The sequence below is a fragment of the Manis javanica genome, chromosome 1, assembly GCF_040802235.1.
Source record: "Manis javanica isolate MJ-LG chromosome 1, MJ_LKY, whole genome shotgun sequence".
Classification (NCBI taxonomy): Eukaryota; Metazoa; Chordata; class Mammalia; order Pholidota; family Manidae; genus Manis; species Manis javanica.
This window is the reverse complement of record NC_133156.1, coordinates 69,822,826-69,967,004: the sequence shown is the minus strand read 5'-3', so window position 1 is coordinate 69,967,004 and position 144,179 is coordinate 69,822,826. Positions and strand designations below refer to the sequence as shown.

Genomic DNA, 144,179 nt, shown 5'->3' with positions numbered 1-144,179 from the left:
CTCCCATAGTCACTACTCCAGTGTGATTTCTCCATGCATCATACTAAGATACATTTTTCATGTTTTCATTACCTATAATTAGATCAGTAGTGCTTCATCTGAGGTTTTCCCAGGCAAAAATGGAAAAACACAGTTATTTAGAGTATTTCAGAAAAACTAATCTGTGGATATCATACTTCCTCAATTCAAACCATATTACAAAGCCATAGTAATCAAAACAGACACATATACCAATGAAACAGAATCAAGAATCCAAAAATAAACACAGGCATATAAGGCCAACTAACATTTGACAGGGGAGTCAAGAATATGCACTGAAGATATTCTCTTCAATAAATGGTTCTAACTAGTCATGTACAAAAGAATGAAACTGAACCCCTATCTTACACAACTCACAAAAATTAATTTGAAATTGATTAAAGACTTAAACATAAAACCTGAAACAAGAAAACTCCTAGGGAAAAAGCTTTTTGACATTGGGCTTGGCAATAATTGTATGGATATGACACCAAAAGCACAAGCAACAAAAGCAAAAATAAGTAAGTGTGACTACACTGAACTAAAAAACTTCTGCACAAAAGAAGCAATCAGCAAAATAAAAAGGCAACCTACAAAATGGAAGACAATATTTGCAAACTGTAGTTTTGATAAGAGGTTAATATACAAAATATATAAGCACCTCATGCAACTCATAGCAAAAATTCAATCAATGTGATTTTAAAATGGGCCAGGACCTGAGTAAACATATTTCCAAAGAAGATTTTCAAATGGCCAACAGGTACATGAAAAGGTTCTCAACATTACTAATCATCAGAGAAATGCAAAAAAAAGAACACAGTGAAATATCACCTCAAACCTTTAGAATGGCTATTTTCAGAAAAAAGGTAAATGCTGGCACAGATGTGGAGTAAAGGTAACCTTTGTACACTGGTGGTGGGAAAGTAAATTGGTGCTGCTACTATGGGAATATTATGGAGAGTCCTCAAAAAAAGTATAAATAAAATTACCATACAATACAGCAATTCCACTTCAGGGTATATATCTGAAGGAAATGAAACCACTACTGATCTCCCTCAACTTACAATGGTTTTACATGTCAATCAACCCATAATAAATTGAAAATATCCTAACTTAAAAATAGACTTAATACACCTGAAATCCTGCATATTATAGCTTCACCTAGCCTACTTTAAACATGCTCAGAACACTTACATTAGCCTACAGTTGGGAAAGATCATTTAACACAAAGCCTACTTTATAATAAAATGTTGAATATCTCATGTAGTTTATCAAATGCTGTACTGAAAGTGATAAACAGAATGGTTGTACGGGTATAGAGTGGTTATTTTGTACGGGTATAACAGTGGTTATTAACCATGTGAAGTGTATTTTTTGTTTACCCTCGTGATCGTGTGGCCGACCGGGAGCTGCGGCTCACTGCTGCTCAGCACAGGAGAAGAGTATTATACTGCACAGCACTGGCCCAGGAAGTGAACACAATTCAAAATCTGAAGTACAGTTTCTACTGAATATTGGTTTCACACCACCGTAAAGTTGAAAAAGCATAAGTTGAACCATTGTAAGTCAGGGACCATCTGTATCTCCATAAGTTACCTGCATTCCCATGTTCATTACATCATTATTTATAATAGCCAAACACAGAAACAAACTAAGTGTTCATCAAGGCATGAATATAACATAGAAAATGTAATATAGAAGATGTAATATGTTATCATGTATGTAATTTTATTTCATATATTTAGATTTCTATGTACATATATTTTTATATGTATTAATTTTTACATATAATGGAATATTACTCAGCCACAAAAAATGAAATCCTGTTTTTGTGATGATATGAATGAAGCTTGAGAGGAGTATGCTAAGTGAAAAAAGTCAAAGAAATGTAAATACTGTATGATCTCTTATGTGTGGAACCTAAAATAATCAAACACATAAAAGCAGAGAGTAGAATGGTGGTAGCCAGGGGACAGAGGTACAGAGGTAGGGACATAGGTGCAGGTAATTATGGGGCACACTCTTCGAGATATAAGATGAGTAAATTCAAGAGATGTCATTTACAACATGGTGACTATAATTAACAATACTGTATATTTGAAAATTGCTAAGACAGTACATATTAAAAATTCTCCACACACATACACACACACACACAACTGTAACTATGTGAGGTGATGGATGTGTTAACAACTGAGATTGTAGCAAACATTTTGCAATATAAGCATGTATCAAATCATTATGTTGTACACGTTAAACTAACACAGTGTAATATGTGAATTATAGCTCAATAAAGATGGACAAAAAAGACTAAAAGCCCAGCGTACTTACCCCAAAAACAATGTAAGATTTTCTTTAATAAATGCAGTCTCTTCATTGGACAAAATTCTTTCAAAATAACAGACCAAAGCAGGAGGAAGAGAAAAATTAAAAACAGCCTTGCTGGTGAAATGGTTTAGAAATATCATCCTAGGTTAGTTAGTACTTGAATGTTCTAGAAAGGGAACTGCTGAAAGCCCTACTAATATAAGCACAGTGTCTCTTATCAAATATACTGCTAGTCTATAACCACCTTGAAAGATTATTTTAGGATATGTTTTCATTACAACGAGGGAAAATTTATGTATTTTTTCCAAGGGGGAGAATCTTTTTTAAATTCCAAAAGGTTATTTCCTAAGCATACACATTTTTAATTTATATCTTATTAATTTCAAATGTTTCTTAGTACACATAGAGTTACATCAATATGTTAAAAAGAAATAAAGTTACCAAACAACCATACCCAATAATCAAATGAAAAAATATTCTATATCCAGGGCTAAAGAATGCTGTTGTCAGATGCACATCTGCAAGCAAAGAACAAGGATATAGGCACATTAATAGAAGATAAAGCAGTCCTATTCACTGTCTTTCCTGAGGGCACACGAACAACCGTGTAGATTTAAAGGCATACCCCTTGTCTTTTCTCTTCTGGCTCACCACTTCCCAATAAACAATATTACCTGTGGTTTCTCAGAGGAGGAATGTCTGGGCCAGAAGTGACTCACACAGCCCGCACAAGAAATTAACCACTGGCGTTTATGCCTCACTCACTTTATTTCGCCCCTTCTCCCTGAGCCAAGGTAAACAAAGAGTTATTTTTCTCAAATAATACTGGCAATCCTTGGGTCTAGACTTGCCTACACAAAGCAGAATTACATATTAAAAATAGTATATGACAATAACCCCTTTAGATAATTCATTACCATATAATAAATCTCAGGGAAAAAATGGGAGAAATTAACTTGCTGCAATATTTTGTAGTGAAGGAAAAACAGAAACCCTATTTGGAAATAGGATCTTTGAAGATGGAATCAAATTAAGGTGAGGTGGAACTGGATGAGGGTGGGCCCTAATCCAGTAACTGCATCCTTACAAGAGGGAATATTGGACTCATAACACACAGGGAGAGCACCATGTGAGGAGTAAGGCAGAGACTGCAGCGAAGCTCTATAAACCAAGGAACATAAGGGCTGTACTAGGGAAGAGGAAAGGGAGAGTTCATCTTTAGAGGCTTCAGAGGATGGAAGGCCCTGCTGAGACCTGAATTTTGGACTTCCAGCCTCCAGAACCATGAGAGAATAGATTTATGTTGTTTTAAGCCATTCAGTTTGGGGTACTTTGTTATGCAACCCCTAGGAAACTAATACTATATATATATGAAGTCATTTATTACAGGTGGTAGGAGTTAAGATTTGAATATTTGGAGGGGAGTGGAGGACACAATTCAACCTACAATTGAGCAAACAAATGAGGGAGGCTGGAGCAAGCTGGGAAGTGGTTTTGAAAAGAAGTCCTTATGCTCTTAATTGTGAATTCTCTAAGCCCCACAGAAGATGTGGATTCAGTGAGTAAATTCTGAGTAAATTCTATCATCTAAAATTATCTATAAAAAACAGATTTTGGTGCCAGGCATTGAAGATAAAGTCAGTAGCCATTCATTCATTCAACTAATAACTAATAGTTTTTGAACATTTATTACTTTAGTAAGTGGGAACAGAGTGGCGAACAACACAATACTTCCTTTCAGAGGTGCATGATGCAGAAGAGCCGGGCAGGTAAACAATCACAGCTCACTGTGTAACGTGGTCAGACTGGCACTTCAAAAAGATTCCTTTCACAGCAGAGAGGACAGTGGGCTGGAAGAAGAAAAGGCCAAGAGACCAGTTTGAAAGGTATGCTGATTACGTAGAAGAACATACGCTCACGAAGATTAGGTCATGAGGAAATGACTGTAAGGACAAAGGGAAGAGACACATTCAGATCTTGTGGCTTGGTGAATTCTCTTAAGCCACCAAACCTACAAAATTAGAGTTGTAGCCATCCTTCCCTTCATACCCTCCATTGCAAAGGGATAGATCCCTTCTACTACGGTTCATCTTTTTCCTGTGCTTTAGAGTCCATCCTATCCCCTTCTGATTGATAATCTAGCTCTACTTAGTATATTCTTACTCTTAGACCACAATTGCTTCCCACTTGCTCCTTGTCACCAGCCTTTGAGAATGCTCATGCTCCCCATACAACACTAAGAGCAGCAACCACCGCATCTCCCACCCTCCATAAACCTCAGTACTCCAGCCAGCTATGCGCTTGTATCTTCTGTTCACAGCAATGCTTACAGAAGACATTGTTTACATGTAATGTGACCAGTTGCTCATCCCCAACACATTCCTTAATCTACTGACATTTGGCTTTTGCTCCTGCAATTCCTCTGAAATTTCTCTTATTATATCATTTGCCAACAACTTTGTTGCTAAATTCAGTAGACAGTTTCATTGCCTACTTCCTTTGACCTCTCAGCAGCATGTGACAATGTTTACTCCCAGCATCTTCATATATTCCCCTACCTTGCCTTGTATTGTACTGGTTTCAGCCTTGGTATTCTTTCTTCTCCTTAGTCTCTCCCTCTAGGCATTTCTTATATGTTGCATTCCTCAAAATTCCTTAGTTTGTAATAGGCTCTTTGCATTGGCAAATACACCTTTTTCCACAGATCAAATAATCATTTTTATGCTGATGATCCCCAATTTTGACTTCAATTAAGATCTCTCTCCTCAGCTTCATATCTGTATTTTCAACTGCCAAATGGCACTTGGCTACCTCATTGGTTATGTCCAAAATTGAACTCATCTCCTCTTTTAAACCATTTTTTCCTCCTGTGTTCCACATATTAACAAATGGTAACACTCTACATCAAAACATATAAGCCAGCTACAAGGGTACCAAACTTAATTTCTTCTCATTCTCTCTCTCTCATCACCTCTCTCCCCATCGTTTTCCTCCCTCATCCCTCGCCTGTCACATTCCCCTCTTAATCCCACTGTTACTACTTTAGTCATGATCACTGTAAGTGTTAAATTTCTTCTTCCTAAAATAATTCCATTCTGTTTATATACCTCTCCCAAACTGTTCATGAGACTCAGGGAAGCTGATCCCATCTTCAGCTCCAGAACTAGGATCTGATTAAACCATCCAATAATAGCAATTATATTTCCATTGACAATGATTAATTTTGGAGCTCAAATTAAGTCAATCTGGTTATTATTACCTTGGCAACTGTTATTGTTCCAGGGGTGGGTATGTCACCAAAATTTGTCCAACCAAACTGAAGCAACATAGTGTTGTTTTTTTTTTCAAATTTGGTGGGGGGTAGTTTATTTATCCCTCAATGGATGTAAACAATGCAGCATGTTAGCTTTGCTGCAACAACTGAGTTTTATCATTCCCTTAAACTTCCTTATAGCTTTAATTTAAACATATCATTACAGATGTTTATACCCATAGATAATATGGTATTATATTGCATGTTATAAACATTTATATAACTATAACCTGCAATTTGGCATTTAAAAAATTTTTATTTGTGAGATTTATTCACTTTGAAAGTAACACCTTAATTTTATTCATTTTCATAATATGGTTTCCAGCAAAAAACTATATTACAATGTGTTTATGCATTACCTTATTAATATTTCTATTGTATCTGTTATTTCCAAATACAAACCAATGCATCTAAAAACATTTTTTACCATATCTCTTCTTGAATATATGTAAGATTTTTCTAAGATATAACTTGCCAAAAATGGAATTTCTAGGTCTCAAGGTATACAATTTTCAATTGGAAGATAAAACTAAATAACTATACACAATGTGTGTACCACCTGTAGTCATAGCTCCTATTCAGCCAAAACCTCAAAAACAGATTTTGACATGCTTTTTAATTTTTTGCAATTCTAATGAGTATGAAATGGCATTTTTATGTCTTTCAGTTTGTGTTCTCAGGATTATTAATCAGGTTAGACATCTTTTTGTATGATTATTGGGCAGTTGTGTTTCCTCCTCTATGAAATACCCTTTTTTGTTATTAGGGGTTTGACTTTTGCTTATTAATTTTGAGAAGTTTTAATATTTATGTGTATTAATATATTCTGTGTTGCCAAGACTAGGCAAGAAGTGCTCTTGTCTTGGGTTCTGTGCTTTATGAGGCACTACCCCCTTCCCTAAATCCATCAGCTGGAGTCACGCATCATTGGTATACATACTCTTAGGCCCAACGAGTGGCCAAGGGGCAACTGTTTGCAGGAAGGTGAGGGCTGTAGGGCTTTGGGCATGAGGTATGATGTACCCATACACTACACACACTGCTGGTAAACCTAAGCAAACATTTTACTTTAAAGTAAAAAAACAATAAAAAATTCAAAACTAAAATTCAAAAGGTAGTAGAAATTATTTTAAAATATCAATAATTATGTTAGCATAATTAGCATATATGGCTTAAATTTATTATTAATAATACATATATTATTACATTGGGTGGAAAAAGTGCAGTTAAAACACAGACAGGAAAGGTTGAAATTAAAATACAGGAAAAGTTATACCAGGCAAATTTACAAAACTAGTAAAGCTAGATTAGTATAAGGCATAAGACAAAAGAGAATTTAAACTAGATAATATGGTGTGATAGAGAAAGGTATATTGGCACTTTTATTAATATTAGTTATTTATAATTAGTATTATTATTACTACTATGACTACTACTGTCATCAGCCAAGTTTACTGAGATTTAGCCAAGTTTTCCTTCATTTACAATTCCTTCTTACCTCTTACATTGTCCTTCTAGAATCAGTTTATATTTGGAGAAGTTAGAGAACATTTGGTTCTGTACTACTTTTCTACTGTAACAATACTGTAATACTTTGATACATGCAATGTAAAACACCTGGGGTCTGTAAACACAGGATTCCTATCTTCTAACATCCTCACTGCATGTGCAGGCAGGCTGAGGAGCAAAGCGCAAGTCACTGCTCTGCTGTAGGAAACATACTACAGTGAAAAAGATTCAAAAGATTTAAAAATAGAACAGACATAAATATACAAGAAAATGCAACTAAAAAGAAAGAATGGACACAATCTTATTATTTGACATGGTAAAATTTAGAATAAACAGCTAAAAGAAGGACTATAGAGTCATTAACATTAATACATCCCAAAACATAGTAATTGCTTCCATAAAGTAGAAATTACAGAAGGTTGAAGAAGAAATATAAAAAACTAAAATACAAGACTTTATCATATTTCTCTGAGCTTGCATGCCCCAGAAGCACTACGACAAGGATTTCAGTGCAAGTGGTTTATTTGGGAAGCGATGATCACTAGGGTACCAAAGGAAGGACGAAAAATGAGGAATAATGCAAAGCCAACAGACGTTGTACTAATGCACAGATTGTTATTGAAGGTGTGTGGGGCCCAGTCCTCCCAGGGACCTCTAGGGGATCATGTAGCACATGCTTTGGGGTGTCTCTCCTAAGGAGCAAGGAATATTCTATGTTTATTCTCCAGCAACTCCTGGAAGCACTCATTCTGTGAAACTTCTGGTCTTCCCTTACTCATGGGCTAAAAGAAACCTCTAAGCTGCGGAGTGACAGGAGCCTGTGGTAAGATGCTGTCGGCATGTACTACAGAGCAGACACTGAGAGGACATGAGCAACACAGACATATGATAAAGGTCACCCTGTGCAGAGCTCAGCCCTTATTCTCTGTTACATTCAATTAAGTTCCATCATTGTTTTTATCACCTGGCCTCCACATAGGGGTGGACAAGCAGTTAGGGGCTCTGATACCAAGGAAGTAGGGATTGTGTAAATGGCTACTGAATAAGCAATCAACTGTCCCCCACTGACTCAATCACTCAGCATCACTCACAAACTACTTCCTGCATATACACCTTAAAAATGCCAAAACTACATTAAGAAAAAATTCATGTCTTCTCCATATAAAGATAATTCCAAAGTCTCATCAAAGTATTCCACCCAACCCCAAGTCCAGAACTTCTGTGATATGTTTTGTCATTAGATTAGGTCTATATGGAGCTTGTTGTGTTGGCATATTAGAAAGACTACAAATAATCCCTATAGATATAGTCAAGGAAATGTTTATAAAATTCAATTTTAAAGAAACATGGAATCGATTTTAAAATATAGATACAAATATATGGGCTACAAGTACGGAATAGAATTCCATATTCTCCTTTTCCTCCAAACACCAAAGCTCTCCCCAACCAAGGTGGGGTGGACTAGAGAAATTGAAAATCTAAAACAAAAAGATGGTGGTGACATAGGAGGCTCCTGAACTCATATCTTCTTATTTCCACAGCAAATGTACAACTACAGATGGAGCAATTCTCTCTGAAAGAAATCAAAAGACAAGCCGAGAAATTCCTATACACTGGGAGAACAAGACAATACATAAAAATAGATTTTGGCACATCCTCAACTACTAGAAGCCACTAAGAAAGAAAAACACAGGTTGGACAATCACAAAAGGTCGAGAGACAACCAAGAGCTCATGCCAGACTGAATAAAAAGGTACATTACCTATATGAGAACATTTTGTCAAATATGGAGGGTGGCTGACTCTCCCTACTTATATTTAACATCGTTCTGGAGGTCCTAGCCATGGCAATCAGACAACACGAAGAAATAAAAGGCATCCAGATAGGCAAGAAAGAAGTCAAACTGTCCCTGTTTGCAGATGACATGATATTGTACATAAAAAACCCTAAAGAATCCATTCCAAAACTACTAGATCTAATATATGAATTCAGCAAAGTTGTGGGATACAAAATTAATACACAAAAATCTATTGCATTCCTATACACTAATGATGAACAAGCAGGAGAAATCAGGAAAACAATTCCATTCACAATTGCATCAAAAAGAATAAAATACTTAGGAATAAACATAACCAAAGAAGTCAAAGGCCTATACCCTGAAAACTACTAGACACTCTTAAGAGAAATTAAAGAGGACACTAATAAGTGGAAATTCATCCCATGCTCTTGGGTATGAATAATTAATATTGTCAAAATGGCCATCCTGCCTAAAGCAATCTACAGGTTCAATGCAATGCCTATCAAAATACCAACAGCGTTCTTCAATGAACTAGACCAGATAGTTCTAAAATTCATATGGAATGACAAAAGACCCCGAATAGCCAAAGCAATCCTGAGAAGGAAGAAAAAAGCAGGCAGAATTATGCTCCCTGACTTCAAGCTCTACTACAAAGCCAATCAAGACAATTTGGTACTGGCACAAGAACAGACCCATAGACCAGTGGAACAGAATAGAGAGTCCAGGTATAAACTCCAGCATATATGGTCAATTAATATATGATAAAGGAGCCATGGATATACAATGGGGAAATGACAGTCTCTTCAACAGCTGGTGTTGGCAAAACTGGACAGCTACATGTAAGAGAATGAAACTGGATTACTGTCTACCCCATACACAAAAGTAAACTCAAAATGGATCAAAGACCTGAATTTTGCATTGTTAATTTATTGTTATTTGTATCCGTATATTGCTTTATCTCTTTTTTTATTTGATCATTAATCCATTGGTTTTTTAGGAGCACGTTGTTAAGCCCTATGTGTTTGTAGGCTTTTTCTTTTTCTTTGCGTGAATTACTTCTAGTTTTATACTCTTGTGATCTGAGAAGCTGGTTGGTACAATCTCAGTCTTTTTTAATTTACTGAGGCTCTTTTTGTGGCCTAGTATGTGGTCTATTATTGAAAATGTTCCATGTGCACTTGAGACGAATGTGTATCCTAATGCTTCTGGGTGTGGAGTTCTGTAGATGTCTGTTAGGTTCATCTGTTCTAATGTGTTGTTCAGTGCCTCTGCCTCCTTACTTATTTTCTGCCTGGTTGATCTGTCCTTTGGAGTGAGTGGAGTGTTCAAGTCTCCTAGAATGAATGCATTGCATTCTCTTTCCCCTTTTAATTGTTAGTATTTGTCTCACATATGTAGGTGCCCCTGTATTGGGTGCATAGATATTTATAATGGTTATATCCTCTTGTTTAATCCCTTTACCATTATGTAATGTCCTTCTTTGTGTCTTGTGACTTTTTTGTTTTGAAGTCTATTTTGTCTGATAGAAGTATGCAACATCTGCTTTTTTCTCCCTATATATGAAATATCTTTTTCCATCCCTTCTCTTTTAGTCTGTGTATGTCATTGGGTTGGAAATGTGTGTCTTGTAGGCAGCATATAGTTGGGTCTTGTATTTTTATCCATTCAGTGACTCTATGTCTTTTGAGTGGTTCATTTAGAACATTTACATTTAGGGTGATTATCGATAGGTATGTACTTATTGCCATTGCAGGCTTTAGATTCATGGTTACCAAAGGTTCAAGGGTAACTTCCTTATTATAAGAGTCTAATTTAACTTACTTAGTATGCTATTACAAACACAACCTAAAGGTTCTTTTCATAATCTCTCCTTTTTTGTCTACTCCATTCTTTATATATTAGGTATCATAGTCTGTACTCTTTGTCTATTCCTTTTTACTACCTCTGGTGTCAGCTATTTAACCTTAGGAACACTTCCATCTATAGCAGTCCCTCCATAATACACTATAAAGATGGTTTTGGGGAGCTAAATTCTCTTAGCTTTTGCTTATCTGGAAATTATTTAATCCCTCCTTCAAATTTAAATGATAATCTTGCTGGATAAAGTATTCTTGGTTCTAGGCCCTTCTGCTTCATTGCATTAAATATATCATGCCACTCCCTTCTGGCCTGTAAGGTTTCTGCTGAGAAGTCTGATGTTAGCCTGATGGGTTTTCCTTTGTATGTGATCTTATTTCTCTCTCTGGCTGCTTTTAGTAGTCTGTCCTTATCCTTGATCTTTGCCATTTAAATTATTATATGTCTTGGTATTGTCCTCCTTGTCTCCCTTGTCTTGGGAGATCTGTGCAACTCCACGGCCTGAGAGACTATCTCCTTCCCCAGATTAGGGAAGTTTTCAGTAATTGCTTCCTCAAGGACACTTTCTATCCCTTTTTCTCTCTTCTTCTGCTTGTACCCCTATAATATGAATATTTTTCCATTTGAATTGGTTACACAGTTCTCTCAGTATTCTTTCATTCCTAGAGATCCTTTTTTTCTCTCTGTGCCTCAGCTTCTTTGTATACCTCTTTCCTAGTTTCTATTTCATTTATTTTCTCCTCCACCATATCTAATCTGCTTTTAATACCCTCCACTGTGCTATTCAATGATGAGATCTCCATTCTAAATTCGTTCCTGAGTTCTTGAATGTTTTTCTGTACCTCCATGAGCATGTTTATGATTTTTATTTTGAAATCTCTTTCAGGAAGATTTATTAATTCAGTCTCACTCAGTCCTTTCTCTGGTGTTGAGATTTTTGCTTTGAACTGGGTTCTTTTGACATTTCATATTTGTATGTGGTGCCCTCTAATGCCCAGAAGCTCTACTCTCTGGAGCTGCTCAGCCCCTGGAGCGATGTCAGGGGTCGCAGGGGAGTGGTGCTGGTACCTGGGTGGAGGAAAGAGCTGTTTCCTGTTTCCCAGCTGTTATGCCTGTCTCCACTGCAAGAAGCAGTGGGCTGAACACATAGGTGTAAACTTTTATGCTTTGTGTTTGTAGCTGCCATAGGCAGGGCTTCCCTCTGGCTAGCCTGATGCCAGGGCAGGGGTTGCCCATTTGTGAGTCAGGTGCAGGCTAGCCAGGAGGAAGATACAGCACTGTGGGGGCCTTTGGAGTTGCCTAGCCAGCCAAGGGGATGGAATGCCTGAAGATCATTTAAGTTCCAACGTGCTGGGCAGAGTGCACCCAGACAATTTTGTCTACCTGTCATTTCTCCTGAGCAGTAAGCTCTGTGGAATCCTTGCCCCTTTCTCAGCCCTCTCTCTGCTAGGAAGTCTCTCAGACTTGCTGCCCAGCCTAGCTGGATATGAATTGCTGTTTTCCACAAGCTGCTGGAATCTCCATCTCTCCAGGTAGTCTACCTGTCTTAGCTTTCCAACCTCACTAATCACCAGTGCACCATGCAATGTAGTTTCATGCTCCCAGAGCAGATATCCAGGGCTAGGTGTTCAGCAGTCCCAGGCCTCCACTTTCTCCCCACTCTGTCTTCCTTCTGCCAGTGAGCCGGGGTGGGGGAAGGGCTTGGGTCCCTCTGGGTCACAGCTTTGGTACATAACACTGTTCTGTGAAATCTTCTGTTTCCTCTAGGTGTATGCAGTCTAGTGCAGCCTTCTTTCCTGCTGCTCTTTCAGGATTAGTTGTATTAATTATATTTTCATATTATATGTGGTTTTAGGAGGAGGTCTCTGTCCCAACTCTCACACCACCATCTTAAATCAAATCCCAACAATTGTGAATTTAGACTATTCATTTGGGATTGTCATTCCTTCTTTAAATAGGCCTAGGTTGCTATATACTTTCCTCTTATAACTGCCTTCACTGCGTCCCACAGAACTTGGGGCATTGTGCTGTTGTTTTCATTTGTCTCCATATATTGCTTGATCTCTGTTTTAATTTGCTCACTGATCCATTGATTATTTAGGAGCATATTGTTAAGCCTCCGTGTATTTGCAAGCCTTTTTGTTTTTGTTTCACAATTTATTTCTAGTTTCATACCTTTGTGATATGAGAAGTTGGTTGGTACAATTTCAATCTTCTTGAATTTACTGAGGCTCTTTTTGTAGCCTAGTATGTAGTCTATTCTGAAAACTGTTCCATGTGCACTTGAGAAGAATGTGTATCCTGCTGCTTCTGGGTGGTGTGTTCTATAGATGTCTGTTACGTCCTCCTGTTCTAATGTGTTGTTTAGTGCCTCTGTTACTTATTTTCTGTCTGGTTGTTCTGTCCTTTGGAGTGAGTGGTGTGTTGAAGTCTCCTAAAAGTAATGCATTGCATTCTATTTCCTCCTTTAATTCTGTATTTGTTTCACATATGTAGGTGACCCTGTGTTGGGTACATAGATATTTATAATGGTTATATCCTCTTGTTTAATTGATCCCTTAATCGTTATGTAATGCCCTTCTTTGTCTCTTGTGACTTTCTTTGTTTTGAAGTCTTTTTTGTCTGATACAAGTACTGCAACTCCTGCTTTTTTTTTCCCTATTGTTTGCATGAAATACCTTTTTCCAAGCCTTCACTTTCATTCTGTTTGGCTTGGAAGTGAGTGTCTTTAAGGCATCATATAGATGTGTGTTGATTTTTATCCATTCTGTAACTCTATGTCTTTTGATTAATTCATTCAGTCCATTTACATTTAGGGTGATTATCAACAGATTTATATTTATTTGTCATTGCAGCCTTTGGATTTATGTTTACCAAAGCTTCAAGGGCAGTTTCTTAACTGTCTAACATTCTCATTTGACTCAATATTATAAACACAATCTGGAGAATCTTTTTTTCCCCTTCTTTTTCTTCCTTTTCCACTCTTTATGTGTTAGGTGTCATATTCTGTACTCTTTGTGTACTCCTTGATAGACTTTGTGGGTAGATGATTTAATTTTGTGTTTGGTTAGTAATTAGTTGGTCTACTTCATTTTTACTGTGGTTTTATTTTCTCTGGGGACAGGTAGTTAGCCTTAGGAGCACTTTCATCTAGAGCAGCCCCTTTAAAATACACGGTAGAGATTATTTGTAGGAGGTAAATTCCCTCAACATTTGCTTATCTGGAAATTGTTTAATCCATCCTTCAAATTTAAATGATAATCTTTCTGGGTAGAGTATTATTGGTTCGAGGCCCTTCTGTTTCATTGCATTGAATATATCATTCCACTCCCTTCTGGCCTGTAAAATTTCTGCTGAGAAGTCTGATGATAGCCTGATGTGTTTTCCTTTGTTGGTGATCTTTTTTCTCTCTCTGGCTGCTTTTAGTTATTTATCCTTGTCTTTGATCTTTGCCATTTTAATTATTACATGTCTTGGTGTTGTCTTCCTTGGGTCCCTTGTGTTGGGAGATCTGTGGACTTCTGTGGCCTGAGAGACTATTATTTCCTTCCCCAGATTGGGGAAGTTTTCAGCAATTATTACTTCAAAGTAACTTTCTATCCCTTTTTCTCTCTTCTTCTTCTTCTGGTACCCCTATAATGCAAATATTGTTTCATTTCGATTGGTTACACAGTTCTTTTAATGTTGTTTCATTCCTAGAAATCCCTTTTCCTCTCTCTGCCTCAGCTTCTCTGTATTCCTGTTCTCTGATTTCTATTCCATTAACTCTCCTCCACTTCATCTAATCTGCTTTTAAATCCCTCTATTGTTTGTTTCATTTATCTCCCTCCTGAATTCACCCTTAGCTCTTGAATATTTTTCTGTAGCTCCATCAGCATACTTATGACTTATTTTGAATTCTTTTTCAGGAAGATTGGTAATTTCAGTCTCACCAAGGCCTCTTTCTGGTGTTTGAAGGATTCTGGATTGAACAAGGTTCTTGGGCCTTTTCATAGTCCCGGAGTGATGGGAGTAGTGCCGACGAGTGGTGTGCATGTCTGCCACAAGGAGAAAGCCCTTTCATTCATCCTGGTTGCCATGCCTGTCTCCGCTGTCTGTGCCAGTTAACCACATGCATGGAGTGGCCTCTGGGTTAATCCCCTAAACTGCTGTAGGCAAGGTTGCCCTCAGGATGGCCCAGGGTGCTGGCAGGGTTTGCAAGTGAGCGGTGCAGGTTCTTCCAAGAGAACAAAGCCCTTTTGTGCCTCTGGGACTCAGCACCTGTCTTTGCTGTCTGTGCTGGTCAACTGTGTGCAGGAGAGGCCTCTACATTTATCCCCCAAGCTGCCATGGGGTGGGTGGCCTTTGGAATGGCCCAGGGTGCTGGCAGGTGTTGCATGCAAGCAATGTGGTTTCTGCCATGAGAACAAAGCCCTTTCATGCCTCCGAGTCTCAGCACCTGTCTCCACTGTCTGTGCCTGTCTACTGAGAGCAGCACCAGCCTCTGGGTCTGGAACTTGCAACAGGTACAAGGATTCTCCCTAGCCATGCACAGGGAGAAGCCTCTACAGTAAGCTGTATAGTTGCTGAGGGCGGGGCTGCCATCTGGCTTGTCTGCAGCAATGGCGGGGACAGCCAGTTTGCTTGCAGGTGCTGGTGGGGAGGAAGGAACAGCAGGCTGCTTATCATGGTGAAGTGCCTCGGGGCTGCTTTGCCAACCAGGGAGATAGGGTGTCCGAAGCTCCTGAAATTTTCCAGCCTGCTAGGCTGACTGTTCCAGGATGATTTTGCTCACCTGTTCCTTCCCCTAAACCCTTGTCCCTTTAACACTTCTAAAGCACCTGCTTTTTCTTTTGTCCCAGGGCAGCTGGTTGTGGGAACCTGTTTGCAGTCTTTGTCTCAGACTTTGTTTTTCAGCCCCTCCAATCTCCAGAGCACCTTGCAGTGTGAGTCTGTGCTCCCTGAGTAGTAGATTTCCATGGCTGGGTATTTAGCACTCCCTCCATGCTCTGATTCTTTTCCTCCCACCAGTAAGCTGGGTAGTGGGAGTCCTTGGATCCCACCGGGTCACAGCTTTTTACATTACCCTTTTCCATTAGATGTTGACTTTTCCCAGATGTAACTGGCTGGTGTACTGTTCCTTCTGGTCACTCTTTTAGGAATAGTTGTATTTGCTGTATTTTCAAAATATATGTGGTTTTGGGAGGATATTTTCACCACACTACTCATGATGCTATCTTTTTCCCTCCCAGAATTAATATTGATAAAATTCCCATACTACTCAAAGCCATCTATGGATTCAATGCAATCCCTATTGAGATTTCTATGGCATTTTTTTAAGAAGTAGATAAAGTAATCCTAAAATTTTTTTAGAACTGCAAAAAGCCCCAAATAGCCAAAGCAATCCTGAGCAAGAAGACCAAAGCAGAAGGCATCATACTTCCTGATTTCAGGCAATATTACTGGTTTGATATTCATCAAAACCAGTGTGGTGCTGGCATAAAAACAGATACATAGGCTAATGGAACAGAATCAAGAGCCCAGAAATAAGCCCATGAGTATATGGTCAACTATATTTAACCAAAAAGCCAAGAATAATTAGTGGAGAGAAGATAGTCTCTATAATAAATTGTATCGGGAAAATTGGATATTCACATGTAAAAAAATGAAATTAGACCCCTATCTTATGTCATTCACAGAAATTAACTCAAAATGGATTAAAAACTTAAAGGTAAGACCAGAAACCATAAAGCTTATAGAAGAAAACAGGTTTTTTTCAATGACATCTACAGCCCAAGCAACAAGATCAAAAACAAGCAGGACTACCTCAAATGAAAAAGCTTCTGCATGGCAAAAGAAATGACCAGCAAAATGAAAAGACAACCAATGGAATAGGAAAAATCACATAATTCAATAAGGGGTTTGAGATATAATGAGTTCTAAGAAATACATATTTTTGTCATTCAGATGACCAAATGTATAGTTCTCAGGTATATTTGGTCTTCATCCACAATTCCTGGAAACTGCAGAGATTTAAAAGTAAAATGGGTGTCTTGTTTCAGTGAGAGATTTTGGACCCCACATTAATCAGCCAATGGCTAATGATTTAGTCAATTATGACTATGCAATGAAGCCCTCACAAAAAAACAGAAGAGCATATTGCTCTTTTGGATCCTGCTTCTCTGTCAGAGAGCTTCCTTGCTTGGAGAGCCAGAAAGCCTCCATGTACCACCAAGCCAGACTCCAAGCTACCTGAGGCTAGAAGCTCCCTTTATTTGGGACCTTGCCTTATGTCTCTCTCCATCTGGCTGTAAATCTGTATCCTTAAACCGGTAAACCTGAGTATTTTCCTGAGTTCTGTGAGCTGCTCTAATAAATTAACTGAACCTAAGGGGGAGGCCATTGGAACCTCCGATCTGTACCGTTGCTCAGAAGAACAGATAACTCCCTGGGACTTGCAACTGGCATCTGGAGTGAGGGGTAGAGGGCAGTCTCGCAGCACAGGGAAATTGGGTGCTGTTTCCAAGCAGATAGCATCAGAATTGAGTTGAGTTCATGGACACCCTGCTGGCATTCAAGAATTGCTTGGTATTGTGCAAGGGAAGACCTCCTCCCACCCACACACACATAGGAATCAGGTCTGGAAACCTGAAAGGAGTTGTACTGCTGTGTACAAAAACCACATTTGGTGTCAGAGTAGTGGGATGGCCTTCTGCTGGGATGGCCTTGCTAGGATGGTCCAGGCTTATGGAAATGTGTGGCTTTTGAAGAGAAAGAATAAAAGGGCAGATGATGAGGAACTTTTGATGCCCAGATGGCTACCCAGTCACCCATGGTATGAAACAGTAGCTGTGCTGAAAACACTTAGTAAAGGTAAAAGTTATCAGTGGAATTTAGAAATGGCAGTGGATCCAACTCCTAAGGAGTTGCCTCATTAGATATGTACAGAAATGCAAACTAGTAAGAAGTGGCTAACTATTCCATTTCCTGGTTACTGCTATCATAACAGCCAAAATAAGAAGAAAAGAAAGTGCTGGGTCAGGGGCTGATGTTGAACAAAGCTGAGATTTGGGTCAATCTGAGCTTTGGGAACTAAAAGCCCCTAAAAAATGCAGAAATTGTATCAGATCAGCACAAGTATGACTAAGACCTCTGGCCACCAAGATAATATAGGGGGAGGCAAAAAGCAGGAAGTGACTGAAACTGTGGGATATAGCGTAAAGGAACTGGCTCATTTTGTGGATTTTATCACCAGCTTCCTAAAGACCCTTTACTAAAGTGGATTGTGAGAGTAACCAGTCTAGGGGCTGTCTCTGGTTTTGAATGCTTCAGAGTGGAAGGGCATATTTAGGCTGATGCAGGACCCACAGCTCACCACTGAACAATCACAGATGGCTGTAGTGACCCAGACACATGGGAGTTATTACAGAGGAACAGTCAGCCTGGTGGACTGGATAAAAGCCACTGTGAGGTCTGTTTATCCTGAGAAGGGACATTGTCCAATTTCCTGTATAAGTGTCAAATGGAAGATTATAGATGAAGCAGCTCATGTGGGACAGCTTTATGATGACCAAGATACTCACCCACTGAATATTCCCATTACATGGGTTATGGTCAATGCTGTGATTAAGGGGGCCCTGTTATGTGGGCACCCTATGTAGCTTTACTGCTACAAAATCAAACAACTTGAGAAGCCTTATCAGATTCGTTATTTCAGCTTCTTTGTGCACAACTTACTGATACCAAGAACATAAAGGAATTCAGGAAATAGGGAGGGACAAAGGGGAGAGCCAAAGACTTGACACAACAGAGTGGGAATCTTCAGCTGATTAGTGAAAAATGGGATGAATAAAGCAGACATGGATGGGGTTGAAACAAAGGAGTTAATGCAGCACTACCAGAGATTGGATGGACCAATGGAACCCCCTGTGGTTTCCCCAACATTACAGAGACCCAAACAAGTCCACTCTACTCACCCCAGATGGGAAGAATTTTAAAAACCTGAAGGCCAAGATTACAAAGAGAAGCCTGACCAGGAACCCCCTGGGGCGGTTGTCCAGCAAGTTAATGAAGTTAAAAACTGACAGAAGGGCCTGGGTCTTCTGGCCACACCCCCATCTGGGGACCTGAGGCCATTTGCATGCATATGGGTAAAAGAGTGAGGGGGAGGAGGAGAAACTTTCCTGGGACCCTGAACCCTCAGGCCAGTTTTAACTGGACATGCTAAATGGGAACTGTTAGAACTGCCTGAGCCCATACAGGTGGTTAACTTGAAGCAATGCAGAATACTTGGTGGACAAAAGGAGATCACCACTTTAATTAGTGACATGCTAGGAGCTGGAGTGCTGGCGCCCATTAATTCACTGTACAACAGTCCCGTGTGGCCTGTGAGAAAGGCAGATGGCTCATGGAGACTAACAGACTATTGAGGCTTAAATAAAGTTGTAGTGTCCATAGCCTCAGCAGTTCCAGCCATGGTCTCCACCACACAGAAAGTGCAGCAGGCTGCAGGAGGCTGGCACTCAGTGATGGACTTTGGAAATGCCTTCTTCTCCATCTCCATCTCTGAAAAGTGCCAACCCCAGTTTGCCTTCACATGGGGAGGACCCCAGTTTACATTTACTATGCTGCCACAGGGTTATCTGAACTCACCAGCTATTGTCACAACTTGGTCAGGAGGGATTTGTACCTGATGCAAATCTCGAGTATACTAATACACTATATTGATGACATGACAGTATCAGTGATACACCTGACCAACCATGCTGGTTAATATATTCAGCAAAGGTCCAAGAACATGCTCAAACTGTCAAATTCTTAAGAATAGTATGGGCAGGAGCCACCCAGAATATTCCACAAGTGACTAAAAATAAACTCACTACCTGTCCCTAGAACCAAACAAGCCCAACGTTTCATTGGTTTACTTTGATTCTGGAGGACACATTTTCCACACCTGCGAATAGTGCTAGCTCCCATCTATAGGACTACATGAAAGAAAGCTGTATTTGAGTGGAGACCTGAACAAAAGCAAGCCATGTCTGAATTACAAAAGGCAGTCATGCTCTTGATGCCTTTGGGCTCTTATGACCCCCACTCAGATGATTTTGGCCACTCATACCCATGCAGACTGGAGCTAGTGGCAAAAGCCCATGAATGCCTTCTCCCAGCAGAGACCGTTGGGATTTTGGACTAGAAAATTCCCAGATGCTGCTGCCTGGTACACACCATTTTGAGAGACAACTAGTAGCATGCTACTGGGCATTAACTGAGACTGCCTCAATGACTAAAGGACATAAAATAATCTTGAAAGCTGAGATAACCATAATGTCATGGGTGATATCAGAGAAACACTCTTAATAAGGAAGAGTGTGCCCAGAAGAGTTCCATAATGAAATGCAAATTGTTCGTACAGGAGCAGGCTGCTGGGGGAATACAAGGAGGCCCACCTGTATCCACGAGCAGGTTAGCCTCTTTTCCTCCAGGACCAAGGCTGTAGTCCCCCGATGAGCCTTGAGAAGCCACTGCATACATGGGCTGTGCCCGAGGAACACGTCTCGGCTGAGCAGCAAGGAGCTGCTTGGTTCACAGATGGCAGTTCCAAGATGAATGGACAATGTCCTGTTTACAAACCTGCTGCTGCATTAAGACCAGCAGATGGCAAGACTCTGGTGAAGGAAGGTAAGAACAAATCAGTTCAGTAGGCTGAACTCCATGCTGTTTTACTGGCAATGATAGAAGAATGAACAATGATAAAAGCCCCTGTTTGGATTTTTACTGACTCCTGGGCTATAGCCAATGGCCTGGCTGTATGGTCAGGTAGTTTTCTATGGAAAACTGGACCATTAAAGGGGTGCCCATGTGGGGCACAGCCCTACTGAAGTCGCTCTGGGAATTTAAGGGGTGCATTAAAGTAGGACATGTCAATGCCCATCACAAGAACCCTCTTTCAGGATTGGAGCGTGACTGGAACCACCAAGTGGGCCAGTTGGTGTGTTCCTGAGGTGGCCGCCTGGGTCCATGAAATTAGTAGACATGGAGGAGCTGCAGCGGTGCAGAGATGGGCTGAGTCTAGATTCTTCTGGCCCCTGTGAAGCACAGAATGCCGACAAGAGCTGTTCCATCTGTCAGCAAGAGAGACAAAGGCCGCAGGTGGCTATGGGAAAAATTCCCAGGGGGAAGGCCCCACACATAGCTGGCAAGTGGATTACATTGGACCAAGGCCAGTAGCCCCTGGGGGCTATAAATGGGTCCTAACTGGAATAGACACTATGGATTGGGGTTTGCCTATGTGGTGGTAGATGCAAGTGCCCCAAATACTATTCAAGGATCATAACAGAAGATACTATACCATTTTGACACGAAGTTACATATCTTCAGACCAAGGGACACACTTTTCAGCCCACAGTGTCCAACAGTGGGCCAAGAGACATCACAGCAGTGGACACATCACTGTCAGAGCAATGGTTTAATAGAAAATTGAAATGGGCAGTTGAAATATTTGCTGTCTGAAATGGGGGAAGATAAAGGCATGAAGGGTTGGCCTACATGTCTTCAAGAGTGTGTGCTCACACTCAACATGAGGGGGGCTAAGGGAGGGTCCCCAATGGGTAGGTTCCTCCACTTTCCTGGGGAATCTGGGAAAGAGGGGTGGGGGGGGGATGCTAGTGCAACTATACTTAGTTTTATAGGTAGTTTCCCCCACATCTCCACTCTATTTTTTCTTACCTGATCTAGTGATTCCAGGACCAGGGCTGCATCTGCGGGTGCTAGAAGCAGGGAAGATTACTCAGCAAGAAACTCTAACCTTACCCTTAAATCCTCATGTCAGAAATCCTAAGGGCCTCATGGGGTGGATCATGCCTTCACCCATCTGGCCAAGTCTGGGATGACAGCGCTGTGCTGCCTATTGATCAGGACAACCTGTTAGTCCTGCACCTGGGGTGTGACCCCACCTTACATGTGTGGGAATAGACGGAAGGGAAGGCCCTTGCTAGACTGGTACTACTGCTAACAATCTGGACCAGCACAGTAGCCAAACCTAATGCCCCTTCCACAGGGGGAGAAGTTTGGGTAAAGATAAATGACCAATGGAGAGAAGGAGAAATTATAGCTGAGGTTAAAGGGATGAATAAGTGTGTTATGCAACGAGGGAAATCCAACATTTTATTAATACCTTGAGAGAGCTCCCAGCAGGAGAATAATACTGTCTCTTAGCAAAAGCATACCAGACGCATCCCTTTAAAATGTCCCTTAAGGCAAAATCAAGCACTAGAAATAACTAGGCTTATGGAGAAAACAGTGCAGAGGCAAACCACTCACCCATCACCAAAGTTAATCAGTCCTTTGTAGATTTAAATGTGGGGATCACCTCCCTTCAATGAGGTGTGGCTCCTGGAAGGCATGAATTCTCAATAGATATTTGTTTCATCAAAAATTTAAAATCTTATGCTTAGAAATACCATTGCAGCTTCCTCATCTGAACTTGCAGCTTCACTAGATATATTACCATTGTTGAAAACCTAATGATTCTTGATAGTGATATTGAAAACTGATTCCAAAGAAGGGCTCTTCTACAGGATTTTAAACTATTTTTTTCTTAAGAGTTAATGTATTGCTAACATCTTTTCTTTAACAGTGAGAAAGCTTCCCCTAACTGTTTAAAAAGCTGCTAAATTGCTGCTAACCAATGTAACTGAGGCTGGTTATACTTATTTCATGTCTCCATTTACCAATCCTCTGTCAACTAGTTTGTGACACAGAAACACACTTGTTTCCATTTTAGCAGAAAGTTATTCAAATTTCAAGTCTTACTCCCTAAATTAATAAAAATTTTATTATACCTTTGCTGGGTTTTTTTCTGCAAAAACAAATACATATATACATAATATGTATTTAAAGTATGCACACACATTATAAGCACTTTGAAATTTATCTGAATGTTACTGTTTTACTTATTTCCTGGTTATATAAATTTCCAAATAATATTTTTAAACAGTAAAATAATAAGAAAGGACATAAGTAACCTAAAATTATTAAACTTCAATTCTACTAGAAAAACTTACTGTACACTGTTTAAAAATCCTATATACATTAAAAACATGAGAAATGTCTCACAAGAAGGTACTTTATTATGAAAATGCAGACCACCATACATACATTTCTACTACTTAGTTAAACATCACATGTGATTTTCCTTTTCTGAATGTAGGGCACAGCAACAGATACAGTAGAATCTTTAAAGTTGAAATTCCTATTTCATACTCTGGTCCTCAGATGTTCTGCAATCCTGCTGGTTCAAACAGAGAAGAGCCAAGCAGTCAGAGTTTCACATAAAGATTAGTTTATAGATTTTCATAAGTGCAGGTTGAAGTTGAGGAAGAGAAATATATACTGACAAGAGAATACTCTCTGCTTCACCTTTCTGCCAGCCATGCCCATGCACAGGTTAATGGTCACATACGGGGTCACTGACTAATGTTAATGACAAATGAGAAATGTTGGCAGTTGTCCTTCTTCCAAGAACAAAAGAAACATTGTAGAGAAGGTTTTGTTTTATAATAATCTGATTTTGATTCCAATATTTGGAAAATTGCTATATAATTTGGATGGGTGTTCAATGAAGTATTACATAATTATAACAAAAATTTTCTATAGAAACACAATTAAACTGAAGAAAATTCCCCGAATGGTTGACATGTTTTCTACATTCAAATTTCAACATTTCTTCACATGAAATAATTGTTGTTAGTCATAAAATAAAACATAAAAGCACAAAAATGGTTATCAATTCAAGTTTCAGTACATTTTTATCAATAAAATTCAAGGTAAGGTAAAAACAGAGAAACATATGATTATAATGAATTTTATACCTACTAAAATTAAAGAAGCATGAAAATATATTTGCAAATGGGCCAACTGACCAGAGATAGTTTCTGAGGAAATCTCTCCATATCAAGTAAAAGTAAGTAAAATTTTAATATTTAAGGGGTTTTAAATTGTCTTTTGAGGAATAAATATGACCTTAGTTTAAATTTTTGACAGATATGATTTTATTTTTTTTAATTATTGAGAAATAAACATCGATAGCCCAAATGAAAGTAATGAGAATAAACTATATGAAACCTAAACAATCCTACATAATCAAAAGCCAACAATTAATATATAAGGTATTGCAGTCAGAAGTAATTTATGTGTACTTTCCTACTTCTACTTCATCCTTTACTTTCAAAGTATTATGTTTCTATTGAAAGTATTAAATGTGTATCTTTTGAAACTTCAAAACAGAAACACTGTATTATTAATCTTATAATCAAATATAATACAACCTATAGGGTTAAATGAATCACATTTGCTTATTAAAAATGTAACCATATTACAATTACTTGAAATTTTGTTAACATAATATTCGACTAATAGATTGACACTAGGAATTCTTACACCGTGATGATCCAGTTGTCCTTTAGCTCTTTCCTTTTTTTTCACTTTTAGATTCTTCACTGGTATAGGTGGGATGTCACTGTTTTCCTTTAATAAGAATTTGTATATTCCAAATGCAATAGCAGTGAAAAACACAGTGAATATTTTGCAAGAAAAACCTGAATTAAAGAAAAATACAACAATCAGATGTGTCAATTTTTGTTAGTGAAGTATCATTGATATCAATCTTATATTGGTTTCAAGTATGAACACAGTGGTTTAGCAGTTACCCATATTATTAAATCCTTACCCTGACTAGTGTGGTTACTACCTGTCAACATAGGAAGATGTTACAGCATCACTGGCTATATTCTCCATGCTGTACTACTATCGCTGTGACCAACTTATATTATGATTGAGAATTTTTGTGCCCCTTCATCCCCCTCACCCTTCCCACCCACTCAAACCCTCCCTGATGGATACCACTAGTCACTTCTTAGTGTCTGTGAGTCTACTGCTGTTTTGTTCATGCTGTTTTTCTTTGTTTTTATATTCCAATTTATTTAGAGCAAAAATGTTTGTGGAAAGAATGCCATTTACCAAAGAAAAAGTAAGTATATTTTATCTCTAAAGGTATCAGTTTCCCAATTGTAGAATGCATTTAACATCATAAACATATCAAGTTACTTAAGTTTTTAAATGTTTATAAAAACTCTTAGATTTCTTAAACATAAAGCACAAGAACAATATAAGGTGTGTTATTTTACTTATGTACATTAACAGGATAATTGACAAACTGTAATATATTCACAAAATGAAACAGTACTCTGAAATTTTTAAAAAGCACACAAACTACTGCTATAGAATAACATGGATGAATCTCCCCAGACCATAACATTAAGCAAAACACAGCACACAAAAAACAATACAACAAAACAAACAATGAAGAAAAACCCCAGTATGTACTGTATTCTATTTGGATAAACTTCTAGAACAGGAAAAACCAACATATTGTAATATAAATCTGAAAGTGATTTATCTATGTAGAAGGGAAATTAACTGAAAAGAGTCATAGAGAAAATTTCTATAGTTTATTTTGGGTGCTGTTTCCACAGTTGCACTCAATTATCAAAAGCCATCACACTAAACATCTAAGAACTGTATCAATTACATCTCAATTTTTTTAAAAAGTACTGCTTGGCACATTTTCACAAACTAAACACATGTGGCCAGCATCTGAATCAGGAACAAAAAAAATCAACACCCCAGAAGTCCTCATGTTTCCTCAGTTATTCATACTTCATGTAATTGTGCACCTTTCATTTTCACTGTTGTGTAGTATTTCACAGTTGATTTGATCAACTTATCCATTCCATTGTTTATTGGCTATTTGATTATTCACCTTTGTGAAAAGTTCTTTCAAGTCTTTTGTCCACTTTTCTACTGTTATCTATCCTTTGTTTATCGTTGATTTGTGGAAATTCTTTATATCTTTTGGGCATTAGTTCCTCCTCACCCTTTTACCTTTTTCATGTCTTCTACACTATGGCTATCTTTTATATCAGTTATTTATTTTGATCACCAGAATTCATTAACTTTCATATAGTTTAGTTTTTCTTTTCTAGTTAGTGTGTTTTATGTCCTACTTATTCAATCTCTTCCTACTCCAAGGTCATGAAACTGAGATAGTCTCCTGTTTTCCTCAAAAGGCTTTATTGCTTTATCTTTCACATTTATCTTCAATGCACCTAGAGTTGATGTGAGGTAAAGATCAAGATACTTTTTCTAGATATGCATATATAAAATGACCCATTGCCCCTTATTTAAAAGATCATCTTTTTTAGCATTGCAGTTTCTCTTTCCTTGCTGTAAATCAGTTGAGTGTGCACATGTATTCTCTATTCTGTTCCATTGGTCATTGCGACAATGCTTTCACAACACCCTACTGTATTTTTTTTTATAGCTTGATAATCGGTTTTGATAGCGGGTAGCATGTATTCCTCAATTTTGTTTCTTCTTCAAGATTCTCTTAATAAGTCTTGGCCTTTTGGCTTTCCATATGAATTTTAATTCCCTTTACAATTAAAAAAAAATACCCCCTGGGATTTAGTTTGTGATTACATTGATGTTATAGATTAATTTAGAAGAAGTGGCATTTAAAAATCTTCCTACCTCTAAACATGGTACATTTTTTTCATTTATTTAGGTTTTGATTTCTCTCAAATTTGCAGTTGTTCTGTACAACTTTCAATAGATTAAACTTGGTACTTGACTTTTTTGTTATTGTAATTATATTATTTTTGTGTGGTTGTGCCTGATATATAGAAACACAATTGATTTTTGTATATTGATTATATATTAAGCAACCTTACTAAATTCACTTATTGAATCTAATATATTGATATGGATGCTAATTACAGGTGTGTTCACTTTATAAAAATGTGTTGATTTTATAAAACTGTGTTTATAATATGTGCCCTTTACTGAATATTTCTATACTAAATATATATTACCTATGTTATATGCTAAATATATATATATATACACATAATATTTCAATAAAAATTCTACCCCCCAAAAATCCAAACTGGATTAAGTGGTAAACATGGCAAATTAAAATAGGAAATGTTTGAAAAGGGCTTATAAGTTATCTCTTTATTGAAAATAAACTAGATCTAATAGTATCCTTCATTTGAGGTAAAGGGCACTTCATTAGTCATCCCAATGAAAACTTAAGATTTGAGAAAGAAACATCAAAAGAATTTCCTTGCTTCCAAAGGGAACTGATGGATTGATAATAAATCATTTTTTACTAACTTTTTCGAGTGATAAAACTTTTAGAAATCTGATGAATACTGCAGCCCTCCTCCACATAGGAAAAAAATTGGTCATACAAATGTACAATCAGAATTTTAGGATTTCAAAGATATTTCTTTGTGGGTTCCTAGGGTTCATGGTTCCCTGTTGAGTGTAAGCCTTGCTGTAGAGTAGTGATGTATATAGAACTTCCTGTGAGAATGGCAGGGTTCTACACATGTATTGTCCAATTGTCATACATGACAATTGTGAAATTTTGCTGTCATTACTAAGTGAATTTTTAATTGCATTTAATTTAAATTTAAATAGGTAATGCCAACCATATTGGACAATACAGCTCTCTTATACCTGTCTTCAAAGTTTACTGTGGTTAAAATCATCTGGGATGCTTTATTAAAAATACATATACTCATCACTAATCCCTGGTATTCTAATTTAGAGTCTCAGAACTTATATTTTTAGCAAGGATTCCAAGTGATTCTGATTCAAATGACTCATGGAATAAACTTTAAAAAGTACTAGTCTACACAACATTGCCACAAATGCATACTCCTATTGCAGTTTGCTGTGTTTGCCCTTCCTAACTGTAATTCCCTCTGTTCTTTATTATTATCTCCTTTAGTAGCTCCCTAGCAGGATCTCTAGTCAGTCACCAACTCTATCAATTCCGTGCTGTGTCTGAAAACAGTTAAGCATGTTACACTTATAGTTAAGATACAAATTAAAAGGCTTGGCTGTATTCAAAGAGGATTCCCTTAAGAACAGTGCTAAGTTTTGTTGAATTATTTCTGAGAAATTAATTTTTACTTCTTAAATGTCATTTTTCAATTTTTAATTAAAAGTTTTTTAAAATTTACTCAGTATCTGATGTTGACTAAGCTTGCTGGATGACTGACTTTTGAATTATTTTTCTCATTAAAAAAATCATTTCTCTTGTCATTTTATGGTTAAAGAAAACACACATGGCATGACTATAAAGAAATGAGACAAATTTTCGTGTGTGGCTTCTATTACCAGAGTCTCATCATTATGTAGTCACATCTGTCTCAGGTTTGGAAGGAAAATATGCCTTGGTTATATGATTATCAATTTTGTTACTTAAAATTTATTGAGTGCCAACTAGTTTAGCCCTGTCCAGCATTCCTGCCCATGAGACCTCTGATCCACAGACACATGGCTTCTCAGAGGAACTTAAGCCCCAGCCCAGCATGAAGAAGGCGCAGAAGATCCAGGTTCCAGAGTAGCAGAAGGATGGGAAGTATTGCAGTGGGCAGTAAAGAATAACAAGGCAGTCAAGGGTCCCAGGATGCCTGGAGGCTCAAGGAGAACCAGACATCATCTTGGGTGGCCTTCCTGGAGGAGAACGCCCGCTACTGCAGGCAGTGGTGGCCATGCACCAGGAGCCATCCCTCTACCAGGCGCGGCACCCCACTGACGGGGCACTCCTCTGCAGTGCTCACACTTGCACCCTGACGCCCTCTTCCCTCCCTGCCCTGTGGCCCATGGGCAGGCCAGCTGGGTGCCCCAGGGATGTGATGGCACAGATAAATACATTTGTATTTTTAAGAAAAAGCAAGCCTCCCCCCTCCTTTGAGGGGGTGAGGGGAAGGTGGGGCAGGGAGGTTCCTGTTTGTGTGCCCCCAGCAGGTAGTAGTCCCCGTCTTCCCACTGCTTCCAGTAACATGATCCTAAATAAATCTAAACAGGTATTTGTCCCTGTTAAATATTAGAGTCTATTATTATGTGGTTCTTTGAATTAATGAACCCACTCAGTAAAAATCACTAAACATATAAACACTTTAAAATATTTATCACACTAATAAGATCTATACAGTAAAAAATCACTGAATGTTAACAATAAATTGATATCTGGGGAGAGTTGGTGAATTTTCAAAGAAATACAAGCATATCTAGACTTTCCCAACACTTTGACCTACCCCTACAACCGCAGCATCCCGATTCCCTATCCCTCCCATGCGCCAAGCAGTTAGAGCGCTGAGCAAGAGACAATGTGAGATTTACATTGAAGTGGGGTAAGAGTCGCCTGATGCCTGTTCGTAAAAGATTTATTTTCATGGAGATAGAAAGGGTCACAAAATAAGCAACTTGGTTGTATATGTATATGGGCAAAATTCGTCCCAAATTGAAATTCTGCTAATTATCACCCTTTATTCAGGAACAACATAAAACATTTATATGTTTAGATCAGTGCTTCAAATATTCATATTAATTTTATAGTACTAAGCTCCTAAAATATCTTCTACATAAATATATAAGGCTTCTTTAATTACCAATATATCCATTTGTTCATAGTTTATTATTACTATACCTTACTGGAAACAACCATCAGTTTTTAAAACAACTTTACTTCTCTACATTTCTTCGATAGATGCCACTTACATAATCCTATCAAAAGGCGGGCCATTTTTGTCTTGTTATAGAACCAACAACTTCCTTTCTTCCCACAGCGCTCAATATCCCGAAAAGTACAAGAACTTTCTCCGATCATTTTAAAGATTACTGGTCCAGGAATAGTCCCTATGAAAAATGCAATGAGTATGAAGTCTCCATGAAAACACTGTAAGTGGGATCAGAATGATTTTTATCCTAAAATTAAACATATATGTGGTCATCATCACTGTAAATATACCATTTAAAATTATCTAAGAATTTACCTATAAATAGGATTATTAAAATCGGAAACAATGAGTGTATGTCCAAAAAATCCTTAACCCTATTGGCATTAAAAAATAGATTTGCATCTTTTTAGAATGCCATGCATGTTGTTACTTTAGAAGTATTTAAAACTAAACATTGTTTTTGTGAACTCAGTGTACCTCCAAAGATTTCAAACTGAAATTTTCAAAGACTGAGGAATTAGTTTCTCAACTCAGTGTTTATCTGTTATTGACTGAGATATTGAGATAAATCATTGAAAATGTAAAGTCATTGAAAATCATTAGTTTGCCTGCAGCAGCCTTAGCTTCAGATGACCTTGTATTCAGAGGAACGGTTGTGTGCTGCCTGAGGGAAATCTCTGTATACTCTGAGAGACACCTCCTCAGAAAGATCACTTCCAGCTAAAAGTGAATGAACAATCATTAAAATAAAAATTTAACAAGCCACACCAGAGACATTAGAACAGGTTCTCAGAACTAGCATGTCTAATGATTATCCATCTTTGCTAAGAAATTACAAGGCCCTATGCCTTATGACTCTTGATTTCTGCCAAAGACCACTATCTGTCACCAGATCTCCCAAACTCAGCGAATGCTGGCACTCTGTAATTGCTCAAAGTGAAAAGCCTAGGCCTATTTACTCATTTTTTCTATTTCCCACCATATTTTTCCAATCCATGATAAACCTTTGTAACATTAACTCTACACATTTCTTGGATATGTTGATTTCTCTTTGTCTCCACTACAACCCCTAGAATCCAATTTTATATAACTCTGAGTTAGACTTCAGCAAAAGCCTCCCTTTTCTTTCCTCCACATTTATCTTCTGTATTTCTCCCTCCAGCAGCAGTTTTCTTTTAAATATAAATCAGATAATATCTATCTTCTGCTTAAAATTCTCTGAAATTCTTTGACAGCAAAATCCAGCAAGATCTAGGGACAGTCCATATCTAAAATATCATCTGATTCCACCCTCTCCCATTCAAAAAGAGTATCAGTCTTACTGGCTTCCTTTCTGATGCAGAAACTGTTTGTGCACTTGCTGTTTCTTTAGCTCCCTCTTCCATTATGAATCTGTCCTTATCTAGGGGTTCACTGTCCACCATAAAAACATGTTTTAATTTTTCCCAATTTAAAAAGCTAGTGGTTTTGGTTTTTTCTTTACAAATTGAAACGGGGATCAACTTTGGAACCTAACTACCTGCAATAAGGCATGTAAGCCTCTGAAATTAAGATTCCCGGAAATTTGCTTTACATAATAGGACAATCTCTAAATGTGTGAGCAAACTGTGCCCTGTGGCTCATATAAATATCCAGGGTGACCACTGTATAGTTGTGGTTAAAAGCTAACTTTAACCCTGTATATTGATCTAGTTATAGAATGATTTCTCTGATTCCCCATTAGAGCTACACTTAAAGTGTCTACTTTATTGACTCAGTTTATCATATGTCTTTCAATCTTCAATCCAATCAAATCTTGTTTCCTTACCCCAATAATACTTTTAATCAACCTCTTGTATAAGGGGTCCTACCAGAGTCATATTGTGAATATGAAAGCTAGTTTTTACTATTTTAAGGAAGCCTGAAGTACAGAATGCATTACCCTCAGCAAAATCAATTTTTTCTTTAGATATATAAATCTTTAAAAACATCAGAATCATTGTATTTGGTAATGAAATGATTAAAAGGACTAGTCTAGGTTAGTGAATTCCCAAACGTGCACGTAATGTAAAATAAAGTAGCTGTGCTGATATAAATGTTTTGTTTCAGCCTACCAACCACTTGCATGAGCTTGATGAATATACTACTGATCAAATAAAATACCTCTTCTAATCAGATATAATCCTGAGGCATACTTCATATAACAGTTAGGTTGGACTTTACATTAGTCTTTTTACATTGTCTTGTCTCCTAAATTGTGCAAAGCAGAGCCACCATTAATTTACTTTGTGTCACTTTACAATTATTTATTTGATATTCTAAATACATATGTAGACACATACACATATCAGAAAAGGAACAGTTCAATGTAATAAAAGATTGCTTAAAGTCCATACCAAATATTCTCAAAATCACATAGGTCACACCCAAGGCCAGAACACGTTGTTTGTCAGATACAATCCTGCAAGCAAATAGCAATGGTATCAAAACAGCATTATTATTAGCTATAGAGAATGTTGCCTATATTCAAAGTTAATTTTTTGCTCTGTGCATCTTTAGCCAGTTGACAGAGTTCAATGTGGTTGAATAAAAGAACTAGAAGTCCATATCCTCCCCCTTGCCACCACTTCCAAAGCTTCTTGCTCTTCACAGGGAGGAAGCATTTATGGCCCAAACCCTCTGCCCCAGCCTCCCTTTTCTTTGCTGAAAAAGACAGCACTAACGTTCAAAATTCTCTTTCTTCATTCTGTGGTACAAAGCCATTGTTTCAGGTTTTTTTCTTTTTGCCCCTATGAAATCAACTATCTACATTTCTCTACCTTGCTTTCTGCCCTGGGAGGCTGACCTAAACAGATTACATCAATAGGCTCTCTTTTCCTCTGTCTTCTGATTGGTTTCTAGTATGACCAAAATTTTCATCCAAAATGACTCAATTTATTCAAATGTGGCACATGTACAACATTTTGTGACTATTCTACAAAAAGTGAGATAATTCCACCCATGTCAAACTGGTAAAAATATATACTTTTCCTCAAATATTTGCTACTAAGAAAATAAAATAAATGAACCAATTCTCAAATGATAATGATATTTTTAAATAAACAATTTACACTTTTATTATGAGCAGATTCATCAAAGAGAGGTAAAAGAAATAGTGTCACATTTTAGAACCAAACTTAAGTATAAGTTTCAGGAATAAAATGGAAATGTTGGTCAAATGCCTAACTATAATTGAGTATACTGTTTCATTTAGCGTAAGTAGCTTTCTTTTATGTAATAATGATACTGTTGCTCTCTGAAACATATATAGAGCAGACTATAATTCAACAATATAATCATTAAGAAGTGTTGTATATCTTCGGTTTGATTACAACCCTCTTTGTAAGTGATACACAAAACAAAATGAAAAGGTTATTGATTCCTATAATTTTCTGAAATCAAATGAACAGCACAAAAATAAATATTAGAAATCTACAAGATCTCCCAAATTCGTAATGAAAAGCTACTATGCTTTAACAACAAAGTGAATTTTTTTGTATTTTGCATAACGAGTAAGGCTATGCTAGGATGATGTAAGAATTTTATGGAGTCAACTATTTGTTAGCACTCTTCCAAAATATCAAAGGCAACTTCTGCTCTATCTTATGACTTCTAAATGTATATTTCCAGTCCATGGCTTTCTTAAAAGACTTTAGTTCTATTTTTGAGTCTCTATCTACACAAAGGTTGCTCTCCATTAATGGTCCTTATCACAAGAAGTGGAACCATCATCTATGCAGCTTTCAAGCCCAAAACCTGGAAAGAGGCATCCTTGACACCATCTTTTTCCTCATTTTCCACAATTAATAATCAAATACTGTGATTTTTAAAAATAATTTTTATCTTATCTTTTTCTCTGATTTTCTTCATCTCCAAGTCCACTGGCTTACTCCAAGCCTCTATCTTTGGCTTGAAAAAAATGAAACAACTTCCTAACTCATCTCTCAACAACCATCCTTATTCTTTCACTCTCCATTTTCAAGCCAAACTGACCTGTGTGAAGGTGAAATTCTGATTATTTCACTCAGCATCTAGCCCTCATTGAAAATTGGCAAGAACCCTAGGGACAACTTTAAAGCATCAAGTCACCTCTAAAAACTTCTGCTCTCTCTGGAATTTTAATCCCTTTGGTCCTCTGCCACATTCTGCCCTTAAATATATGATTTTTATCATTAAATCCAGCTTTTCTAGTTTCCTTCTACAGGCACACCAGCCTATGGCAAACTACTACTCCATTTACTCTACCTCCATGACTTTAATTATCACTTACTTGATAGTGACATCACAATTTTTGTATTTGGTTTTACCTTTTATTGTAGTTAGTTTTAATTAACCCTGATTTGTTGAATTTGTAGTATAATTACAAAATTCAGTGTTTTTTTGTGCAAATACAAATAACTTTAAATTCATATGTCTGTATATTCCCTTCTTTCTTCACAGGAAGTAGCATACTATATTCACTGTTCTGTACCTCATTTTCCTCATGAAAAAACATGATTTTTTTCATGTTACAGTACATTTGTAAGATCCTTTCCTATATGAACACAGAGTGTCTCCCTTTCATTTTTTTCAATTGCATTACATTGCATTGTGCAGAATTGCAATCCTTTATTCAACCAGCTTGTTGCTCCTTCCAACTTAGCTTTTTCCCACTATTACACATGTAGTTCATATATAATTTATGTGTATGTATATAGTGTAGATTATAAATATATCTGTTCACACGATTTCTGCAAAAAGGATTTCAAGAAGCTTAAGTACTGGCATAATGGGTAAACACACTTGGAATTTCTTTAGGTTTTAAAGATAACTTTTCATAGGAGTTGTACCATTTTTTGCTTTTTCAAGCAATATATATGAAAGTACTTGTTTCTACATAGCCACATAAACAGATTCTGTTATCAAAATTTTATTCCTGTCAACTAGAAACATAAGAAATATTATCACATTAAATGTTTAATTTCTACATCCCTTATTATAGGTGTGGTTGAACATCCTTTCATATTTCTATTTGTATCTTGTTTTCCTTGATGCTTTTTCATTTTTTATTGTGTTAACTTAGAGGAGCTTTACTAATTGGAAGGACTGATCTTTTTATAGGGTATGAGTTGCATGTATTCAATATTGCTTGATTTTTTACTTTGCTTCTTATTTTTAATTTTATGGAATAAAATTTATTAGTCTTTCCCATGTAACTTCTAGATTTTTAGTCATAAATACTTTCCCCTTTTTAAGATAATTATGAAATAAGACAATGCTTTTTCTAACATTTGTATTATATAATTTTTTTACATTTAAATCTGTTCCACTTGAGTTCTCCTGGGATGTCATATGGGCTCCAGGTGTACATTTTCCTCAAAGTCTATCTTGTTATATCCAAACCACTTTCTCAAAAGTTCATTTTTGATGCACTTCTTTAAGATTCCACTTTCATTATATATTAAATTCCCCTATGAGTTGAGATATATTTCTAGACTTATTGTCAGTCTATGCAGAAATCAATACTATATTGCTTAAATTATTGAGACTTTCTGGTACATTTTAGTTTATAAGGCTAAACGTCCATTGTTGTGCCTCTTCGTTACAGATTCCCAAGCTACTCTTGCTTGCTATTTTTCCATAAGAACTTTAGAATCAGGTTTTATAGTTTAAGAGTTCTATTGGTATTTTCATTATCACATTAAAATTATCAATTACCTTAAGGAGAACTGATATATTGGTGTTATCAGGCCTATCATCCAATAATAAGGGATATATTTTTCCAAGTTGTGCAAGTCAGTCTGCTTTTGTGACATTTGGGTGTGTGTGTGTTTCATTTTGTTTTTAATTTTCTTTATTGAAGTATAATTAATATACGCTCTTATATTAGTTTCAAGTGTGCAATACATTGGTTCAACAGTTACCCATATTATTAAATCCTCCCCCTTCCCCAACTAGTACAGCTGCTATCTCAACATAGGAAGATGTTACAGAATCACTGACTATACTCTCCATGCTTTATTACTAGCCCCATGACCAACCTACATGATGATTGAGAATTTTTGTGCCCCTTTATCCCCTCAACTTTTCCACCCACCCATCCCAAGTTTTTAACTTTCTATTCTGAAATTATTATCTATTTTGAAACTTACAGGTAGTAGTAAAAATAGTATAAAATGTGTATACCTTCATCCAGCATCCCCCAATGATGAAATCTTATAACTGTAGTATACTATTAAAACCAGGAAAATGACATTGGTTCATTACTATTAACTAGACTAGAGACCTTAATCTGTTTTCATTTATCACTTAATGTAGGTTAAAATTTTTTTAACTTACTTTATTTTGTGGGTATGTGTTTGTGTGTGTTGTTTTTTATTCTTGTCTAAATGAATTGGCTGTTATTTTCAATATGAAGTAAAAAGAATGGTTAATATTGCTTTTGCAAGTTTCATTGTAACTGGAAAGACAAATATTAGAGTTCAAATATCATCAAGAATGAAGGACTGTATGTTTAACATACCTTTCTTTCAGTCTGTACATCTTGAAAAACTATACCCTAGGATAAAGGGAAATCTGAAAATTGATGTCTTTTAAAGACTTAAACCTGTCCTCAAACCAACTAAATTTCTGTTTCAATTATAGAGAACTCTCCCTATTCTAGCTGTCTGAACAAAGCTATTATAAAAAATTTTGGAGTTATTAATGTCCAGGACCTCAATTATTTTTGGTATACAAAATCCCACATATGATTAAAAATAATTACAGGAATTATAAAAGGCAGGACCAAGAGAAAAAAACACAATATAAGTAGTTCTATAGAATATTCAGATGCTAGATATTAGAGAAAGTTTAAATTTGGGCAATTAATATGTCCAAGAGAACAGATGACAAGATAGGGAATATTATCAGACAATTAGAATCTATTCAAAAGAAATTAAATCCTATAACTGAAAAATATACTATTTTAAGAATCCAGTAGGTGAGTTTAATAGCTAAACAGACAAAGATAAAGATAGAATTAGTAAACTAGAATATAGGTAACTGGAAAAGCAGGTAAAGATAAGATTAATCAAGTAGAATATTGGTAAATGGAAAAAAACTTTAGTCTGAAACAAAAAACATGAAAACAAATGAAAAGAAAGTAAAAGAACATCGGAGACACATGGAAGGTTTACCATATGTGTAACTAATATTCCAAAGATGAGTAAGGAATGGAGCAGAAGTAACATTTGAAGAAAGAATAATTAAGAATTTTCTAAAACCAATGAAAATTATAGTAATCACCCAAGACAGCTATTATCGATTCCTTTTTTTTCCTACACATGCATGTTGCTTCTGACATCAAAAGGTGGGTTCTAATTTTCCTCATCTTGAAACAATGATTCTTTTGACAAATAGAATGCAGAAAAGTAACATTCCTGGACTTCCAACCTAGGTCAGACAGAGCCATACAGGTTATGCCTTGTAGCTTATGCGTGGGTCTCTTGGAACACTAATACTTGAAATGCTCTTTTCAAACTCTGTACCTTGATAGCAGAAGTATAAGTCACATAAAGAGCCCGATTATGACCAATCAGCCCCAGAAAATTTTAGGTTCCCATAAAAATTTAGACTAAATTGTCAGCCACCATGGAAATCCAGCCCAGTCATACTGATCAGATGATTCGAATGTCACGTACCACCTGAACACAAGATTATGAGAAACCCCAAGAAAGAACTACCCCATTGAACTCAGTCAACTCACAGAACCAAGAAAGATAAGGCTAAATTGTTGTCATTAAATGATTAACTATGGGACGGTTGGTTACTGCTGTGGGCTGAATTGTGTCCTTTCCAAAATATATATATATATATGCTGAAATCCTAACCCCAAGTACCTCAGAATGCCACCGTACTGGAGACAGGGTTTTACAGAGGCAATTAAGATAAATGAGGTCAGTTAGATGACCCCTAGTCCAATATGACTGGCGTCATTATAAGATAAGGAAATATAAACACAGACATATATAGAGCAAAGATGACGAGAAGCTTCAGGGAAAGACTGCCATCTATAAGCCAAGAAGATTGGGAGCAAATCCTTCACTCACAGCCCTCAAAAGGAATCAATCCTGCCAAAACCTTGATGCTGAATTTTGAGAATCCAGAACTGTAAGAAAATTAATTTCTGTTGTTTAAGCCATTCAACCCTTGGTACCACTTTATGGGAGCCTAGCAAACTACCAATTTACCATCATAACAGATAACAAGAAAAGAAAACAAGTCTGTTTTTTAAAGACATAAGACATTTTTAAAACCCCATGCAGCATAAATGCAAACAAAATCATATTAAGGAATATCATAGTAAAATTTCTCAGATCCCAAGACAAGGAGAAAAAGGTTAAAAGCATCTAGAGAAAAAGGTTCATTACATTCAAAGGAACAGTATTAAAATACTATCATGGAAGTAAGGGAGAGAGTTAAAGTATTTCTTCAAAGTGCTAGCCAAATTATGATTTTATAATAAAAGTGGACTAAGGACCTTCTTAAACTAAAATAATAATAATAAAACCAATAAATTCATTTCCAACAGAACCAGAGTAAAAGAAATTTTACTAGAAGAAAGAAATGATCTTTGAAGAAAGCACAGAAATGAAAGAAAAAAAGAGATTCTGATAGTATAATAAATATATAATACATAAACTTACATCCTTTAGGACTTAAAAATTAAGTAAAATCAAAACACATTGCAAAAATTTCAAAAGTTGGAAAGAGTTTATAGAGTTAAAGTATTTATATATGTCTTCATTATCCAAGAATTGGCAAAGTACTAATTTACATTAGACTTTAAAGTAAATATATATTCTTGTAATTTTCTTAAGTGACTACTACAAGAAAATAAAACATATTTAGCAAAATAAAAGAGGTAAAATAACACTAGAAATGATCAATTCAAAAAAGTAAAGAAAGGAAGTAAAAAAACAGTAGAAAAAAATGTTTAAACAACACTAAAATGATAAAAACTCAAACATATTAACAATTACTTTTAATTGAACAGTCTATATAATCCAATTAAAAAACTGAATTATTATATTGCCATGGTATGCCCTGTACAGAGTGTCCAAGAAATCCCCTAGCCTGAACCCACTTCAATTCCAGCCACCCTGCCAGGGCATCCCCTGTGCAGAGGGCCCCAACAGCTACCCAACCCATGCCTGCTTCAGCTCCAGCGGCACCATGACTGCAGCCCCACTGTGGCCCTCATCCACAACAGCTCCAGCCAAAGCTGCCAGGCACATGGACTCTGCACAGGCCACTTTTTCAAATCTAAGAGACATAGCTGTTCTGCCTAATTCATAGAAACAAACACAGAAATTCAAACAAAATGAGAAGACAGAAGAACATGCTCCAGATGAAAGAAAAAGACAAAACTTCAGAGGAAGAACTATACAAAACAGAGTTAAGCAATCTACCTGATAAAAAGTTCAAAGTAACAGTTATAAAGATGCCCACTGAACTTGGGAGGAGAATGGATGAACTCACTATGAACTTCAATAAAGAGATGGGAAATATTAAAAAAAAAAACCCAATAAGAGATGAAGAATACAGCAAATGAAATGAAAAATACACTTAGAGAGAATCAACCGCAGATTAGAGGAAACAGGGGAATGAATTTAGTATCTGATAGCTTAATGGAAAACACTCAAGCTGAACAGGAAAAAGAAAAAGGAATTTTTTAAAATGAAAATAGGTTGAGACCTTGAAGACAACATCAAACATAGTAACATTCATGTTATAGGGGGCCCAGAAAGAAAAGAAAGAGATAGAAAGGGGCAGCAAACATACTTGATGAAATAATAGCTGAAAACTCTAACCTGGAGAAGAAAACATACATCTAGTCCAGGAATCAAAGAGAGTACAAAACAAGATGAATGCAAGGCAGTCCACACCAAAACATGTAATAATTAAGATGTCAAAGATTAAAGAGAGAGAGAGAATCCTAAAAGCAGCAAGAGAAAAGCAACTAGTTACATAAAACGGAAACCCCATAAGGTCATTATATGACTTTTCAGCAGAACTTATGCAGGTCAGAAGGAAGTGACATAATATATTCAAGTGCTGAAAGGATAAAACAACCAAGGAGGCTCTAGCCAGAGAATGTGTCATTCAGAACCAAAGATGAGATGAAGAGTTTTTCATAAAGACAAGTTAAAATTCATCTCCACTTACAAGAAATGTTAAAAGGACTTCTTTAAGCAAAATGAAGAGGGAATAAATAGAAGAAAATTATGGAAGGAAAAATTTCACTGGTAAAATCAAACATAAGGTAAAGATAGTAAATCACTTAAAAGCTAGTATATAGGTTAAAAGACAAAAGTAGTAAAATCAGTTATATATATTATATACATAATATATGTGTATGTATTGTGATAAGTTAAGTAAGTCAGAGGAAGACAAATATCATATAATTTCATACATATGTGGACTCTAAAAAGCAAAACAAACAAAACAGAAATAAACTCATAAACACAGATAATGGACTCTTGGTTACCAGAGGGGAAGGGAAATGGGAGGATGTGTGAAATAACTGAAGGGGATGAAGAGGTACAAATGTCAAATTATAAAATGTATTAGTCACAGGGATGGATGTTTAGCATAGGGACCATAGCCAAAAACATCATAATGTCATGGCATGATCATAGACAGTAACTACACTTACCATGGTATGTATTTAGCAATGTATATAGTTGTCAAATCACTCAGTTGTTCATCTGAAACCAATATAATATTGTATATCAACTATATTTCAATTAAAAATTTTTAATCAATTACATATAAAAATTAGTGAAAGAAATCACAAAGATGTAAAACATGACATCATATACTTAAAACATGTAGAAGAGGGAGTAACTTTGTAGTGCTTTTAAAATATATTTAAACTTAAGAGACTATCAATTTATTGCAGACTATTATATATTTAGGATGTTGTATATGAACCTCATGGTAACCTCAAAGCTAAAACCTGTAACAGATACACAAAAATTAAGAGAAAGGAATCCAAGTATAACACTAAAGAAAGTCATCAATCACAAGGGAAGAAAGCAAGAGGAGAAAGGAACAGAGAAGAACTACAAAAACAACCAGAAAACAGTTAACAAAAGGGCAATAAGCACATACATATCAATAGTTACTCTAAATGCAAATGGTCTAAATGCTCCAATCAAAAGACATAGGGTGACTGAATGTATAAAAAAACAAGATCCATCTACATGCTACCTATAAGAGACTCACTTCAGACCTAAAGACACAAGGTGAAGGGAAGGAAAAGAGACATTCCATGCAAATGGAAGTGGGAAAAAAAAGCTGGGGGAGCAAAACTTTTATCTGACCAAATAGACTTCAAAACAAAGAATGTAACAGGAGACAAAAGAGGGCATTATGTAGTGATAAAGGGAACAATCAGGCAAGAGGATATAACAATTGTAAATATCTATGCACTCAATAGAGGAGAACCTAAATATATAAAACAAATATTAGCAGATGTGAAGGGAGAAACTGACAACAATACAGTAATATTCGGGGACTTGAACACCCTACTTACATCATCCAGCAAAAAATCAGTAAGGAAACAGTCGCTTTGAAAGACATTAGACCAGATGGATTTAACTTCCACCCACAACAGCAAAATACACATTCTTTTCACGTGCACATGGAACATTCTCTAGGACAGATCATGTTAGGCCAAAAACAAGTTTCAATAAAACTAAGATTAAAATCATATCAAGCATCTTTTCCAACCACAGTGGTATGAAACAAGAAATCGATTACAAGAAAAAAACTGGAATAAAAACACAAATATGTGAAGACTAAACAACCTGCTACTAAACAATCAATGAATTAATAAAAAATCAAAGAGGAAATAAAAAAAATACACAGAGACAAATGAAAACAAACACAATGCTTCATCTTACTATGCTGATGGACAGTGACTGTAATGGGGTATGTGGTGGGGACTTGATAATGGGGGGAGTCTAGTAGCCATAATGTTGCTCATGTTATTGTACATTAATGATACCAAAATTTAAAAAAAAAAAAGAAACACAATGCTTCAAAATCCTTGGGACATAGCAAAAGCAGTTCTAAGGAATATTTGTAGTGACACGGGCCTACCTCAAGAAACAAGAAAATTTTCAAATAAACAATCTAAGCTTACACCTAAAGGAACAAGAAAACAGAACAAAGCCCAAAGTTAGCAGAAAGAAGGTAATAATAAAGATCATAGCAGAAATAAATGAAATAGAGACTTAAAAAGAACAAGAAACCCACAGTAGAAAGGATAAATGACAGATATTTATCCAGGCTCATCAAGAAAAAAAGAGGATTCAAAGAAATAACATCAGAAATGAAAAACAAGTTTTAACTGACACAAAAGGATTATGAGAGACTACAATGAAAAATTATATGCCAACAAATTGGACAACCTAGGAGAAATAGATAAATTTCTAGAAACATACAGTCTTTCAAGACTGACCCAGGAAGAAATAGAAAATCTGAACAAACCAATTACTAGTCATGAAATTGAATTGGTAATCAAAAAACTCCCAAGAAACAAAAGTCCAGGACCTCATGGCTTCACAGGTGCATTCTGCCAAATATTTACAGAAGAGCTAAGACCTATCCACAAACATTCTAAAAATAGAAGAGAAAGGAATCCTTCCAAATTTATTCCACAAGGCCAGTATTCCCCTGATACCAAAGATAGAAAGATATCACAAGAAAAGAGAATTAAAGACCAATATCCCTGATGAACACAGATATAAAAATCCTGAACACATATAAATCAAGTATAAAAATCAAATGAATATTCATATTTGACCTGATTGTTTATTTTATAGTTCATAATGCATGATCAAAACCGAAAGTTTCTGTGATGAATGCCCTTGCACTGTTCACCATGTAAGAATTTATTCACTATGTAAGAACTTGTTCACCATGTAAGAACTTGTTCGTTATGCTTCAGAAAATTGGAGATTGTTGAGAACTAGGCTTGGGGTTGATTAATGATTGTGCATTGAGTCCCCTATACAGAATTTTATTGTTGTTAACAACCATTTGATCAATAAATATGAGAGATGCGCTCTCAAAAAAAAAAATCCTCAACAAAATATTGGCAAAGAAAATTCAAAAATACATTAAAAGGATCACTCACCACGACCAAGTAGAATTTATTCCAGAGATGCAAAAGATGGTTGAATATTCATAAATAAATCAATGTGATATGCCCATTAACAGAAGGAAAGATGAAAACCATATATATGATATTCTCAATAGATGCAGAAAAAGCATTTGATAAAATTTAACCTCAATTCATGATAAAAACCTTCAACAAAGTGGGTACAGAGGGAACATACCTTGGTATAATCAAGGTTAGGTATGACAAACCCACAGTTAGCATCATACTCAACCATGAAAAGCTTTCAGCTATTCTAAAATCAGGAACAACACAAGGATGTCTGCTCTCACCGCTTTTTTCAACTTTCATCTATCAACAGACACAGGTTGCTTCATATGTTGGCTATTGTAAATAAAACTGCAATAAACATAGGGGTGTATATATATATATATATATATTTATATATATATACCATTTTGAATTAACATTTTTGTTTTCTTTGAGTAAATACCCAGAAGTGGGATTGCTGGGTCATATGGTATTTCTATTTTTAATTTTAGGGGAACCTCCATTTTGTTTTCCATAGTGGCTGTACCAGATTACATTCCCAATAACAGTGCATGAGGGCTCCCTTTTCCTCCCTTTTTCCCTCACCAAAATTTGTTATTTTACTCATAAGATGCCATTATCAGAGTGAAAAAGCAAGCAGTAGAGTTGAAAAAAGTTGTCATGAATATATATGGGAAATGACCTGCCCCTTGAAGCATATAAAGAACTGCAAATCAGTAATAAGCAGGACAACCCAATGTAAAAACAGATAAAAGAACTGAGCAGACATTTGACAAATTGCATATCATGTGGAAATAGCTAATAAAGGAAAATATGTTCAATAACATGTCTTCTGAATGTAGCAATTGAAATCACAATGAAATTAAACATATATGCACCCATCAAAATTGCTTGAGTTTAAAAACAACAGATTCTAGAAGCATGAATTTCTACAAATACTTTTTAAATTTATTTTAAAACTTAACATATATATATATACCCTATGACTCAGCAATTCCATTTATATATGTACTCAATAGAAATGTATTCACACATTTCCCAAAAGAATGAGAATTCCCGAAAGTATCAGAATGTTCATCGAAAGAGTAGACATAATAGCCCTAAATTGGAAACTACATTAACTGTAGAAGGAATAAACAAATTTAAGTATATTCCTACTATGGACTACTGTAAAACTATGTTGTGCAATATTGTGACCATTAGCCGTATGTGCCTACTTAAATTTATGTCAATTAAAACTAAATAAAATTAAATGTTTAGTACCTCCTTCACATTAATTGCATTTCAAATGCTCAATAGGCACATGTGGCTTGAGGCTTCTAAATTGGACAGCAAAGATAAAGAACATTTCCATTATTTTAGAAAATCTGATTGGATGACACTGCTATAGAGCATTGAAAATGAATTTCTTTCATATGCAACAATATGAATTATTCTCATTAGCACATTATGGAGTAACACAACACAGACACAAATGACTATGCATTGTGTCTGTCTTATTTATGCATAAAGCTCAAATACAGTATAGATTAACCTACTCATGATAGAAATTAGGATAGTAGTAACTTTTGGGGATGAAGGGGTAAGTGACAAGAAGGGAATTAGGGAGGGACTTTTGGCATACTTGAAATGATCAATTTCTTGAATTAGATTATAGTTACATAGGTGTCTTCACTTTGTAAAAATCCATCAGTCTGTACACTTACAATTTGTGTACTTTCTGAATATATATTACACTTCAATAAAATATCTATTAAAGTGATATCTCCTGATTCCCCAATTATTATCTACTAGGCAGCCAGCAAGCTTATCCTTCTTTTGATCTGTCTGCCCTGTTTTCTCCCATTTTTGTTACTTGGGTAATTTCTACTTTATCAAAGCATATTACATTTCACTCTATTTTGTCACCTTATGCTCAGCTTAGTATTTGTCTTAGTTCTAGTATAAATTAATTACATTTTGTAAAAGTAGTTAAATCTGTTTAGTTTAACATATTCAATGCTCAATACCAGAACTTTTTTCAAAGTTTCCCAATCATATCTTGCGTTGCTTGATCCTTAAGGAGTATCTCATAATATTTCCTGGGTTATTTTGTATCATAGCTGTTCATAATTGTACAGCAGTTTGTTGATGAAGAAATAATTAGCTAACTTTTTCTTTCTTTGAGGTTCCTTTAAGTGTCTCTCTAGTCTTCTGGAGGTGAATGTTGTTGTTGAGTTATCTGATGCCAAATTTATTTGCTTTCACTTTTTTGGATAAGAAAAGGATTATTTCTTCCCCATTTAATACAATAATTTTACTACAGTTTATCTCAGTGTTGACTGTTCTGGGTCAATTTCTCTATATACTTGATGTTCCATTTCAATATGTAAATTCAAATCTTATTTTACTACAGTACTTATTCATTATTTCTTATTTTTCCAGTATCTATTAAATATCATTATTTCAGTAAAGTTTAATTTAAATATAGCTTTCAATATTTATTGTTTGTTTTAGTTTTCTTCCTTGAGGACTCCAATTATGTATATGTTGGGCCTCCTTTGACTATCTTCTATATATGCCTCTTTTGTTAATACATTTTTCTTATTTCTATTTCATCTTCTCCACTTCTCTTTTTTGTTTTGCTTTCTATAACCCATGCTTAATTTCTGTGTTGTCTTTTCTTCCTTGTGTGTTTTATAATTTAGTTTTCCCTTCTGAATTTTTTCCCTTTAATTTCTTCCCTGAGTTCTATCTGTTTTTATTCCATAGCCTCCTTCATCTAGTTCTTTTTCTCTTATGGCCATGATCAATTTTTCTAGTTTAAATTTACATACAGTTTCATTTACATCTTTATCTGACACATGGTAACATTTTTCTAGTAAGTTTTCATTGTCTGTGGAAATTAATGCTAATAAGTTTCATTTCTTTAACAATAATTATTTTGTATATAGGTGAAACTTTTCCTTTCCTTTCCTTTCCTACTTACTCATAGTTGAATGAGATGAATTTTCTTAATCTAGAGGCAGAATATTATGGGAATGGAACATGGGGTATAATTTCTACAAATGATAAGAGTTCAAAACTTAAGAGTTATATCCTTTGTTGATATAGGGGAAGACTTAACTATGATTCATATGCCTGGTTATACTTCCTCTGCCTCTCCAAATATGCCTTACTTCAAAAGAACCTCTACTTTCAGCCCTGGGCTCTTAAGATATTTTCAAATTTCTAACTTTCCAAGATTATATGTTCATTTGCAGAAGGTATATTTTGCTAGCATTTTTTAAGATCTGCCATGTCTGGACCTCCTGGAAATTTCCCAAGCTTCTTCTTTCTTTCATTTCAGAAAGATTCTCCCTTGACTTATCTACATAGGTCCTGCTCTTACACCTTACACCTTGAGGTGGGGTCCTCTCCTTCTGAGCAAAATGATATTTGAGGTCTGTCAATCCGAGACCCTCTCCACATTTACTGTTATTCTTTGTAACATCTTCATGAATTTACAAGCTGGCTGCCAGTTCTGCTTCAATTTTGGCAATATTTACATGCAATTCCAACTTTGTCATTTTTATCTATCTCATAATTTCATTGAAACAATATTATATGCATATGCATCTATGTGCATGTGTGCATAAGTGCATGCGTGTGCATTTTATTATCCATATTGCTATGTATAGTTACTGGAAAAAGTGAGAAGATTCAGAGCTAAACTTTGAAATATTACTATTATCATTCTTTGCCCACTGCTGGGAACATCTGCATGGATACTTGACATGACATTTAAATAAGCCATGTTCAACATTGTACTGATTGTCATCAATCTGAGCTTTCTCTTCTCCTTGAATTTTCTTATCTCAGTTAATGGATTATCATTCATTTAGTTCCCCAGACTAGAAATCTGGACTTAATCCTAAATTTCTTCATATTTTGTACCAGGAACATCAAAGTAATAACCTTGCCCTTTTACCCAAACTACATATTTCCCAAATATACTATCATGTCTATCTCTAAACACCACTACTAAATTCCAAAATGGTTTCATAAGTACCTTCCTTTTTCTCCAGTTTTTCCCCTCTACTTCTCTTCCACACTATCTTCAAAGAACTCTATCTAAAATGCATACTTAATCACTTTTACTCCTGTGGCTTATTGTTTTCTGTGGCTTCTAGATATTCACAGAATATCATCATTCACATTAACATGGCAAAGAAAGTCTCCCATAGTCAGGCTTTTACTGAGTTCACATCTTGTCCCATTCACCATCACATTACTCCTGTCATGACAAACTCTTTGCTGAGAAGTTTCACACATTTTTACCTCTACTTTTACTGCTCACATTTCCTGTAAAAACATGTCCCCAGCCTGCTTGCATTATGAGAAATCACTTATCTTCATAACTCAATTCAAGTGTCAGACCTTCTATAAGGATTTCCAGATCCTTATAAACACACAGCATCCCAGATAAAAATTACCATTTTCTCCTCCTTGTTCCTCAGAAAGTCTGTACAGACTTTAATTAAGGAACTTCTAAATATTCACTTCACTTGTTTTTATATGTTTTGCTCCACTTATTAAACTCTGTAAACAACTTGATAGCAAGGTCCATATCTTACTGATCTCTGTAATTTCAGTGCCACAGATGAATGAATAAAAAAGCTGATTCACTGTATAACAAATTACTCCTCATGATTAAAGAGGTGCTAGATCTTGAAAAAACTAATTTGAAAATAATGACCAATTATTCAGCTAGTTATAAAAATAAATATTAAATGTAAAAATAAATAACAAATATAAATATATAAATATAAAAAAATAAATAGTGGGCTGCACAACACAGAGAGGACAAGTAGTGACTCTACCACATTTTGCTAAGCTGATGGACAGTAACCGTAATGTGGTTGTTAGGGGGGACCTGATATAGGGGAGAGCATAGTAAACATAGTATTCTTCAGGTAAGTGTAGATTAAAAATTTAAAAAAAAAAAGAAAGAAAGAAAGAAAAGGGGGATTACTCCTTAACAGGATAAAACTATTGGTAAATCAAAGATCAACGCATGCTTTAAATATCCTTAATGTTGATCACTTAAAGGGTGTCAGATGATCAGCTATGGAGGTACTCTTTTCTGATAATATTCCTTTCTCTTAATTAAAAAAAAAAAAAAAAAAAAAAAAAGCAGTTACTGTGTGCTGACCTCCAATGAGTTCTGCACAGTGGTATAGAGGGCATGTCAAAGGGTGGGCAAAGGGTCTGTTTGTTTCTACGCAGAAGATCAAGGCCTAGCTTGGATACCCAGAAAATGAACTAAGATACGATATGAGGAGGAGCTTCCGGCATCAGCACTCTCTGGAGGACTCGTGCCGGGGGATGATCATCAAAAAGCCTCCACAGGGATCCGGACGATGCTGTGGTTGTGGCTGCATCCAGCCCACCGTCTCCTGGACTTGCCATAAGAAGGAGGAGGGAGATGTCTAGGCTGGCATGTGCATACAGTGAGACAACGAATTTGACTGGATCTGTACTGTTGGAACTCAACCAGGAGTTGGGAGGGGTGCAAGTTGTAGCACCCCAAAATCTCATGACTATAGACTATCTATGGTTAAAAGAACATATGGGATGTGAACAGATCCCAGAAATGGGCTGCTTTAATTTGTCTGATGGTTCAAGTACAGTTGGACAATATCCATCATATCATACATAAATTTTCACAAATGCCTAGGGTGCCTAAATGGTTTTCTTGGCTTCACTGGAGATGGCTGGTAATTATAGATTTGCTTTGTTTATGTCACCGTATTCCTATTATGTTAATATGTGTGTGCAAATTAGTTAGTAGTTTAAAACCTATACATACTTAAGGTACTATACAAGAAGATATGTCAAAGAAATAATCAATCCTCCCAAGTTTCCTTCATATGCTACATCTATAGCTTTTCTTCTTCCTTCCTAATTACAAACCTTAAATAGAATTCGTGCCTCATATCGAATTTACCGAGTATCATAATTCCTCCAGGTGGTAAAGATACCTCGAGACAAGTGCTGGGCATAGAAGCCACAGGGCATAAATCTGCAAAGAAGTAAAAAGCTAACCTTTGCAAACAATATGGCTTCTCTCTCACTTACCAACTCTACATTTCCCTGTATGGCCCCGGAAGATGACTGGTTAGCCAGAGACGGGTAAGATTCCTCAAGGGAGGAACAACCTAAGACAGGCACAGTCGCAGGGGGGCCATCAGGTGAGAATTTGGGGATCAACAGAGGTGAGGCTCAGAACCTCACCCCCCCTGCTTTGAGAGAAATCTTCTGCATCCGTGGATGTCTTGCTGCCCTTGTCTAGCCTGGATTAATACTTAGTCCATAGGCACACACCTGATCATCTGATCATCTATATTTGCCTTCTTACAGCACTAAACTATGTTTTCTACCTTTATCTTGCATCTACCTACCACTTCAGCACTTTATTAAAAATAAAAATAATAATAATAATAGGAGAAATGTGGGATCAACATATAAATCAAGTACAAAAATCAAATGAATATTCATATTTGACCTGATGGTTTATAGGTCATATTGCATGATCAAAACCGAAAGTTTCTGTGATGAATGCCCTTGTACTGTTCACCATGTAAGAATTTATTCACTCTGTAAGAATTCGTTCACCATGTAAGAACTTGTTCGTTATGCTTCAGAAGATTGGAGACTGACGAGAATTAGGCTTGAGATGGATTAATGATTGTACATTGAGCATTGACCCCCCTATACTGAATTTTATTGTTGTTAACAACCATTTGATCAATAAATATGAGAGATGCCCTCTCAAAAAAAAAAAAATAAATAAATAAATATAAAAAATAACTTTCACATATTCAGGCAGAACAAATTAATAACAAATGTTGCTTTAATTTGGAATAACAAATTTATGTACTAAAATTCTAAAATTCTAAAAGTTACATTCCTTTTTTGATGATGTTGAAGTTTTCTCATAGTCAAATTTTCTAATATAGAAGTAAATATTCAATAAATACCCCAAACTAATGAATCAATATTATACCACATCTGTGTTATAACTAACAACTTCCCTATGTTTATGAATTTTCCATGTATGTTAAATTAAGTATATTAATTTAGTTTTAAAGTTAATCTGAATATGACATCTATACCCTTTATGCAAGTAAATTAGAGAATTCAACATATATACATAAATTTTGATGATGTAACAATTTTCCTATGTGAATTTTCCATGTTGTAAATTAAATTAGTTCTTTAATTAATTAAAACTAAATGTGATATCTACATACTTATGCAATGAAATTAGTTAAAACAGAGAATTAGGCATATACATGAATTTTGATAATGTAACAATCTTTCCCTCTAGCAATTGCTTCTTGAAACAGAAGAATAAATTATATACTGTAATATTTTTAAATCTTCCTAAAATTTCCTTTCTTACATATTAAATGAATAATAGATTATGAGTAATATATACATACCAAAGGATAATCAGGGTGCTTGGTACACCAGAAAACTCAGAAAACACAATTGAAGAAAAAGAAAAAGCAAGAAACAGAGGTAATTTATAGCACTTTGCATCACATGTCCCAGGTTTAGCATCAACAAGTTCACCTTCATCATCTGAAATTGTTAATCCTTCCTTAATGCAAGAACAATTGTAGTATGCCTGAAAATAATAGGGAACAATTTTTTTAAAATACAGTCATAAAGCAAAACCTATTATTGTAAAATAAAATGTAAATCAGTAACAACAGAGAGACTGACCAGTTTTATTAGCAAATATTCTTATATTAAATATGCCATTCACTATTCAGAAATGAAACATTAATAAGTCCCAAGGTATTATGCCTAACAAAGAATGATGTGTGTGTGTGTGTGTGTGTGTGTGTGTGTGTGTGTGTATGTGCACGTAATTACAGCTACTTAGGAAAAGTTCTTCTAACTTAAGAAATTTTATCAAAAATATTTACATTCAATTGCACAAGTAATTCTTGGACAGCTATATAAATTGGGGGCAATTAAGTAAAACGTGTTAAATAAAATAAAATTTTAGCTGGGATTTGAAATATGGACAATTAACCATGTTACTCTTACTGTAGAAGGTTTTAGACCCATGCTGACAGATAGAACTTTATTCTGTCTGTAGTGATGACAGAGCTGTTCTGTATTAGGCAAAGAAGGAATAGTGCCTAGGGCCCACAATACTTTCAGGGCCTCATAAATGTTTTAATTGTAGTATTTTTTTAAAAATCATATAATAATAATAATAATAATAATAATAATAAATATGTAATAATGAGTCCCACCTGGATATTTGTCTTGTCAGTGCAGTTATACATTATATATATTTGTGTGTCTGTGTGAAGGAAGGCACTTACAAAGGCAAAACTGTCTAGAGTCAGTGAAAGTCACAACATAGCCCTGAATGGGAACTAATGAAAAGTTGAGGTTATTGTAAGGTTGATAATTAAAGAAAGATGAATACATGATATTTTCTAAAAAGAAGTAAACAGAGCTTGGAGATATAGAGACCAGTTAGTGATTTATTAATCTATTGAAAAGACTCTAAACTCCAAAAAATTCCAAAAGAAATATGGAAACTAGATTACTAGTGAAGAAATAGGAGGAAACAAAGATGGCTTGAATCTGAATAACTCAAAAAATCATGGTACAAACATAACGTCAGTTTGTCTGGAGAAGTTGAAAAGTGTTTACTGGATATGTTAAATAACAAATAGAAATATCCAAATACTCAAATTGCAACTCACTCATTCCACAATATTCTTTTAGTACCCATGTACTGAACATCATTCTAGGTGTTGGGAAATCACAGTAAACAACACAGTAGAAATCCCTGCCTTCAGGTAAGGAACTTTCTACTTGGATGATGCAGGCAATTACAAAAGATAGCACCTACAGTGGAGCACATGATGAAAAATACTTTGGAGAGAAAAAGAAAGCAAAGAAAAAAATATAGGCATTACAGGGGTGAACTCAGCATAATCAGGAAATATCTCAAGGATGCAGTGATATTTGAGCAAAGATTTGAAGAAGGCAAAGGAGTGAGCCATGTGGTAATCTGAAAGAAGTGTAATCCAGGTAGGGGAAAAAAGCACACAAAGAAATTTAAAAGCCTTGGGCCTGTAGCTTGCTTGACAAGTACAAAGAAAAGCAAGGAGAAAAATGTGGCTGGAGCAGAATGAACATGAAGGAAACTAAGAGAAAAAACATCAGAGTAATGGGGGAAAAGTAGTTATACATAAATTAGTAAATAAGTGGAAGAGCAATTTAAGGACTTTGGTTTTTACTCTTAGTAATGTGAAACCATTGGAAAATTATTTATATAAATGACATATTTTAAAAGATCACTCTGGCTGCTATATTGAACTATGGAAAGAAGGGTAAAGAAGACAGAATCATTGAAAAGCAATTGAAATATAAGATGCAAGGCAATGGTAATTGGGGCCAGGGTGGTAGTGGACCAAATGAAGATAGTCAGATAGCCAGACCCAGCATTTATTTTGAAAGTAGATTTGAAAGGATTTGCTGAAGGGTCCTGGGGTAACAATGGTTCCCAGAAGGCAACAGTCATGTGGAGAGGGCCTCTCTGAGAGAAACTAAGACCTTTAGTCAAGGGAAGTAGTCAGTCATGGCTCAGAGAGGGAACCAAGAAATAAACATAATGATTTCACTTTTTTTTCTTGTCTTTCTGATTTTCTAGTAGGATTTCTTATTACTTTCATCCAGTCAGAAACCAGGATAAAGGAGCTCTCATCCTCTAGTTCAGTTTCCTATAAAAATGAGGAGCATAGAAAGGTTAAAAGTGGGCCTGGACAATTTGGTACTGGCACAAGAACAGAGCCACAGACCAGTGGAAGAGATTAGAGACTCCAGACATTAAACCAAACATATATGGTCAATTAATATTCAATAAAGGAGTCATGGACATACAATGGGGAAATGACAGTCTCTTCAACAGATGGTGCTGGCAGAACTGGACAGCTGTATGTAAGACAATGAAACTGGATCACTGTCTAACCCCATACACAAAAGTAAATTCAAAATGGATCAAAGACATTAATGTAAGTCATGAAACCATAAAACTCTTAGAAAAAAACATAGGCAAAAATCTCTTGGATATAAACATTAGTGACTTCTTCATGAACGTATCTCCCCAGGCAAGGAAAACAAAAGCAAAAATGAACAAGTGGGACTATATCAAGCTGAAAAGCTTCTGCACAGCAAAGAACACCATCAATAGAATAAAAAGGTACCCTACAGTATGGGAGAATATATTCATAAATGACAGATCCACTAAAGATTTGACATCCAAAATAAATAAAGAGTTCACACACCTCAACAAACAGAAAGCAAATAATCCAATTAAAAAATGGGAAGAGTAGCTGAACAGACAGTTCTCCAAAGAAGAAATTCAGATGGCCAACAGACACATGAAACAATGCCCCACATCGCTATTGTCAGAGAAATGCAAATTAAAACCACAATGAGATATCACCTCACCCCAGTAAGGATGGCCACCATCCAAAAGACAAACAACAACAAATGTTGGCGAGGCTGTGGAGAAAGAGGAACCCTTCTACACTGGGGGTGGGAATGTAAATTAGTTCAACCATTGTGGAAAGCAGTATGGAGGTTCCTCAAAATGCTCAAAATAGACTTACCATTTGACCCAGGAATTCCACTTCTAGCTATTTACCCTAAGAATGCAGCACTACAGTTTGAAAAAGACAGATGCACCCCTATGTTTACTGCTGCACTATATACAATAGCCAAGAAATGGAAGCAACCTAAGTGTCCATCAGTAGATGAATGGATAAAGAAGGTGTGGTACATATACACAATGGAATATTATTCAGCCATAAGAAGAAAACAAAGCCTACAATTTGCAACATGGATAGAGCTAGAGGGTATTATGCTCAGTGAAATAAGCCAAGTGGAGAAAGACAAATACCAAATGATTTCACCCATCTGTGGAATATAAGAACAAAAGAAAAACTGAAGGAACAAAACAGCAGCAGAATCACAGAACCCAATAATGGACCAACAGTTACCAAAGGGAAAGAGATTGGGGAGAATGGGAGGGTAGGGAAGGATAAGGGCGGGGAAGAAGAAAGGGGGTATTATGATTAGCATGTATAATGTGGGAGGGTGGGGGAAAGGGGAGGGCTGTGCAACACAGAGAAGACAAGTAGTGATTCTACATCTTACTATGCTGATGGACAGTGACTGTAATGGGGTTTGTGGGGGGGACTTGGGGTGGGGGAGAGCCTAGTAAACATAATGTTCTTCATGTAATTGTAGATTAATAATAACAAAATAAAAATATATATATATCAAAAAAAAAAAAGTGGGTCTGGAGGTCAGACAGAGATATCCAGTACAGCAAATGATTGCAGGCCACAGAACATAGGCTGACTAAGGGGGTAAGTGAAAATATGAAGAAGGTTTGTGAGTAGATGGTAGAATCAAAAGATAATAGGCTCTGGAAGGCTTGAAGAACTGTGGAGTTATACTCAAAGAGATATAACTAAAATGCCAAAAGTTATACTAAAACAAAATAGTAAAATATATTTCAAGTCAAATAATAAAAAAGTTTAAATATTTGCTATATCAGTAATTACAGTAAGTGTCGGTAGTCTGTCTACAACATCTTACTACATTAATAGACAGTGACTGCAGCAGAGGTGGTGAGGACTTGACAATATGGATGAATATTGAACCACTGTGTTATGTATTTGAAACCATCATAAGATTGCTTATCAATGATACTTTAATTTTAAAAAAAGGAGTAGCAAGAAAGAAAAAATGTCAGTAGTCTGAAAATTCCGGTTAAAACAGATTAACAGAATTGAAAAGACAAATCATATATTTTGGCTACAGGAGACACGTTTTAAATAGACACAAGTAGTTGGAAAATAAAATCTTAGAAATAAGACACACCATGGAAACATCAGCAAGAGAAAGGTAGAGTGACTATATAATTTATAAAATAGATTTCAAGACACAAACTGTACTACCAGAGATGGAAAAGGACATTTTATAAAGACGAAAGGGACAATTCACCAATATGTAACAGTCATCAATGTGTATGCACACAATAACGAGCCTGAAAAACACATGAAGCCAAAATAGAGAACTGTATAATTATATTAGGAGGTATTTTTCATGTACAATGTTCAGGATTTACTATAACATTATAAGGAATGAACAATGATAAGAATAATGTGTTTAAAATTAAAAGAAGAACAAATATAACTAGATTCATTGGTGATCCAGGTAGTTGCACTTAATAGCAAGAACTCTGAAATAGCTATGATTAATAATTTCCAAAAAATAGATGGAACATAGACAAAATACCTTATATGATGTGGTTCACCAGGGATTTTTGAATTCTACAAAAACGTAAATGTTAGAACTGAAAAACACAATGAATGAACTTACAACTTTAGCTAATGGATTTAATAGCAGAGCAGACATTGCAGAATATATAATTAGTAACTGGAAGACAGGTCAATAGATAATATCTACATTTAAACAAACACAAAAAGAGATAGAGAATAGAGAAAAGAATACAGACAAGAGTGGAAAAGTTTATTTGTTGTCTCCATTAGGCAGAATTATAAGATGGTACCTAAGATTCCTACTCCATTATATATGGCGTGAATAATTCCTAGCACTGTGAATTGACAAATTTTTCTAACCTTACAAAGTTATTTTATATGCCATAGTTGACTTAAGAAAGAGATGGTAAGCCTCACCTAATTAGGTGAGCCTTCAAAGGTACAGGGCTTTCCCTAAAGTCAGAGATCCAAAGCATGTGATATAAGAGAGAGGCTCTGTTGCTAGCCTTGAAGACGGAGGAGTTCATTTCACAAAGAAAGGAGGTGGCCTCTAAGAGCGTAAGAGCGAAAATTGGTCCTTAGCAGACAGCTAGCAAGGAAACAAGAGACCTCACTTTTAACAGCCTAAAGGAATTTAATATGACCAATAACCTGAATGAGCTTGGAAATAATTCCTTCCCTACAGGCTCCAGAAAGAAATACAGTTCAGTCAACACCCTGATACCAGCCTGTGTGTAAGACTCTGAGCAAAGGACCCAGTCATGCTGTCAGTACTTAAGACATTAGAACTGTGAGCTAATAAATAGGTACTATTTAAAGACACTAAGCCAATGGTAATTAATTCATTGTACAGCAATGGTAAATTAATAAATGGTTTCCCCCAAAAAAGGAGGAAAGAGAGAGAGGAAGATATAACACAAATTTAAAAATAACAGAATTTTCCAAATGATAAACATAAATTCACAGACTAAAGATGTTCTGTGAAATCCAAGCAAAATAAATACAGTGAAAACCACATTTAGGCACATCAAAGTAAAACTGCTCAAAACCAAAAGCAAAGAGAAATCTTGAAAGCAGCCAAGCAGTCAGAGACATAAGACAACATAATGGCATCTCTTTAAGGCCAGGGTGTTGTGGAGTGGGGGCAGAGAGGGGGAAAGAGAATATAGAATTCCATACTCAGTGAAATCCTTTTTCTTCCAAAACTGAAAGTAAAATGCGGTTCTTCATGAAGAAAGAAAACATGGAAACGCAAAGCAACAGGAAAATATAAGTGCATACTGACTACACAAAACAATAATAATAGTATATGTCATTTAAAAATACATGAAGAAATAAAATATAAGACAAAAATAACAAAAAGGTGGTAGGTGAGTAAATGAAGTTAAAATATTATAAGGATGTTTCAACTGAAAAAGACCCTGAAGCCTGGCTTCTTGTAATCCCTAATGCTTTGGCTGAATTGGTCCCTGTATAGATAATTAGAAAAAGGCTCCTATTGGACTAGAGCAGCCTTGGAAGAATTCCTGATCCTGCTATTTATAATGAAAGTTCAATTTGCTACTGAAAAGAACTAGTCCCGGTCAGGTCATGAAGAAAAGCCCAAGATTTCTTTCATATTTCTAGGAGGAAATTTGAAGATCTTTGGTAGCATGTATAAGAATAATACATGTGGGTCTCAGTGAGGCAAAACTGCCCAAAATATTGTTAATTGAAGAGTAGATATGTATTTTCAGTTTTAGTAAGGCTGTGATTTTCTACAGAAATTTAGAATCTTCAGAGGTATAGTACATCTTACAACTCTTGCAGACTTTTGCATAAGTATAATTGAAGAACATGCAATTCTAACTCATCTTTACTCTGATGTTTTGAATATGAACATTTAATCAGAATTATTTCAAATTTGACATATTCTCATTGAATAAATACTTCCTAGAGGGAATTCCATTAACACCATTTAGATCATTGATCATTTTTTGTATATACTTTATTTTTAATAATAAAATGTTACAATTTGTATAATTTTTATTTTAAATGAAAATAATTTTCAGTTTGTTAAAATTAATTTTATTGTTATCATTCTTTCCCGTTTGAAATTAATGCATATTTTATCCATTAATGAGTTCCATCCATATTATATTGTACTAATCATTCCTTCTGCTGTAGTTAGTTTTCTTTCAAAGCCATTATTTGTATCAAGGATAGTTGTCTTGGGTAATTTCAAAGATTTAATTTTTGTCAAAAATTTAGTATTCTTCTTTCAGTTTTTATTCAGTATCAAAATTTACCACACAGTTTGAGCTACTATTTTGTGGATTATTTCTATTGTTGTTACTCATTATGAGTTAATTATTCCTTATAGAAATGTAAAGAAATCATAAAGACTTTTATGAAACAGTAACAAAATTTCCTAAAGGGATTCTCCAGAAAAGAAAAGAAGGATTGGAGCTAAGAGGATGGCCTTTTTAGCTCTCGAATATCCCATGTAATCAAAACACCAAGGTCAAAGAGTTCAGCCTTATGCTGTAGTGACAACGTGAACACTTTAAAAATCATTTACTCGTTTCAAATTAAAATAGAGGAGAGCAGTAACTAAGTAGGCATATAAAGTTAGATTTTCTCTAAGTTAATAAATTGTTGAAGATGGGTAATTAGCACATAGGAGTTCATTATGCTTTTCTATGACATTGAAACCTTTCCACAGCGACATATTTTAAAGATTTTAAATATGTAACATTTAAGAAGAAAGGATTTTAAAGAGGATATAACCATTTTTATATCAATATTCAATATTAATTAAATACATTTTATTAATTTAAGTTAATTAACATAAATGTTAATTAAATAATTTAAGTTATTGAATCATTAATAACATCTACAGTTTATTAAAATAAATATCACATTAATCAAAATATAATTGGTAATTAAAATAATTATTTAAAATAAAAACAAATGTAAAATGAATTAAAATTAATAACACTCAACATTAATATTTTTAAAACCTGAATATTCAATGAAAAATTATTGAATTGCAGGCTATTGAAAGGATGTAAATTGTAGGCCAGTGAAAGGATGATTATAAGGAACTAAAGTTGGTCAAGCTTTCTAACATCTTGAAACAAAATTATTTGTGTGTAACAGGGAAAAAATATTGCTATGTTGATGCATAACTAACAGAGGACTTCATGGCTTACTAAAGGAGGTGATATGACTTCTTTGGGTCAGGAAGTACACCTCTTTGTCATCCTCTCTTCCCCCTTCACAAAGACTAGCCAGAAGGAGAGAAGAAATGTTTTAACCTGGGTCCCTAATTCTGTGCCACTTAAAAGGGAGAAGCTGAAGTTACAGTCCATATTCAGCTAAAAGCTCATTTGTGCACCTTTGGATGTAAGAAAATTAACCTGGAGTCAAAGAAGTAGCAAAGCGGTCAACTGCTCTGCATGACAAAATAAAGAAAAATTTGTCTAGAGGTTGATAGACAGCTTTCAGAAATAAGGAATTCTGATGATAATGGCATCAAAGATGACCAAATAGGAGAATTTTAGAGTTCCAGTTCATGTAAGCATAAAAGGACAAAGAGGGATAACATATATTCAAGTTTAAGTCACTTGCATTGTTGCCATTTAAATCTCTCTTACCTTTCTTCTAGTCTGCTTATAAAGGCCTTGAATATATCATTGCGTACATAATAGAGGGACTGATTTGCACATCTGAGCTAACATAGCGCAGAAATAGATAGCAAGAAGGTATGGTGTAGATATTTTGAATTCAGCAGATGTAAAAACTGAATGAAAGGTGACCAGGAGGAGAATACTGGTCAACCCACTGCTGTGAGAAAGGGGGTTCAAGATTTTGTTGCATTGGGTGCTGCTGATAGGTAGGCTACACCTAAGATAAACTACATAAATGGAAGATAAATATTCTCTTAGACTGCTTCTTTCAACTTTGCTATGGCCAGAGGTCACCCATTAAAACCATACAATAGTCATACAATAGTCACCCATTAAAACCATACAAGTAAGATGATGTACAATAAGTAGACAACGTAGGAATATCTTTTCCACTCCCAATTCCCATAAGCCCTTTGTATTGTGGCCACATAAGTTAAATGTTCTTGTTTTTTAAATTTTAAAAAGGGAAAATAATGGTGGAAATGCTTTTATAGAGAGCTAGGAGTAAAGTACAAACATCATCTACAAGTTGAACATCTTACTGAAAAGGAAGGAACATAATAAAAAGTAATTACCTTGAGATCATTAAATGTTTTAGAGTGTGTACAGCCTGCAAAGCAAGGAGAAAAATACCCAATATCATCTCTTCCACATATAGGAGAATAAAATGAAGATAAGCATCTACAATAAGAATTGCAAGGAGCTGTCAGGTTTCCCAATTGACCTGTTCTGTAAAAAAGAAGACTGAATGTAATTATAATACCACTGTTTTATGCTTATTAATATATACATCAAGATACCAATGAGATCCATAAAAATATAATTATTGAAATAATTTCATTTTAATAGTTTCACTGAGATATAACTGATACACAATATACTGTAAACATTTAAGTGTACAGTTTGAAATTTTGGGGGATATGTATACACTTGTGAAATCATTATAATCATATTAATGAACATAATCATCACCCCAAAACCTTTCTGTGTGCCCCTTTGTAATCCCTCCACTCCCTGGCATCTGCTGAATTACTTTACATCACTAGTCTTCAGTTTAAATTTCATTGCATTTTACGAAATGGGATCATACAGTATGTACACTTTCTTGGTCTGGCTTCTTTCATGCAGCTGGTCTTTATATGGTCTTTGCATGGTCATATGTCTCCATGTCTCTTGGGTAAATATTAAGGGGTAGAATGTTTGAATCATATAGTAGGTATTTAGGTGACTTTTTAAGAAATTGTCACTTTTCCAAACTACTTTATATTCCCACCAGCAGTGTGTAAATGTTTCACTTGCTTTCTACATTTCCTGTCAACACTTGGTATAGTCTTTTTAGTTTTAGACATTCTAATAGGGATATAGTAGTTTCACATTGGTTTTAATATGCATTTTCCCTATGACTAATGATGTTGGGCATCTTCTCATCTGCATATGTTATTTGGTCTGTTCAAATCTTTTGCCCATTTTTGTGGATTGTTTTCTTATTATTAAGCATTGAGAGTTCTTTATATATCTGGAAACAAATATTTTATTAGATATATGATTTTCCAATATCTTCTCAAAGTCTATGCCTTGTTTTTTAAATTTCTTAGCAGTGTCTTTCAAAGAGCAGAAGATTTTTATTTTGATGAAGTCCAATTTATCAGTATATTTATGAGTCACATATTTGGAGGTAAATCTAAGAAATCTTCACTAAACCCAAGTTCACAAAAATTTCCTTTATATTCTTGGAATTTTATATTTCACATTTACATCTATAATCCATTTTGAGTTAACTATTTTATATGTTACAAGATATGTACCAAAGTTCATTGGTCTTATAGTACTATAGTTGTTAGAACCTCTACTACATTGTTAATATAGAAGTATTGAAAGCAGACATCTTTGTTATATTCCTGGTCATCCAATATTTCATCATTGTCTTAATCTAATTGGGCTGCTGTAACAAAATATTATGACTGGGTGGCTTAAACAACAAACATGTTTCTTAGTTTTGGAAGCGAAGTCCAAGATCAAGGTGCAGGCAGTTTTGGTATCTGCAAAGATACCACCACCTAAAACTATCACATTGGGGATTAAGGGCTTCAACATATGAATTTGGTGGGTGGGAGAACCATAAACATTCATTCCATAATAAACAGTAAGCATCATGTTTAGCTGTATATGATTTCATAGATTCCCTTCCATTCCTAGTTTATCAGGAACAGATATTGTACTTTATCAAGTGCTTTGTTGGCATCTAGTGAGATTGTGTTTTTTTCATTTTTAGTTCATTAACATGGTGGATTATATTGATTTCAATATATTTTTTATTAATTGTTTATTCCTGCTAATATTGTTTGCTCTCAAATCAACTTGGTCTGATATTATATACCAGCTTTCTTTTGATATAACATAAATATAACCTTGCATCTCTGTGATAAACTTGCTTGCTCATAATTTACTTTCCTTTTAATATGCTATTGGGTTCAATTTACCAAAATTCTTCTAAGAATTTTTGCATCTATGCTCATGAGATATACAAGGCTACAGTTTTCTTTTGTTACAATGTCTTTCTCTTGTTTTGATACTAGGATAATGTGAGTCTCATAGAATAACTCGGAAGGTATACACTCCTTTTCAATCTTCTGGAAGAATTTGTGTATAAAATCAGATATTCTTTATGTTTGGCAAAATTCCCAGTGAAGCCATTTGAACCTGGCATTCTCTTAGAAAGTGCTTAATTCAAATTGGATTTATTTACTAGATATGTAAATTACCTATTTCTTCTCAACTTAGTTTGTGTCTTTCAGAGGATTCATCCATTTCATGGAAGTTGTCAAATTTGTGGCCATAAAGTTGTTCATAGTATTATCCTAATATTCTTTTAATATTGGTAGAGTCTGTACTAATACCACATCAGATCTCTAATCCAATATTGGTAATTTTCTTTCTCTAAAGGCTTAGCAATTTTATCAATCTTTTCAAAATACCACCTAATTTTATTGATTTTCTCCACTGTTTTCCTCATTTTTATTTCATTAATTTCCATTCTGATCTCAACTGTTTCCTTCCTTACACTTACTTTGGGATCAATCTACGTTGATGTTTCTAGATTTTTTAAGATAAAAGTAAATGTCATTGGTTTGAGACTTTTTTCTTTTCTAATACAGGCTTCTAATGCTATGTTTTTTCCCCAAAGTACTATTTTATCAACATTTTACAAATTTTGTTATGTGTATTTTCATTTTCATTCACTTCAAAATACTTTGCAATGTCCTCTTTTGAAGAAATTATTTGACCACAGGTTATTTAGAAGTTTATTAGTCAGTTTCCAATTATTTGGGACGTTTCTGCAAATCAGTTTGCAGAAAATTAATAATTTAATTCCATCATGGTCCGAAAATTTAATTGCCCTGAATGATTTCATCCTTTAAATTTACTGAGATTTGTTTCAAGAATATGGCGTACTTTGGTAAACATTTCATACACACTTGAAAAGAATGTGTATTTTTATTTGTTAGATGAAATGTACTACAAATGACAATTAGGTCCAGTTGGTTAGCACTGTTTTGAAATCTTTTGTATCATCATTAATTTTTTTTTACCTATTTCTATTAATTTTAGAGGGGATATTGAAATACCTGCCCACACTTGTGGATTTATATATTGCTCCTTGCAGTGTGTCAGTTTTTGCTTTACATATTTTAAAGCTCTATCATCAGCTTCATAAATATTTGATTATTAATTCTTGATGAATTGACCACTTTGTCATTACATAATGAGCTTGTTTATTCCTGCTAATATTGTTTGCTCTCAAATCAACTTGGTCTGATATTATATACCAGCTTTCTTTTGATATAATGTGATACATCTTTTCTCATTCTTTTGCACATAATCTATTTGTGCCTATGCTTGAAATGCACTTCTTTTATTCAGCATATACATTTGGGTGTTGCTTTTAAAAATGAATTAAATTGGAGACTCTATGCCTTTTAACTAAGATTGCAACCATTTACAGTTGATATAATTACTAATATTAGGTTTGAATATATCCGTTTTTCTATTTGTTTTCTATAATCCTATCTCTTTGTTGTTTTTTTTCTCTCCTAATTTGAAATTAAACAAATATTTTCTTTTTAATATTTTTTTAATTCCTGTGTTGGCTTATTAGCTGTGACACACTGTTATTTATTGGTTGCTTCAGGATATATATTACACATTTTTAACCTCACACAGTCAACCAACATGTGATGTCATAGTATTTCATATAAACCAATATTACATGCTAATCCATTTAATCAATTATTTTTAAAGAGATTCAAATAAGAAAAAATTTTCCTTTGCTCTTCGTTGCTTTATGTATATCATCTTTTCATATAGTATCATTTAATTTCAGCCTTTTTTTTTGGTAACATTTGATGTACTTAAGACTGTTGGTCAATTATTATTTACATTTTTTATGTGTAAAATTGTTTCTCCTTTACTTTTAATAGATAGGTTTGGTATAGAATGATTGGTTGACTCTCCTCTTTCAGTACTTTAAAAATATTTTTTCACTATCTTCTTACCTGCATTGTTTCTGACATAAGATTTACTGTGCCCTTGGTCCTTTGTGTATAAAGTATTTTCCCCACCTTTTGCTGCTTTTAAGATTTTCTCTTTACATTTCTTTTGGGTAATTTGATTATTATGTTCTGTGGTGTAATTTTCTTCATGTTTCATGTATTGAAGGTTTGCTGTTTTTTATCTTTTTAAAACTTTGGACTTAATTTCTTTGAATATATTTTCCCCTGCCCCTTTTTCTGGGAACTACAACTGCACATGTGGTTGGCCACCTGAAGCAGTCCAATTACCAATGCTTTTTTCATTTTTATTAATTCTCTTTTCTCTGTGTTTCCTATTGGATGGTTTTTATTGCTATTGATTTCAAGTTCACTAATTTACAATGCGTAAACTGTCATTAATTCCATACAGAGTTATTCATCTCACACATTCTAGTTTTTATTTCTGTATTTTTAATTTGGGTCTTTAAAAATGCTTTCGTAACTTCTCAGGAGTTATGATATGGGCATACTAGTATAATAACTGTGCTAATGTCCTCTGATAATTTCAACATGTAAGTCAGTTATGGGTCGTTTCTAATCAATTCAGTTAGCTCCTTATTATGGACTCTGTTTTTTTTGCTTCTTTGAATTCCTTACAATTTTTTATTAGATACTGAACCTTGTAAATTTCACCATCTTTTCTGGGGTATTTTTGTACCTTTATGATTATCCTTAACCTTACTTCTGGAATGCAGCTAATTTACTTGGAAATGCTGATATCTTTTCATATTTTTTTAAGGTAAATTTTATAGGCAGAGCTATAGTAGTGCTCAGTTTAGAGTTACAGTTAATTCTTGAACACCATGAGTTTGAACCGTGCAGGTCCACTTACAAATGGATTTTTTTCTAATAAATACATCAGAAAAATTTTGAAGATTTGTGACAATTTGAAAAAACACTTTATTTTCCCTAGCTTACATTATTGTAAAAATACAGTATATAATACATATAACATACAAAATATGTGTTAATTATTTATGTTATAATAACACTTCCAGTCAACACCAGGCTATTAGTAGTTAAGTTTGGGGGGAGTCAAAAATTATATTCAGATTTTTTACTGTTCAGGGCAGTGTCCCAAACTCCCACCTTATTCAGAGATCAACTGTAATTATTACCAATATTGAAGCAATATACTTCTGTATACTTCATCCTCTGTAATTTTTGAGGTTTCCTAGTCTGACTGTTGAGAACAGATCTTATTCCCGACCCTGTGTGAGTAGTGGGCCCTGATTACTCTAATTCTTTTGTCAGCTTTGGACTTAGAAACTTTCCTCATGCTAATTAGTATTTTTCTGCATACTCAAGGGGGATTCTTTGGAGATAAATCCTCTGGTACACTATCCTGTGGATTCTATGGGTCTCTGGACTCTCAACTCAATCACCTCAACTCAGGGAGTCAGCCAGAAGGTCTGGTTCCCCCCCTACCTCCCCATGCCAGAATCTCCAAACTTCCTTAAGGCAGTAAGCTGGAGGACTTGCACGACTCATCTTGAGTGTTTCCCATCTCATGTACTCTCTTCACGGACTGATTCCTATGTCTTGAAACCCCATTGTTTTAATTTTTATCAAATTTTTGGTAGGGAGAAATGTGTTATCTCATCTTGGCTGGAAGTAGAAGGTGAGACCAATTTCTAAATACAAATTTAGAATGAAATTAAAGGGTCTTACTTTATATTATTAATCATTTGAAAAAGTTTTTATATTTCAAAGTGATTTTTAGGATTAATATTTTTTACCTATAAACTACATATTTGAACAATTTTAGGGTTTCAGAATAACTGAGCATCTACAGAGAGTTATCATATAACTCTCCTTCCCCCTGCACACAGTTTCACCTATTTATTAATATGTTGCTTTAGTGTGGTACATTTTTCCCAATTGATGACCAATGGCTTTGCCTTTGCCCAAATGTCATATAGTTGGAATTGTATATTATGTAGTCTTTCATACTGGCTGCTTTCACTTAGTAACATACATTTAAGGTTTCTCTAGGTCTTTCATAGTTTAATAGTTCATTTATTTTTATCACTGTATAATATTCCATAAACAGATGTAAAATAGTTTATCCAGTCACCTCTTTTGCATACATCAAAAGCTGCTGCTTAAGGGTCAAGCCTCTAATTTAGCATACATTTATGGGCTGACTGCAATCTTCCTCAAGACCAGGGAAGCTAACAGACTTCACCTTTGCCTTCTCACTCAAGCCTGCTCCAAATTGCCAGTATCTCCCTGAAAGGAGCTTATACATAGGTTAGTACACCCAGCTTTTACAGCTGCCACCCAAAGGATAGACCCCTGGATTGCCTGGCTCTGATAGCCAACAGGGCTTGCCCTGACAAGTCCACAGGACTGTAACAAGCAATGAAGCAACTATTAATGGGCACAGGAACACATGCCTGCAGCTGTACACCTAGTCCCAGCACACAGAGAGAAGGCAAAAAAGCTTATCTCCCAGTTTCTCCCTGGAAAGGTCTAACCTGCATGCTTTCTCATCTACTGTCTGAGGGTCTGGCTTCCAATCAGCCTTCATGCAGGCATTGACCATGACCCCCTCCTTTGGGACACTGAAAGGTCTTGGGACACCCTCAACTGCCAGAATTAACTTAATAAAAAGAAGGTGGCTTGGACAATCACAGAAGTTTGAGAGAAAATCAAGAGTTCAGGCCTTGCTGAACAATAAGGTTCATCTAGTTATTATTGTTATAGGTAAGGTTATAGTTACAGGTGAGGTTTGTCTAGTTAATAAAGTTATTAAAAATATAACAATTTATTAATGGATACACAGGGTAAAAAGATGTAAACTGTGACATCAAAAACATAAAATGTTGGGGTAGAGAAAAAACAGCTTTAGTATATGTTCAAGGTTAAGTTGTTATCAGTTTAAAATAGACTGTTATAAATATAAGATGTTTTATGTAAGCCTCATGGTAACCACAAAGTAAAAACCTATAGTAGATACATTAAAGGTAAAGAGAAGGGAATCTAAGCATACCACCACAAAAAAACCATTAAATCACAAAGGAAGAGAGCAAGAGAAGAGAAACATAAGAACTACAAGAGCCAGAAAACAATAAAGCGGCAACAGGTACAAACCTTTCAATAATTACTTTAATGTAAATGGACTAATTCTTCAATCAAAAGACATAGAGTGGCTAAATGGATTAAAAAATAAGACCTATCTTTATGCTGGATACAAGAGATTTGCTTCAGCTATAAAAACCCACATAGACTAAAAGTGAGGGAATGGAAAAAGATATTACATATAAATGGAAACCCAAAGAAAACTGGGATAAGCTGTATTTATATCAGACAAGATAGATTTTTAAACAAAAACTGTAATAAGAGACAAATGTCATTTTATATGAAACAGGATTAATTCAACTAGAGAATACTTGTAAATATTTATGTATCCAACACAGGAGCATCTAAATATGTAAATCAAATATTAATAGGCCTAAAAACAGCAATGTAATAATAGTGGTGGACTTGGAAGGATATCATACATCTTTTCCAACCACAATGGTATGAAACTGTAAATCAATTACAAGAAGAAAACTGTAAAATACAAAAACACACAGAGATTAAACAACATGCTACTGAACAACCAATGGATCAAAGACATCAAAAGAGAAATCACCAAATACCCTGAGATAAATGAAAACAGAAATATAACATAGCAAAACCTATAGATGCTGCAAAAGCAATTCTAAGAGAGAAGTTCCGAGTGATACATGTCTACATTAAGAAAAAAGAAAGACCTCGAATGAATAATCTAACTTGACAATCTCAAGGACTAGAAAAGAACAAACTTAGCCCAAAATTAAAAGGGAGGAAATAACAAATGTCAGACAGAAAGAAATGAAATGGAGACTGATAACACAACAGCAAATATTAATGAAACAGAGTCAGGATTTTTAAAGATAAACAAACCTTTAGCTGAACTTGCCAAGAAAAAAGAAAGGACTTGTACAAATGAAATTATAAATGAAACAGGAGACATTACAACTGATACAACACAAATACAAAGGCATCAAAGAGACTACTATAAAGAATTATAATGCAAAAAACTGTTCTTTCTTGCTTTCTTGCTCTCTTTTTTGCCTTCTCTGGTTTTGAGTATTCTATGAGATTTCATTTTCTCTCACCTGCTACTGCAGCAATTATATTTTTAAAAACTGTTTTAGTGCTTTCACTAGAATTTTCAATATACATTTAAAAGTAATTTAAGTCTTTCAAATAACATTATACTACTTCATGGATTGCACAGTTACCTTATAACAGTGTTCCCAATTCACTGTCCTCTTTTATAAGATTTCTGTCACTCATTTCACTATCCTCAAACTATAATCACTGAACACTTATCAACATTATTTTCCACAAAATTACCTATTACACCAATTAAAAAATTTTTTTAATGAACTGATATTTTATCATTTTTCATTCTCTAATCCTTCTTCTTTATATGAACCCAAAATTGACTCACATTTATTTTTGTTTTTTCTGAAGACCTTCTTTAAACATTTATTGCAAAGCAGATTTGCTGATGACATTTTCCCTATTTTTTGTTTGTCTAAGAATATCACTATTTACCTTTCAGTTTTGAAGGACAGTTTCATTGTGTATAACATTCTAGGCTGATGGAGGCTTTTTCCAACCCGTTGAATATTTCATTCTACTCTTCTCTTCTTACATCGAGAAAAGTCTGTTGTGAAGTGTCCTTAATCTTCTATAGGTAAGGTTTTACTTCCTCTGGCTTCTTTCAAGATTTTTTATTTTTTATTTCTGCAGTTTGAATATGAGTGCCTACAGGTGTGTGTGTGTGTGTGTGTGTGTGTGTGTGTGTGTGTGTGTGTGTGTGTGTGTGTGTATTTTTGCTTCTTCTCAGAACTTTCTGGATATGTGGCTTGGTGTCTGCCATTAATTTTGGAGAAAGCTCAGCCATTATTACTTCACTTATTTCTTCTGTTACTTTCTTCTCCTTCCAGTTGTTTCCATTACACATTTGATACACTTTTGCAATGTCTGCACAGGTCTTGGATATTCTATTCCAGTATTCTTCCATTCTTTTTTATCTTTGTTTTTCAATTTGAGAAGCTTCTATTGACATATTTTCACAGTCATTGATGCTGATAAGCCCATGAAAAAAGGACTCATTTCTCTTAAAGTTTTTGCTTTCTAGGATTCACTTTTGATTTTTTTCTTAGAGTTTCCACTCCTTTGCTTACATTACCTATCTTTTCCTTCATGTTTTCTACCTTTTCCATTACAGTCCTTAGCAAATTTATCAGTATAATTTTATGTTTCCAGTGTAATCACTCTAAAGCCTCTGCCATATCTGAGTCTATTTCTGAGGATTACTTTGTGGGTTTTTTTGCCTACTTCTTAGAATGTCTTGTAATTTTTTTGTTGAAAGCCAGACATATCTCAGCTAACAGGAAACTGAAGCATTTAGCGTGATGTTTTATGTTTATCTGTGTTACTCTGTGTATAAAATTTGTTGTAGCTGTGTCAGAGACCTCAGTTTTCTGTGGTATCCTCATTTTCTTGGGTTTCCACAAAAACTCTTCCTTAAAGAGTAGGTCTGCTGCTCTTTAGTTGTGATTCTCTGTAAGTAAACTAGATATCTGTTGATGTGGTGGTAAGTTATTGTGTAGGGGAAGCAATTTATAATCTAATGATTAAACTTTGGATTTTATAGGGTGTTTTTAAGTGGGCCTGAGTCTCTAGGCTGTGGCCTTCAGAAAGTTTTTTTAGCTTCTTTTTTCTAATTCCTTATGTAAGACAGGAAGGTTAAAGTATGGTTGACTTGTCTAATTGACCTTCCTTTCAAAAATTTGGTTAAGGAACCTCTGGCAAAGTAGTTGCCCTATAGAGCAAGCATTTATCACAGAGAGCAGATTTCTCTGGGGCATATTGCAAAATGGTTATTTTCCTTTCCCCTGACTAAAACACAAGAGGATTTTTCTCTCAACTTCACTGTGAAAGGCTGGTGGCACCTGTAAGAGTCACATAAGTGTGTGGGATCCCTGCAGGACCCAGCTCCCAGCAGTATTAACTCTCAAGTTAGTCTATGCTGTACCTCCAGCAATTAGTCAATTACTGTTTAATGTTTGGCTCTAGTGGCTTCTGCTCTGCTAAACTGCAATTCTATTTGCCTCTCTCTTCAGTTTGGGAGGTAACAGTTTATCCTGTGATCGCAAGTCTCTGACGAATCTAAGTCACTGGTTTTTAATTTAAACTCTTTTCTTGTTGTGAGGCCAGGAGTGATGATTTACAAGCTCTTTACATATCAGAGTAGAAACTAGAAGTCCTACTGTTTGTTACTGTTTTTTACAAACCTTACTAATATAAAACCATTTTTAGCTTGAAGACCATAAAAAACAGGTGACAGTATATATATATATATACATATACGTGTATGTATACACACTTACACTGTATACATGCCTAAACCATATACATATACTTACATTTCTACCTCAAGTTGATATTTTAGCACTCCATTTAAAATGTACAAGTCTTTTAATCATTAAATCTTTTTACCCTCCCCCTTTAAATTAGTTGTCATATGTATTACACTTACATTCTTTGAAAACCACACGAGATAATGTAATTTTTGCTTTCTATAGTCATACATATTTTAAGCTTAAAATAAAAAATTAGTCTATCTACTTATATATTTATCACTTCTTTTACTCTTTCTTTATCCTTTAAGTTTCCAGTTTTCCTCTAGTAACATTTCACTTCAGACTGAAGAGAAGCTTTATAGTTTCTTTTAGAGCTAACAACAAATCTTATTAGTTATCTTTCACCTGAGAATATCTTTACTTCATTTGCATTCTTGAAGGATATTTCCACTGAATAATGAATTATGAATTAACAGTTCTTTACTTTCAGGACTCTAAAGGCAATGCTCTACTGTTCTCTGAACCCATGATTTCTGATGAGAAATTCAGAGTCATTTGCATTATTGTTCCAATAATACTATTTTACCATTCTTATTTGATAATGTCAATATCTGTATCCTGTGTGGTTTTATTCTATTGCCTGTTTTGTCTCATAAGTTTTGTCCATGTTGTTGGCTTGCTTGGTAATTTTTTTAATGCAAGACCTTTGCCTAAGCCACTTTACAGATCTGTATATTATTTTCCTTTCACAGTGTTTGGTCCATCTATCTGCTCCTAGATAGACTGCTGGCTGACCACATTTATCCAATTAGAAACCAAGTTAACTACTGGCTAGATTATAGGAGTCTAGAAAGGCCTTCACTCCTAGGCCTTAGACTTTTTTTATAGAGATACCAATTGAGAACATGTGGTGTTCACCATGGTTTGTCTCCCAGCATATTCTAAGCTCAAACTCTTCTCCATAGAGTATCACAATAATGCTGACATTTTTCTTGGTTTTTTATAAGATTTTTGCTTGATTTCAGCCTCTTTACTTCACAATTCAACAAATGTATTGAGTGGAACCCAACAGTGTTTTCTCATTGTCTACCTCTCTCTTCTCTCTCATATCTTAACCCAGCTCCATGTCCTAATTTTTGTCTCTTTAGGCTCATAGGTCTATCAAAAATGTGGGCTGGTTTCCTGTAATTTTACTAGGTGCTTTTTGCCCAGATCCTATGCCCAAGAAGCCCTTAGCTTCTTGCCAATGTCCAGAATTGTCCAAGTTCAGAAGGTTGCTTCTCCTCTCAAGGGTATGCCTTTCTCTAGGATTTTAGCCTTTACATTGTTAGTGCTCTAAACAACTCTCTGATGCCTTTAAACAAATCTTGTAACTATTCAGTTTTTCTAGTTGTTCTCAGAGGGATCATCGGTCATAAGCTATTACATTGTAGCTAGAAGTGGAAATTTTATTTTACTTGCTCAGTACTTTGAGTTCTGTTCCCCTGTATTTAACATCAATCTCTGCCCATTTCTTTCAGTTCTTGCTTGTTTAGCTCAAAGGAAACATTGTTCATGCATACTTTCAGATATACTTCAGTTCCATTCTTTGATGTCCATAAAAAGGCAGACATATGAATTTGGGAACACCAGGTAAGGCTTTGTATAAACAGTACTGTCTCCTCGTTGCTACCCACTTTAGTACAGAATTCTACTTCTGGGTTCTGAATCATTTCAGTGTATTTTTTCTTTAGTACTTTATGGATGCATACACAGTGATAGCACAATCTATCATGTTTCTGCCCTTAATATGAAAGGTGAAACTATGCTTTACATTTCTTTTACATACCCAATAATTGCAAGAATGGTGTGAATATATAAGGGTCACTGGATAAATTGTTATTAATTAAAGGTTAAATAAGTCGTTGGGTTCAGTTAAAAATATAATATATAAAATTATATTTACCTGCCATAATCTTCATTGATTCCAGCAAATGGTACTGGATTACAGTGCACAAAGACTGTAAGTGCAAGCAGTATAAGTGCAACAACAGATGTAACCATTATAAATCTCATAAGGTTTTTACAAGACATTTCTAACTTCGAAACAATGACACCTCCCAGGAGCTGGCCAATTGCACCTCCTGGAATTAAAACAAGTCCTAAAGAAAGAAAGAAGAGGAAAAAACAGTTAAACAAATAATCAGCTAAACACAGTACAGAAAAATTCATTCACTGATGCAATCCCCTCTGCTCTAAATTTACAGCAAGCATAGATTTAAATAAAAAGACAAGGAGAAAATTTAAAGATAATCCTCTCAGCAAACCTTATGAATACAAATTCATAAGTGAGCTGAAGCTATAAGCCTACTGACTTTAGAGCAGTGATGGTGAATTTTTGTTCCTACATAGAAATGCCATCTGAGATAAACCCATAATTTAATCCACTCAAAACAGAAGAGGAGAGCTGTCATACTGAGAGCTATTATTTGACAGTTGCCTAGATTGATGGTTACAGCAGAGGCATGCCCACTGTGACAAGAGTTCACAAATGGAGAATCATTACCAAGAATTAAACCAAGTTGCCCATTGGTTCTAGGAATGGATGTGTAATATTAGCAATCTCATAAAAAGTAAGATTCCACAATAGGCATTATGAGGCATAGTTATCTTTTCAGTCAAGCATAAGAGGTCAGAAAGAGGCAAGCACAAGGAGGAAACAGAAGGAAATAAGAAATATAATTAGAAAATCTTCAATCAGATGAAGACAACAGTAAATTCATATGTTGATGTAATCTCCTTTGCTCTATACAGCAATGGTAGATTTAAGTAGGAATATACCAAGAAAATATAAGGGAAAAAAAAACTTACTAACATCAGATTAAATTTGTATTATAGAAGTGTCTGTCAAAAACTTATAAGTAATTTTAGAATGCTCAAAGAGAAAAATGATAGTTTTACTTCCATAAAAATAAAGAAAAAATAAAATAAGAGAAAAGAATGAAGTAAGAGCAACTGAATCAAAAAGAACAACAACAAAAAAACAGCTAGGTATTTACAAATATAATTGTTAAAATTAAAAACCCAAATCCCAGAGTTAAGACATTTTAAAAGTTAGTTAATAAATTGGAGGAGAGCATTGTGTTTTCCATGCAGTGTGTAATTTTTAAAAAAAAAGTGAAAGAAGAGTGACCAAAGTAGACCAAAGTAAGCAGTTAAAAGACAGTAAGTACCATGGACAAATCTGATGGACACTACATTAGCCAGATGATCAGGGGCAAATTCAAAAGTAGTAAGCCATGTTGACAGCATGTACCTTTGATAACATGTGATTAAAATGGCACTTTACCTCTATGCTCCTCCTTCCAAAATCCATGACCTGTCTAACCATGATAAAAACATCAGACAATTCCCAATTAAGGAACATTCTAAAAAATGCCTGACCAGCACTTCTCAAAATGGTCAAAGTCATCAAAAACAAGGGGAAGTCTGAGAAGCTGTTGTACCTAAAAGGAGCCCTAAGGAGATATGACAAGTAAGTATAATGTGGTATTCAGAATGAGATCCTGGAACAGAAAAAGAACATTATGGAAAAGCTAAGGATATCTAAATAAAATACTGACTTTAGTTAGTAATAATGTATTAATACTGATTAATTAACCATAACAAATCTATCAGACTAATATAAGATGTTAACAAAAGGGGTGACTAGGTGTTCAGTATAAGAAAACTCTCTGTATTATCTCCAATTTTTCTGTAAATCTAAAAGTATTCAAAAAATAACTTTTAGAAAAAATGTGAGTATAAAAAGAGGCTTCACAAAATGTTTTACAGCAATTGTGAGAAATATAATGAAAGGAATATCAGAGAAACATTATCTGGAAAATTAGCTGAAAATAAGAAATTTCCATAATTAAAGAATGAGTTTCGGGAATAAAAGAACACTCCAACTACTGAGAAGGATTTAAAAAGAAATAATTAAATCGATTTTTACACATAGAGAAATAAAGCAGGGAAATGTCATAAAGCAAAAATTGTAAAAGCTGCCAGACAGCATGTTACTTGCAAAAGAATGATAATTACAGCCAGTTTCTTAAAAATATAAAATTAATAACCTAGATCAGACACACACACACACACACACACACACACACACACACACACACACACTCCTGAGGAGCAGGGGAAGAGAACTGTAAGTGACTTTAATTTTGAAATGTGTAATTGGCAATTACATATTACAAGCTTGTATTACATATGTTCCTAAACTCCAACAGTGATAGTGGAACATATAAATTGCTACTCAAATCTGTTTCCTCTTACATGGTCCAACAGAAACAACATAAAAGGAAAGAACCACCTTTGATTATGGACTTAAAGGAAACAAGGGTAATAAGAAGGTAAGAATTGAGCAATACCTCAAATCAACTGACCTTATGTCCAATGAAAAAGTTATCAAAGGCTTGAGGTTTAAAGTAGATTAACCACCAATTGAATTTAGTTGTTGCTCCTGTATCTCTTGATATTCCAAACATTGTAATGTAACTAAATTTGTGGCAGAGACTAATGGCACTAAATATGCTATCTTGGACACTGCCAAAGCCTTCTTGTATTCCATTAGCACCCAAAAACAAAGACCAATTCTCATTCATGTGGAAGGGCCACAAATATACATTTGCAGTATTCCCTAAATTCCTTTGTCATTGACTATAAAGGGGTAGATTAGGATTTATTATTAGTACCACTACTTTCTGATGTCCAAAGCTTTCACTGATGACTTGATATTCAGTTGGCCAGAGGCTCAGAAACTTAAGACTCAAAAGCTCTGACTTTGATGTCACCATATCTTCATCAGCAAACATGAGTGATAAAGACCAACAAAACCCAGAAGACAGCTCATTAAGTTTTTGGGAGGCTGTGCCGTCAGATTCACAATGTTCAATCCTTGTGGCAGTTAAGGAAAACTTGTTGTCTCCTTTCCCCTCAACCAAAAGGCAGCCTAGCATCACTTTGACCTATAAGTGATAAAGACAGTATATAACTCACTTGAGCATTCTACTTTAGAGGGTTTTTAATATCAGCTAACTCACAGTGAGTATAATCTACAGACCTACATGGAAACTAATCAGCAACCTATGGCATATTTCCTACTCTGAGGTACCACAATCTTAATGACCCACTTGAGTTATAAGTCTCCATGACTGAGGATTTTGTGTCCTGGTGCTTCTGAAAAAAGGAGATGGATGGCTTCCAGTCAGAAGCATCCCTTGGGGTATAGGACTTATTGACTCCCTGAAACAACTATGTTTGGAAAACAACTAACTGCTTAGTTGCTACTGGACTCTCATCAAAACTGAAGCCCTGACCCATGAAAGCCTTGTGACTCCATGGACTGATATTCTCATTTGGGGATGAATCAAATCACACTCACAACTAACTATCTGACAAGTCTTGTCAACCAAAGTAGTATATTCAAGCCACAGGGATGATCATAAGAAATCTTCAAGTCTTTAAGGAAACATGACCAGATTACATAGCCCTCAGAAGACTATGGAAATCTCTCTTAGTTACTCAGGGGAGCTTTCCCAGAGGGACTGCTGACACATTACTTTTATCCACCATGAGGGCAGTTATCTCTACAATAAGAGTAATCCAGTAAGAAAAGGTGGTATGTAATATGTCCTTGACTTTAGTTGAAATAATCAACGACACCACCTCATCCCTGGAAAGCACTCTGGTCAGCCTCAGTAAGTGATCAGCTTTGCTATGGATGACAGATTTGCCCAAAATTTTGTCCTTGTAGGCCAAGGTACAAGATACACAATTGTTAATACTTTTTTTTATACCTGGATTAATACCTCAGGCTAAGTGGAAAGGTCAATACAGAAACTTAAGAAGAAAGCCATCTTTTTCTAAGGTAGACCCTGAGGGCCCAGGGATTTGCTTAGCTGGCTGGGTCCAGGGCCTTGCCAGCATGGGTAGAAGAATACTGCAGGTTCATTATCCTGATGCTTGGAGTCTTGCTGATATTAGCCTTAATTAAATACCACATGAAATAAATTGAACGTATTTAGTCCCAATCTGTGTTGATTTGGTTAATCACACTGGCAAAGAATGTGGTATAGTCATGGAAAAATTTGTCTTTATGGCCCTTGAAACTGTGTCATATTTTTAGATTTTGGACTATTTGCAGTGTGACAATGGTGTTCCCTCTATCATAAAATATACTCAATAATAGGCTGATAGTCAATGTCTTCATACTTCTTAAAATTTGTTTTTTATTTGGCTCACAAATTTTATGTTCCTTCTTTCTGTCCTTTATTTTTAATCAATTATTAATTTAAGTATTGATCAATTACTTCATCATCATTAATCAATTTCCTCATTATTAATAAATTTCTAATCAATTTTAAAAATTGATTAATTTTATTTATATTATTTATTTCAAAACAATATATGCTTTTACCATTCTTTTACTGGTTAACCTAAAAGTTACAGTGTGCATCTTTGACTTTTTACAGCATAAAATAAATGATTACACTTATCACTTTCCTGTTAATGTCTGGACCTTAAAACTTTTTATACCATTTGTGACCTCTTTTGAAAAGCCAGTTCTCAATATTGAATTAAATTGAAGATGTACACAGTAGTAATTCCCCATCACTGTCTAAACCTAGATCAGCTTTACAAATGTGCAAAAGGAGATATGCCAAGCCTATTTGTTACTGCACTATTTGGAAAGGTTAAAAAGTTAGAGGAAACTTCATATCCATTAATATAATAATGAATAAATAAACTCTGGCATATTCATAAAACAGAATTCCATATCACAGTTAAAATCCATTAAATAAGTCAAGATCAATGTATATCTGATTAACATGATTTCAGATGAAAATAACAAAAGTTTGTACAAAACTATATTTCAATTTTAGAAATAGGCCTAATATATAAGCAGTAAAAATACAGAAATTTATAGGAAGGATGCACTCTAATTTTAGAAGAGTGGTTACCAAAAACCTATAATAGATACAAAAAAAAAAAACAAAGAGAAGGAAATATAACCATAACACTAAAGAAAGTCATAATGCACAAGGAAAAAGAACAACAGAGGAAGAAAGGATCAGAGAAGAATGACAAAACAACTAAGAAATATTGAACAAAATGGAAATTAGTACATATATATCAATAATTACTTTAATGTAAATGGACTAAATGCTCCAATCAAAAGATACAGTGTGACTGAATAGATTAAAAAAACAAGATGCATCTGTTTCCTGCCTACAAGATTCACTTTAGACCTAAAGATTAGATACACAGACTAGAATTGAAGCAATGAAGAAAGATACCATACAAATAGGAATGAAAATAAAGGCTGATGTAGCAGTATTTATATAGACAAAATAGACTTTAAAACAAAAATTCTAACCAGACACAAAAGAGGACATTATATAAAGATTAAGGATTCAGTACAGAAAAAGCTGTAACAATTATAAATATCTATGTACCCAACAGAGAAGCATCTAAATATATAAAGCAAATATTAACAGACATCAAGGGAGAAACTGACAGCAATACAGTAATAGTAGGAGACTTTAACACCCCACTTATATCAATGGATAGATCATCCAGAAAAAAAATCAACAGGGAACCGGTGGATTGGAATATCACATTGGAACAAATGGAATTAACAGATATATACAGTATATTAAATCCAAAAATGGTAGAAAACACATTCTTTTCATTTTTACAAGGAACATTTCCCAGAATAGGTCACACATTAGACCGCAAAGCAAGTCTCAATAAATTAAGAAGACTCAAATCATATCAAGCTTCTTCTCTGACAACAATGGTATGAAACTGGAAATCAATTGCAAGAAAAAAATGGAAAATACACAAACACATGCTACTAAACAATCAATGGGTTATCAAGGAAATCAAAGAAGAAATAAAAAAATACTTGGACAATAATGAAAATAGAAATACAACAGTTTGAAATCTTTGGGATGCAAAAAAAAGCAGTCCAAAGAGAGTTTATAGTGATACAAGCCTACTTCAGGAAGCAAGAAACATCTCAAATAAACAATCAAACTTGACGCCTAAAGGAACTAGAGAAAAATAAAAACAAACAAAGCCTAAAGTTAGAAGGAAGTAAATAAAGCTGAGAGAATAAATAAATGAAATAGTGACTTAAAAAAAAACAGTAGAAAAGATCAATGAAACTAAGAGCTAGTTCTTTGAAAAGGTAAACAAAATTAATAAACCTTTAAGTAGGCTTATCAAGAAAAAGAGGTCTCAGATAAAGAAAATCAGAAATGAAAGAGGAGTTGCAACTGATGCCACAGAAATACAAAGTATTATGAGACACTACCATGAAAAATTATATGCAAAGAAACTGGACAACCTATAAGAAATGGATAGATTTCTAGAAACATACAATCTCCCAAGACTGAACCAGGAAGAAATAAAAAATCTGAACAGAACAGTTACTTGTAATCAAATTGAATTGGTTATCAAAAAACTCCTAACAAACAAAAGTTCAGTTATCTATGGCTTCACAGGTGAATTCTACCACACATTTAAAGAAGAGTTAATACCTGTCCTACTCAAACTTTTCCAAGAAACTTAAGAGGAATGAAAGCTTCCAAATCCATTCTATGAGGTCAGCATCACCCCTGTACCAAAACCAGACAAATATATTATTTAAAAGAAAAGAAAATTACCAATATTCCTTATGGGAAAAAAACCCTCAACAAAATATTAGCAAACCAAATACAAATACATTAAAAAGATAACTGACCATGACCAAGCAGGATTTATTCTGGGAATGCAAGGATGGTTCAATATCTAAAATCAATCAATGGGACATACCATATTAACTAAAGGAAGGATAAAAAGTATATGATTATCTCAATATTTGCTGAAAAAGCATTTGACAAATGCTTTTATCATGCAATCATGATAAAACTCTCACCAAAGTGGGTATAGAGTGCATGTATCTCAACATAATAAAGGTCATACATGACAAACCCATAGCTAACATCATACTCAACATTGAATAACTGAAAGCTTTTTCTCTAAGATAAGGAACAAGTCAAGAATGCCCACTCTCATCCAACATAGTAGTAGAAATCCTAGCCACAGAAATCAAATAAGAAAAAGAAATACAGGCATCCAAATTGGTAAGGAAGAAGTAAAACTGTCACTATTTACAGATGACATGATTCTATAGAGAGAAAACCCTAAAGATTCCACCTAAAACATTATTGAAATTAACAAATTCAGTAAACTCACAGGATATAAAAATCAATGTGCAGAAATCTGTTTCATTTCTATATACAAATAATGAACTAGCAGAAAGAGAAATTAAGAAAACAATCCCATTTATAATTGCATCAAAAAAGAATAAAATACCTATCAACAAATTTAATCAATGAAAAACCTATACTGTGAAAAATGCAAAACACTGATGAAAGAAATTGAACACAACACAAATAAATTGAAAATATCCCATATCCACAGATAGGAAGAATTACTCTTGTTAAAATGGCCATACTATCCAAAATAATCTACAGATCCAATGCAATCCCTATCAAAATACCAATGACATTTTCTACAGAGCTGGAGCAAATAATCCTAACATCTGTATGGAACCACAAAAGAACCTGGAAAGATAAAGCAATCTTGAGAAAGAAGAAAAAAGCTGGAGATATCATACTGCCTGATCTCAAAGTATATCATAAATCTATAGTAATCAAAATAGTAATGGTACTGGGCACAGAAACAGACACATAGACCAGTGGAACAGAATAGAAAGCCCAGAAATAAACACATTTAGGTGGTCAATTAATCTGTGACAAAGGAGGCAAGAATATATAATGGGGAAAAGACAAAGTCTCTTCAACAAAAGGTGTTTGGAAAACTGGACAGCTACATGCATTGTAGCTGATCATTGTCTTACTCAATACACAAAAGTAAATTTGAAATGGATTAAAATCCTAAATATAAGACCTGAAACCATAAAACTCCTAGAAGAAAACACATGGGCAGTAAAATCTTGAACATCAGCATTAATAATTTTTTTCTAGATATGTCTCCTCAGGCAAGAGAAACAAAAGCACAAATGAACAAGTGGGACTACATGGTACAGCAAAGGACACCATCAGCAGAACGAAAGGCAACCTACATATGGGCGACTATATTTGCAAATGACCTATTTGATAAGGGGTTAATATCCAAAATATATTTTTAAAAACTCACCCAACTCAACACCAAAACTCAAAATATCTTATTTTAAAATGGGCAGAGGACCTGAGTAGACATTTTTCAAAGAAGGCATACAGATGGTCAACAGACATATAAAATGATGCTCCACATCACTAATCATCAGGGAAATACAAATCAAAACCACAATGAGATCACCTCAGACCAGTCATAATGGCTAATATCAAATAACCAAGAAATAACAAGTGTTGCGAAAGGGTGTGGAGAAAGGGAGCCCTCCTATACTGTTGATGGTAATGTAAATTGGTACAGCCACTATAGAAAGCAGTATGGAGGTTTCTCAAAAAGTTTAAAAAAAAGAAATACCATATGACCCAGCAATTTCCACTTCTGGGAATCTACACAAAGAAAACAAAATCACTAATTTGAAAAGATATATGCACCCCTATGTTTACCATGGTATTATTTACAAGGTCAAGATATGGAAGCAACCCAAGTGTCTATCAGTAGACAATAAAGATGTGGTACATGTATACAACGGAATATTACTCAGTCATAATAAAGAATGACATTTTTGCTGTTTGCAAGAACATGGATGAACCTAGAGAGTATTATGCTGAGCTTAATAAATCAAAGAAAGATGAATATCATATGGTTTCACTTATGTGTGGAATCTGAAAAAATAAATGAACAAAACAGAAATAGACTCTTAAACACAGAATGGACTGTTGGTTACCATTGTTGTGGGGGAAGGGAGAGAAATGGGTGAAGGGAACAAAAAGGTACAAATTTCAAATTATAAAATGAATTAGTCACAGGGATGGAAATACAGAATAGGGAATATAACTAAAAGTATTCTAATATATTTGTATAGTGACAGATGCTAACCACATGTGCCATATGAGCATTTAGTAATGTATATAATTGTCACTATGTTGTTTATATGAAACCAATATTGTATATCAAAAGAATAAGAGTAGTTACCTATGGGGTGAGAAGAGAAACGGGATAAGGCAGGGGCACAGAAGTCCTTACAAGGTTTTACATGTTAAAAAAATATTTATGCAGTGATAGCAAAGTACTGACATTTTTAAAATGTGAGCAAACACTATTACTCCTACTTTCTACTTATTTGAAATATTTCATAAATACATATAAGAAAACTTCACATAAAAATTTGAGTACAATGAGCACAAAGGTCTACCTGAAAGTGTAGTTGCCATACTGGGTGTTAATACAAACTGATTTTCTATATAAATAGGCAAAATTTCAGATGCTCCAATAGTAATTAAAGATTCTGAAGCTTTGGACAGAGTTAAGCACAAAAACACTGGATTCTTCACTAGAATCTGAAACAGAAAGAAGTTACATATGACTTATTTTCTTTTGTTAGGTAAAGAAGAATAGATTTATCCACTCATATGTTAATGACCAATCAGTCAAAATCTTACCTTTCTCAATCTATACTGAGATACATATATGTAAAAATCCAACCAGAAATGTAATGCTTGAAACATTTTTATTTATAATTTGATTGCTATACCACCTATAATTTTCATTTGTGAATCTGGAAGTTTGCTAGAAAGATCAAGGAAGAATAGATGTCATAAACCAAGTATCTAGAATTTCCTTTTGCTTTTGTTTATCAGGTTTTTTTTCTTAGCAAATATTTATATTTAACTAAAAAAATGAAAGAAAATTTAAGCAACATTTGAGGAAAATCACTAGGATTGAAGTCAAGTTTCTGTAATATTTTACTCCTGGAAATTCTACATAAAGAGTGAAGTCATTCAAATTGTACATTTCAGTAATTTTTTTAACTTATTCACAAGCCTTATTAGGATACATAGTGATGGTTTACTATTACCTATTTTGCTATTATACTATGCACAGTAATTAACATGATAGTAAATTACATTAAAATATTTACTTTATAACTAATTTCAGTATTTCCTGGATATGTATATGTGTGTGTGTGTGTATAAAATATATATATATATTTGAAAATATTTAGTGGTATTTCATGTTTGTGTATTTTTCAATTAATTTAAATTTTCTTTTTATATCCACAAACACTATTTTTAAAATCTAGTCATATTCTGCATTCATAAAATTAATCTTCTGAGTACTACCTAACTTTACATAGAACGATTCCACCATCCAGTTAAATACTTCAACTCCCTACTGTCACAAACTTATATAAACAAGGTTTTAAAGAACCCTATGCATGTACACTTAAAAACCTAGGGTAGAGTGCCTTTGGAGGTGTATCTCCTAGAAAGAGACCACTAGGAATTGGGATTTGGAATACTTTATTCGATTATTTCTCCAGATTTTTTCCTCCAGAATGTATCAGCTGACATTCCCACCATAATGTAGGAGGGTTCCATTTTTTTTATGTAGCAAATTATACTTTCTAAAATTCTTCAAAGCAACATTTCCAATTCTACATCCCTTTTCCAGAATTTTGCCGTTCTCCCATCAAGAGGCCCTGAACTTGGAAAGGCCTTTATGACTGCCTCAAGAAAGCAAGTAACACTGCATGACTTGTGATGCTGGGTCATAAAATGACAGTATGACTTCTGCTGAGAACTCTCACTCACTCAGGACTCTGTCCTTGGAAATCAGCCACCATGTAGAGAGACAGCCCAAGCCAAACGGAGAGTTCCCGTAGGGGTGTTCCAGTAAACGGCTAGTTAGTATCAAAAGCTGATCGTGGAGTGAATGAGCCCTCAACTGACTTCATCCCCAGCCTTCAATCCTTCCAGCTGACCACAAGTAGAGCTGAGAGGAGCAAGCCCTGACCAAGTATATTATAAAGAGAAAACTTTCTAAAACAACACCCAAATTATACTGCCTTTTCAATTCTTATCCCACTTTAATCCATTTTATACAAAGTCATGTTTTAAAGTTCTTAAAACAAAATTCATATTGTGTTCATATTATTATCTTAGTTAAAATATATTAGTGACTTCCTACTGCATTAAGAATAAAATCTAAAGTTCTTAACCATGCCTGATAAGGACCTTCATGAGCTAGCCTCTGCTTCTCTCTCCAACCTATTATTCTGTCACTTTCCCCATCAAGCAACTATGCTCCAAACACACAAGTCTTCTCTAAACTGAATAAACCCAAATCTTTACTGCCTCAAGGTCTTTCCATATATGTCCACTTGGTATTTTCTTAATGACCATTCTTCACATAGCTAACTCCTTTTCGTGGTTTAGCTTCCTCCATTTAAGTGTTCCCTGATCGGTGAAGCCTTCTTTACTTCGTATCTAAAGTAGGTTTAGCATAGAATTTTCTCAGTTGTTAATCAGTTGTTTTTAATCTGTGTGTGTTTGTTTGTTTCTAATCTGAGACCCATATAAGAACATAAATTCCATAAAGGCATGGGAATTGTTACTACTATATATTATACTTCAATGTCTAGGACACAGTGACACTACACAACAAAAAAGAGATGTATAAGAGTAACTAAAATAATCATTTATATTGTATTACTATGTGCTAGGCACTGTCTAAACACCTTACATATATTAATACATTTAATCCTAAGCACTTATGCAAGGTATACACTATTATTACCATCATTTTATAGGATAAAAACTAAGGCAAAAAATAATAATGTCCCCCAAACATTTTAGTATCCTTTTAAATGGTGGGCTTCAACAATTGTTAACTTGTTCTCACTTAGAAATTACTTTGGTATGCCTCTATCAGTTGCATTGAAATAATAGTCTACATTTTTTAAAGGGTAACAAGTTATTCCATTTCAACTACACACCAACTCTTATTTGATAAATTGAAAATAAGAATTTCTCAAATTATTGTTTACGTAAAGTCAAAGTGGGCTTAAAAGCAAGGCAACTTTACTTCTGACTACTGCTTTTCTTTTGGCCACCTTGGTCAATGTCAAAATGTTAAGAATACCACAAGGTTATATATGGCTTTCCTAATCTTCCTTCTTCCTGGGACAAACACCTATCATGCACTAAACATACAAACCAATAACATTAATACGGAACCTGCTCTGTAATTGTGCTTTCAGAATTAAAGTAGAAAGGTCTCTGATAAACTAGATCAGTGATTCTAAAAGTATAGTCCTAATATCCAGAGTTTTGAAATGGTTGTGACAATTTTGCCATTTTCAACCACTGTGTTTTTGGAGGTGAAGATTTTCCAAGCTCCTCACTCTTGACATTCTGGAAGTCCCACCTTCTAATAAACTTTTAAAAGGATTAAGATATCTTCTAGGTATCCACCAGGTAACATGTTACCTTCTGACTGGTATTAGACAAAAGTTTAAGACTGTTACTTGGGCATTCTGTTCTTTTGTGTCTTAACCATAATAATGCAAGCATTCTATTTCCAGGAGATATAAATATTGGAATTGGCTTGGTATTCTTTCTTACCTGGCAGTATTGTTAAAAAAAAATTGTGTTTAAATTTTCTGAAAACTGTTTTTTTTTTATAAATGTATCTTAATTTGAACAACTTGAAAGAGTATGCCTAATTTATTTCCATTCTGTTAAAATATATACATGTGGTATTTTGGTAAAAATGAAAATTAAATAAAAATCTGAATGAAATATAATTCATTACTGGGAAGGATTCATGATTTTTAAAAAAGATAAACACTTTTGCACTTGAATGAAAAGAAGTAAACATAATTTTTAAACTTATACAACATACCTATTCACTTTAAGAAAAATTAGACTAATATAATAAAAAAGCAATATCTGTATATATCCCATATATACATATATAATTATCTGTTATGTTATATTTTGAACAAAGATCCATGAAAGCATTGAGGGAGAAACTCACTTGGCCTAGGAAGCTAAGATTTGACAAAGAGGTTTTTTTCTTCAAAAGGAGAAGAGAGAGAAGGACATTTGAAATAGAAAGATTGCCATCTACAAAGGTACAAAGCTATAAAAGTACTTAACATGCCCAGGAACAAGCAAGTACAGGTGCTGGAATGTGGGGAAGATAAGGATAAAATTCTGAGATAATATAGGAAAATTTAGCTGATGCTATCATGAAGGGTCTTAAAATCCCACTGAAAGAATATGAAATTCATCTACTAAGTGATCTGGAAAATGACTTGATAAAATCTACATGTGAGAAATACAATGCCTCAGGCAAAATAAAGGATGAAGTTACAAGTAAGAGAAGGGAAAAGATATTGAATATAAAGTTACTATTTAGAAGTTGAGCTTTGTTTTTTTTTAACCACACTCTGTCTGTGTTGTGGGCCTTGTTTCTCACCTAAAGAGAGTTCTCCATTGATATTGAGATGAGATAGTTCCCATAAAACATGGTGTTTGTGAGAATACCTATTAACTTCTAGAGTTCTATGTCATTTAAGCATAATAAAAAGATGTTAATACTTGCACATCATCTCATTAAATGTCTTATTTATTTATGCAAAGAAAAAACAAACACAAAATAATATAAAGGTAAAATTAAAAGAAAAAGAAGAAGGAAAATACTTGGCACCAGTCTCTGACAGTGGTAAGGTCTTGGCAATACCACTTAGATAAGGTGGGTCGTATTTTCCACTATCCGTAAAATGAGTGTGTTAATTAAGACGTCAAAAGTCCAACTCAGATTTAAGTTTAACACTTTGTAGTTGTTTTCTTACATCCACTTTTACAATGTTATAAAGGTCAACTTAATTGTCTCATTCATGTAAAATATTTTACTTTACCCAAATAGCGGCAAATAAATCCTTCATACTAGTTCCAAATTCCCGATCTTCAAACTTGTGAAACAAATTAGGCTGTTCAGGTTTTCTGGCTTTTATCTTTGCTGTACCTGTATGTTAACAAGTAAAAGAATCTCATGCCATGTTCAAATAACAAAAACATATGCATAAACATACATATATATCCTAATAAACCCAGTTTGTCTTGGAATAGCAATTGAGATATTTTTTAACAAGCTAAAGTCAGCCTAATTAAGTAGAAGGCACATTTTTCTAAAACAGTGCCATCCTAAAGAACATTCTATGATAGTAAAAATTTTCCATATCTGTATTGTCCAATACCACAGCTATGTGCTATATATGACTGTTAATACTTGAAATGTAGATCCTGTAACTAAGTAAATAGATTTCTAAATATATTTAATTTAAAATTTACATAGCCACATGTGGTAGGTGACTACAGTATTTGACAGCACAGCCCAAAGTATAAAAGAGTAATCTTTGATATTACTAGAAATATTTTCTGCCAAAAAATATACTACCATTAGGAGAATATTTTATTTCTCTAATGTTACATGTATTTTTTTAGGGTTTCCAGGAAAATTTTAAGAGGTATTATTTTATCTTGAAACAATTCTATGAAGTGTAGTACATGTGTTAAATAATGCTCGGTAAATAGATTAAAATACACATTTTTTTTAAAAAAGAAAATTTATGAAATCTATATACAAAGCATATTTTAAAGGAATGACAAGAAGCAAGACTCTGTACTAATGGAAGCCTGGTACATAAATGAAATAATATTTGGCCACATGTGGCTTCATTTGTTCATAGCCAGCACATGTCAGTTATATCTATGGCAAAAAGAAATGTAGTTCAGCCATATTCTAAGAATGGGGGAAGGGGGTTGGGATAAGGAACCTACTGTCCTTTAATTTAGTGAATTATATTTTTATAGTCACCTTGTATATTGTGTGGAAAGCATGACAATGGTATTAATGTAGACCATGCAATAACTGAGACAAAAACAAAACGAATCCACCAAGTCCGCAGCCAGTATTGATTATCACTGTTTTCAATGCTTTAACAAAGAAAAAAGAAAATTTTCAATTTTGTGTATTTTATTACAAACAAAGCCATAATCAGGGCAAGAAAGTAATATAAGGGGGGTAAGGAGAACAGAACATTTTCTGTTAAATTGTCCCTATATTGTTTGTTTTACAGAGAGTGAATGGTTTTAAGTTCTCCAGTAGCTCTTTTGTCCTGCAGGATCCTAAATTTTCCCTTTTCCTTCTTTTCCCCTGTCTGCTCAGATGGCAAAGAGTAATTCTTTTTCCTTTTCAACTTTTTTCTCCAACAGAAGCCATGCATTTGGAAAACCATCCCTGTAAGTCTAACCTCTCCTGCCCCTTTAAAATCATGCACTCAGCCCATTAGGAAAAGGCTGGACCTTTAAATTTCATGATCAACCCTTTAATCTGGCATCTGACCTTTTAAATCACATATACTTTGAAATCTCATTCTTAACAGTCCCTTCTTTGGTAACTCTCAAATTGAGGATGAAGTATGCTTCTAGTTATCATATCTAATCACCCTTAGGGGCCCTTGTTAGCCTTTGTCTTCTGTCTTCCCTGCAGTTTCTCTTGGTCTTCCTTTGCAAACCACAAAGCCTTATAGTGGGTAGGGTGTGACAGGAATGTGGAGGATTATGCACTGAGATTCCTTGGTTTTCTCCTTTACTCACTGTTACTTTGCACTTTCAGCTTTCCTTGTCTTCCATAATACTGAGGCCATCATTTTGCAGAGAATTTTCATGGTTGTGAAGTTATTTGGTATCATTGGGAGGAGATTTGGGGAAGTTGATTACTACATGGCTGCCACACACACTTAAAACCTTGTCCAACCATCCATCACTGGAAAATGCCCACATCTGCAGGCACTACATTTGGAGGTGCTGGTTTCCCACTGGTAACTCTACAGCCAGCAAACCTGGTGAGTAGCTTGCTTATATGCCTTGTCTTTCATGGAATGTGTAGAATATTCATTCTAAGTTTTATTCAGTTTTCTTCATTGATGGGTCAACTTATCCATTGCTACATTATTCAGGAATACAAATTGCAACTTGCAATGACACAGGTTTGCAATCTTGATTTCCATTATCAAATAGGCATATATATCTGAATATGCTATGCACAGGGAATTTCAACTCCACAGACTGTCACTAGGCCTGTGTTTCCTTATTGATTATCATATTCACAATTTTTCTTTTTGCTTTTGAACCCAGCTATGTATTCTAAGTACATGAATTATAATTATTAAATATGTGTAAATAATTAAGTACCTAGATGACTGAAGTAAATAAACTAAAAAAGCTACAAAGTTAAGCAAAGAATTTATTAGAGTGATTTATATATATGACACACTCAGAAATCAATAGATTTTTTCCTTCTACTAGAAATAATTGGTTAGGATATGTAATAATATAAATATTTTATGCACACTACTAACAAAATGCATGAAATTACTAGGAATAAGATATATGGGCTATTTTCAATACAAAAAAATCATAAACCTTATTGAAAAGCATAAAAAAGAAACAGAAAATTGAACAATATATCATATTCTTGCATGGAAACATAACTATTATTCCCAATTTGACAGATTCAAGTATTTCAAATCAAAATACTTTGACTGTAACCTCAGATGATCAAATTTATTTAGAAAGGTAATTCTGCAAAATTATCCCATGATTTTTAATGAATAATAATGAGTAGGAATTTATCCAACCAAATAGCCAATTATATGATAAAGCCTTAGTTATTAAAACATTGTAGTATTGACATGAAAATATCAAGGAACACATTAGAGAGCCAAAAGCCAAGAAGAAAACCTATGTATATAGGGAAATATTTAATTTATGATAAAGATGGTGTTAAATATCAGTAAAGAAATAATTAAATTAAAAAACACATGAAATAAATGGCAACACTACAATTAGATATCCCTTTGAGGGAAAAATAGAAGCTGCACAGCATTCATATTATGCAAAAGTAAACTGAAATTTGATGTTAAATTTAAATGTATAATCAAAACCAGACAAGGACACAAGAAAAGAAAACTACAGGCCAATATCTGTGATGAACAAAGATGCAAATATCCTCAACAAAATATTAGCAAACCAAATTCAACAATACATTCAAGGAACAAAATCAAGTGAGATTTATTTCAGGGATGCAAGATGGTTCAACATCCACAAATCAATGTGATACAGGACATTAACAAAATGAAGGATAAAAGCAATATGATCATGTCAGTTGATACAGAAAAGTATTTGATAAATTCTAACATCCATTCATGATACAAACTCTCAACAAAGTGGGTATGGAGGGAACATACTTCAACATAATAAAGACCACAGATGACAAGCCATAGAAAAACATCATACTCAAGTGTAAAAAGCTAAAAGCTTTTCCTCTAAGATAAAAAATAAGACACTCTCACCAGTATTATTCAACATAGCATAGGAAGTACTAGCCAGAGCAATTAGATAAGAAAAGGGAATAAAAGGTATCCAAATCAGAGAGGAGTAAGTAAAATTATCTCTGAGAATGACATGACGTTATATATAGGAAACCTTTAAGACTCCACCACAAAACTATTGAGGGCATCAAGCCATGACACCATTGTATCATGCCATCTATTTCTGGATATGGGGTACAGAGTAAGAGTAGTTATCATACCGTCACACTTCCTTTGTCTTAAAAACATTGCTCCCTCTGGTCAGAGGCAATCTTGTGTCAGCACAGGAATGAATATAGCATCTGTAAGTCTTTGAATAGTACTACTAACAGAAGCACTGTAGTAGATTTGTAGAAGACTTGTAGATGAGTAAATGAATATTTGTGTCGTCCCCAAATTCATATGTTGAGATCCAATCCCCAGTGTGATGGTATTAGGAGGTGGAGGTCTCTGGAAGGTGATTAGGTCATGAGGGTAGAAACCACATGAGTGTGATTAATTACCTTATAAAAGAGACCCCAGAGAGCTCTCTTGCCCTCTAGCCATATAAGGACAAGGGAGAAGAGGGCTCTCTGTGAAGCAGGAAGCAGGATCTCACTAGACAGCAAATTTGCTGGCACCTTGATCTTGCACTTCCCAGCTTCCAGAACTGTGAGAAATAAATTACTATTGTTTATAAGCCCAGCCTATGCTATTTTTGTTATAGCAGCCTGAATGGACTGACATAGTAGAGAAGAAAAACTTCTGCCTAGGATATATATCCTTCCCTGAAGACAAATTTCCTCTATGTTAAAAAATAAAGACCAATGCAATCAACCTGATGACAGCTTGTCACCCAATGAATGTGTCATATCAGGGACTCAGGGTTGACCTCTCCTGTTGATCAGCTGGATATTCAGCAACTCATATCCTGGTGAATATTCTTGATGAGAAATTGTCCTTAGTGTAAAGCAGCACATGTTATTACATTCAAGCAAAGTCACCTTCACTGTCACCATGGCCACTTTTTATGGCTTATTGAAGAAGAACTCGAGTGATTAAAAAAAAAAGAGAAAGAGAGAGGCTGACTGACATTAACAGGATGTATCATCTTGTCCAACTGAGTAAAGAGCTTCCTCCAAAGTATCCACCATCTTCATGTGCCCATTCCAAGAGGTTCACCCACATATTCTCCTTATTACCTGTTATCTTGTTCTAAGTCCCTGGCTACCCAACAATAAATCAGTATAAATTTATACCTATGCTAAGGTATAGTCCTTCTATGCTAAGTGGACACCAGCCTGAAGTTCTACTTACTAGAAGGATTTCCAATATTTCAAGGTCACTGTTGAGTGGACTGCTAATTATAGTGGACATCCCCTTTCTCATCTCAATGACAGAACTTAATATTCACACTCTTAAATGTCTCCTTTTACTTGGGAATGTTCTCTAGTATTAAAAGAAGCCATATGACCAAGAAGTCTTAAAATCACTTTTGTCACATGAATGATTAAATGTTACAATTACTTCACTTCCAAGTCTTGCCTTCCCCTGGACTTAATCCCATTCCACAATTTACAACTTGTGATCATTTTAGAACTATGTCCAATTTATCCACAGCAAGGAGGTTCTCTGTGCATATAATATGCAGTCTAGCTCTGGAATCCTATTGCTACATCTGATACTATTTTTAGGATCAATCAGAATTCGGGTAAAAAAAGAAATCGTAGATAATTTGAAAAGAGATACTTTGAAGAGAGAGTGACAAGGAGACTATTCCTAGTGGTGTAGGCAGAGTTTTAAAAAGTGAACAAATCATAGTATAAAATTCCAGGCTAGCAACAGCAGCAAGTTGTTACCATAGGCCTGAATGTCAAGTGAAACAGTGCTTAATAAATGGAGAAGGCAGCCTAAAAGGAGCCAAGGCCTTCAGGATAGGGGTACAGCCAATCTGGGTACAACCCTCTCAGGAAGGGAACTGGGAGGATAAATGCCCTAGCCTTAATATGCTCCTGTCCTCTCATGTGACAGTGCCTCTCATTAGCCAAATCCAACTGAAATCCAGAATTCAGGGCTTATGTTGAGGCGCTCAAACAGGTAAGCCTTCTGGGGCAGAGAAAAGAGTAGGGAAGGTTCAGAAAAATGGAGAGTGATTTTAGAGAACCAAACAGAATATATCCAACAAACAGCTTATTTTCTGACCCCTTATATATCCCCCTTTATGATTTTGTCTAGCAGCTTCCAAAACTTCACACTAGCCAGGTAAGAACCCAGATGAGCTGGCAGAAGAGCTTCCAGATAGTATCTGCAGCAATAAATAATTACAGAATTAGTTGGATAATTAGCAATACATAAGAAGAACTCGTTGGCTTCTGTTCACAGTTTTTATTAGTTCTAACTTGACATAAACCTGGACTTTCAGAAATGGAGAGTGGACCTCTCTGTTTTAATTGTAGTGGTAGATTATGTCTCTTTCATTAACTCTGTTATATCAATTAGAGAACCAGAAAAGGCAAGAAGTCACTTCTGGTACCATTTCCCAATATATAATTAAGCACAACTTTAAAAATACATATTTTATAGCAGAAGGAAGGAAATAATAAAAATTAGAGCAGAAATAAATGACATAAAATTAGAAAAACAATAGAGAAAATCAACAAAACTTAGAGTTTATTTTTTGAAAGAAAAAAACAAAATTGGTAACCCTTTAGCTAGACTAAGAAAAATAGAAGACTCAAATGACAAAAACCAGAAATGAGAGACTTAACAACTGATGCCACAGAAACAAAAAGAATCAAGCAGACTACTATGAACAATTACATGCCAACAAATTGGCATGTAGAAGAAATGTACACATTTTTTAGAAATACACACCCTATTAAGACTGAATCATGAAGAAGTAAAATATCTGAACAGACATATAACTAGTAAGGAGATTAAATCAACAATCAGAAACCTCCCAACAAATAAAACCCAGGACCAGATAGCTTCACTGGAGACTACCAAACATTTAAAGAAGAATTAATACCATTCCTTTTCAAATTTTTCCATAAAATTGAAGGGTGGGGAACACTTCCAAAATCATTTTATGAGGCCAGTATTATCCTAATAGTGAAATCAGATCAAGATACTACAAGAAAATAAAACTACAGATTAATATCCCTAGTGAATGTTGACATAAAAATCAACAAAATACTATCAAACCAAATTCAACAACACTCTAAAAAGATTATACATCATGATCAAGTGAGATTTATTCCTGGAATTCAAGGGTGATTCAACACATGAATATCAGTGTAATATACCACATTAACAGAATGAAAACAAAAACCACATGATCAACCCAATTGAGGCAGAAAAAGCATTCAACAAAGTTCAATGCCTTTTTATTATAAAAACAATCAACAAAGTAGGAATACAATGAAATTACCTAAAGATAATAAAAGCCATGTATATGAAAAGCCCACAGCTAACATCATACTCAATGGTGAAAAATTAAAAGCTTTCCCTCTAAGATCAGGAAAAAAACAAAGATGCCTATTCTCACCACTTCTATTTAACATACTACTGGAAGTTCCATCCACAATGATCAAACAAGAAAAATAAATAAATGACATCCAAATTGGAATGGGAGAAGTAAAATTATCTCTGAATATGACATGATCTTATTTTTAGAAAATGTTAGATTCCACAGAAAAAAAATTTTGGAACTAATAAGTGAATTCAGCAAAGTGGGAGGAAACAAAATCAACACAAAAATCACGGGTGTTTCTATATACTACCAATGAATAGTATACAAGGTGAAAGATTTGTACACTGAAAACCATAAAATGTTGCTGAAAGAAATAAAGAAAAAACAAATAAATGGAAAAACATCTGTGTTCATGGATTTGAAAACTTAAGATTGTTAAAATGCTCTTACTTTGCAAAATGACATACAGATTCAAAGCAACCACTATCAAAATCTCAATGGAGTATTTTTCAGAAACATTAAACAAATCCTAAAAATACATACAGGATTTCAAAAGATCCCAAATAGCCAAAACAATCTTGAAAAAGAAAAACAAAGTTGGAGGCTTCACACTTCCTGATTTCAAAATATATTAAAAAGCTACAGTAATCAAAACAGTACCATACTATTATAAAGATATATGTAGACCAGTGGAACTGACTAAGGACCCCAGAAATAAACTCTAATAAATATGGTGAAATAATCTTTGACAAGGGTGATAAGAATACACAATGGGAAAATGATAGACTCTTCAACAAATGGTTCTGGGAAAACTGGATATCCACATGCAAAAGAATAGAGATGTACCCTTACTTTACAAGATATATGAAAAACAACTCAAAATACATTAAAGATCTAGACATAATACTGAAACAAAAAAGTCCTAGATGAAAACATGGCAGGGGGAGCTTCATGACAGTGGATTTGGCAATGATTTCTTTATATGGCACCAAAAACACAGGCAACAAAAACAAAATTAGACAAAGGGAACTACATCAAACTTTAAAACTTTGCAGCAAAAGAAACAATGAAGGGAGTGAAAATTAGATGGGAGAAAATACTTGCAAATCATGTATCTGATAAAGACCTGATATCCAGAATATATAAAAAACTCCAACTCAACAATAACAAATACAGTTTTAAAATAGGCAAAGGACTTGAATATTTTTCCACAGAAGATATATAAATGCCCAACAAGTATATGAGGACATGCAAAACATCACTAATCATGAGGGAAATGAAAATTAAAACCACAATGAGGTATCACCTTATACCTGTTAGGATGGTTCTGGAAGAGGAGAGAGGAGGAGACAAGAAGGGAGGGGAGGAGAGGAAAGAAAAGATCTGGTGTTGGCAAGGACCTTGAGAAATAGTGAGAGTTTAAATAATACACCACTAAAGAAACAGTATAGAAGTTCCTTAAAAATACTAAAAATAGAATTGCCATATGATCTAGCAACCCCATTTCTGGGTCTGTATTCAAAAGAATTGAAACAGAATTTCAAAGAGATATTTACTCATCCATGTTAACTGCAGCATTATTCACAATAGCTAATAGGTGGATGTAACCTAAATGTCCATCAACAGAAGAATGTATAAAGAAAATGGTACATATGTACATTGGAATATTATGTAGCTTTTAAAAAGGAAATACTGTCATATACTACAACATGGAGGAACTTTGAGGACATTATGCTAAGCAAAATAACCCACTCACAAAAAGACAAATACTGCATGATTCTACTTCATATATGTGAATAAAGTACTAAAACTCTTAGAAACAGAAAGCAGAATGGTGGTTGCAAGGGACTAAGAAGAAGGGGAAAAGGGGAGTTGTGCAATGGATATATAGTTTCAGTTTTGCCAGATAAAAACTTCTAGAGATCTAATGCACAACAATGTGCCTTCAGTTAACACTACTGTACTGTATACACTTAAAAGTGGTTAAGATGGCAAATTGTATGTGTTTTTTTACCATAATTTTTTAAAAGCTATATGCAGAATTAAAAAGATTTCATTATAAGCAGTGTTTTAAAAATTATCAAGCAATAAAGATAATGTATATTTTAGATGTATTTATATATACATGCATATATCAGCCACATTAAATATTTTCTAAAAATATGGTTATTATAAATAAAATATATTTATAAGCTATAGTAGTTATCCAATAGATATCTTATACAATTAAAAAAAAGAGTACCTTTTCTCAAAAGTACTATTCTCAGAAGCCTTAATTAGGGGTGCTCCTATTGCATACCCCAAAGAATATCCGATTATTACTGAAGCTTCCACGAAGCCTATAAAATGAAAAGAGAACATTGAACAACTATATAAGCCAGCTTTGTCATAAGACAAAAAAAAATGGATTTCTGCTGAAAGTTTCTAACATACTTAATCAAGGTTCTCCAGAAACACAGGACCAATAGGATATTAAGAGAGAGATTTTAAGGAATTGGCTCATACAAGCATAGGGCCTGGTAAGTCCAAATTCATAGGGCTGGCTGTCAGGCTGAGAATCCAGGGAAGAGTTAATGTTGCTGGAAAAACTCAGGCAAAGTTTCTGTGTAGCAATCTGGAGACAGAATTGCTTCTTTGGGAAACCTCAATTTTTACTCTGAAAGGCTCCATCTGATTAAATGAGGCTTACCCACATTGCAGAGGGTAATTGCTTTAATCAAAGTCTACTGATTATAAGTGTTAGTCACACCTAAAAAATATCACAGAAACATCTAGACTGGTGTGTGACCGAACAACTGGATGCCATAACCTAGCCAAGCCAAGCTAACAATACAATTAACCATCACACATACTATACAATGCTTGTATTAAAGAAACTCAGATAATACTTATACAATTCACGGTGCTTTATTTAACCTATTTATTTAATGTAAATAAGTAATTTACATTTAATATAAACATAAATTCAATATACCTTATTTTACTTTAATTTATGGCACTAAAATAAAATGATACTTTAACATAATCATGACCTTTGCATCCTTCACCTTGGCTGCTGGGTGGCAGGAGATGGCAATAAAGTAAACTTTCTCTCTGTAACATGTAGACATGTACTTTAATGCTATTCAGTAGAACCAAAAGTAAAACACCCTTAGCCAACACTAATAAATCACTACAATTTTTTTTTCTAAAATCAAACATAAATGCGAATATCATCTATTGTAGTTCAGTGACATAACTTTCCTTACCTATGGTGGAAAATGATTATTTTGTTGCAACATGCTATTTTGCAGTCACCTTCACCATAGGCATATAAACACAACTTTAAATTTCTTTACAAAAATATAGTTTTGGGGGCTGAGGGGATAAGTGAAAAAGGTAAGGGGGGAAAAAGAAAATAGGATGTTTGATATCTTGATCTGGGCTATGGCACATGGGTGTATATATGTCAAAATTCATTAACCTGTACACAGAGATTTGAGAATTTAAAAAAATGTAGTTAGATAACCCTGTACAAACAGGTGATCTACCAGGACCAGAAGCTACTGCAATATGAGGAAGTCAGATTATTCTGATACACCCCAGGGTTCCTTATTGTAGGATACAATAGCACAAAACACTGCAGTACAGGACACTACTCTGTAGTCGATTAAATAACATATCACTTCTCTCCATGATAAAATGAACAAGATTATGTTTTCAAACAATCAGAGCTCCCCAAAAAGATTGAGTTAATGTGTGTAAAGAGCTTAGTGCAATCAACACCACACTGACTCTAGTACTGAGAAGGCATAAAATAATGTTTCTATCCCCTTATGAACATCATGGCAGCAACTCTCCACCTATATCCCCAAGTTTAATTGTACAATTACTCAAGCAATTCAACCTAATAATTTGAGATTTTTCCTAGAGAAATGAACTGTATGTAGCCTATATAGTTTTACATAACTAATATATATGAAAAGAGTATAATTTTTACTACTTAAGAAAATATGTATTTTTCCTTTTGATCTTTACTTTTCAGTGACCTTCAGATGACTTGTCTACAATTCCAAATTTCAAGCAGCTGCTCAATGTGGTTTTAGTTAAGCATACCAGTTATCATTTATTACAATGTTACTGTAAGGACCAATAATTAGCGCCGATAACTTGTGTTATCAGTTCAGATACTTACACCAAAATATAGAAGCTCAATAAGAGTTCAAAATGGGCCAATCACATTAGAGTGGAAAAAAAAAACTTGCCTAGATAAATACCAGCTGAATGGGTGGCAACACTGTTATCAAGAAAAGCCACTCCAAGGATATAAAGAGGAATTGCTGCTATTCCCTGCACAGTCTGCCCAAGGATGAAGAAAGGTACATATTTTGATTCGAGTGATGATTTCTTGCAAGGTATGACAATCTTCTTTTCTTGGCAAATATCTTTTGAAAAGATAATTATATTTTTGTTAAATAAGTCAAAGGTAAACATGCAACAGATATATAGCACTTTTTTGAAATATTTCACCCTTCATAAGCTATTTCCACCTTTAAGCTTTTTCTTTTAGTTAACCTTTCATTTACATTGAATGGAGTAGTTCTACAATCAACCATCATGTTCTCAGAAAAATGCAATGATAAAAGAAAATATGTCGGAAACTGGAAAAGATGCACAAATTAAAAAACCAAACATAAATGTGTATGCATGGTTATATGTATATACACACTTAAGTGTACAGAAGTATAGGTACATATACACAGACACATAGCACATATGCACACATACTCCTAAATTTGGCATCTGGTACCCCTGACTTTTGGCCCCAGGATAAAAGTATTTCTAATGTTCTAGATTATCTGAATCATTAAAGACTACCTTCTGAAGTTAGTTCTATAGCCACTTTTTCAGCAATCTTCACATCAACTTTCTGTCATTCTGACTAAATAATTTCCCATTTTAGACTCACTAACTTGTAGAACAGAGGTTCATAAGGACAAGGCTTTATTATACAATCAGAGCTTCTGTTAGTCATTATATGGTAACCCACTAGACTTTAAATTCCATTAAGTGACACTCTATTTCTTGTGCTTTTATTTATTCACATGGTTATAGAACTACAGTAAATAAATGTTTGTTACAATTGCATTTGTTATTAGATTGGTGGATCCAGGCAATGCTATTAGATAATTCTGATTGTGCCCATCTTCATTAGAATTTAATAAATGCTCTTAACTTTTTAGGTGGAAAACTAGTTAAAGTGTAGACTGCAAAATAGTACACTACTGGAAATTTCCAGCTGGTGTAATATCCATGTGAATTATATTTGACTCCATGTCAGATGGGAGGAGGTCTGTAGACTTGTAATCAAAATATTGATGATTCATTTTTACATAAACATATTAACTTGTGATGGTATTAGGATCAATGTGGTATTTCCCATGTGAAATGCCTCTTAGTCCCTTGAACTTCTCTTCCATGTACTTGTTCTCCACTTACATTAGCTACTCATTTTAAACTTAAAAAAAATTACAAACCTTCCTTAATTGCATTTTTAAGCATCCTACACTCAAACCATCCCTATCTTTCCAGTTCACTTCTTCCAGTAACGCTATTCCAATAATCCTCAAAACCCACTAGAACCTATATTCCATTGATCTTGCTCCTTTCACTATCTCAGTAACTCACTTAGGTGCTTAGTTCTCTAATTATTATCTTAACACTTTTAAATCCCTTGCTGTCTTTCATATTGTTCAATCCTTTGGCAAAATTGCAACCTTAGTCAAATGAACTCTTCTTCCGTACTCTACACCTACTCTACACCTACACTTTTAAAGCTGCATGTAGCTGGAAAGAAACAGTACCACCCAATTCTCACTTTGAATTCATGATCACTGAACTCAAGGAGGTCATCCACCCTTCTAGTAATCAGATGCATCCCTAGTCTACTACTCCTCCTTCTCCTAGTAAATTCAACTTTTGTGTCTCCCTTCTCCTAGGGATCATAGTCCTGAGATAACCTGCTGTCCAATATCTGAAAACAAATGTTTTCTACCAATAGAAGTGTCCTTTTTCACATAAAAAAGAAATCCTTTGTTTGAACTATAATTTCAAGGAGGAAGCAGTCAGTACTAAAAACTGGTGATAGTTCAAGAAATATGACAAAGAGTTTTAATTATATTGAATAACCTGAATTATGTTGGTGCCTTGGTAAAAATAATTCCGTTGCAGTGTTCTGGGTGGAGGCCTTGTTAAAGTGGGTTGATGAAAAATAGTAGGTAAAGCCAAGAAGCGTGGACAATTCCTCCAAAAAATTTGTCATTGAAAATAAGGAGGGTGTGCAAAGTGATAAAAAAAAAAAAAAGACAACTGTGAATCATCTATTGTTTTTGTTGTTTAAGAATGGGAAGAACTGAAGCACATTTAAGTGCCAGTGAGTGGACAACAATAAAGAGGGAGCATTTGCGGAAGGAGGAGAGACATCACCAATGGAATAATGTCCCCAAGAAGGCAGGAGAGCATAGGATGTTTAGTGGGGGGACACCCTTTTAATAGAAATGAAAGAAGGAACATCAACATGAAACTATAGGGGGAGTTGGTTTCTATAGTAAGAAGTTAAGCTGTTTTCTCTGACGGTATGCATTTCCCATGCAACACAGAAGATAAGAGTTAGGTGAGGTACTACAGACTGAATGTTTCTATCCCCACAAAATTCATATGTTGAAACGCTAATCCCCAGTGTGATGGTATGTGGAGATGGGGCATCTGGGAGGTAATTAGGTCATGAAGGTGGAGCCCCCATGAACGGGAATAGTGCCCTTATAAGAACAGACACAAGAGAACCTGCTCTCTCTTAACTTTATGAGGACACAACAAGGAAAGGGGCTCTCACCAGGAAACACACTGGCCAGCAACTGGATCTTGGAGTCCCAGCATCCAGAGCTGTGAGAAATAAATTTCTGTTATTTAAGCCATATGGCCTGATACTTTTTATACAGTAGCCCAAAGTCTAAAATCCGTGTTGTTAACTATAGAAGAGAAAGTGAGTGGATTTAAATGTCAGAGGAATGGATCCATTTGAGAGAACAACTGTGGACAGTAACCAGTTCATTGTAGGACCATGATGTCTGCTTGTGCAATTTTTCCCTAAAACATCCAGCAGCAGCCCAGGTATAGATAAAGGAAAGATGTACAATTGTATCAAAAGTTTTCCAGGCCAGGAATAAGACAGGACAATAAGACAGGGAGTTTAGGATAATGATTAGAATATGTGTAAAATAATCTTAACATTTCATGTTAAGGAACATAAAATAAGCTACAAATGAAAGGAAGTAACAATAAGGAGAATCTGATAAAAGGAGAATGTAGATGTCAACAGATTAAAGGTTCCAAGGAAGGAAAATAACTAGAAACTAAAGATCAAAAACTAAGATATCTAGAAACTGAAGATCGGAGTGTAATACAAGTGTTTCCGTGAACTAGTGGAGGAAATTTCATTTAACTTCTCAAGGATTTGGTAGAGTATGCTATCTACATATTAGTTGAGTATAGGGACTGCAAATCAATTGTCATGAGTATGGAAAATACCCTGTGATGGGACAGGGAAGCAGAGAAAGGGAGGGGGAAATGGTGATAAATGACCAGTTCCAAGGGGGTTCACACCACTCGTGAGGGAAGATGATGAGCACAGCGGCTGACCAGGGAGGACAGAAAGAGAGCAGAATAGGAGAGAGATCCAGAAAAGAACAATAACAAAAAAATTTAAAAACTATATATATATATATTTATATATTTATTTATATTTTTATATATTATATTTATATATATAATATATTTATTATATATATAATATATATTATATATATAATATAATTATATATATTATATTTATATATATATATTAGAGGAGAAAATTAGTTATGTAAGAACTAAACTTTTAATAAAATACATGAAATATATCTGCCTAAATAGATGTCTGAAATGATCACTTTACTGCAAAGACTCAACTTTGTGTCTGCTTCTCTAATACCAAGGGGAGGTCACTCAGTAAATACACTGAACAGGTGTTGTTAGATAAGTTGCATGCTCCTAATCACAAGAAGAAAATAAAATGTGTAGAATCTAAATGATATAAAGAAGACAAAGGAAGAAAGACTGTACTGTTCCTACCCCCATGATTCCTACGAAGGACTGCTCGAGCAGCATTTTTAGTATTCCAAGCAGTGCTTCCTAACCTTTCACTCTTTCTGACCAGAAAGGGTTAAGGGAAGAATAGCATGAAGTGTTTTTCTATCCCTTCTTGCCGTAAGTCACCTTCTATTCAATCAGTTGCCCATTCTATAAATACAATAAATATATTAAACATATTTCACAAGTTAAGAAATATTTAGCCCACATATATATCTACAAATAGAGTACATTGTAAGTATATATGCATACCGTATAATTCATCTATTAAAATATTAACATATATAACACTAAAATATTAATATATAAATTGTACTTAATATGAACTATTTTTATTTATATTATAAAGAGACATTATAAACATGTCCATATATGTATACACACACATAGAAGTATCTTCATGACTTTTTCCACCATGTCTTGCTTAAGCCCTGGTTAAAGTTGCCAAAATGGATAAATACATTCCAACACTTTATCAGCCTATACACAAAATGAAAGTACCTGACACAATAGCTTCAGGAATAGTGTCATGAAACTTCAAGTAGCCTTTATCTCCTGGGAATAGCATAAAGATTGTGGAATAAATTGAAAAAAATTAACGAAGTGCAGAAGCCACCAATATTTTTTAGATTCCAAGTCCTACATGTCAAAGGGCAGTCCCCATTAAAATGGCAGGAGTAGCTGGAAACAGTATGGCCTTTCTTTTTATGTATGTAAATTTGTCTATGATTGTTTTTGTGCTTGTTTGCATGTGTGTTGAGGTCAAAATAAAAGGATTAATTAAAGCATATTATGGAAGACATAAGGAATTACCAGAGTTCTCAAGAGACTTATTATATGAAAATTAATGAAAGAACAACTTCACAAAGTAATTCAAAATATTCTTTCTTCTTCTTAGGCCCATTTCTTACATGAAAGGATACATATGAAAAGATGAGAGAATGGTGTGTAGGTTTCTAGCTGAATTAATAATTAATTAGCTTAATAAACTTGGTCATGTAAATAGATACAGATGGATGGATATACAGACAAATGTCACAGTCTATTTTAAATTCTAAGAGCCAGTGGTTTAAATGAATAATGATTTGATGTATGACAGTATCTTTTATAGTCTTACCTTCAATTTGTACATTCATTTGGTTATTTCCACCACTAAAGTATGGAAAAGCACATAAGAGTGATCCAAATCCTATTAAAAAGGAGGAAACTGTAATCCATCTTGGTATGTTTCCTCTCCCTCCATAGTATGATATAAACACTACTATCAGGCAAGATGAAATATCGTAAGTCAATGACAATGCATAACTCTCAGTGGTTTTCAGATTATTTTCCTTCTGAAAAGTGTCAATGCTCAGATCTACAAGGGCAAACACAATACCTAAGTGTAAAAACAAGGAAAAAAAGAATATGCATTTTAAGAGACAAAATAGATCACCATTATAATCACTGCAAAGCAAAACTTAATTTACATTGATTTAAATTTATATTATTCTGAATGTTTAAGATCTAGAAGCACATGACTCCTTTTCTAAAACAGTAATAGGACTTAATTTCAATGAAATATTTGTTAATTGAATTTTTGTAGCTATTTTTAAACTACATGAGTAATTTATTAAATAATACCGATCTTTTGAATCTCAATAGTGATCTTTACATTAATGTATATTTCAATTCTGAAAAATGAATAAATAACAATCCAGTGAATATTTATCTACAATCCAGAGTAGAAAATAAAACATCATCAAAATAATTGAAACCCAACATGTACTCCCCAAACACATTCTTCCTCCTCCCTCCATAACCCATATCCTATATTTGAGGTTTACCATTTCTGAGTCTTTTAAAAGACACTTTTTGACAATGTATACATTCTTAAACAGTATAAAATATTGTTTGCCATGTTCTTGAACATTAAATAAATTGTACCAGAAATGAGCATTTCTACTTTCAGCATTGACTAGGAAAAAATAATCATGCTAATGTTTGAAACAAAAAGAACTGACATAGGGGTTGATTACAAAAGTAATACATTTATTAGAATGAAAAGAGGAAATAGGTACTAATGAAAGCTTGTGGTACCTATGCCACTGGGGTTGCTGGAGCATGAGCTGCTGCCCCTTCTGGAACTGCAGTCACCACTGCTTTTGCAGGAAGCTGGGACCCATGCTCCTGCTGATGCTCTGCGAGCTGGCTCAAAGTCACCTGCTGCTTCTGTCTCTCTTGCAGGCGCAGAGCCCGAGCGCTTGAGCAGTGTGCTGCTGAGTCACCCACTGTCGTTGCTGACGGAGCTGCACTGATTCATGGGCATATATCCTGGAGCCTTACCCAGCCTTGCTGCTGCACCCAAAAACATCAGCAGAAACAGAGAGCAAAAAGAGCCTTTCCTGGGCCCGCTTTTCAAATCTACTGCCCCAGCCTCTCACCGATGACATGTAAGTGGAAGCCAGCTGGAAAGGAAGTCTGGGAAATGAAGTTTACAAGCCGTCAGTCCCCTTTGCAGACAGGAATAACCCCAGGAGTGGAACAACGGAGTTCATGGCCAACAAATAACTTGCAGAACTCACCCTTTACCCTATGCAGGCTACATTTTCACCCTTCTCACACTTAAATTTCCATACCAAAGTAACAACATCATCATGCTTCTGCCTAACATTTTTTTTTCCTTCATTAATGTACAATTACATGAACATTATGGTTACTAGACTCCCCTTATTATCAAGTCCCCATCACATACCCCATTACAGTCACTGTCCATCAGCATAGTAAGATTTCTGCCTAACATTTTGCAAACATCATTTTTACAAAGATATTCTCACTCTTTCCCAAAAAAGGGGGACACTTAGTGCAGTCACCATATCCATCTCAAGGTAATGTTAATCCTAGTTCAGTCACAAACCTGAATGGATTTTAACATGAAAACTAAATTGCAAAGGTATAAATGGTTAAAAATATATAAGCAAATAATTAAACATATCATAGAACTAAATAAATTTCTGAGGGAACTATATGGCAAAATAAATCATAAATCAGACTTGGAGCAACAACAGTTTAACAGACTAAGAACAGCAGGAAATAAGATAGAAAAGCTTTGCTGTTTCCAAGAAAATAATTCTTCAACTTTAATTTTAGATGATGCCAAAGAGGATAATGGTGAAGGCAAGAAATGTCCTGTGAGTAACTGTATGCATCTCTGGGGTTGGAGTATTAATTCCCCTTCTTGGAATATTCTGTAACTAGGTGGCAGAACTGTAAAGTTCTGTCCCACAATATTCATTTATCAAATAGTAAGGAAATGAGGAATATAAAAAATTGGAATATGCATACATATACAATACAAACGTGTTTATGCACAAAATAAACAAATTAAAGAGAAATGCATCATTGCTGCTGTTTTTATTCCTCTAACAGTTATGAGACCACAGTTGATCATTATAACTTCCTTCATCCACTATGCACCCCTCTTCTACCTCTTAATCTTGGATAACATACATATGTTGCTATTGCAAAGCATATGCCTCACCCTACAGGACACTACCCTCAATTTTTTTTATTGTTATCTCTTAGCTGGGGTCTTACCTATGCCTTCAATAGGTCATTATGATTATCTGTAAGACCAAGAGTTCCTGGTTATTGAGATAGGTGGTAAGATCAGTGAATTCCATGAACATAAACTTCCAGATATACTTCTTTTGCTGTAAAATGAGGTTTTTTTTTAGGAAAAGCAAAGTGATAATGAATAATATGATCATGATAGTGTGGAAGGCATGCATTTAGACCAATTACAGTCATTCTGGCAGAACCATGGTGATAAAAGAAGGTCCCATATCCAAAATAATTACCTATTTTAGTGAGAAGAAATTATTACCCACTCCATAATAGAAGCAAACAATGTAATCAATCTGCCTCCAGGTAGCTGATTGGTTTCAGTAAGGAGTCATTTCCTAGACTGTTGATTTTACCTACAAGTGCAAGTCAGGCACTCAGAAGTGCAATGGCCAGATCAGCTCTGGAGAAAATAAATGCATGCATTCTGCTCTTGGGTAACCTCCATCGTTGATGTAATTGTCACTATCAACATGAGCCAGTTGAACAAGACATGCAATGGCAGGGGAAAGAGGCTGGCTAATATTCATAGGATGGTTATCTACCTCATTATTTAGAGTTTCCTCAGCCATGGATTTCTCTTAATGAACATTCACATAAGATAATTGCCCATTCTGAGAGACATACCACTTACCCAGCTCCTCTAGGCACCAAACTGTCAAACCATTAGACAATGACAGCATGGTATCAAGGCAATACGGACAATCAGTTGTACTGCTCAACATTCTGCCCGCTGGGAGGATTTCCTTTTCCTCTGTTTTTTAAGGCCTTCCATGAGTGGAGCTATAATGCTTCCAAAACATACTTCCACCTTCCAAAGACCACAGGCTCATCAAAGATTATGTTTCTTGTCTTAGTAGTGGGGTGGTATAAATGATGAAACTTTTCCTCCATTTTAGAAAAGGTAGCCCTGTACTCTGTACTCCACACCAATTGGTCCCTAGAGACATTTCTGAAGTGGCAGGAAAAATTTTGGTGTCTGTAATTTCCCAGGACAGATTTAATGTTAGTCATTCTGGGAAGGCTGGGATCTAATTCTAATTCTGAGTCTGACAGCAGAAAGGGACAATGAGGTGGGTCATGAGAACAATCAGTATTCCCTTAACTCAGGTGGGGTAAATTCAATAACTTCCAGCAAGCAATCATTTTTCTTCAGACATAAGAGGAATAGTTGCTCCTACTGGGAAAGGAGGTTCAGAGTTTGGAGGTTTATGGTTCTCAAATTCACTGGATTCCAGCCAAATGCCTTTATTCCAATTCTCAGTGTTCTACTCCTCTCCAATTAATGCCCCAACTCTCAAACACAAGTGAGCTGGTGAATCTGTGAATTCAACTTATGTTGTATTTCTACCACCACAAATAAGGGTTTTTTCTGTTCAAAATATGAAGTATGTGGCTAAAAGTGATGAGATTCTCACAGAACTATCAGAGAAACTAACATATTTTCTAATCATGCTCTAAACTTCTCATTTTCTTTCTGTAAACTTCCCAGTTGAATCAGAAGCAGTTAGTCAACCCCAGATCTTTCTAGATAGAATTTTCACTGGAGGAGTCAACTGCAGAAAGCTGTTTATCTCTCAGTCTTGCCTTCAATAAAAACTTTATCCCAGGCAACATTTTTAATAACTCGTTACTACATGTCATGAATTTGCAGTGTACCAGTTTTACACAAGCACAAATATTGCTGTTTTCATTGCTTTCAAGCTCAATCAGGTCAGGTAACCAATTCCAGATTCCCATCTTTGAGTATGTGTTTGTTTCTCAGTTCAACACTTGGTATGGAGTGCTATATAAAAAATCATATGATTTCTGTAATTTATAGAAAAGTCACTTTTATTACACTGTGAAGCTAAAAGTTTAGTCAAAAACTTTCAAACATCTATAAATTAAAAAAGGAGTATTGTTCTTCATGCACACTTACATACTTTAACCCATTTCTTAGCCATACTTATGTCTAATAGAATATTATTTATATTTTTTGAAGAATAAATTTTTAATATTATCTTATTTCTAACTGTTCTCATGAAATTAGCTACAATTCATCAAAGTTGCTTCTTATGGTTTTGTAATAAAGGGTTAACTGATCAAATCTTGGTTGCTCAAAAAAAGACTGTCTTCAAAATTGGCCTTTGGTTGGCTCCTGGGAGATGACTCTGAGGCCTTGGAATATTCTGCCTGTCAAGAGTGCTTTTATATGCCTGAGGCCTTGGGCCACACAGTACCAGCTTGATCAGACAGCTTATACTAACAAGGTGGTTTAAGGTGAAGGAACACCCACTGTTGTATGCCTGAGGCCTTGGGCCATGCTGTGTTAATTTGAACACTTTTTTTGTTGTGTGTTGTTGGTTGAGGTGGGGTAATAGAGTTTGAGTAACTGAGGTTCAGTCACACACTGCATGCTTATATGACTGATTCCCCCAAAAATACCCTGGACACTAAGGCTTATGAGAGCTTCCTTGGTTGGTAGCTTTTAGCATATGCTATCACACGTTGTTGCTGAAAGAATTAAGTGTGTCCACATGAGTCCACTAGAAAGGATATGTGGAAGCTTGGGCCTGGTTTCCTCTGACCTTGTCCTATCTGTCTTTTCCCTATGCTGATCTTAATCTGTATCCCTTCACTATAATAAGATATAACCATGAGTTTAACATCTTTCTATGAATTCCAAATCCTTACAGTGAATCATTTAGCCTGAGTGAGGTCTTTGGGACCTCCAACATAATAGTTAATAAATGTTAAGTTGTTAAGGCCTCCAAGTGACCCTTCTCTACAGATCATGGTATCTTTTAATTGAGAAAACACTCTCTACAAATGCATATCTAGTAGCTCAAAGAAAACACTATGATATAAAGACTGTTTTCAGTTCTACTTTTGTGCTGAGATATTTCAGCCAAAATGCATGCATACCTCATTTTATTGCACTTACTTTATTGTGCTTTGCAGATACTGCATTTTTTACAAACTGAAGGTTTATGGCAACCCTGCATCAAGCAAGACTATCCACATCCTTTTCCAATAGCATTTGCTCACTTCATTTTGGTAATTCTCACAATATTTCAAATATTTTCATTGTTATTTTTCTTGTTATGGTGACCTGTGGCCAGTGATCTTTGGTGTTACTGCTATAATTATTTTGTGGCACCACAAACTGTGTCCATGTAAGATGGTTAACTTAATCAATAAATGTTGTGTGCGTTCTGACGGCTCCACCCACCAGCCATTCTCTAGTCTCTCTCCCTCTGCTTGGTTCTCCCTATTCCCAGAGTCACAACAATAGTGAAATTAGGCCAATTAACAAACTTACAGTGGTTTCTAAGTGCTCAGGTGAGAGGAATAGTTACACATCTCTCACTCTGAATCAAAATCTGGAAATGATTAAGCTCAATGAGAAAGGCATATTGAAAACAGACTAGCCAACAGATAGGCCTCTTGTGCCAGTTGTGAATACAAAGGAAAAGTTCTTGAGGAATTTTAGAGAATTAAAAGCACCATTTCAGTGAACATACCAATGATAAGAAAGCAAAACAACCATATTGCTGATACAGAGAAAATTTTGGTGGTCTGGAAATATTCCTTCAAGCCAAAGCCTAATCCAGAGCAAGTCCATAACTCTTTTCAATTCTATGAAGACTGAGAGAGGTGAGGAAGCTGCAGGAAAAAGTATGAAGCTAGCAGAAGTTGGTTCATGAGGTTTAAGAAAAGAATTAATGCTGTCTTCATGTCTACACATGAACCATCCATTCCACAGCCATGCACCAAGGTTTATTTCAACTTCTAAGTCTCATTATTTAAAATATACATTTCATAAGGCTATAACTGCCAAAAACAGTGAATCCTTAATGGATCTAGGCAAAATAAACTGAAAACCTTCTGAAGGTTTCTGAAAAGGATTCGCCATCATAGATGCCATTAAGAACATTTTGTGATTTTTCAAAAGAGGTAATATCAACATTAACGAAAGTTTGGAATAAATTGATTCCAACCCTCATGGGTGACCTTGAGGGGTTCAGGACATCACTGGAGCAAGTAACTGGAGATGTGGTGGAAACAGCAAGAGGACTAGAATTAGAAATGGAGCCTGAATGGCTGCAATCTTATGATAAAGCTTTAACAGATGAGGAGGTGCTTCTTATGGATGAGCAAAGTGGCTTCTTCAGATGGAATCTACTCCTGCTAAAGATTCCTGTTGAAATGATAACAAAGGATTTAGGATACTACATAAACCTAAAGAAGTTCTACTGTGGGCAAAATGCTATCAAAGAACATCAAACAGCATGTTAAAGAGAAATTATTCATAAAAGGAAAAATCAATTAATGCAGCAAACTTCACTGTTGCTTTAAGAAATTGCCACAGCCACCGTAACCTTCAGCAACTACCACCCTCATTAGTCAGCAGCCGTCACCACTGAGGCAAGACCCTCCACCAGCAAAAAGATGGTGACTTCCTGAAAGCTAAGATGATGGTCAGCATCTTTGAGCAATAAAATATTTTCTAATTAAAGCATGTACATTGAGTTTTTGGATATAGTGTTATTGTACACTTAATAGACTACAGTATAGGGTAAACATAAATTTTATATGCACAAGGAAACCAAGAAATACATGTGACTCACTTTATTGTGATTCTTGCTTTACTGCAGTGGCCTGGAACTGAACTCTAAGTATCTCCAAGGAATGCCTGTATTCCAGAGAATCTTCCTTTGACAAATACTTCATAAGACAAAATTCCTCAAATAAGCTGTTTCTACTTATGTTTGTTTTGATGTTTTACCACATTTAAATGAGCAAAGCCATAGGCCTCCTTAATTTCATTTCAATATATGAAAATGAATCAGTGTAATTCACTATATTAATAAAAGACAAAATACATGAACAACAAAATACAGAAAAAGCATTGACAAAATGAAACACACTTTCATCATAAAAACACTCACTGAATTAGGAATAGAAGACAACTTCCTCAAATTGATTAAGGACACATATGAAAACTCTATAGCATACTCAAAATGTTAATCATAGAGTTATTATATGATCCAGCAGTTTCACTTCTAGATATAAATCCCAGATAAATTAAAATATATGTCCATACAAAAACATATATACAGTTACAGTTCCGCATATAAGAAGCTAGTAAGTCGCTACTGTGTCCTAACAAGAAACGAACTGAACAGACTGAAAAATTAAAAATTCTTTTGGACACATGAGGTGGGAAGACACAACAAACTTGGCAAGATTTTGCAGTCAAATATCACTATCACTCATCAACCCTTACATTTAAATCTTGTGTTTTATTTCCAGAATATCAGCACTACAGTTAAAAGAAATAAGAGATTATTTTAGGGTTTTGACAAGAGCTTTTGAATTCTCAGACCATGACTTCAGCTGAGAGTTAACCGACCTAAGATTGTCATTTTCTATCCTTAAGTGATTAAGAGCACCTAAAAGATTCCATCCAACATCAGAGTCCTTAAAGTGACCGACTACCAGAAGGTAAAGTGCAGCAGCCACTGAGGCTTAAAAGGTACAGGCTTCAACTGACACTCTATCCCCGTCAAGCACAAGTAACAGCCTGGTTAGTTACGATGCCAAGAATTACTATCTATCTTCCCACTAGCGAAGAGCTCAGCACTTCATTTAAGACTAAAGGCATCATAAAATCAATCCTAAAATCTCATCTTTATGGGTATATCTTCTGGAACTACTCTTGATACCAATTCCGTCCATAACAGCTTAGATCCAAGCAGGAGAGAGAAGCCACACAGTAATTTGAACAATGAAGGTTTAATATAAAGAATTATTTATGATAACAGGACATCAGCTAGTAAGAAGTAAAGAGAATGCTAATGTATATAGAAACACCCAATATAAGTAGCAGTTACTTCCCCCAGGGCTTAGACAGAGCACTCAAGGGCTAAAATACAGACCTTGTTGAAGACGGCATAGTCATAGCTTACTGAATGACCAAGAAATCACCACAGGGCCAAATCAGCAAAGCTCACTGGAAATCTACACTGTGAAACTTTGTTATTCTCCTACCATGAGCTGGGGAAAGCTCTTCCTGGGGGATGCCGGAGGATGCCACTGGCCATTGGGTGCCTCTGTCCACTGTGTACTGCAGGAGGGAGATATTGAAAAATATACAAGCACTGCAAGAGCCTGATGAGACAGAAAGCTATACTTTGCACAAACTGCAGGAGTTTGCCAAGCAAGCACACTGAAACCAACACGTAAAATTTCCTCTGTAATGGCTCACCAATATTGACGTATCTATTGACAAAGTTTAACATTGTGAAAGCTGGCAAAGAAAAATATTTAAAGGACCCAGGCCCATTTTCAAAGAGTAGGTGAAAGGGATGAGCTTGTAACTGAGAAACAGTAAACAGATACTGATATTCGTATAGACCAGTAATAGATTGATAAATTGATTCTGAAAGAGTTTGTGTAAGCACCCAACCTATATAAACACTTACAGAAAAGAGAAGAGAAAGGAACACACTCCAATTAATTTAATGATGCCAGTATTACCTATTTTTAAAGACAGACAAAAACATTCCAAGAAAACTACAGACCAATACTCTCATTTAAAAAAAATTCTTAACAAAACTGGAAAATTTAATCCAGCAATATATAAAAAGATGATAAGTCAGTAATAAGGATTTATCCCAGGAATGCAAAAATGGTTAAATAAATAAAAATTTAAAAATACAATATATAATGTTAATACAGTAGAAAAAAACAATGAGAGTCAATACCAATTCATGATAAAAATTCTCAACCAACTAAAAGTTAAAAGAATCAATCCAAAGACTATAAATGGCATCTATAAAAAAAACTGCACTTAAAATATTTAATTGTGGAAACACTAAACAATTTCTACCTAAAAAGGAGGGGGAAAATGAATGTCTCTTTTCAGGACTTCTATTAAACATTATACTGGAGGTCTTAGCCAGTGCAACAAAGCAAGAAAAAGAATTGAAAATCATATAGATTGGGAAAAAGGAAGTAAAACTGTTCTGATTCACATGACCATGTATGTAAAATATCCTAAAGAATCTACCAAAAGGCTCCTATAACTAATAGGTTAATATGGCAAAGTTTCAGGAGAACTTAAATAAATAAAAAGATATACCAAGGTCAGGTATCACTCAATGTTGTTAAGATGTTAACTTTCTCCAAATCCATAGAATCAAAGAAATCCCAACTGAAATCCCAGTAAGTTTTTTATAGAAATCAGTAAGTTGATTCTAAAAGTAATATGCAAAGGTATCTAGAATAGCCAAAACAACGTTTAAAAGAAATCGAGTCAGAAACATATTTGATTTCAAAACATATAATAAAACCATAGAAGTCAATGTAATATAATATTTGCATAAATACAGATATATTAGGTCAACAGAACAAAATAGAGAAGCTAGAAATAGACTCAGAAAGAGACCAGAATTTCAATAAAAGTGCTAAGGTAATTCAATGGATTCAACTTATTCAAAGTCTTTTCTATAAATCATGCTGGAATAAACGTTTTATATGAAAAAAATGAACTTTGACCCTTTCCATACACACAAAAAAAACTTATTCAAAGTGGGTCAGACATCTAAACATAAGAACTAAACCATAAAACTTGTAGAAGACAACAAAGCAGAAAATCTTCATGACACTGAGTCAGGCAATACCTTCTTTGATAGAAACAAAAAAAACACATAAAAAATAGTGGACTTCATCAAAACTGAACCCATGTTTCATCCAGAAGGCACAGGTAAGAAAATGAAAAAACAAGTCACAGATTTGGGGAGCAGGGCAGGCATAAGGAAACATTAAACATACTCAGGTTGAAGTTTAACATAAAGAAAGACCCATAGACTTTAAGACTTGCATGAACATAATGGAAAAAATGAGAAACTTACAGATTAAAGAACAAGCCTAAAATATGACAACAAATGCAACAAATGTTCCTGGATAGAATTTGGGGCCAAAAAGGAAAAGAGACAATATTGAGATAGTTGGCAACATCTGAGTGGGGCCACCAAGTCATAATTTGATAGAGTTGCACTGATGGTTCTGACTGGGAGGGGATAGGGTGGTTATGGAGGAGACTGTCCTCATTTTGGGAAGATGCACACTGGCGGCACCATGTCTGAAAAAGTCTTTATGTATTTTCAGACATGTGAAAAAACATTTCAGAAAAGGTGAAGCAACAGATGTGGTAAAATGTAAACAATTGGAGAATCTGGGTGAAGGGATGCAGAAATTCTTTGTATTGCCTTTACATCTTTTACCAGGTTTGAAATTATTTCAAAATTGTTAAAAATGTAACAATAAACAATGAATAGATCAATTGATAAATGAAGAGAGATACAACTTTTGTGAATGGAATACACAATATTATACCAAAACTGAGCTAAGGACCTGTATGAAGTCAGTTAATAAGTAGTGGAAATAAAACCATTCACTGTCAACCACTTGTTCAAAAACCTTCAATGGCTCCTCATTATCCACCTAATAAGGAGATTATATTTAATGAGATAATGCCAGCAAAGCACCTTACTCATCACCCAGTACATCAATGGGAAGCAAATGCCTTTTAGTATCCTTTCAAAATTCTCAATCTGGTATTTAAAGACTTTCATAACGTGGTCACAATTTGTCTTTCCTTTTTTTTTATTCATTTATGCATTCAGTACATACTCATGTAGTCTTTTCTTCCTCAGTCACTCTATTAGGTCCCCGGGGACCATGATGAATGAAATAAATATAATAATCCCTTCTGGGTTTTAGGTGAAACCATCATCCAGCCAGATTTGTACCTTATTAAACAAGGCTTTCCTGTATCTATTTATCAAAACACTCATTCACTCACCCATTCCATTCATTCATTTCTTTACTCAATAAACAATCCTTAATTACATCCCCAGCTATCAGAATGCACCTCTTATCAAGACATAATTCAAATTCCTCTTCTTCAAGGAAACTTTTGATGATCTCAGAACAAACAGATGACTATTTGTTACTTTCATATGGCTCTTATCATATATAGCCCTTTTACTGTACTTATTCAGACATAGCAACCTGTGTCTGATGTGTAATAAGGTGGCACAATGACAGGAGTCCAAACCCAAGGTGGGTGACTGCCCGTTCAATCTACCTTGATTGCGGACACCTACTGTCAGGACATTAGAGAATACAGCTGCTCAGGCCGGACCGCCAGGCGGTGACGTCCACACACACCTGTCCCTCCCCAGCCCCCAACCCCAAGACCTCAGACCCTGTGCCTCAGGCTTACCTTGAGAGGTGACCAGGACGCAGTAGAAAAACAGGAAGCAGTGAATGTTGTTAAAACGCTGACAGCCAGGAACGACTACGCAGCCCAAGCCGCAGGGTCCCTCCAATTTTTCATCCAGGTCTCCTGGCTTCTTGGATATGGGGGCTTTGGGGTCAGAGGGGTGTCTTTCCCTTTTTCGTAAACTGCGGAGCTTCGTTAGACTAATCAGAAACGTCCTTATACCCCGGGGCTCTCTCCTGGCCTTCCAGGTCTCCCGGGGCCAGGTGCCCGCAGCAGGCCGGGCCTGCGCGGCCGTGGGCTCCACGTCCCCGATGCCTCGCATGGCCCCTCGGGCCTGCAGAGGCTGCGGTCGCGGCTCCCACCGCGGCGCTGGGCGGCAGGCTTGGCCTGTTGTTTCCAGGAGCGACCAGCCCAAAAGGACCCCGTTCGGCACGTCGGGGAACTAGCGGCCGCCAGGGGCGCCTGCAGTCCGAGCTGCCAGAATGAACGTCTCCCCTCGGGCGGGAGGCAAACGTCCCGGAGCGGGGGTTAACAGCTGCCCTGAGAGAAATTCCACGGCTGTTTCCTTCTTTGCTTCCACGTGGGGAACGGGTTGGGGGGGAGCCGGAGCTACTACACTCTGACCATTACTAACACAAGCAGGGAGCGCCAGAGTAATTCTAATGGAAGTCCAAGTGCTCTAGTACTTAATACTTTCCATTAGGAAGCAGGGAAGGAGAAATGTGCCACCATAGTATGCTGGAACTGCCCCCCAGTTTCCCCAGACTGACTTTATTGTCCTATTTTTTTTAACTGGATGATCTCACTAGAAACACCCGGAAAATTGTTGAGGGAGCAGGACTTGAAAAAGACATTTCTACCAAGTTTGGAGAAACCAGCAAAGATAATAAAACAATGTCCCAATGAATGCTCCTAAGTGAAGTGTTTTACACAGAAATTGTTGTCCTAGAAACTCTATCCCAGCCGAGAACAAAAAGGATTATTTTCCTCCCTAAAGAGGGAATGGGCCTTAGAGCGTGATTTAGTTGCCCAGGTACAAAAATCTTACTGAAAAGAATATAGATGAATAATAGCAGGATATGAAACATGTGTGTTTTTATATGAAAATTCAGCTTCTCATTGGTATTCTTTCCTTAAGCAGAAATGTACATTATTCATGTCACTTATATGGGCCCGGTTACTCTGCAGGAGAAGTCAAACTATAACCTCTCATGGATTAGACCTTGTATCCCAGGAGCAACCCAGCTCTTCAACAAGTTTTTGTGCTGCTAGAAAGTGCTAGGCCAGTAAACCAGGAACCCAGGGGAAAGACCACTGAGAAGAGCTGGGGAGAAGGGGACCACAGGACCCCACCATGACCTGAGGCCTCAACAGAGCAACAAGGCCAGTGGCAAGTGGCACTGTGATTTTGCCCATGATAACAGACCTAGCTTGTCAAATATATGGTCACTACCTAAGTAGGAACAATGCCCTAGTTTTCCCATGTCCATCATACTCTTCTGCGGTGCCCTCTCACCTGCTTCATGACAGCAATAGCATAAAACAAACAGGATGCCTAGGAGGTAGGAAAGTGCGGATATTCCTATTCCTGTGCTTTGTTAACAACACACTGGCACTGACTGAGAGAAGAGGGGAAAAGAGAGCTTTGTTCAAAATAAATGGTCCTAGGACTTGTTTGCTTTTACTAAGAATATGGAGAGCCAAACAGAATGTTACCAGCTTCTAACAACAATAACAAAAAGAAGGGGAAAAAAACCTGAGTAATATAAAAAAGTTAACACTTCTTTGAGCCCATGGGAGAATGACAATTGCAAAGCAACCCAGGTGAATTGGTTCCTACAGGTAACAAACCCCTCAGAAGAAGGATGGGACACAAAGTGTTTTGCCTTTGGCAGAACACGGAAAGAAGAGGTAGCAACCATAAAGGAAGGTAGGAAGAAAGCACCTCAAATTTTAATGAATTCCTCAAGACCAATTGAGAGCTAGCATAAAGGCTAGAAACTAGGAACAAGAGGATCCACACACACTTACCAGATCTACTGCCTTGTAGACCAGGCAAGAGAGCCTTCCTGGATGAGGAAAGAGTTTGGTGGTGACAGGCTGCCACCTAGGGAGAAGCAAGAATGTTTGCCCCTACCTTCCCCCTCACCCCCAACCTGCTCTGTTCCAGACCCTTGTGGCTTGCTGTTCTTGTGCAAAAGCAATTCTGCCTCTGAGATTGAGGCAGGAAACTCTCCTGCCCCTTAATCCCTGGAAAAGATCGACTGTTACAGGAAAAGGTAGAGAGCAAAAGCCATTTGCCACTGGGGGAGGGGCAGAAATCATCCTGTCCTGTGGGCCACTCAATTAATTATATTTTCTGAAGACTGACATAAGTCTGTGGGAAGTGAAGTGTTGAATCAGGGTCTGTGGTATTATAACATAAAAGTCCAAGGGAACAAGTGTTAAAAGTTTGACTTTAGTGGACCAGTATAGATAGCCAGTGATTACAGTATGTGGATAGAGCTTATCTGATTTGCCACAATATTTTGCAAGTCGTGGTTTCTGTTTAGATCCCTAGTTTCCCACTAACATCTACTATCAAGGAACTACCTCTCTCAACTTTATCAGAGGTGCTGTTTTAAAAGGTTTAATTTGCCGCCATCTAGTGGTCACATACTTTCATTTTATATTAAATCTAAAAAAGAATAGATTTGGACATTTAAAATAGACTTCATATGTTGTTATATTTGTTTCTTACATTTTCTTTTAGGAGAACATTTCAATTCTTTACAACCAAAAAATTATTTACTGTTCCTACTATGCCTTCCAGTACTCTATAAGAGTTGGAATTAACAGATTATATTCAGTGTGCGATAGTATATTTTTGTTTATACTGTGCTTTATAACAACACATAATACACAATATATTTGTAAAACATAAGTTTCAAAGCATAAAATTTTAAAGAAAAATTTTAAACTCTTTTAATCGGGATTTTAAAATTCCTTAATTAATGCTGACTGATTTGCAAATTTTTAAGGCAGGGATTGATTACATGCAAATTGATAACCAATGAGGCTAACCTGGCCCACAGTTGGGCTCTAGTGGCTTGACTGACGTTTTCTTAGGTAGAAATCTGAGTGAGGGACACAGCTGTTATCCTTCTCTCATTTCTGCAAACACAGAGGCCTTCCCCTACCTCCCCAGAAAGAACTTTGGGGATTAGCTCTGGTCACTCCCTCTCCCTCATTATTTGAATGTCCTCCAAGAAGAAGGGTTAATTTATAAAAATGGTGAAAGTGGGGAAAGGAGGCTGAGCATGTAGGACCTGGCCTGCAAATTATCTGTTCTCTCTACCTATAATGACATGGTCTGTGGATTCAGGGGGAGGGAGAAATAAGTATATTTCACCTTGAAGTCCCACATGTCAATCCTGCTTTTGCAGAAGTAGAGCTGACATTCCGCTCCTTACTTTACTTCTGTCTCTACTTTTTAAAAGTATTCAGAGCTCAAAAGCAAAAAGAGGGTAATTAGTATCAACACAAAACACAGTATTTTGCATATGTATGTGTGAAACAGGACTTTAGGAAGTGGAATTAATTGTAAAAGCTCTCTTTTTTATGTGTGGGGTTTAAGCCTGAGTCAAATAGAGAAAGATTATCTTTGGAAGGCCAAGTGAAAAAAGGGAAGATACTGAGTAAGTACTGAAGTGAATGCACAGGCTGAGAGTGGCCATTTATTTAGCTTGATCAAGATGACTACCTCCAAATAGAGGTCGTTTCAAGAAATTTGCAGGAGAGCCCTTTGTATTCTTAGAAAGTTTTGACCTGATTCAAGATACTGGAGCATATTTATAAAACACTTTTCTTTATATTCCTAATAGTTACATAAAGAATCTAAATGGCCAGTGAAAGTGAAAGCTGGAAGGAACAGGAATTTAACGTTTATTCACCTATTATGTGTCCCACTAAATAATACACAGGCACTTGGTCCATTTATTCTCACTCCCCTTCTGCCCCCTTCTGCTGTTCTGTTCTCCTCTTACGTGGCTGGCCCTTCAGGCTGAGGTTCCCATACCTCATAATCACCTGCTCCCTGTTAGGTTCAGCCAGTGGGGTGGTAGGAAGGAAGAACTAGGGTAATTTTCTCCTTCTCTCTCTGCAGTTTTTCTGCCGACAGCTGCTTCTGCCCCATGGACCCAGCTTCTGCCATTCAACACCAGCTGGAGCAGCTTCCTGCTGTTGCTGATCTCTGGAGGGCCTCCCTGTCCCTTATTTGATTTCTGAGTCTTTCTATCACGTACTTTACAAATTCCTTGTATCAAAACCTTGAAGAGTGGTCTGTTTTCTGTTTTCCTGTCAGGACCCTGTTAATATATATAAGACACATATATACATACATATATATATGTGTGTGTGTGTGTGTGTGTGTGTGTGTGTATTTAGTTTTATTCTGATTCTGCTTCCATTTCTAATTCCTTCCTAGAAAAGCATCTTTGATAAGACTGAGGAATGCAGCAGAGACTCTTTCTATCATAATGTGGTATAATTGTGCTTCAAGAAGAAGTCCCTGTTGGTAAGAGAAAGGTCCGATGTGTAGATGTTAGTTTGCATACTGTGAAGAACCTGCCCCCAACGCCAATCCCACCCCGATCCGTCCAACTACATCACTGATGGAACCCACTGACTAAGAGGAGGGACTATGCAGGGAGGGAAGGATGAAGGCCTCGGGGGCTCGGTGGTGAAGATGAAGGAGGCACAGAAAGCCTTCCTCACTCTAGGAACAACTAATGTGTTCATTTTCACCCCAACCCTGGGAGGGAGAGAGGATGCAGGAAACCCAAACTTTTACCAGGTTCTCGACATGAATTTCTAGGATGTTTCTGAGGAATATAAACACATTCCACAAGTCTCTAACGTCAAAACATGATTTTCACAAGATAAAAATATTGCTTACCCAAATCAACTCGGTAGTGTCAAATATTTATTTACTTATTAGTGAGGGAACCAGCAAGATAGTGAAGCTGGTTCAAAAAGAATTGGAAAAATCAAAGTATTTATAGTGACTTAAAGACAGAATAAGCATGCTAATTAAAATAGAAAACTAGTTAATATCCTTCAGGGTAATTAAACTACCACTTCTGAGGCCCATCTTTTTTATAAGACAGAAATTGCATCATCTTTTTAAAAAAATCTCATCTGGATTTCTATCAGAAAACAATCATGTGATCAGCTTCTTCAGATTAATAACCTTTATGGAGATTTAAGATATCCTAGTTATTATTAAAATAGCAAGTTAAAGGTACTCACCTCTAGAGAATCAGATAATACCTAGCATGATCTAAAGAACACCTAGTAATCTCTTTTGCCTGTTTCTAACTTTTTTGCAACATTTGCTTGTTACCTTGTAGATAAAATGAGAGTTCCTGTGGCCAGGATTCTCACCTGGCTCTGGTTGACTAGCTCACTGCACACCTGTGGGCAATGCATGGCTGTTGATTCTATATAAAGGGCTCCACCCAGTGCTCTGGGCACAACGCAGTGGTAGGGCTGCAAGGCGGCAGGAAGGAAGAGCAGAGGCCCAGAGGACAGCTATGCAGGATGACTGTGCAGAGAGGCCCAGAGGATGGCTGTGCAGGCAGAGAGGCCCAGAGGACGGCTGTGCAGGACAACCGTGCAGAGAGGCCCAGAGGACGGCTGTGCAGGACGACTGTGCCGAGAGGCCCAGATGACAGCTGTGTGGGACGGCTGTGCAGAGAAGCCCAGAGACAGCTGTGCGGACAGAGGGGCCCAGAAGCAGAGACTGGCTTGCTGATACAGACTCACTGAGTGAATGGGATTCTAGTGACTGACCTGTTACCTGGAAATAAAGTTGGATATAACCCTTTCACCCCAAAGAACATTTTGCTGTCAATTTCTTTGGTCACACTGAATCCATAGCAAACTTGCCCGGGGCTGAAACCCATTGGCAAGACATACCTGAACTGCTTCCAGATTCCAGCAAAGAAGATGTGGCACACATACGTCTTCTGAAGGCTCCCTCCAACTGATGTGAAACCAGATTTCCCTAGACCACTACCTTTCTCTCCCAACAAATTAACCTCAAGTGCAGCTACAGTGACCAGCCATCACTGTTTGCCTGTGTCTGAAAGGTTTCCCAGAGCATGGGACTTTCAGTACTAAAACCAGGAAATCCTAGGCAAACCAGGACAAGTGTGTCATCCCATTCCTTAATTTCACAAAGAAAAAAAAACCAATATAATGTAACATAAACCAGAATTTTACTGATGTCTTCAGGATATTAGAAGATGGAATTACCAAAGAAAAACTCAAGACTGGACATTATGGATAACCTCTCCCAAAACCCTCTGGCCAAACCATTACAATATCACCCCTTGTGGACATCTCCACCTTTCACTTCCAGTTTCCTGCCACACTGAATTTAGCTCCTGAACACACAAGCATCTTTCACCATCAACCTTCCGCCCAGAATTCAGGACCAGATCTCTCCCAAGGACTCCAGAAGAGGAGAAAGTGGAGACTTTTTCATTCTGAAAAGAAACAAACTTCAGAGATGTGGCTGCATTTCTTTGTAGAAAAAGCTTTTATTTATAATAGTTATTTCACTCCTCATTATATTATATCCCTTCACTTCAGAATGGGATGTTGGCTTGCCAATGGCAAAGTCTGATTAAACTGTTTAGATTTCTTCACTAAAACAAAAGAGATACCTGATCTCAAAAGTAAAGTCAAGCTTCACCATTTATAGCAACAAAAACCGCTCACAACTTTAAAACTGTAGAATTTTCCTTCGTTATATGTGATATTTTATATTTTCAAAGATAGTTGCCATAATATCTCCCACCTGCCAAGCTCTACCACAATGTGACACTGACAGCTCTCCATCACGAGGTGGGATCTATGTGCTTCCCCTTGAATATGGGTGGCTCATGACTCAGAGTGATGCCTTCTGCCTTCTGAGGTTAAATCATAAAGCAATTTGATATGTCCCATCCCCAATTTAAAATACATAGATAGATAGATATAGATATGTAAAGTCTATCTATGTATATATCTATTATATATAAAAGAATTATATTTAATATTAATACATCTAATATATATAATGCAGTAATATATATAATAGACATATATAGATATCTAGATACACTATAGATATATACATGACATAAAGTATATATGACATATATAATTTAGACATAATATGTCTAAATATTTCAAATAATTGAAAAAATTGTGACCAGAACACATAACAAGCTAAAAAACTTGTAACATCATTTGTCCAAGATCACAAACTTGCCAACTGGCAAAAATAGGATTCACAAGCAAGTTGTCTCTGAAGCCCACATTCTTAGGCACTCTTCTGTATACATCTTATACATACTACAAATACATACACACAACATTTTGTTTTGAAGTCACATATCAGAAAAGTTTGGAAGGAATTAAATGAATGTTAAGTGAGAATAAAGGAATAATCTTAAAGATTATTTATTCTGAATGTCTAATACTATGTATTTCATGTAATATTTATTTAATTTGTAGAAACTTGTAATCAAAAGGAGGATTGTATCATTTGGTTTAATTTTCTCTGCTTACTTAGCATTAGTCTTTGGTAATAATTTTTAGATCCTACAGTTTTTCTACTTACTAAAATCTTTTTCATTTCTCCTCTCTCCTGGAACCAGGAAGAAGCTGTCAGAAGGGAAAATATGAACACAAATCAGCATGTCTTTTTTCCAGTTCTTGCTCTAAAATCTTGTTTGTCCCCTTGTCTCAAGAGCAGAAATAAAAAGGTACAATTAGTGTCTTTGGGAGATAGGAACCCCTGAATTAATGCTATTGCCAACCTTAGATTTTGTTTTGTTTTGCTCACAAGAAAAGGAGATCAGCCCCTTGCCATTTTTTTCTTAATAAGGAATGACCATTTTGTTACATTTCTATCAGTTCTAATTTATTGATTTTTCTTAACAATCTCCCAGCAAAAATTTTTAATGAATTTCCTTAGAGAAAATCCATTTAAAGTGTCAATACTCTTTAGAATTGAATATTTGAACAGTAAATTAGTCTAAGTTCCCACTGAGAGTAGATTTTTTTTTTTTTTTTGCACATTAACAGAGAAGTCTGGCTTTTGGAATTGTGATCTTCAGGTTCATGCTTCCAAAGATTTCTAAATCTGAGTTTTGATCCATGAATTACTAGAGGTAGAAAGAATCCAGAACCTTGCCTGGACTATGCCATAATATCTAGTAGCCAAACAGTATCACTGGAGAAATCATCTTACTGCAAGATTAACCTTACAAACTTCAGAAAAATCTATCTTCCACAGTCTCAAGAATAGTACAGATTAAGCCACAGTCTACTGCATTTCAATAGTAATTCAACAGATTATTCCAAATTTTTTGTTAGAAATCATCTTTCACTTAGAGTTCTGGTAAAGACCCACTTGTCTGAAATAATGAGAAAAAATGTACAGTAATGGTATGAGCTACACAGTGGGAGGTACTGCTTGTACACTGTGCCTGCTCTTGTCATAGTATTTCAGGCCATGCCTAATTCAAGAAAGAGAGATTTAAAACAAGACATTTTGAGCCTGAAGGGGGAACTGTGTCATTAAAATTTCAGTGTGTTGTATAGAGAAAGAATCAGGCTCTTCATTCTGTTACCTTCAGATTTGAGCTACTATTGGTCACTAGTCTATCCAACTGGTGAATAAATCTCTTTGACTATAGATAGTGTAAATACAGGCTTTTGTTGTTTATTGAATTTCTTTTTTTTTTTTTTGCTTTTTATGTTTATAACTTTATTCTAGATTGTCAGAGCATTAATTTTGTCAGTCAAAGATTGACTGCTTGCCACTGTAAATATTTAACATCTCTGAACCTCAGTATCCGTATCTGTAAAATGTGGAGAATAATGCCCTGACTGACTTTGCAGTGGGTTTGAACTAAAATTAAGTGTTTTAAGACCTACCACAAACACCCCATAGGTATTCAGTAAATGACTACAGTGGTATCAGCATTAGGATCAACCAGAAATCCAGAGGCAAAGTACTTCATGTGGTAAATGACACAAAAAGTTAGGACTCAGTATACCTAAGGTGCTATTATTAATCTGGAGGCAGGAACTTTTATTCAAGTTCTTCCAGTTGGACTTACATGGTACATCACACATGAACCTAGGTGTCCTTTTGTGAAGGAAAGGAGGTAGTCCCACTCTTACCTCATCAGTTCTCTGCTATGTGCATTCTTGTTTCTGTGCAGATCCCTTGAACGAGGGCTACACCTCCTTCTATGGAGATAGAGATTGTGGTATAACTATGGCAAGGTTTAGCAATAGTCCAGCAAATCAAAGCCAGGAAAGGAAGCTGGTGGGCAAAATTGTGACCTACTGAGTTTTGTAAGAGCTGAGAACAAAGGAAACTCGGTCAGAAGTTCAGGAGGCATATCAATAATATTAGTAGTTTAGGCCACAAGAATCCCTTCAACACGAAAGTCCTTGCATTGCACTAAAAATACCATTTGAGATGAGTGACATTCTTTCTTGCTATTCTAGATACAGGCTCTGCTGAGTCTGGAGGATTCACCAAGTGATGACACTGTAAGTCAGGGGGGCTGATATGTGCCCAGGCTGGAGAAGGACTTTAGGATTCCCATCAAGTGTCAATGCAAATACAGAAGTCAGTGTAGGCCTGCATTTGATTCCCAGGGTTGCTGTAACAAGCAGCACCAGCCGAGTGGCTTAAGCACAGAAATGTACTATCTCATAGCTCTGGAGACTAGAAGTCCAAGACAGCTGGCTCTTTCTGAGGGCTGTGAGAGAGCGTACCACTCCCCTAGCTTCTGGCGATTTGCTGACAATCTTTGGTCTCCATTGGCTTGTAGAAGCCTCACCCACAGCTCTGCCTCCATTTTCAGATGTCATTCTCCCTTTGTGCACATCTGTGCCTAAATCTCCCCTTTTTACAAGGGCTCCAGTCCTACTGGATTAGAGGCCCATCCTGCTGCAATCAGACCTCACCTGAAGTAATTACATCTATAAAGACCCTATTCTGATTAAAGTCACATTCTGAGGTACCAGAGGTCAGGCATTCAATGTATGGACTTGGAGGTGATAAAATTCAACCCTTAGCAGGATCCTTGGAATCACACTTGCTGCTCCATCCCCTGGGCAAGCCCACAAGACTGCAGGGAAAGGGGTGTAAGTTCACTGAAGTAGGAACACGTGTGTGAGGGTATGGCAAACAGCCAGTGCGATTGTATCTTTTCAGTCGGGTAAACTAGACAAAATAAGGAGGAATTCATTGGAGAACTTAGTGGAAACATAACCCCAAAGTGTTGGGAGATAATTCTTTCTCATTTCTGCATATTTTATGTAAAGTGAACAGAGAGCTTAAATGTTGAGGAATTTTAACAAATCAAGGACTTAGAAGCATGGTTTTAAAGACCTGTTATTAAGTATTCTGTGACTATAATAAAAATGTATCTAATTTTTAAATAAAATATAATTATTTTCCAATTACTTGCAATATATCTCAAAATATATAATATAAAGAGTCAAAAATACAGAGCAATTTAAAGAATAAAGGAAAAGCAATGAAGTTCTTGGTGGTGAATAGTATATCTGAAATGACAGTGAAAGATTCATCAAGTAATTGGCAGAGTTCAGATAAAAATAGAATATTCAATATTATCTAGGGAAAGGTGAACAAATTAGGATAAATAATCTTTTAAATGAGAAATTAAATTTGGACTTCCATAAAGATACTTGCTAAATGGGCATAGGACAAGGCTTGTCTGGATATGGAATATGGTGACTATTGTGCTATTTGGGCTCTAAAGCTTATTAACTTCTGGACAGAAATTCTGATCCTGCAGAGAATGACTGCTTTTAATGAATATTTGGCTTGTGAGGTTTGTCTTGTTTTTTTGCATGAACTCATCAACTCTTCTTTACTTCCATTCCCTAGAATTTTATTATTATCCAATCCACTTGAAGTTTTTGCTTTGAAGGTCAGTGTTATTAAGACAAAAGTAACCACATGCTGCCAGTTTTCAGATAGCTACGTGTCACACGTCACTAAACACAGCTGTTTTTAGTATATAAAAGGCAAGCACTGATTCAAGAGTACTGTCAGAATGCCTTGATCCTGAAATGTCAAAGGATTAACATTAAGTGACATTTTGTGAGAGCAAAAATAAGTACATGTGGGGTACCGTAAACCTGGCTCTTACCTCAAGGAAAAAAGTAAATATTACATATAATTAATTAATTAATAGGACATACTAGAAAGGTGGTTTTGTGTGTGTATGTGTGTTTAACTCAAATGCTATGGTTCTAAAACATGAAAATTTTCTCCCAGAAACGAATCTTGCTCTATAAAACTACCATTATGTCATTCTAAAGACTGTCAATCAACTCTCATTTACAAAGTATAAAAAGGTTGGCTTTTCTGTCTTCTTTTAAAGTGAGCTAATATCAGTTTTGGCTTCTTTTTCATTTTAACTCTTATTTTTTCTAGTCAATCATTGCATAGTAGTAGGACTGGTTCTGAATAAACATTATTCATTCATTTAGAAAACATCCTTGAATGAGAGATAATACAGTGATTAAAAACTTAGCTTTGGACATTAATCGACTTGGATTTGTATCTTGACTCTACTACTTACCAGTTCTATGCAATGTTCCTGTACCTTGGTTTCCTCAAATGTAACTGAGTGGATTTCCCTAGAACCAGGAGTCTGGGTGGCCCACAAGGACTAAAACTGCAGTAAGAGAAAGCAGCTCAGCTTGTAAAATCAAGCCAGTGGACAAAAGGAAACCACACTTGAGGAATTTCCAATACTTATCCAAGGCTGGAATAAAAATGAACAAGTCTAAATGAACAAGGAAAGATGAGCCTGGAGAAGAAGAGGTGAGCTCATTTATCATTACGCACATTTTATATACAGTATTTATTACCTCTGATCCTAAGAGTTTATAATATTTTAACTTTAAATTAAATAGTGTACTTTTACTGAGCACCAGAAACAATTTAGGACCCATCATAATAAAAAAGTCTTTATTTTATCCTTTTAATGCACAGGATGAATAATGAGAGGGGTCTCTATGATCCATCTTCACTATCTTGCTCTCTAGGAAAATAAGGAAATGGTCCAGCAACATCTATTATGATTGCCATTGTAATGAAGTGTCTTGAAAGGACCTGAAGATTTTGGAATCTCAAGCAATCATGACAGATCAGTGACACAAACTGCTTTTCCTCCCCTGGTAAATGAACCCTCTTTTTCTTTTTGGAATTGCTTTTTCAGCTATTTGATGTGACTGTCACAATGTGTCAATCCCAACCAACCCAATGATTGTTACAGAAGCAGACACCTGACCTGAGTGGAGCCAATCAGTTCTTTTCTGGCAATTAATATAAATTCTGAATGAAAGGAACTCTCCTCTTGGGAGAGCCTAAAGATTATGGTACTCCGGTGTTTCCAGGGCCAACACTGCCACCACATATAGAAAGCGTGCTTGAAGCCAATACAAAGGAAAGCAGAGGCAAGAGATGGAGAAAGAAAAGGAAAAAGATGTCCTGGGTAGAGTCAAGTTTTAAATGAATACTAATCATTAAGATTATCAGTTATGTTTGCCAATAAATTTCATTTTCTTGTTAAACCAATTTAATTGAACTTTGGACTCTAGCAACCAGAAAGCAACACAGATGATCTGAAATACAAAAACTTTGATCAAGACAACTGAATAAACAAATAAAATAAACATGGGCATCTCTGCACATTTTATCTGTGGTAGTTCATTTCATATATCTTGTTTCAACAGAAAAGCATTTCATAATTACACTGGCCCTTCTATAGTGAATTCCTACACAGGAAAATGATTTGGCAAGGCCTTGCCCAATTTTCTATAGACATTTCAATAGAAAGTTCTATAATATATATTTACTTAAAGGGGTGTTCGGAGAATACAACAGACAAAATCCCTAATTAGAATTACCTGTGCTTAGTAAATTCTGTAGGAAATCTAATTTTTACTCTCAAGAATCATGTGAGGAAATAGGCAAGGTGACTGAGGGCATAGATATTAGAATCCTACCACAAAGGTTTGCAACAAGGTTTTGCCTCTTACTAACTATGTGAACTTGAGCAAGTCGCTTAAACTCTTTGTGCCTCAGTTTCCTCTGCTATGCAATGGGTGTAATAATTGTTCCTATCTCATAAGGCTATTATGAAGATTAAATAGGTTAGTATGTGTAAGAGGCTTAGAGCATTGCTGGGCATACAATAAACATATAAATGTTTAAAAGAGAATATGATTCTACTTTTTAAGCTGTGGTATAGAACTGCAATATACTTTTCATTAATTAGACAAATGTAAATAATCTTTATAAAATTATTATTGTTACTAACATTTCTGATACATGGTGAGTCTTGAGTTAGTGAAGTTTATATAACTTCATATAACTTTCTTTAACTCTGAATTACAAGTTATTTCGCATACTTTTTCCAGATATTTAGGTATTTAAGAAATTAGCATCCAAATGTATATACTGAATCAGAATCATATGACAACTAAATTGCTTCCTAAGAATTTCATTTAAGGCAGACTACAGAAGTCACTAATTTAATTAAGAGCTAGAAGTCAGTGGAGGTAATTACACTGGCCCTTCCACAGTGAACTCTGACATAGGAAAATGACTTAGCAAGGCCTTGCCTAACAGTAAAATCAATGATAGGGAATGACCTACTCACCACGTTCAGTAAGTAAATAGATGCTAGTCCACTGCAATTAAAACTTAATCGATAAATTTTGTTTGTAGGTAAATTATAATTTGCAAACTACAAGCCAATTTAGCAGTTTTAATATTTGTTGAAAATTAAGGAAGGATATTAAACGCTTAGAAGAAGAGGCAGAAAGCTAACCTTGTCCCTTATCAAGTAAAAGATTTTAATTAAATTCCATATTTTCTGTATCTCAGGGTCATTTGAAACCAATATAATGTTTGCCCTATTTAATGCAAACATTACTGTATGGTTTAACAGAAATAATTTTGTCTTTTTAAGTTCTGTGATATGATGGCAAACCACCTCTTCTATATGACTTTGTATCTTCCAGACTATTTGCACCAAACACTTTTTTCTTTTCTTTTTATTAAGGTATCATTGATAAACACTCTTATAAAGGTTTCACATGAAAAACATTGTTGGTTACTACGTTTGCCCATATTATCAAGTCCCACACACACCCCATTAAAGTCACTGTCCATCAGCATAGTAAGATGCCACAGTCTTCTCTGTGCTACACTGCCTGCCCCTTAACACCCCACACACCATGTGTGCCAATTATAATGTTCTTCAGTCCCCTCCTCCTGCCCTTCCCAACCCCATCCCCTTTGGTAACCACTAGTCCCTTCTTGGAGTCTGTGAGTCTGCTGCTGTTTGGTTCCTTCAGTTTTGCTTCATTGTAATCCTCCACAAATGAGGGAAATCATTTGGTACTTGTCTTTCTCCATTGGCTTATTTCACTGAGCATTATACTCTCTTGTTCTATCTATGTTGTTGCAAATGGTAGGATCTGTTTTCTTCTTATGGCTGAATAATTCCATTGTGTATATGTACCAACTCTTCTTTATCCATTCATCTACTGATGGACACTTAGGTTGCTTCCGTATTTTGGCTATTGTAAATAGTGTTGCAATAAACATAGGGGTGCGTATGTCTTTTTGAATCTGGGACCTGTTTTCTTTGGGTAAATTCCTAGGAGTGGAATTCCTGGGTCAAATGGTATTTCTATTTTTAGTTTTTTGACAAAACTCCATATTGCTTTCCACAATGGTCAGACTAATTTACATTCCCACCAAGAGTGTAAGGGGGCTTCCCGTTTCTCTGCATCCTTGCCAGAATTTGTTCTTATCTGTCTTTTGGATGGTGGCCATCCTAACTGGTGTGAGGTGATATCTCATTGTGGTTTTAATTTGCATTTCCCTGATAATTAGCAATATGGAGCATCTTTTCAGGTGCCTGTTGAACATTCGAATTTCTTCTTTGATGAAGTGCCTGTTAATATCCTCTGCCCATTTTCTTATCAGGTTATTTGCTTTTTGGGTGTTGAGGCATGTGAGCTCTTTATGTATTTTGGATGTCAACTGCTTGTCAGATATGTCATTTATAAATATATTCTCCCATATTGTAGAATGACTTTTTGTTCTGCTGATGGTGTCCTTTGCTGTACAGAAGCTTTTTAGTTTGATGCGTTCATTTTTGCTTTTGTCTCCCTTGTCAGAGGAGATGTGTACAGGAAAAAGTTGCTCATGTTTATATAAAAGAGATATTTGCATATGTTTTCTTCTAAGAGTTTTATGGTTTCATGACTTATATTCAGGTCTTTGATACATTTCAAGTTTACTTTTGTGTATGGAGTTAGGTAATAATCCAGTTTCATTCTCTTGTATGTAGCCGTCGAGTTTTGCCAATACCAGTTGTTGAAGAGGCTGTAATTTCCCGACTGTATAAACACGGCTCCTTCATCATATATTAATTAACCATATGTGTTTGGGTTTATATCTGGGCTCTCTATTCTGTTCCATTGATCTATGGGTCTGTTCTTGTGCCAGTACCAAATAGTCTTGATTACTACGGCTTTGTAGTAGGGCTTGAATTTGGGGAGTGTAATCACCCCAGCTTTATTCTTCCTTCTCAGGATTGCTTTGGCTATTTGGGGTCTTTTATGACTCCATATGAATTTTAAAACTATTTGCTCTAGTTTGTTGAAGAATGCTGTTGGTATTTTGATAGGGATTGCATTGAATCTGTAGATTGCTTTAAGCAGGATGGCCATTTTGACAATATTAATTCTTCCTATCAATGAGCATGGGATGTATTTCCATTTATTGGTGTCTTCTTTGATTTCTCTCATGAGTGTCTTGTAGTTTTCAGGGTATAGGTCTTTCAACTCCTTGGTTATGTTTATTCCTAGGTATTTTATTCTTTTTGATGCAATTGTGAATGGAATTGTTTTCCTGGTTTCTCTTTCTGCTAGTTCATTGTTAGTATATAGGAACGCAAAAGATTTCTGTGTATTGATTTCGTATCCTGCAACTTTGCTGATTTCAGTTATTAGTTCTAGTTTTGGGATAGATTCTTTAGGGTTTTTTTTTTTAATGTACAATATCACATCATCTGCAAGCAGTGGCTGTTTAACTTCTTCCTTACCAATCTGTATGCCTTTTATTTCTTTGTGTTGTCTGATTGCCATGGCTATGACCTCCAGAACTATGTTGAATAAAAGCAGGGAGAGTGGGCATCTTTGTCTTGATCCTGATCTTAAAGGAAAAGCTTTCAGCTGCTCACTGTTAAGTATGATGTTGGCTGTGGGTTTGTCATCTTTGGCCTTTATTATGTTGAGGTACTTGCCCTTTATACCCATTTTGTTGAGAGTTTTTATCATGAATGAATGTTGAGTTTTGTCAGCATCTTGGAATGTTGAACTTTTTCAGCATCTATGGAGATGATCATGTGGTTTTTCTCCTTCTGTTTGTTGATGTGGTAGATGATGATGATGGAATTTTAATATTGTACCATCCTTGCATCCCTAGAATAAACCTACTTGATTATGAAGGGTGACCTTTTTGATGTATTTTTGAATTCGATTTGCTAGTATTTTGTTGAGTATTTTTGCATCTATGTTTAACAGGGATTTGGTCTGTAGTTTTCTTTTTTGGTGTATGTTTGTCTGGTTTTGGTATTAGAGTCATGCTGGCCTCATAGAATGAGTTTGGGAGTATTCCCTCTTCTAATTTTTGGAAAACTTTAAGGAGGATGGGTATTAGATCTTCATTAAATGTTTGATAAAATTCAGCAGTGAAACCATCTGGTACAGGGTTTTGTTCTTAGGCAGGTTTTTGATTATCAATTAAATTTTATTGCTGGTAATTGGTCTGTTCAGATTTTCTGTTTCTTTCTGGATCAGTCTTGGATGGTTGTATTTTTCCAGAAAATTGTCCATTTCATCTAGGTTATCCAGTTTGGTAGCATATAATTTTTCATAGTATTCTCTAATAATTCTTTGTATTTCTGTGGTGTCCATAGTGATTTTTCCTTTCTCATTTCTGATTCTGTTTATATGTGTAGACTCTCTTTTTTTCTTTATAAGTCTGACTAGGGGTATATTTATTTTGTTTTTTTTCTCAAAGATTCAGCTCCTGCTTTCATTGACTCTGTCTATTGTTTTATTCTTCTTGATTTTATTTATTTCTGCTCTAATCTTTATTATGTCCCTCCTTCTACTGACTTTGGGCCTCATTTGTTCTTCTTTTTCTAGTTTCATTAACTGTTAGTTAAGAATGTTCATATGGGATTGTTCTTCTTTCCCAAACACCTTTCTTACAGCAGTGCTACTTATCTGACCCTTGAAGTGAAGAATAGACTATTTCTATTTTACATTGAGTAAGCTGAGACATAATAATGATAAATAATTGTTCCAAAATGACTCACAGAGCAAATGACAGAGTTTAGAATCAAGTCCAGGTTGGCCTGTCATAAGAATGCTTTGGTTTCACTGACCCAGTTTCCCTACCCCACTTTCTTTAGGCAGCATCTCTAATTCCAGCCTTAGCTCTGGAGACCAGCTAAGGGCTTGTTTTGCCTTATAGATGCTAAGTGTCTTTCCTCAAGCAACTGCCCCAGGGCTCTTCCAGTCCTGCACCCTGCGAGTCCTGCAGGATCCCATTTAGGATGTATTTAAGGACAGTTTGGGAGTAATAACATTGAGTTAGCCTCAATGAACAGTGGATGTAAGCTAAAGGCAAATGCTTCCTCCTGCCCACCCTCAGGTGGACAGTTCTGAGGCATTCTACACCTCCTTAGAAGGCTGGGGCCCCATTACCTGGGGTAATGACCTCAGTCTCAGTAGCTTTCCTTTGCCTTAGCTGCTCCTGCCTCTCTATTTGACTTTCCCCTCACTGCTGCTATTGGGTCTGCCTCCCACATGACCAGTGGCACACAAATCCTTTTTACAGGCTCTGCTTTCTAGATCTCAGAGTAAGATAGAGACCTACTAAAGAATTATAGGAGACTGAGTTTCAACTAAATTAAACACTAACAACAAGCACTAATAAAGGGAAGAGCCTCCTTGTTATAGGTATTGCAAACAAAACTGTAAGACAGAAAATGGCAGAAAGTACTCACAGTTCTGGTCACAGGAGAATGAGTTTCACCATCAAGATGTTCTCTTTTAGGATAGATAGGATGGTGATAAATACCGTTGTTTATGAGCCTCTTAGGCAAAACCAGTCTCCATTTGGCTCCCATATTTATGATTTATCTTGTTTTTATGGAGAATAATCTATTGGCATACAAGTAGGACTTTAAAGTATAATGAGCTCAAGCAAAATATTCTCCATACCCATCCCACCCTAGACTCACGTGGTGCTTCCCTGTTCATATCAGCCTCCTAGCTCCTACTGATGAAAAATAAGCCTGTTTATGATCGATCTTCTCCTTAAGGCAGACAGCATAGAGAGGAAGGAGCTTGGGTACAGAGGGACTGTTATTTCTCTTTGCTCATTTCAGATCCAGTTAAAGGAGTAAGCAGGTCTAATTATCATTGGTCTGTTTGGATTGCTTTTCTTTGAAAAAAAGTTTACTAAGATTAGAAATCAAACTCTCCCTCTGATTAGGTTATTCTTACCCATACAGGGTTACCTCAGTTCTATTGTACATTTGGAGACCCTTTTCTAAATTCTGAAATAGTCACTTTCTCATCTATTTTCCAAAGGGGGAAAAAACCTTAATGCTCCTCAGGGAGATATTTCCACACTTGCTGTCTTGTCTCAGGCTCCAAGGATCAACAATCACAAAGAGAAACATAAGAAATATTCTATACAATACTGACCATTTCCTACTATTTAAGTTAATATAACAGCAGGGGTTTCTGGGATTCACTATTTAGGTGGTTGCTACTAAACATTTATAGAATTACTCATTTGGTTATGATATCACTTACATGTGGAATCTAAAAACCAAAACAAACAAACAAATGGAGCAGCAATAGGCTCATAGACTCTGAGAAGTGACTGGTGGTTACCATGGGGAGAGGTTGGGGTTGATGGGTAGAATAGGTGTAGGGGATAAAGAGGCACAAAAATTTCAATCAAAATATAAATTAGTCATGGGGATGAAAATACAGCATAGAGAATATAGTCAATACTTTCATAATAGCATTCTATGTTGACAGAAACTACCCTAGTTGGGGTGAGCATCTAATAATGTAGAGAACTATTGAATCGCAATGTTGTATACTTGAAACCAATATAACATTGCATATCAACTATACTTCAATTTTTAAAAAATCATCAAAATTTTTCTGTAAAGAACCAGAGTAAATATTTTAGGCTTTGCAGGCCACATGGTCTCTGCTTCAACTAAAAAAAAAATTCTCATTTGGAATAAAATTAGTGCATTATTAATCTCCCTTACCACCAGTGTTCCCATTAATAAAATTAAGGTGATAAAATCTACTTTACACAAAGGGGATGAAATGCCAAATCTATATAAGCCTTGTGGTACAAACTTTGACATATTCCAGTTGCCCAGAATATGTAATAAATGTTCATTCTCTTCTTTGATATGTAGAAATGAAAGCCCTTAGTTACTCCTGATCATAGCAGTGTATATAAAATTACTAACATTAAAAAATAGCTATTACTTAGTACTCATTAGTTGTCAGGCACCAGGAAAAGCACTTTTCATTTAAGCCTATACTCTATGAATTAGGCAGACATATTATCTTGATTTCACAGATACATGGGAAAGGGGGCATGAGAAGAACCTAATTTACTAAGAACACAGAGCTACCCAGAACTCAAACAGTTCCAGCACAAAAGCCTAAGTATTAACCAAATTGGATACTTGTAAACACAGCTAAATTATTAGCTGGTTAAAGACTTAACACAAGTTCTGTGTTAAAAAATATATGAAAAATAACCCAGTAATAACCACTAGAAGACCATTCTAATAATACAAGCTGAAAATCCTATCAAATTAATGAGAAATTCCTTTCCTTAATAAATACTAATTATTCAATATGCTTAATGTAGATGTTTCATATGTTAGAAATACCACAAAATTTCAAGCTCAAAATCAACCAAGAATTTCTGACAGAAACACAGGGGCAAATGCATAATTTATAAGGCATGAAATATAATCTTCACTCAAGGATGATTCCATCCTCAGAGATTATGATTTAATTGGTATGGGGTGTGACCTGGGTATCAGGATTTTAAAAGCTCCTAGATATATCTAATGTGCAGCCAGGGCTGAGAACCACTGTCCTTAAGCCTGTTTTAAGAATTACACATTTCACATAAATTTGTATTGCTTCTTTATGAAAAGTAACATTCTGGGTGACTCAGTTTAACTCTCAAAATGGATTTGAGGAGCTTATACACTCTGCAGAGTTGTTACCTTCTTTGCTGCTCTAATATACCTGTCAGGAACTCAGCCATGGTTCCAAGAAGGCTTTGCCAGAGATGCCCGCTGCTTCACTACCTGAGACAGAACTGCTTGCAGCTTTGCTTTGCTGACCAAACAAGCATTCTACCAATTCAGAATGCCACATAGAGCAGGCAACTGGTATTCCTCAGTATAAATTGGATACTGAGGGACAAGTCTCCTAAATACAAAAGGTCATAATTAAGGGGTGACATTTAGTTTCAAATGCCTGGCGTTCTCAAAGCAAAAGGATATATTCTGAAAGATGAAATTTCTGCATCTCTGTAATTATCTAATGCATATTAATCAATTCCAGGAGTTAATTTGGAAAACAGTGGCCCTGAGAAAGAAGACATTCATAGTATAATTATTCAAGTTTAAATGTCATTTGTGCAGAATCTTGGAACATTTCAAATACATGGTGGTGATTCAGAATTTCTACTATCATATACACTTGTTTATTGTTTCTGAAAACTGACATGAAAAAGTACATCCTTTCTAATTCTTCCACAGAGCTAGTTAACAGAAACAAGTTCTTTCAGATATTCTAACCTCTTTCAACCTATTTAATTTCCACTTTCGAAAGAAAAACGGTATATCATCTGGAATAGTTCTTAAATAACATGGGAATTACCTTTTGTCAATTCCATCACCCAAGGATCACCTGAAACACACCTTTTTAAGTGCAGGTAGATTTACCACTTGCAGCAAGGAGGACTCCACACCATGGAAAACAGGCATATCAAAAGTAGGGAGTTAGGAAAGAATCTTAAGAGGATCAGGAGCCTGGAGTCAGAAATAGGATGGTTTAGGCTGGACTGCTTAGTTTGTAAACTAGGGAATTGCTAGAGCTAGTCAGTGGTCTCATCTTTAGAGAATCCCTGAGGAGTTACTATTCAATCAGTTTGTGGTCTTACTTTGAAATGTATGGGTCTGAACAAACAAACCCATTAAGTATAATGAACAACATGTTTTGGTTTAGTACAGCTTCTCTCTTCTGTAAGACATGATGCAATATCCTTTGCAAAGTTGTGATTTCTGTTTCATTCTCAATTCCACCCTCACAGACTAATTGTCAGTAGGGTCCTTTTCCCCTATAAATAGAACTCAGCCTTGTAACCAACCAGACCTACTGATTTTTCAATGGTAGATCTTTTGACATGTTTTAAAAAACATTTCTGATCTCCTTTTTGGATATTAGGCATTGAACTTCCAAAATAATAATGAAAGATGTAAATTAAATTATCTGAGGATGTTAATGCTTCAAAAATAACTTTCCTAACTATCCTATTTAAAGTAACCCCATTTCCTGAACTGATGACATGAGGTTCAAACATGGGTGCACATTATCCCATTACCCAATTGTGTTGTCTATATAGCATTTATTGTTTGAAACTATGTTACTGATTTATCTGTCAACTTGAAAAGAATGATACAAAAGAACAGATTCTCATGACTGTAATTCCAGTGCCTAGATCACACCTACTGCACAACAGATGCCAAAAAATATTTGTAGAATAAAATACATAATCTGGTTACTTGATCTAACTTATTGATTAGAGACTTATGCAGTGAGTTGATAGCCAATCTAATTATGTTTATGTAATCTTAAAATAGTTTTTAGAACTCAACTACATTATCAATTTTGCTATTGAAAAGTATACATAATGCAGCATTTTAATTTTCCTTTCCCTTTTCGTAGCTATAACAGAACAAGAATGATGATTTGGTAAGATCTCATGAAGTTATTGGGGAAAAATAACATAGTTCATGTGGGTAAAATTCCAGTATTTCCAGAATCTCTCGCTAGCCTTAGAGCATCTCCATATCAATAGGTGTATCCAAGGGGTGGAGAGAAATAGTCCAGCTCCATATCAATAGTAGGTAATTAGAAGGGGGAGCGAGGACCAGAGAGGTTGGGTGGGGACTCTTTTTGCAGCTGGGTTGCAAGACATACAGGCAAGCAGAAGTGGGTGACTGCTTGTAAGCAATAAATGAGTTTCTCTCACTTTATTTCTCCCTTCAACTGATTTTGGTTCAAAAGTATTTTGCCCCGGGCTGGGAAAATATTTTCCCCCTGGAGTTACAGTGCAATAGATTAATCATGAATCTTTAAGACATATTTGTAATATTAAGTCAGATGAATCTAGAAGCCATTACCAAAATAAAATAATTGTAAAAGGTTCATGTGATTACAAATCATTAGTTGTATATTCTGAAGAGTTTCTTTATTAGGAAATATGAATACTTTAATAGAACTAGTATTTACTATAAATGTGAAATTCTAGATTATTTTATCTACATCAAATTACCATAAAATATGAGATTATTTAGCTGTCAGTTTTCACTTTTCAAGTTTGTTTCTTTTTTTTCATGGACTGAGGAAAAAAGAAAGGAAGCAAGCATTCCTTTCTGTCACTTTTTCTCTTTTAACTCACAAATTAATTTTCAAATCAGATTTAGTTACCAGAATTGGGGAGAATGTCCTTTCCAGAGTTTCAAAGTAAGTTACATTTTTTGGGACAATTATTTCAATAATCTCTGAATCTGAGTATTTCTCTCCAATTCACAAATGTAAATATCTTTTAAATTAACATCAGCAAACTTTTTACCAAGATGACTCTAAATTTATTGACTTGTAGGTAGCTGTGGGTAAAATTGCAATATTTCCAGAATCTCTCGCCTGGGTTTAGTGCATCTTCATTTCAACAGGTGTTTCCAAGGGTGGAGAAAAGTAGTCCATCTCCATATCAATGGATAATTGACATGAGCTAGTGAGGGCTTATCTGGACGTGAGGGCTTATCTGGACCTGAGGGTTGGGGGTAGGATTCGCTCCCTTCTGCCACAGCAGGACAGAGACTTGGGACAACTCCTTGTAAGAAATAAATGGGTTTTAAATTTTATTTCTCCCTTTGACTGATTTCAGTTTCAAAGGCATTTTGCTCCAGGATTTTCCCCTCCCTGAATTTACAATAACATTCACAGAAATTTTTTTTTCCCAATATTGGAGGATTACTACTGAGAATGTCAAGAATATGAACTGGTAATACTATATGTTTTATATGATCTAGGTATAAAATCTTCTTTAGAAAAGGTTTACTAATTTTTTTTATTTTATATAGAAATTAAAACATTTATATCCAGAAGATATGTCAAATCTCTTATAGACAGAAGGGGAGGTTTTAAAATCCATTTTTAATAAAAATCATTTTACTGAATAATTAAAGTTAGTGCACATAAATGTTAAGGGTGAATTGCTGCTCTGAGGAATTACCTTTGTTTTGTGCACCCTGACAATTCCACCTGGAGCTGAAAAATATAGACTGAGGTATGGATGGAGCTTCGGTGCTACAACTTTAAAATTTATGTCTTCTTGATTTCTCAGTGAATTAAGACAGAATTTTGCCCATTTCATCTTGCATATATGACAATCCCAATAATGTATGTCAATGAATTCTTTTTTGTTGTTTTCTTTAGCTAGTATGATTTGTGATCTTATCACTTACAATTTAGTGATTCCTGACTAAAACAACTTTATATTTTTTAACATGGTATAACCAAATTCTCCAGCAAAGTAACTAATTATATTTGAGCTTCACCAGTAAATTCCCTTTATTATTCTTTTGAGTACTTTTAGAATTCATATGCCACTGAATTGTGGACTATCTTGGAAAAGTTGTCAGCAAATGTTTATATCCCTACTATTATGAATTATAAATAAAAATATCTTTAATATTTAACTAGCTTGCTATTGTTCTTAATCTTGTCCCTAGTGTGCCCCATTTTGTTCTGTTTAAAATAACCAGTTGCTATCTTACTGTTTGTTTTTGTTGTACTTAATCCTCTGCTAAAATTTTTTCATCATTAGATTTTATCCACGTTTCTCTGCCCAGACCTCTGTGACAAGGGACGAATGATGGATTCTCAGAAACGTTCTTCCTCTGCTTGGCTCCCCTCAAGTAAAACTTCCAGTCCTTTATCTGGGTCTTTTCATCTCCATGGAATCCTAAACCAGGTGAGGCAGAACTACATTCCACAAAGGGGATAAGAAGAAGGAAGCAGTGAGTCTCAGTCACTGTCATGGGAGAATTTAAACTCCTAAAGCCCAATCTGAGGAGGGATGAAAAAAGGGTGGCTGGCTGGTTGCCCCCCTGGGCTCCGTGGTGGGAACACATGTTCACAGTCCGACTTACACAGGCACCTCCCTACCTGACTGTAGTTGGTACGCCTCACTGCGACACGTTAAGCACTGTGGAGAGATTGGGTATGAATCACCTCCCAGAAGAAAGGACAAAGGGCTAAGTAAAACTCCTGATTAACTTCCCTGAGTGTGCCAGCCTGCATCTCCTGGGCAAGGAAAACAACAGGCCAACAGGGGCTACCCAACTCTTATTTTCAAAACAAGATCATTAAGGTATTTACTGAATGGCCACTCTGCATTATTTTACAGTCTACATATTATGCCTTAAAGCAAATATTTGGGCAAAATGTGGAACTTAATGATTAGCATATTTCCTCTTTAACCTGCTATGGGGTTGCTGATGGAAACAAATTATGTAATGGTTACTGTTTCTTCTAGGACTAAGAAGAAAATTATAAGATTTTACCAACTCCACTTGCATTTCATAATTTTCATTGTACTGCAAATTGTGCCTCAAGGGAATAACTATTGATGAGGCTATTTTAATTTAGGTTTTACTGTTCGTTTTTTTTTGCAAAGCAAAAGTCTGTAGCATAGGAGCTAAGAAGGCCTGTAGGAAATTACAGTGAGATACCCAGACTAAGCCTATGAATTCATACATACTCAATTTGGCCTGACTTACTGGGATACAAAGAAGACATAAAACTGAAATAGTATTCATAGATCATGAACTAGGGGGAAAAAAAAGAAATGACTGCCTACAATATCGCATGAAAAAACAAAAACAAAACCACAACAAATGTATATTTTTAATATCCCTTAATTAAAATGTACCTTGGAGAATTTCACCCAGAGGTTTCTATAATTATAATATAACTTCCCTATCTTTCATTTGTCACTACATTTTTAGTATGGCACTCACCACCTAGAACCTGGATTTTTGCACAGATGCACAGTCTTTAAATTGCCAGGCCGCTAGAAAACTAAAATCCACCATCCATGTGGGAAAGATAAACAACAGCTGATAGAAAGAGATAACATCAAGGAAAAGATACTCTATCTATGCCTCTATGTGATTCTATTGAACTAATGAAACTTCGAGTTCTACAATGGAGATTGTGCTCACACACAAGATCCAAATTAGTTACTCTCCTGAAAATGACCTGTCCATTCAAAGAAACAAATAGTTAATTCATTTTTAAAAGGCAGATTTTCTGATTCTAAGGTTGAACTAAGTGGTTGTTTGACTGAGCTGGTTGACAATTTGCATTAAAAATAATCAAATCACTACTATATGTATCTGGACAAAGTTATTCAAATTGCTAAATAATCTTAGCACTTCACCCATGCTCCTTAACTATGGCTTACATGCATTGGTACCCCCTAAATGCTTGCTAAATGTTGGCACAAAGGCTACATGTTTCATCAAACAGCATATGATCATTACCAAATATTGTGAGGAAAAAGTCAAAAGTTATTTTAAGTTCTAGAGAATAATAAACCAAATTGAATCACAGTCTCACATGTGTAATATTTAAATACTTTCAAAATAGTAATCACTCAGTTATTTCTTATAATCAAATATTTAAAAATGAGAGATAAATAATAATTAAAGGGCACATTCAGCAGCTAGACCAAGAGCCCCTATAAAATGATTATACATGTGTTGAGTCCAATAGGAATTGCTCATGAAACACTTCCTTTCAAGCCAATGCTTGGGAAAATGCCGTACAGCCTTACTGCCTGACCTCAGTTTGTACTATCTAAATGTGTTTAGTACTTTCATGTGTGACTTTTGGACACAACAACAAAGAATTGCTATTTTTAGCAAGAAACTAAATTTCACGACAATTGTTTTAATAAACTTAAAAGTAAATTATAAGTGTATAATTCATAGTTTGATATTAATTTCCAATCATTCCTTCCTTGAAAAAAGGTTCAGTCATAAAAGGCTAGAGAATTGACTGTCCTGGTCCTGGTATAGATTTAGGTTCTCTTTTATCTTTTGTTTCTATCTTTGAAACATGGTGCCTCTTCTGGAGACCCATAACTGGGTCATGTCGGCAGAGCTATTTTCTTCGTATCAATACAGAGAACTTCCAGATTGTCTGTCAGCTATCAGAGTTTAGTTATTTGCTTCAACCAAAGTTTACCAACTGTCCATGAGCTTCTTTTTCTCTTCCTGTCACTATTGCACAAATATGTGCAATTAAGAACTTGTTTTTAGATAAAAATTATCCTACTCAACCCATTTGGGGTGATGCCATTTCTCTGTTGTTGGCAGAAATAGGCAGATGATGATTTTGATGACCAAATCATCAAATAAAATATCATATATGTAGCAAGAGAGATTTAAACATACAGCTTTAGGAAAATGTTGATTACCTGATTACCTTCAAAAACACCAACTATAAAACAGGTACAGAAAGCTCAACCTCCTCAACAGCATCACCTTTCCTGCACATTGACTTGCAGAATTTAAATAATCAGAAACTCAGAGCTAGGGAAGCAAAATGGATGGCTGTGGATCTACATTGTGTGAAGAACATGGTTGAGTGAGAAGAAAGGAAATAGAGGTAAGAGAATCAGACGTGCACCTCTAAATGATTTATGTTAAACCACTGAACTTCAACACTCATCAGTTTCTTCATTTTTACATCATAGAAAGCAATCTTTGCCTTTTACATCACCAGTATGTTGTAAGAGTGCTTTAATGAAATGCACATTGACTTCCTTTGGAGAAAGAAATTTGTGAAACATAAATTTATTAAGTTACAAACTCCTTTCCAGTAGAAGAGTTGAAACAGGACATAGTCATGATTAAGTCACAGTTCCTAAAAGCAGAGATCACCAATGTAACCACACAGGAAGCATGAGTATACAGCCTATTAGAAGCCATATATCATTTTTATACATAATTTTTACCACAAACTGACACAAATTATTATACACAATTGGTTAAAGGTTTAGTGTTTAAATTTCCTGTAATTTATAGCTAACTATGCTTACTTAGAATATGTGGAAATTTTCTTCTACTAATAAGTTATAGCAACTATTTTCTAAAAAGCTTAAAATATCATCTTTTTATTTACCCACTTTAAAAGTTAAATCTAAACTATACTAAGTAGTTTATTATGTAAATTGATATACTATAGAAAACATATTCTATAAATTAATAAACAAGTTTAATTTTTAAAATGTTCTGGATACTTAACACAGTTCTATAAAATTAAGTATAGGCATTCTATTCTACAGCTTAAACAATATATTTTTTAGCAAGAGAGAAACAATCTAGCCCTTGAATACTCATGGCCACAGTGGGAATGACATCAGGATCTCGGCCGGTACTGCTCTTTAGGGATCCATGCTGCTAGGAGACATGAGAAACACGAAGCTTTCCAACCATTTGGGATGACCATTCTAAACTGAGAATAAAAACAGTTTCTGGTTGCAGTAAGTCTTAGAAAAACAGTGGAACAGCTGGCCACTGATAGGGAAGAGCATGCCCAGACCCAAGAATGGTTTTCCAAGGACTTAGATTAATGTTTTTCTCTCTGAAATCCAGTATTTATATAAGGGAATTTTGTGTCCTATTTCTCTTGAAAAGCATTTAATGCAATTCATAAAATCTACTGAATATTTTCTAAGTCTGCTGGTGTGGAATAGAATAGTATATTGATGTTTCAAAGGCAGACACCCTCTAAAATGTATCTTTCATTGCACAAACTAAAAGGCAAGCATGGCATGGTCCCAAATGGAGACTCCCTGATACTTTCTACTACCCAAATGTTTCTGTCTCACACATGTAATTGAGTGTATCTAGCCATTTAAGAAAATATTCTGTTTGTTGGACGGAAGAGGTTTTTGTTAAATGAATCAAAGACATACATTCAAATAAGCTATATTTCTAGTTTTTAACATTGCTGATTTAGAAATAACAAAGCCTTTTTTAGAATTCTTTTTTAACCCTCAAATTGCATTTAGCATCTTATAATAAGAACTAAAAATACTTAGTGTCATGAATGCTATAGTAAATATTTATACTAAAGCTGGTTGTACTAAATTAATTAAAAACAACTTAAGAATCTTTCTTGTAATACTGCAAAGGAAAACTTTATCCCTCTTCCAAATTAATGCAGATTTCCCTTTAAATTCACATTTGAGATCAAACATGCATTTCATGAAAAGAAATGAAATTTATCAGGAAATTAATTTTTGAGAACCAATATCTATAACTAGACCATAGACCACTGTTACTACAATGTGATTTCATTCATGTTTTTTAGTTTGTTGTTTTTATTTTTATATAACTGTCAGTCCCAGAATATATGTGAACTAACAGAAGATTGGAAGGATGTCTTATATTCATCTTTGCATCTGTTGGGCCTAATACGGTGTCTGGCTGAATTAAAATTTGAAGGAAGAATGATTTTGTAAAATCATAGGACTACATTACCATTCCATATATATTCATTTCATATTCTTATACTACTAATAACATGCAAAATTAAAATAAATTTTTATTTAAAAGCATAGAAGTTCTTGCTTCTCATTACTCTATTTCAATTTACCATTTTACCTTTGAGAAAATGGGGTTTTTTTATTATTCACTGTCTGGGAGTTAACCAAGATTACGTAGCATGTTCCTCTCTGCTCTTTCTTCATTTAAAATAATAGTATATGGCAAAAAAATAAAAAAAGTAATTATGTAATACAACGCAGGTGTTAGCTAATGCTATAGTGGTAATCATTTTACAGTATACAGGAATATCAAGTCAGCACATTGTATGCTTTTAACTTACACAATTTTATACATCAATTGTATCTCAATAAAGCTGGAAAAAATAAATCAAATATTCTTCAAATTCATAGAGACAGAAAGTAAAATTGAGATAGCCAGGGGCTGGGAAGCAGAGGGGGTGGGGGATGAAAATTTAATGGGTCCAAGTTTCAGTTTGGGATGATAAAAAGTTCAAAGAGATAGATAGGATGATTGTACAACACTATGAATGTACTTAAAGCCACTGAACTGTACACCTAAAAATGGTTAAAATGGCAAAATTTATGTTATGTGAATTTTGCCACAAAAAAAACATATTTGGTTACTTTTTCTAAAAGAAGAAAATAGTTTGTAAATGACTTATCTAATAAGGGGTCAACATCCAAAATATATAAAGAGCTCACACACCTCAACATCCAAAAAGCAAATAACTCGATTAAAAAATGGGCAGAGGCTATTAACAGGCACTTCACCAAAGAAGAAATTCAGATGGCCAACAGGCACCTGAAAAGATGCTTCACATAGGTAACTATCAGGGAAATGCAAATTAAAACCACAATGAGATATCACCTCACACCACTGAGGATGGCCAACATCTAAAAGACAAGGAACAACAAATGCTGGTGAGGATGTGGAGAAAGGGGAACCTTCCTACACTGCTGGTGGGAATGTAAATTAGTCTAACCATTGTGGAAAGCAATATGGAGGTTCCTCAAAACACTAAAAATAGAATTTCCATTTAGCCCACTAATTCCACTCCTCAGAATTGACCCAAACAAAACAAGATCCCGGATTCAAGAAGAAATATGCACCCCTATGTTTATTGCAGCACTTTTTACAATAGCCAAGATATGGAAGCAACCTAAGTGTCCGTGAGTAGATGAATGAATAAAGAAGATGTACCTATACACAATGGAATATTATTCAGCCATAAAAAGAAAACAAATCCTACCATTTGCAACAATATGGATGGAGCTAGAGGGTATTATGCTCAGTGAAATAAGCCAGGTGGTGAAAGACAAGTACCAAATGATTTCACTTGTGATTACCAAAGGGGAGGGGTGTGGGAGGCTGGGTGGAGAGGAAGGGAGAAGGGGATTGAGGGGTATTATGTTTAGTACACACGGTGTGGGGATTGCGGGAGAACAGTGTAGCACAGAGAAGGCACATAGTGGATCTGTGGCATCTTGCTGCACTGA

The 144,179-nt window shown here is 35.3% G+C and overlaps 1 protein-coding gene across 6 annotated transcripts; it reads right to left on the bottom strand.

The window, feature by feature from the left end:
- Positions 1-22,724: 22,724 nt before the first annotated feature.
- SLCO6A1 (solute carrier organic anion transporter family member 6A1) lies at positions 22,725-114,083 on the bottom strand. 6 transcript variants are annotated; one of them, XM_073233462.1, is made up of 14 exons: positions 113,564-114,083; positions 101,801-102,061; positions 96,762-96,941; positions 94,760-94,856; positions 86,510-86,628; positions 85,551-85,657; positions 81,039-81,183; positions 71,580-71,775; positions 59,211-59,364; positions 50,081-50,268; positions 31,771-31,835; positions 29,436-29,573; positions 24,240-24,397; positions 22,734-23,091 (listed from the first exon to the last, which is right to left on the bottom strand). In XM_073233462.1, the coding sequence occupies exons 1-14, from the start codon at positions 113,883-113,885 to the stop codon at positions 23,053-23,055; spliced, it is 2,169 nt and encodes a 722-aa protein (XP_073089563.1). In that variant the 5' UTR covers positions 113,886-114,083; the 3' UTR covers positions 22,734-23,052. The 6 variants fall into 6 exon arrangements, 3 of the variants coding, with proteins under 3 accessions (XP_073089568.1, XP_073089563.1, XP_073089564.1); XM_073233463.1 differs by having other exon boundaries at positions 22,738-23,088; XM_073233467.1 differs by lacking the exon at positions 31,771-31,835 and having other exon boundaries at positions 22,728-23,091; positions 50,214-50,268.
- Positions 114,084-144,179: the final 30,096 nt, after the last annotated feature.

Coding starts and splice junctions, on each gene's coding strand:
- SLCO6A1 (XM_073233462.1), bottom strand. CDS start 113,885: ATGCGAGGCATCGGGGACGTGGAGCCCACGGCCGCGCAGGCCCGGCCT. Junction 86,629..94,759: donor AATAGTACTTTTGAGAAAAG/GTACTCTTTTTT, acceptor TCTTTGTTAAAG/CATTGAAAACAGTGATAATC. Junction 29,574..31,770: donor TGTGATTTTGAGAATATTTG/GTATGGACTTTA, acceptor CATTTTTCATAG/GGACTATTCCTGGACCAGTA.